Consider the following 124,539-nt stretch of genomic DNA (forward strand, 5'->3'; position numbering starts at 1 on the left):
TCTTCTTTCGGGTTGTGGTTAATATTGAGGTGGCTTAGTGTTACTGTATGTTTGGTAGCGTACACCTGGTTATTAAATGCAGGTGAGTTACAGGACGTAACACTCTGAATAATGTTCAATTTACACAGAGAGTTAATTTGGTATGGATATAGGCAAACACATTGATTTTCTACATTGTCTGTTCATGTTCACCAAATTCAAGAAAATGTTAACGTTATCGATCATCAGAACTTGACTGTAACTTGGTTCAGAGGTAAATCAATGTCAGCTAAGTGACAGCTAACCCAGTTTGCTAAGTTAGTTTTCTGAGGTGAATATATTCAAATTCAATATAAAGTTAAAGGTAAAGTGGTCATAAGGATAGCGAAAAGTATTTTGAAACAGTATTCATTTTCGTCATTGTTTCACTTGACGTTAGCCACAAGGTTGTGATTAGCTGCTATAAAACATGCGAACATCAGCTAATAACAGCTGTCAGCAGCTAGAGTGAGCTGTAAAATTATTTTAACCTTTTCCAGACTCTCTATATCTTTCTTGTAGTATGGTCCCCAGAACTACACACAGTACTCCAAGTGTGGTCTAACCAATGTATTGTATAAGATAAGGTCCTTGGACTTACATAGCCTTTTGGCTATATATCCCAGCATCCTGTTGGCCTCTTTTTTACTGGGACAGCGCAGTGCCTAGTACCAGAAAAGCTTTGATCAACCGTTACTCCCAAGTCTTTTTCAAACTGAGCACATTCCAATTTTGTTCCTCCCATAAAGTAATCCTCCCTAATATTTTTATTTCCCACATGCAGAACTTTACATTTGGCTATATTAAATTTTATTTGCCAGTTTTCCGCCCACTTCTGGATTTTATTTAAATCTTCTTGGATTACTTTAGTAGCTTCCAGACTATTAGCTGGGCCTCCCAGTTTTGTATCATCTGCATATTTGACTAGTGTACTTTCTATGTCCCTGTCGAAGTCATTGATATAAATAAGAAAGAGCAGTGGTCCCAGCACTGATCCTTGTGGAACTCCACTTCTAACAGCTCTCTGCTCAGATAATTTCCCTCCTACTACTAGGCTACTCTTTGTGTTCCACCCTGTAGCCAGTTCCGAATCCAGTCTAAAATACATCCTCTGATTCCTACTGTCTTCATTTTACTAACAAGTCTCTCATGTGGTACCTTATTAAATGCCTTTAGAAAATCTAAGTAGATAATATCATATGCCTTGCTGTAATCGAAACACTTGGTAGCTTCCTCAAAAAATAACAGAAGGTTTGTCAGCCATGACCTTCCCTTATGAAAACCATGCTGGCTATCCCTTAATGCTTTTTCCAAGAAATACTTCCAACTTGTCTCTAATGATAGATTCCAGTATTTTACATATTATGCAAGTTAAACTTACAGCCCTGTAGTTTCCTGGATCAGTACAGTCCCATTTCTTATATATTGGTATTATATTACCTTGCTTCCAGTTCTCAGGTATTTCTCCAGTTTCTAAAGACTGGCTAAAAATACATGCCAGTGGTTTAAAGATGATCATACTGTATCTAACTCTTTGAGTACCCTGGGGTATATGCCGTCAGGGCCGGCTGCCTTATTTGTCTTTACTTTAAGTAATTAATCCATTATTTCTTATCTCAATATCTGATAAGACATTCTGAGTACTTAATATGCCTTCCAGTCTATTAGTAACCTCTTCTCTAGTAAAACTCTCAACAAAATAACTATCTAAGGCAGCAGCAATATATTTATTCTTATAAAGTAATGCTCATTCCTACTGCACCTGATATCCTCCTTCACTTTCCTTGTCCTACCACAGTATTGAAAGAAAAATTTAGGATTACTTTTTGCATCTTGGGCAATTTCCCTTTCAAAGAACCTTGGCTTCCCATAGTTCTTTTTTAACAATATTCAGCCTCATTACTTTCATTGCTGTCATTTTTATACATCTTACACAATTTTTCTCAAACTCTCCTGTATAGCTTTGTTCAACCATTAGGAAGACTGCTTCTTCAACTTACTTTTCCTTACCTTTGAACTAAATGTACATTGTTTCTCAAGAATAAAGCTTTTTAACCTACCCCTCTGTTCATTCACAGTCTTGCAGTCACAAAGTTGCACCCAGTCAGTATTATTTAAATTTGCTTGCATCTTGTTAAAATTGGCTTGTTTAAAATGTTAAATTCTGGCCATAGAGGAGGCCTTCTGCATTCATTCTGCAGTTAGGTTTGATGCCAAAATACATCAAAACTAACTGCAGAATGATTGCTAGTCCCAAGTGGCTTGATTACATCTATGCTACACATTCTGTATGGATCATTACACAGCACCAGATCCACAATTGATTTCCCTCTTGTAAGATGACTGACGTACTATGCCAAAAAAGGTCATGTATAACATCTAAAAAATTCTTCCTCACTTTTTCCTTGTCCTGTCATCAATTCCCAAATAATATCAGGGTAATTGAAGTCACTCATAATAATAGTCTCACATTCCTGACAAGCTTATTTTATGTTTCCAAAGAGCATTGAATTCACACTACTGTCTGAAGCTGGCGGTCGGTATCACATGCATACTGTAAGGCCCTTTTCATGTTCCCATATGAGCTTAATCCAAATATCCTCACTAGGCATGAGCTGGTCAATTTCTGGAATTTTGTCCACATTAAAACTTTCTTTTACATAGAGGGCTACACCCCCATCTCTCTTAATGGATCTACCCTTCCTCATGAGTTTGTACCCCTCTGTCATCCCCGTCCTCCTCCCCAAGCCATGTCTCTGTAATCCAAACTATGTCATCACCCCCACTATTCATAGCAGCCTCAAGTAACAAAAATGCATTTTTATACTTCTAGCATTTAAACTAAGACATTTCAGATTATTACTTCTACACACCCTCTCCCATTCCCTCACCCCCTGTAGTTCAAAGTCACCCTAACTACAGTTTTGCTTTAGAAAGATTTTGTTGGTGTTCACACTATTATAGGAAGCCTTGACAGCTTCTATGCAGGCAGTCTACACCTCCCAACATTTTCACTCTGACCTCCCTGCCCACCAAGACCCTAGTTTAAATAATCCTGTGTTACCCTAAGCATACACTGGCCCAGTGCATCAGTACCCCTCCAGGTCAGGTGCATCCCATCATTCTTGTATTGGCCACCCCTGTCCCAAAAGGAGTTCCAGTGCCCCCATAACCCTGTACCCCTTTCCTACACCAGGTTTGTGGCCACATGTTAAACCTCCAAATAAAACTTTGCTTCCCTCTGCTTGCATGTGGTAAGGGTAGTACTACAGAAAAGGCTACAGCATGGAAGTTGTGCTCTCAATCTTTACTGCTAGCTTCACAAATTTGTCCTCCAGAACCTCAAACCTACCATTACCTATGTCATTTGTTCCTATGTGAACCATGACTACTGGATCCCTCCCTGCTCTTGCCAGGAGCTTGTCCGTGCACTCCAGGAGATCTCTTACGTGGCCACCAGGCAGGCAGAACACTGTATGGAATTCCTTTTTGTGCAAACAGACTATGCTGTCTAGTCCCCCACTATCGCCAACTCCCTTTTTCGAGGAGGATGTGTCCATATGCTCTTATTGTACATTGCTTTGGATAAAAGCATCTGCCAAATAAATGTACTGTTATGTCATCTGGATGCACAGTGGCTCATCAGTCCTCCCACTCTCAGAGTCAAGAGCCGGATCAAATTCCTGCAAGGGCTGGAACCCGTTGGACACCACCTGTGTGGGGTGCACACCCTTTTCTGTGTTTGCACCCTACTGTCACCCAACTATCACTCTCTGCCTTCTCAGGTTCCCCCCCAGCAAGCTGGCCCTCAAGATCAAAAATCTTGCTCTTGAGGTGCTCAACCAGTCGGAAATGGTGGCAGATGAATTCCCCCTGGAAATTGCTTTCCAGAAGCGCCATCATCCTGCAAGCCTCACATAAACTTCTTAAATGAACCACACATCTGCTTCTTTTACATTGGTAACATGTTGTTTAGTTAGGCTATGCAGTGTGCACAGCAAACAGAAACGTTGGGTTATAGCTTATTAATAGATATGTCAACTAAATGGAAAATGTTGGAATTGGTTATAAAACGACATTGGACCATTGGCAAAGAGTTCAAACAGCTCAACTTAAAACCAACCTATGCCAGAGGTCAATTTGCTGACATTTAACCAATGTTAGGATGATTGGCCCGTTGGCCTGACAAACTGCCGTTGGGCCAATGATGGACGACAACTAAAATGATAACATAAAATTAACGTATGAACTCTCCCATTTGAGGGAATGGATAAGTTAACACCACCCACCAGACTACAAATTAATTTTATTAATACCTTTTCCCCCTAAACACATGTTTGTAAGCCTTTGTCTCTTATTTAGTAACAATATGAAATGACATTAAGAGAACGTAACAAGTTACAACCAATAGGCCTATTAATTGTTATTATGTTATTCTAGCTAACATTATTTGTTTACATTAGCTAAATCTACTAAGTTGGAGGAAAATATTGAGCTAATGTGCTTTAACTCATTGTTAATTGATTTGAATGTGCTCTAACTACCACAAATGCTGTTGATTTCACCTTCTTTACCTTTGAAAACAGCATAACAGTCAGTCAAAAACACTGCTACTCTACAGTGCTGCTGCAATGTTTGGAACTATTGAGACTCTCCACAACCCACCATTGTATATAGTTGTCCCAAACATACTGCATGGTGCTCATTGTATATACAGTAGCTATATTTTAAAATCTTGTAACTATGACGGTTTTACGTTCATTCGTAGGCTTTGTAGGTGAAGTATGTTGTGTCAGATTGTGGAGGTAACTGTTAACTTCACGTTAGCCTAGCTATCTAAAATTATAAATCAATGAATAGATGAGCAAATTAATGATCTTTTGGGTCTAATTTATCCTTTTCTTTGTACGCAACTGATATCTGATATTAAGGCACTAACCTAATTGGTAAAGTGGGACATGTCTGTGTTATTTTATACTGAATGTATTCATCAGTTTCAGTTTAATTGAGCATTTTACAACAGCAATGCTTCTGATGAGCCATGTTTATCAGGTTGTGTTTTGGTGTGATTAAATAAATGACAAAATGGAATCTATCTCACTGGCTTTCAGTAATTTTTGCTGTTGCATTCAGTGTTTGAAAGAGGCATTATTGCATGTACCTCAGGCCTTTCTTAGCCTTTTTTGAAAGTGAGAACTAGCTGATTTTGAGTGGATGTCAGTGTAGACATAATTTTCTGACTGGACTGTATACTGTGTTTACACTGGAAGTTGTATAGCCACCTCCACCTAAGCTGATGTGTGGTGAGTGTTCTGGCACAAAATGGTTGCCGTGCATCACCCAGGTAGGTGCTACACATTGGTGGTGGTCGATGTGAGTTCCCCCTTCACTGTAAAACACTTTGACCATCTGGAAAATAGCTATATAAATGCAATGACTCATTCATTCATTCATCAGAAGTTTTAAAATGATGTTTTTCCATTGTTTTTAAATTGTTGTTGAAAGTCCTACACGAAGGTTTTAGTGCTATTGCACTCATACATTTACATTTAAAACAGGTGTTTACATCATTTTGCAAAATGAAAATATAACAAAAGGAAACTAATTTTTATGTGTGCACTTTTCATTGTATAAGCTTTCTGATAAATTCTTCATGGTGTTCCAAGTCTTATGCGAATGCATTTTGGTAACTTAAAAAACTACATAATATGTAAAATGAATATTGTCTTTGGATGAGTGACACAGTCATTCAGATGAAACATTAAACTGAGGTCCTGACTCACTGTGGCCATTAAAGACCCCATGGCATTCATCACAAAGACTAGGGGGTTCCCCGGAGTCATGGATAAATTCCCAACCTGGGTCTTTCAACCTGATACCTAATCATCCCCTTATTTAATTGGCTAAATTGTTCTCTCCCTCTCCACCTTAGCTGATGTTTGGTGTGTGCAAAAATGGCTTCCATGCATCAGGTGGGTGCAACACATTGGTGGTGGTGGAGGTGAGTTTCTCCCTCATCACTGTAAAGCACTTTGAGTGTGAGAAAAGGGCTATATAAATGCAATGATTTATTATTATTATTATTATTATTATTATTATTATTATATAATAATAATAATAATAATAATAATTATTATTATTATTATGTTAACTTGTCAAATATACAGTATTTAACAATATCAACTGTAATTTAAAAGTAAATAACTGACTACTGAGTTGTATTACTTTTACAGTTGATATGTGAAAATACAGGTGATTACGCTAATTTAAAACAGCTGATTATTGTAATTCTACAGTAACATGGTCTTGTTTACTGTGTATTTAAATCACAGTATATAGCACCATTTGATTGTAATGTACTGTCTTACATTACAGTAAATTACTGTGGACAGGTTAACAGTAAATTACTGTGAAGCCAATTGTAAAAGTACTTCAACTAGCTGTCAGTAATTTACTGTAAATTTACAGCCAATTTTAAAAAAAAAAGTGTGGATCTGTCTCTGGATCTTTGGATAACATAACATTAACCCTGTTGCAGACATAAGTGGGTTTTAATTCTGGAACTACCTGGGGTCAAAAGTTCTGAACATAAAAACATAAAACCTAGCTGTCCAAGACCAAAAGACTACCAGTTTTACATCAAACAATGCCCCCAAAACCCATCTCCCTTAGGCCTGCCAAACAGGCCTTTTATTATGCCCAACAAGGTGATGGGCCAGAGCTGTGATGACTGCAATGCTTCACAGCTGTGGCTATTTCTGTATTTAGGGCCGGTGCTGCCCCCTGGCGGAGAGCACCCCAACTCCCTTCCTGGCACCACATTAGTCACAACACTGATGACTTGCTATATACACTTAAATCGTGATCACTTGTTTGTCATTGGTCCACTCAATGACTAGTAAGTGAACAAAAAACAAACAAGGAATCATTATTTGAATTTATACAGCAATAATCCCTAGGCCTATCGCTATGCCAGCACAATACATTGCAAGCACTTAACAGACGCTCTTATTCAAAGTGACTTACATAACTTTTTACATAACATTTTACATTGCATCAATTTATACAATACCTTGCTCAAGGGTACAATGGCAGGGTCCTACCCGGGAATTGAGCCTGTGACCTTTAGGTTACAAGACCAGCTCCGCAACCCATTATACTACACTGCCACCCCAATCCAGAAAAGAGCAGGGAATGTGAGTGCAAAATGAAGAAGTGTAGAGCGGTACAGCTAAAACAGAACTAGATATGTATTTTTGAATGGTAGAAGAAATATGCAGTATAGGAGAGGGAAATCATGGACGATGAGAACATTATGAGATGATGAATGGAAATGGGATGTATTGCTGGGGTTGTGCAGGAGATGGTTGTCCACTCACCATTCATGACAATCTTTATACACTTGTCTTCCACAGAGGTGCACTCTCTAGGATCCCCACAGGCAGAGTTGTATAGGCAGATGTTACACTTCAATGCCTGTGCAACTGAGACAGAACAGTAATCATAATTTTACTATTAACATCACCATGACTACCATTTTCTTTTCCTTGGGTGAGACATGTGGCACGGTCCATTGAATGGCCGATTTTCAATGCGCTTGGGGGTTTGAATCCCTGCAGTGGGACATTCTGTAATGTGATTCTTTTTATATTTTGCTCTCTGTTTCCCCCTGTCTGAATAAATAAAATAAAATAAAATAAAATACACTCACAGGCCACTTCATTAGGTACTTGCTAGTACCGGGTGTGGTCTTCTGCTGCTGTAGCCCATCTGCTTCAAGGTTCAATGTGTTGTGCATTCAGAGATGCCCTTCTGCATACCTCATTGTAACGAGTGTTTATTTGAGTTACTGTTGCCTTTCTATCAGCTCGAACCAGTCTGCCCATTCTTCTCTGACCTCTGCCATCAACAAGGCGTTTTTGGCTAGAGAACTGCTGCTCACTGGATATTTTCTCTTTTTCCGACCATTCTCTGTAAACCCTAGAGATGGTTGTGCATGAAAATCCCAGCAGTTTCTGAAATACTCAAACTAGCCAGTCTGGCACCAACAACCAACCACGTTCAAAGTCACTTAAATCACCTTCCTTCCCCATTCTGCTGCTAGGTTTGAACTTCAGCAAATTGTCTTGACCATGTCTACATGCCTAAATGCATTGAGTTGCTGCCACATGATTGGCTGATTAGATATTTGCGTTAACGAGCAGTTGAACAGGTGTACCTAATGAAGTGGCCGGTGAGTGTATATATATATGAAAGAAGGGCAGATCTGCTCTCCCTTTTTTATTTCCTGTCCAGGTCCAGAACTATATTAAGTTATCAAATCCACTTGAATTTGTATTGTATCTGAGTTTTTGACAGACATTGTTGCCACAAAATAGAAATTGTGACATATATTAATATAAGAATATAGTATTATCTTTGCACAGTGCACCATTACAGTTTTTTAAATTGATTTGTTGTACCATTCATCCATCATCTATACCTGCTTACCCTGGGCAGGATCGCGGGGAGCCTATCCCAGCGTGCATTGGGCACCCTGGACAGGCCGCCAATACATCACAGAGCACACACCATTCACTCACTCATGCCTATGGGCAATTTAGAGTCTCCAATTAGCCTACCTGCATGTCTTTGGACTGTGAAAACTCTGCACAGAAAGGCCCAGGCCAGATTCGAACCCAGGACCTGTGAGCCGATACTGCGCTGCACCACCATGCCGCCCTTGTTGTACCATAGTAATGATAATACCTATGATACCTCTGCAATGATAATACTGATGACCACTACTTATGTCTTCATCGGGTGAAGAAAGATTAAGAACAAATTATTACATAATAAGTATATACAGGGTGTACAACTGATTACCCAAACTGACTAAGTTACTGTATTACCTTTTTGTTTGAATTATTATCATCACCTTCATTATTATAGTTAGTATTATCTTTGGTTCCAAATTATCATTATCACTTTTGTTTTCCCACTCTTACCAGTATTAATTTAATTCATTTAAAATTGGTCCCTTAGTTAATATTCAGCATCATTGATATGTCAGTATGTATGTCCAAAAAACTTGGTCAAAAAAATTAATATCTTTACTGTTAACTTATAGGAGGACATTTTTCGGTGGGCCAGCTTTATATATGTTTGTGCACATTCCTCCTTTTGCCTTTATTGTCTGTGGAACCATGGTGTGGAACTATGTTTTTATTATTGCAGGGGAGCCAGAGGTATGTCTGGCTGTGTACTGGATTCCTCCTCACAACAGACTGCTTTTTCTACTTATCTTTTCATAAATAGCTTATATTCATATTGGCAGCCAAACATTGTTTTAACTCTGTTGTCAATATTAGTTAGGGAATCTACTGTCTGATTTCTCAAAAATGTGGATAGGGGGTAACTATAAATGAGAATCTCTGTAGAAGTTCTATTAATGAAGATGAAACATATTTGTAGAGTAAGACTATCATTTTGGTATGGGCAACAAAATTCTGATGAGATGTGTGATACGGTCTAATATTTGATCCAAGTCCTAGGACATCCCAATCAACTGATATCAATACATTGCATGCCTATTGTCACACGCCAGCGTGACACCCCTGGGAGGGAGATGCGGCAGTGCCGGGGAACACCGTAGGTTGCCGCAGGGAGAGAGAGTGAGCGAACCCACAAACATGAAACAAAATAAACGGACACCTTCACCCTTTCCCCTCACGGGTTCCAGGCAAAAGTAATGAACTAAAACAACAAAATAAAGTAACAAAGACAAAAGAAAGTAAAACAGAGCAACAACTATTTTAGTTCCCCGCTCTGCCGCTGGACTGCTTTCCAGGAGACCACCTCTGACTTTTAAGTAGAACTTTTTTGTTCCCCGTCTTATTAAAAAAAAAAAAAAACTCAAATAAATAAACTCTCTCTCGGTGTGAGCTCCCGGTCTCGGAGAGGTCACTGTGAAAGAACTGTGGAGAGCAGCACACCTTTAAGCACCTGGGCTGATCCTAACCCCCGATTCCCACCGGGTGCGGCTGCGTCGCGTTCCGGCTGCGATGCGTGGCCGCCGGAGCTGATCGCGGCAACTCCAGACAATGCTTGTGATTCCACCAGATGCGCCGCAGCGCGTTTCAGAAGCGGCTCTCCGCTCCGCTAAAAATACGCGCCTAATCTATTTTTGACGGAAGCCGCTTATAGGCCGCTACAAGTAGAAGAAATGGGTAGTAAGCCAGCTAATGTTGTTAGCTATGTATTCTTTTTAGAATGTCTGCCCAGTGCCTTGCCAGTTTACATGCTAGTTTGAAAGAGTTAAAAAAAAAAAAAAGAAGCCATTAGGCCTACATATCATCACTCACAGCTGCATAGGATAAGCAGCTAGGTAGTTAGTCTGTTTCTCTGTCATGGTCCTGTGTTCCTGTCTGTGTTTCCCTTGTTGGGCCGCCAGATGGCGGCACTTCTGTTTTGTGTCCTGCTCCCCTCCTGTTAATTGTATGATTGTTTCAATTGTCTCGTTATCCCATCATGGTTCCCACCTGTGTCTTGTTATCCCCTCCTTCTGGTTTGATTGTTTTTTGAGTTCACCTGTGTCTTGTTACCCCTTGTCTATTTAAGTTCTCTGTTCCCTTGACTCGGGTGCTGGTTCCTTGCGTGTGTTCTGCCTTGTGTTTGTAACCTGACATACATGTACCTGCCTGCTTGTGTTTGTTTCCCGACTGTATGTACCTGCTTGTTCCCTTGTGCTCTGCCTTCCCGTGTTCTGCCCCGCCTGTGTTTTTGAGTTCTTGTTGTTTTCTGTTTCGTTAGATTATTTTTTGAGTTTGTGTTTTAGCCCATTGTGGCCTTGTCTGTTCCTTGTTTGTTCACCTTGTGTTAGTAAAGTCTTTGTTAATTTTCCCTTTTGAGTTTGTGTTTTTTTCCCTCTGCGTTTGGGTCCCCCCTACCCGGACCGTCACAGAAGGAACCAGCCAGTGTGGGACCCAGCAGAGGTGTTTTTTTTTTTTTTTTTTTTTTTTTTTTTTTTTTTTTGTTTGTGTTTGTTTATCATGCCACCGGGGTGGTGGAGTGACCCGGAGGACTCGCCACCCAGCGACTGGGAGTCCCTCGCCCTTGAGCTTCCCAGTGCCCGGGGTGGGCGGTCACGGAGGCGCCGTGGTCGGGCTGCCTCCCGGTCGGCCAGACCTCCAGCTGCCCAGCCAGCGGTTCCCGGCCCTGCGTCATTCGAAGGGACTCGACTGGCGATCTTTCCAGGGCCCGGCCCGCGGGGGTCCCGCCGGTCCCGTCCAGCTGCCCAGCCTGGTTCCCTACGGCTGTGGTCTGTGCTCCTGTCCCCTGCCCAGCCCAGTCGGCAGGGCCCTCGGCCTGCTCCACCCCAAGTCCAGGAAGGGCCTTCACGGCCTGCTCTGCCTCAAGTCCCGGAGCGGCCTTCACGGCCTGCTCTGCCTCAAGTCCCGGAGCGGCCTTCACGGCCTGCTCTGCCTCAAGTCCCGGAGCGGCCTTCACGGCCTGCTCTGCCTCAAGTCCCGGAGCGGCCTTCACGGCCTGCTCTGCCTCAAGTCCCGGAGCGGCCTTCACGGCCTGCTCTGCCTCAAGTCCCGGAGCGGCCTTCACGGCCTGCTCTGCCTCAAGTCCCGGAGCGGCCTTCACGGCCTGCTCTGCCTCAAGTCCCGGAGCGGCCTTCACGGCCTGCTCTGCCTCAAGTCCCGGAGCGGCCTTCACGGCCTGCTCTGCCTCAAGTCCCGGAGCGGCCTTCACGGCCTGCTCTGCCTCAAGTCCCGGAGCGGCCCCCAGAGCCACCTGGAGCCCCGGAGAGGCTCCCAGATCCGCCTCGAGCCCCGGAGAGGCTCCCAGATCCGCCTCGAGCCCCGGAGAGGCTCCCAGATCCGCCTCGAGCCCCGGAGAGGCTCCCAGATCCGCCTCGAGCCCCGGAGAGGCACCCAGAGCCGCCTCGAGCTCCGGAGAGGCCCCCAGAGCCGCCTCGAGCTCCGGAGAGGCCCCCAGAGCCGCCTCGAGCCCCGGAGAGGCCCCCAGAGCCGCCTCGAGCCCCGGAGAGGCCCCCAGAGCCGCCTCGAGCCCCGGAGAGGCCCCCAGAGCCGCCTCCAGCCCCGGAGAGGCCCCCAGAGCCGCCTCCAGCCCCGGAGGTCCCGCCTGCTCTGACCCTTCCGCGGAGGCCGCCTGCTACACCCAAGTTTCGGGCTTTACTTGTGCCTCGAGCCCCGGGGGGGCCTCCGGAGCCGCCTCAAGCCCCAGGGGGGCCTCCGCAGCTGCCTCGAGTCCCGGGGGGGCCTCCGGAGCCGTCCAGAGCTCCGGAGAGGCTTCCGGAGCCGTCCAGAGCTCCGGAGAGGCTTCCAGAGCCGTCCAGAGCCCCGGAGAGGACAACGGTCCCTTCTGTTGTCCCGCAGGGGCCGCCGCAGACTGCTCTGGCCGCCCCGCAGGCTAAGCCACCTGCCTTGCTCCCTAGCGTTCGTGCTCCCCCTGGCGTTCATGCTCCCCCTGGCGTTCGTGCTCCCCCTGGCGTTTGTGCTCCCCCTGGCGTTCGTTCTCTCCCTAGCGTTCGTGCTCCCCCTAGTGTTCTCGCGCCCCCCAGTGTCCGTTCTTCCCCTAGTGTTCTTGCTCTCCCTAGTGTCCACACCTTGCCCCCTGGCGTTCGTGCTCCCCCTGGCGTTCGTGCTCCCCCTAGTGTTCTCGCGCCCCCCAGTGTCCGTTCTTTCCCTAGTGTTCTCGCTCCCCCTAGTGTCCACACCTTGCCCCCTGGCGTTCGTGCTCCCCCTGGCGTTCGTGCTCCCCCTGGCGTTCGTGCTTCCCCTAGTGTTCTCACGCCCCCCAGTGTCCGTTTTCCCTCTAGTGTTCCCCCGTCCTCCAGGGTTCGTCCTTCCCCTGGTGTCGTCGCTCCCCCGAGTGGTCGTCACTCCCCCGGTGTCCGTGCTCCCCCCAGTGGTCGTCCCTCCCCCGGTCTCGTCGCTCCCCCCAGTGGTCGTCCCTCCCCCGGTCTCGTCGCTCCCCCTGGTGTCCATTCTCCCTTTGGTGTCTGTCCTCCCAACCGTGTGTCCGTGTGTTCCCCGGCCCCCCTGTCTAATTGTCTGCCCGCCTGTTTGTCTGTTAGTCTACCCGTATGTGTGTCAGCCAGTTTGTTGGCCTGTTTGTCTGCCCCCCAGGCCGTCAGCCCATCGGCTAACGTGTTTGCCCGCCTGTCTGCCTGTCTGTCTGTGTGCCAGTCCGCGTGTGTTTTGTCTTGTTTGCCTGTGTGTCAGTCCCTATGTCAGTTGTTGGGTTCCCCCCTCGCCTTCCCTGTCTGCCTGTCCCTTTGTGTGTCCATCGGTGTCGCCGTGTGCCTCCCCGCCTGCTTGTCCCTGTGTCTGTCTTTTTAGGTCTCCCTATTGTGCCAGTATCTGGCAGTCTGTTTCCCCCTCAGTCTTGTCCAACCCAGTCCAGTGTTGTCGTGCCCCGTCTCGTTGCTGTCCTGTGTCCACCTCGCCCCAGTTCAGTCCTGTATGTCTGCCTTGCCCCTGTCCAAGTCCCCCCTGGTTTCCTGAGTTCCCCCTGGTTTCCTGAGTCCCCCTGTCGCCCGAGTACGGGCCCTGATTTTCCCCCGAGTCGCCCGATGTGCGGGCCCTGAGTTTCCCCCGAGTCGCCCGATGTGCGGGCCCTGAGTTTCCCCCGAGTCGCCCGATGTGCGGGCCCTGAGTTTCCCCCGAGTCGCCCGATGTGCGGGCCCTGAGTTTCCCCCGAGTCGCCCGATGTGCGGGCCCTGAGTTTCCCCCGTGTCGCCCGAGTGCGGGCCAGCCCTGAATTTCCCCGTGTCGCCCGATGTGCGGGCCCTGAGTCTCCCCCGTGTCGCCCGATGTGCGGGCCCTGAGTCTCCCCCGTGTCGCCCGATGTGCGGGCCCTGAGTCTCCCCCGTGTCGCCCGATGTGCGGGCCCTGAGTTTCCCCCGTGTCGCCCGATGTGCGGACCCTGAATTTCCCCGTGTCGCCCGGGTTCTGCCCAGCCCTGAGTCTCCCCGTGTTGCCCGGGTCCTGCCCAGTCCCGAGTCCTGCTCCCCCGTCTGAGTCCAGTCCCGAGTCCTGCGCCCCGTTCTAGTCCTGAGTCCCGTCCTGTTCCTGTCCAGTCCTGTTTCTGCCCTGAGTCCTGTGTCCAGTCCTGTTCCTGTCGAGTCCTGTTTCCAGCCCTGAGTCCCTCTCCAGCCCCGAGTCCCTCTCCAGCCCCGAGTCCCTCTCCAGCCCCGAGATCCCTTCCTGTCCACTCCAGCCCCGAGTCTTGTCTTGTTCCGTTCCTGTCCAGTCCAGCCCCGAGTCTTGTCTTGTTCCGTTCCTGTCCAGTCCAGCCCCGAGTCTTGTCTTGTTCCGTTCCTGTCCAGTCCAGCCCCGAGTCTTGTCTTGTTCCGTTCCTGTCCTGTTCCTGCCCCAGTTCTGTGTCCAGTCCCTGTTCCTGTCTGAGTCCTGTTCCCTCGTCAGAGTCCGGTCCAGAGTCTTGTTCCTGTGTTCTGTCCCTGTTCTTGTCTTGTCCAGTCCTGAATCCGGTCTCCAGCCCCACCCTCTGTTGACTCCCTCCCCGGGTCGGCCTCCTGGGACGTCAGGAGCCGTCCCTTGGGGGGGGGGTACTGTCATGGTCCTGTGTTCCTGTCTGTGTTTCCCTTGTTGGGCCGCCAGATGGCGGCACTTCTGTTTTGTGTCCTGTTCCCCTCCTGTTAATTGTATGATTGTTTCAATTGTCTCGTTATCCCATCATGGTTCCCACCTGTGTCTTGTTATCCCCTCCTTCTGGTTTGATTGTTTTTTGAGTTCACCTGTGTCTTGTTACCCCTTGTCTATTTAAGTTCTCTGTTCCCTTGACTCGGGTGCTGGTTCCTTGCGTGTGTTCTGCCTTGTGTTTGTAACCTGACATACATGTACCTGCCTGCTTGTGTTTGTTTCCCGACTGTATGTACCTGCTTGTTCCCTTGTGCTCTGCCTTCCCGTGTTCTGCCCCGCCTGTGTTTTTGAGTTCTTGTTGTTTTCTGTTTCGTTAGATTATTTTTTGAGTTTGTGTTTTAGCCCATTGTGGCCTTGTCTGTTCCTTGTTTGTTCACCTTGTGTTAGTAAAGTCTTTGTTAATTTTCCCTTTTGAGTTTGTGTTTTTTTCCCTCTGCGTTTGGGTCCCCCCTACCCGGACCGTCACATTCTCTACTGTAACATAACCAGTTACATTAACTATGTAACTACATCTAGCTGTCTGCATTCTGCTTTGCAATATAGCCACATACATACATATTACATTCATTCAACATTATATCCCTATATGAGCCATATTCTATAGCACTGTCACTATTAGCCTATTTGTAATGTACAGTAAGGTCTGTATGTGTAATAATATAAATGTGGCCCCCAAAAATCTGCGGGACCCAAAAACCTTTTTGCGCGCGCCAAACTAAAACTCCCCTTGGGGCTAATTAAGTCCCTGATGTCTTTGAATCCTAGAAACGCCCCTACAGCACACAGGCAAATTTTCGAGCTTACTGAGCGCACTGAACTATCAGGTAGCAAGAAATACTAAATAAATGGGTAAAACGCAAAAATGATGTTAAATCGTTATAAATTAGGCTTATGTATTATTTTATATTCATACGGATCGGATCCCCCGGTAACATGTCTGTCTAAATTGTGTACCTGCTTCGCTTTCAAAATGTCAACAAACTAATCTGGTTAACTGCAATTTACGTGAAACAGGGACCTGTAGTAGAAATTCACCCGTTTAATTTAACGGAATACTGACGGGAGCCTGGATATTTTTCGTGTGCGTGCGTTTGTGTTTGCGACGGGCGGGGTAATTGTGCTCAGAACCTGATCAAGTATAACTACACGAATACACTCTTGATGATTCCATTAATAACAGATAATATCCATATATACGTATTTCTTTGTGCATTTACATCGGTAAACTGGTAAATAACAGCAACAAAATGTTTCCTGTCTACTCACCGTAGCAGGCAAGCACAAGCACAGAGAGGGTAAGCTTAAGGGATCCCATGGTTCAGTCCTTGCTTACAGAGAGCTCAACTAAACAAGTGAAAAACATGAAAAGCATGGAAAACATTGTTACCGATGTGGTTTGGTTCAGTCCTTGAATGCACCTCGAACTAATATATCCTGGGCTACATCAACCGTTAAAATAATAATATAATTGTATTAGTTAGCACTTTCATTGTTCTAAAATTGCATACATTATAGTTCAGTTTGCAGGTTTTCAGACCAAAATGAAACGAGTTATGGCTGCAGTGCCACTGTATTTCCTTACATGTCATCATCTCATTTAAAATACATACAGTTCCAAAAAATATTAATGCAAGCTACAGGCTAAAAGTGAAATGTTGGCTACAAATACATTTAGGCCATTTTGTCCTTGTTTAGAAAAGTCACAAATATTATGATTTGTAACTCTTACCTTTCTAGCAGGTGTGTTTATGTTGAGTATTACTTGACAGTAAGGATCAGAGTCTTTTATATAGGAAATCTTATACCCAGTGGTTCATTATAACAACAGCTTACTCACGAGTATCACATGGCACCATTGGCCTCCTTCAGCAACCTCATGCAATACCATGAAAAGGGAACAGCCTCTAGTCCTGGGTCAGTGTAGGAATTTAAGATGCAAAGATATTTTGCCTCTTTCAATCTTTAAAAACCTACTTTATCTTAATCTTTCATGTCTTTATTCTGTTGTATTTTCTTCTGAAATACATTATCCTTACTTAACAGATATTTCAGTATGAAAACAAGATGTGGCCACAATACTTAACCATGGGAGCTTAAAATATATTACTTTTATTTTACGTCACTGAAAATATGTCACATTGCCAGAATATTACCGAGACATGGATGGTTGTGTTGCATAATGTTTAATGAGCTAGACTTGTAGCTTTGAGGTTATAGGTTCAAGTCTGGTTTCAACTGCCATTGAAATGTGTGTTGAGCTGTTTCAGTAAATACCCAGTTATATACAGGATTGTGTAAATGGATTGCATGTTAAAAAAAAGTTCTTGTGAAGTGTGTGTATATACACTGATCAGCCACAACATTAAAACCACCTGCCTAATATTGTGTAGGTCCCCCTCCTGCCGCCAAAACAGCTCTGACCCATCAAGAGTTTTTAAAATCATGTGGAAATAATTCACCCTCTAACAATATCTTAGCTTTTTATAGCCCTGTAGCAACTAATAATGCAATAAACTACCAATAGTGTAATAACTCCCAATAATGTAATCCATTAAAAAAATTTTATGTAATAAAAACCAATAATGTAATAAGTAGTAGTAGTAGTAGTAGTGAACTATTGATCCCTGGGGGGACTTTGTACTGTTGCAGCATCAAAGACAACAAAGTAACACATTTACAGTAGATACAAATATACAGTAGATACAAATATAAACAGAAATCCAAATATACCAGAGGACCCCATCAGAGGTGGAGTCCATGCCTCGACAGGTCAGAGCTGTTTTGGCGGCACGAGGGGGACCTACACAATATTAGGTAGGTGGTTTTAATGTAGCTGATCGGTGTATAGTGAGCTTTATAATGTTTGGGTCACAATTTGCAGTTAAATTCTCAGATTTTCTTAAAGGGTATTTTTTGTTCACTTTCTCCATGTGGAAATTACAGGACATTTTATACACAGACCCCCCCACCCACCTCCATTTTAGGGTATTAATGTTATTATAATAATAGTAATAATAATAATAATAATAATAAATGTATTTGTATAGCACATTTTAATCCAGGGATTGCAGCAGTGGTTTACAGTAGACAAACAAATCATACGTAAAATGACACTATGATAACTCTAAATGGCTAGAAAGAAGAAAAAATAGAGAATGATAAAACAGTTTAAAATTATATTAAAAACACAATAGACATAGTTAAAATAAATAAATAAAATTAGAAAAATTGGTATAAAATAACACCAGATAATAAGTAACGGCATGTGTGAAGTAAAGCAACAGCTACAGAAAAACAATTTAAAAAGAACATTAAGAATATGTCATAAAGATTTTAGCATAAACATAAGACGATGCTTTTCCACTTTTTGCGTTTTACTTGAGTATACTGAGTAAGCAGGCCTTCGCGGATTGGAGAGCTTTGCTAGGAACATATTCAGATAAGCAATCTCTGATATATGCAGGTGCTGATTTATTAAGAGCTTTAAAAACCAGTTATAGAATCTTAAAATCAATTATAAAAGAAACAGGGAGCCAGTATAATGTGTCCAGAATAGGTGAAATGTGCTCTCTCTCTCTCACTTGTTTTGGTCAAAATTCTGGCAGCAGCATTTTGAACCTGTTGAAGTCAGTCAGTTGTCTTTTTAGGCAGCCCAGTGAAAAGTGCATTACAATAATTTAAGCAGCTATAAACAAATCCATGAATTATTAATTTTGCATCATGCAATTTGGGGAATGGCCTCACTCCTGTAGATGAGCTAAAAAAGAAATTCTATTGCAAGAAATGAGTTTGCAACAATTAGTAGGACGTCTGTTTTTTCCTTGTGTATTAAAAACATTTGTTGGTTATCCAGGTCGTGATGCTAAAGAGGCAGCTAACCAGTAAATTGAGAGAATAAGTATTATCAGGCTCTACAGAGATATATAACTGTATATAATCTGCATAACTAAGAAAGTTTACACCATGATCACATATTTTACATAGTGGGAGCATATATAATGCGAATAGAAGTGTACCAAGAATCAATCCTTGTGAAACTCTCTGGGAAATATACCATATGACTGAAAATATGCCTTGGTCTGGGGCTGTTTTTTATGATTTGGGCAAGGCACCTTATTTCCAGTGAAGGCAAATCTTAATGCCACTGCATACAATGACATTCCAGATGATTCTGTGCTTTCCCAACAGATTGGGGAAGGCCCTTTACTTTTCAGCATGAAAATTCCCCTGGGCACACAGCGAGGTCCATATAGAAATGCTTTTGTCATGAATTGTATTTAAAAAATTTTTTTTTTGCAGTTTCACTACGGCAGATGGTAGGGAAGTATCCATTTGACAAAGAGCAGTTGATAATATTTAGGACACTTTCTGAAAGACAATGGAACACATCTCTAAAAAGCTAGTGGAGATATGGTCAAGAGAGCATGTAGAGGGTTTCAGTGAGACAACATTACTCAAAGACTCAGTGTCTAATAGTCTAAAAGAGGCCATGGCAACTTTCCTCGATGAATTAGGAGTATCAATAATTTGACCTGTCCCCATTTGGGCAAAATTAGACCAGATACATTACAGGATGCTAGCTACCTTGCCGAATTCAGATTTGGCAACATTATTCAAGTGTTGCTGAATAGGGTATTTGTATTCGGCACCATCCCTTTAATGCAAACCTGAGCTGGCTAGGAGCACATTCGATATGTTGGCTAAATTTCAAAAGTTAGCACCAGAACTTTTATCGCACCTCGCTGTGCTTCATTAGCAAACTAGCCGGGTGAAGACCATCCCTTTTGTGCCATCCTGGGCGCTGCCAGAAGTTGATAAAGTTGTCAATAAAACTGATGTCCATTGCTTTGCACATATCTCTAAGTCAGTTATTATAGCACAGAGACAGAAGGTGACTGAACTTGTGATTTCCCCTTTTGTAGGAGGGTTAACACCAGAGATGATGGCCTTCATTCCTTGCATTTGATTGTACAGATAAGTGAATTAAAATTATTTTTGAAAAATCTGATTTCCAGAGTTAGATGTTGTTTGTACCGGCATGGATGACAACTGCTTCAGTGTTTTTAGCTTTAGCAAGAACACATGATATTTGGCATTCAATATCAGAAACCTGAGCCTCAAGGAAACAGAAAACAGGAACCTTTTCACCTGACTTGAAGTTAAGAGCCATGTTGCAAACAATAGAATCCTTGACAACTGCAACAATGTCCTATTGTGGTTCTATTGCTGGCTCCTGGTGTAGGGGCGAAGGCAGTGATAATGTTTGGGAGGTGTGAGTCAAACCTATTTTTCAGGGCCAGGCAGGTGAGAGCTTGCTATGGTTTGAGCTTTTAGATTTCTTCAGGGGTACCATCTGCCAGGTTGATGTCTGTAGGGGTGTTGAGAAACTGGGAGTCAGGCTTTTCAGGAGTGTAATATCCAGCTCCTTTTTCAGTAATCTAATATGTTTCTCCAGGATGACAGTTTGGCACCAGAGGTCATGGTTTGCAGTCCATTTGGTGCACTGGTAGTCTAGGAAAAGAGTTGTTGAATCCATAAGACCAAATCTGTTGCAGGACTGGCATTTCAGTAGCTTATCAATATCCTCCAGACAGGCGCTCCAGACAGGCGCTCCGATCATGTGAGGGTGGGAGCGAAGAACATGCAGATCTAAGACACCGAGGGCGGGCCGTGCATTGCCTGAGAGCTGTGGAACAGGGAGGCTAGGCTTACAGTAGTGCACTCAGGGTCAGATTAAAGGCCAATCCTGGACTAATGGTGAAAACTAAATAAATAAAAAATAATGATGTATGTAAAAATTGACTAAAAACAAGGTTTCAATTAGATAAAACTGCATACCTACTGAAAATCTGTAAAATAAAACTTTAAAGGTATGGGGGCCTAAAATAAAATTGAAAAATAAGCTTGCAATCTCAGCGGAGCTGAGTAGGTTTAACCCCTTCGAGCACATGCCAAATCTGGCTAATCATGGTCCATTTAGGAGGTGTTCTATTTGAGGCTTGATGACTCCAGCTGTGAACATCACTGAGACTTGGAAAATGGCTTAAATGAAGAAAGACAGTTGTACCATTTACAATACTTTAGTTTATTTTCATAATTTTGGTACAAAAGAAGTGGCACAAATACAAAAAAAAAAAGATCTAGGCGAAAATTTAAAAATGAAGTTCTCCTTTAGTTTGCAATGAAATAATGAGTCACAAATGTAAAACAGGTAAAACTATACATTTCCTGGATCGGAAACTCCTGGACCACGTGTGAAAAATCTTAGGGTGATATGCAGAACTAAAACAGATCTATGAAAATGTAAGCAGTGTACCCAGGTGTCGCTCAGTCCTCTAGTGTCTCCAAATCAATAAAAATGGCTAAATTGCTGAAAATTATTAACTAATCATATATTTCACTACAAATTAAATTTTGACTCATGAAACTTGCTTTTGCATGCTTCTCAAGTGAGAATAGCTAACTTTTCATGATAAAATTCAGCTCACTGTCTATAAAATTGCAAAAAGAAAAGAGAACCACCAGTTGTCAGGGAGGGCACGGGAATGGACCCAAGCATGTGCGGGGAAAAACACAAAACTCCAAAATGGTGGGAGAACAAAAGACTTTACTCAAATCCAGGAAAAAGGGAACAGAAAGCCTCGCAGGGCAGCAAACACAAACACAAAAAACTCTAAAAGCTGGAAACCAGAAAATACAAAAATCCAAGGGCACGTAGGAAACAGAACCGGGGCAGGAACACACAAGGCAGAAAAACGCTCGGAGGCACGATCAAACTAACTAACTTCAACAAGCAGGCAAGCAAGCAGGCACGCAACAAGCAACAGGCAACAGGCATCAGGCATCAGGCATCAGGCAACAGGCAGGCAACAAGCAGCAGGCAGGCAAGGATCCAGCACCTGAGTCAGGGAGAGGGGAAACTTAAATAGACATGACGCAGACGAGACACAGGAGGGCACAATGAACAATCAGGCCACAGAGAGGGAAGGGAACACGAGACAATCAGCAACCAATAATGGGATAATTGAAACCAATGATACAATCAAACAGGACACAAAACAGAGGTGCCGCCATCTGGCGGCCCAACCAGGAAAAACGGGGAAGACACAGAACCCTGACACCAGTAGTACTAAAATTATGTAGTCATAAACTGTGTTTCCCGTCAAATAATTTTCATGCATTGTGGTAACTTCCTGGATGGAATTTTAAACAATGGTGGTGAAATCCATTCTCTCACTCTTATGTATGTCAATACACTTCACTTACATAAAAAAACAAGCTGATTTGCTTGCCGTTTCTGTTAGTTGTGAATATTGACAAACACATTTTCTTTTATATTAAGTGGATTACATTAAGTAGTAGTCAATCATTAAGGGTTGCATTCATCACAATGCACAAACAATAAGAATACAGTTTAAATTACAGGTTACTCATGAATCTCAAAATGGTGTCTATGGTCCATGAAGCAATCAGACCTCAGTCCTCATAAGGAAGCATACAGTTAGCCAAAGCATTTTCTCTGATTGCTGGGGCACCTGCACTCTGCCTCACTAAGCAATGTTTTCACTGCTCACCTGGTGGACTACATAATGAAATGGAATGTTGGCTGGCAAATGTTCTGTTCTGCTCTCCTGAATTAATGGAGGATGTTGAAGTGATGAGAATTGCCTATGAATATGGAGTAGTTCCAATCTGGGAAAAAATTTAAAAAAAAAATTTAAATAAAGGTTAACATTATGGTAGCATATACATATGTTTAATTGAAGTATCATTGTTGTAATGAGCTCCAAAAGGTGTCTTTGTTACAGATTTTGAATGAGGTCCACAAGGTAACTGTGATCAACATTGCTACTTAACTGTGTGCAGACTCAGATTTTCCCCTAAGCAAAAAATATTATAATGGGATAGGAATAGTCTACAGAAGAGTCCCTGAAAATGACTATATTCATTCAGTCATTTGAAACTGGTGTGTAGACAGAATTCAGGCCATTTATTGTTGTGAGCTACAATGGTGAAATATTATACACACTCCTCCCAAATGCCCCTAGCACTTCTTGTAAATAACCTAATTCCAAAAGATTTTTTTCATCCATCCGTCCATTATCTATATCTGCTTATCCTGAGCAGGGTCGCAGGGGTGCTGGAGCCTATCCCAGCGTGCATTGGGCGAGAGGCAGGAATACACCCTGGACAGGCCGCCAATCTATCGCAGGGCACAATCACCATTCACTAACCATTCACTCACACACTCGTACCTATGGGCAATTTAGAGTCTCCAATCAGCCTACCTGCATGTCTTTGGACTGTGGGAAGAACTCGGAGCACCCGGATGAAACCCACGCGGACACAGGGAGAACATGGAAACTCCACACAGAAAGGCTCCAAGCCGAGATTCAAACCCATGACCTTGCTGTGAGGTGACAGTGCTACCCACTGCACCACCGTGCCGCCCAAAAGATTTTTTAAATTTTATTTATTTATTTAAAGTGAAACATGGCAGTAGTTAAAGCAATATTATTTTGGGGGAAGAGATATAATTAGGCTGAACTGGCTACATTTTCATTTACATTTATTTGGAATAAATCTCATAAATTTATAGGTTATAATCAAATTATATCTCCCTTTATGCCCATTTGGAAAAACCAATTTCTCCGTGCTTGTTTTAATGATGATACATTTAATAGATGGTATGAGAGAGGCATTCAGAATGTCCGTCATTTATTTGTGGGATGTGTTTTTCAGACTTCTAATCAAATCAGAAATTCTTTTAATCTTCTGCCATCTCACTTTTAGGGATGTTTTCAGGTTAGACATATGGTACATTCAAAATAATGATCTCTAGATGAACCAAAACTCGAAGAATTACTAAACCCTACAGACGACACATATAAGGTATGTAAAATATTATTGAACAGTTACCAAAAAGAGTATATGGATTTGGCATTAATAGCTGCTAAAAAGTGTATTACTGTGAATTGGAAATCAGATGAACCCCCTTCAGTTACCCATTGGTTTAATAAATTGTCAAGCTAAATCCCCTTAGGCAAAACATTTTATAGGCAAAGGGGTAAAGATACAGACTTGAACAACATTTGGTTAAACCATATAGATTGTAAATGCAAGATGATCTTGTCACTAATGCCTTTTCTTATTTTCCCATACGCCCTAGTGTGTGATTACATGTATATGTAAGAGCTTGTATTTTTGTTGGTTTTATTTCTAGATGTGTGAATATGTATATGTATGCACATGTTTGTAAATGTCTCTTTGTGGGTAGGTGTGTAAGATAATTTAAGAATTAGTTAGTATATCAGGTTCCCCCCTTCCATCCCCCCCACCATTTATTTTTTTTGTAAGTTTGTATCTTTGTCCTTTTCATGTAACAAAAAAACCCATCAAAATATCAAATAGTGCAATAAATCATCATTTTCTTATGGTTATGTTTCACTAGCATACAACATTTTGGCTCAAAATCATACACTATAGTGGACTTTATTCTACTGGTCTTTAAATTAATCTTTTAAAATAATTCGAGTTTAATTCAATTTTAAACTGAGTTGACCATATCATTCAGTGTTGTGTGAATAATCTGTATTGGTGAAAACATGTTGGCATATCCCTTTCCAAAACAATGAGAAACCCTTTCAACTGATGGTGTCAAAAAGGTTAATATATAAGGTTAAATATGCAGAAACAACTGACATTAGGGATGAGTTGGAATATTCATGGACCTGTACATATTTTCACCTAGCTCATTAGTGCCATCTATAAATTTAATTGAAACTTCTACTTGAACTGGAAATAACTTTTCATATTGACAGTGTAGTTCACACAAATAAGTATACAGTGTTAACTGTGGCACAAGAACCTATGGAGTGCAAACCTGTCACAGACTTTTTTCATCAATGAAAAACAGTACAAAAACCCAAGAAGAATGTGCTATTATCCCTTACCAAGCTCTGATGTATAAAGGCAAGCATTATACAAAAAACAAATCATACTTTCCATGGATTAATAAATAAATAAAAATACCACAAAAAGTGGACAAAGTTGGACCAAATTAGGGCATGCCTTTTACTATTGATAAAAACACATATACTATAAGAGAAAATCAACAGTGCTTTCTAGGAGCAGAATTCCAGACTACCTTTGTTCTCCTTGTATTTTTAAAATATGGGTTCTATTGCTTGAGATATCCACTGCCACTCATGGACATTGAATGTACTTCCACAAGACATTTATACTGGTAATTGTAGCCTTAAATTCCAGTCTTAATTCTACTAGCAATTTAATTTCACTAGCCAGGTAAGGTAAGTAAACTAGATGAAATTATAGCCACATTAGGCAATATTATTTAATCTTATTTTTGAAGATTTACATACTACAGCACAGCAAAGCACAGCTGCTAGAATCTTGACCAGAACTAGGAGATCAGAACGCATTGCCCCAGTCCTTGCACCCCTCCATTGGCTACCCATTAAATTTAATGTTTTAAAGTACTGGTGCTGACTAACTAATTAGCAGGCATTTAGACATTTCCCCAATTTGATCACACATCTGCGCTAACCAATAATGCTTTGAATTTCTGGTTTTCAAGTCTCATAGTTCTTATGAAAACAGTGAACTTGTTACAACAGTGCAGTAGAATGCTGTCATCAAAGACTGGAAAGCAAGCAATGTAATTTCCTTAAAACAGCCAGCCTTGTACCAATTTCAATTTACACTATATGGCCAAATGTATGTGGACATTCAACACCCCTTCTAATTAGTGGATTTGGGTACTTCAGTCACACCCATTGCTAGCAGGTGCATAAAATCAAGTGTACAGCCATGCAATCTCCAACGACAAAACTTGGCAGTAGAATGGGTCACACTGAAGATCTCAGTGACTTTCATTGTGGTACTGTCATAGGATGCCACCTTTCCAACAAGTCAGTTCATCAAACTTCTGCCTGCTAGAGCTACCCCAATCAAATGTAAGTGCTGTTATTGTGAAGTGGAAACGTCTGGGAGCAACAACAGCTCAGCCACAAAGTGGTAGGCCACACAAACTCACAGAACGGGACTGCCAAGTGCTGAAGTGCATCGCGTGTAAAAATAGTCTGTCCTCAGTTGCAACACTCACTACCGAGTACCAGACTGCCTCTGGAAGCAGCCCCAGCACAATAACTGTTCGTCGGGAGCTTCATGAAATAGGTTTCCATGGCCGAGCAGCTGCACACAAGCCTAAGATCACCATTCACAATGCCAAGAGTCCGCTGGACTGCCTCTCACTCTGCAAAGAGCCTGGGGGTGGTCCTGGATAATCAGTGGGAGCTCAAAGAGCACATCAAGGCGACATCAAGGTCCTGCAGATTCCTCCTGTACAACATCAGGAGGATTCGACTGTACCAGACTACGCACTCCTCCAAGATACTAGTCTAGGCTATGGTGACCTCCCATCTTGAACTCACTGCAACTCCCTCCTTGCAAGCCTGTTAGCCTGTGTCATACAGCCACTATAGATGATTCAGAATGCTGCTGCCCAACTTGTCTTCAACCTTCCCAAGTTCTCCCAAAGTCACTCCTCTGCTGAGGTCATTCCATTGTGACCTCAGCAGAGGAGTTCTCCCACGTCGCTTTGGGTGTTTGCAACTCCAATGTGTTCCAATGGTTTTGGAACGAGATGTTCAACAAGTACATATGGGTGTGATGTTCAGGGGTCCACACTTTTGGCTATGTAGCAGATGGAAAGCTACCAGTGCTGCCATTTTGAAATGGCATGGCAGTCAGAGAAGCGCCATAAAAACGACCCTTGAATCTATGTAGGGTATGCATGTGCTGACATTAATACATACTTCAATGACTTAATGTTTTATTGTTAAGGATATGTAAAAACATTTTGACCATGCCATTAACTCGTTTAAATAACAAAATTCAGAAGTAAATATGAACTTTTTTCCAACAAAATAATGTTCAGCATTATGCCCTGCTTTTTACCAAAACAATAACTGTGCAGCTTATAAATGTAAACATTTTTGCCGACTTTCAACCAAGTAACAATAATTTAATAATAACTTATAAAACAGGGCATTCAAAAGTTCCCAGAATAATAAACACCTAGAAAGTAGTAAATAATTTTCTTTAACTTAATAAGTGCTAAATATTAGACAATATAAACACAGACAGTCTTACAGGTCAAAGCTACGTGCAGTTCTTTGTAATGCATTTCAATACATTTCACCAACACTAAAAATGTTAAAATTAACTCAAAGTTTTGTAACAATTTCCATGTTATCTTGATAAATATTAATGAAAACGTACTTATCTGTAAATATTAATAAGGTAGTTGTTTTCTGTTTCAAATAAATATTTACTATGTTGTATATATTAAGCAATACTTAGCTAAATTATGTAAAGTAATCTTCATTTTTTTTAACATTCAATTACAAAAACCCTTTAAAAATACTCAGTATAAAGTAGACAGTATACTCCAAATGATGTACAAACTTTTCTAAGTACCACCGGCAAACTTTGTCAGTATACTCAATACAAGCTCCACGTTCTTCATTTTATGCCACTCCATGCCACTGAGGGAAGCACAAACATTTTTTTTCCAAAGTTGTTTTTCACAACTACGGATCATTGACACTCAATTTCATGTTAATTTTGTGCTAGGAATTTGTGGACATTTTGTTCTCTTTTAAATCTCTGCCTGATCATAAAGATGTTCAAGTCACAAGTTCAACAACTCTTCATTCAAAAGCATTAATCTAAAAAGTATTTCAGTCAGAACAATGTGACCACAGTCATGACTAGATGGGATACAGATGATTTCAGGAAGTGGTGTCCTATCCAGTATGTTTGCTACAATAGAATAATTAAAGGGGAATTGCACTTTATAACACTTCTGCTTCTCATGACTGATATTGTCCTTCTAATGAATGTGTCGCCCTTCATTTTTCGATTAGTCATTTCATTTTAAATGTCTAACGTTAGAAACAGTAAGACCTTTTTTTTAGCACAAGTCCACATAGTAGTACGGTTTCCGGTTTATTCTTCTTCTTCAATTTCGTTTTGCAGCAAAATCGAGAAGAAGCGAAGCAAAACATTCCGTTAACTTAGCGTTGAAATCGAACAAACGTCTGCTAGATTTTGTTTGATGCGATATCGGTGTAATAATGAGGTGCATTGTACTCGGTGGTTATAATGCCCCTGTTAAACTTGACTTGAAAGCACATTTTCATAGTTTTCCACACAATGCAACTTTGTGCCAGACATGGCTGGATGTAATCAGACACCCCAACATAACAGCCGAACAAGTTCACAAACGAGGACTAAGGGTATGCAGCGACCACTTTGAAGGCACCAGCTACCAAGGTGACCGTCTGAAGCCTGGAGCTGTACCCACCGTTTTCCCATTGTTGGTCGAACCGCTCGAGGTAGGTTCTATGTGGGCTGGCTAACGCTATCGTGTCTGTCTGTGATACACAGGATGTCTACCACCAGTTGCCATTTGTCCTGGGAATAGCCTGTGGTTCCTCAATCTCGGCCGTCTCCTGACTCGCTCTCACTCTCGCACGATCAGCCTGCAAATTAGCCAGCTCTTCTGTGTATTCTGGCTCGGCACAACAATCCCATGATCAAAAAAAAAATCTCCTTCGTCCTCAGACATTTTCGGTTTCGCTAGCTAGTAGTCATACAACACTATTTCTACGACCAACCTAATGTTATTGTCTGCGGGTAAGCCCACATCAGAAGTTGCGCAATGATATGCATCCTCGAGTTCGACACTAAACTGCCTGGGTCTACTTCCTGCATTTGTAAAGGAAAACAACAAAACAGCATAAAATATTAACATAACGAAATAGCTCATCGAAAAATGAAGGGCGACGCGTTCATTAGAAGGACAATATCAGTCATGAGAAGCAGCAGTGTTATAAAGTGCAATTCTCCTTTAAATCCAGGAAATTTTGACCTTATTTGTCAAACTAATGTGCTTGGGTTAACTTGGGTTCCTCTAAATCACGCACTACTTATGAGTGTGAGGTGGAATTTGTGCAGATGTTTTATAGTGTGAGGAGGTGGCCCTCTTCACAGAAGTCCCCCAAAGTAAAAGACTGTTCACTGTCCTGAAGTCAGGAAGTCAGCAAATGTGATAGAGACAGTGCTCATTTGCAAAACATCCAATTGGATCAGCATCATGTAAAACTTAGGTTCTCCATAATACAGTGTAATTGTGTTCTGTATTGTTGCACTGTGTTTCGTTGATTGTTTCTTTATTTGATGACTTGGGGTTTTACCTTGTACATAAGGAAAAAAGTGCAATTATTTGGGGAGACTTGTCAACAGTCTCCTACACATCACATATGTCTATGGCCACACCACTCACATTATGCACCATTGTATATTGTCATTTCTACCGAACACACAGAACAAACTGCATTCATTTTAGCCTGTAGTCACTTGCCTATACACTACTATTGTAGCAGGAAACACAATTGTATCTATGCAGATTACACAAGCCAAAGACATGTCTGTGTCTAGCAAGTTAGATAGAACGGTTAGCACAGAGGAAAGGTTAAAACATTTTTGTCAGATAATTGAGATAACAATTAAATAAATTCTGTTCCAGTAGCACCAGGTAAGTAGCACGCTGTTTGGTTTGGGGAGGGGTTTCTTGCAGTTGGTGACCTTGACGCGACAAGTTTTGGTTTCTTACTCTTGGTGATCTTGATGTGCCATTTTGTGTATCTGAGGGTTTCTTACAAAGATCTGGTGGGGTACTGCAGTACCAGTGGCTTGACCGCAGCTGTAGTTGAACAGCAGACCAACGGAAATGGCTGGACTCCTTTAGCGTTTGGAGGAATGCAGGTAAATGCGGCTTGACTGCCATCTGCTGAACCCCAAAGCCAAACCTGGGACAGCGTTTGGGAGCCCCCCTTACAGAAGACTCTTGCCATTCAGGAAAGGCACCACTGTGGGACATCCATTGCTGGAAACCAGAGGCAGGCACAGAGCTTCCTAGAGTAGGCCCTCTGGGTTGCTTTCTGGGCCTCACCAGCTACTTTGCTGGGCCTCCGTCCTGCTTTTAGCCTCTCCCTTTTGTGTCCCCAGGCCCACAGCAGAAACAAAAAGCCAGACCCGGTGGACTGGGTGTGCAGAGCAGACAGAAGGACCAGAAGACCTCCAGAAATGAACAGAGGCAACTGACACCTCAACTGAAGATCAACCTCTGATGCCTCATCATACAAGGAGGTACCCATGCAGCGAGGGGAGTTGGGCAGGCATGGCACAGTAAAATCTGAAGCCAGAAGTTTCCTGGATGGGAACGGTATAAGGACAGTGATGCTGTATATTTAAAATTTTTTAATAGAGGCTGGATTTAAAGGAGTTGTGGTGAACTATCGTTTCCACAGTTCATGTATGTTCATATTTAATTATCTTTATGAATCGTGCATAATAAATTCACAGCCATACTGGACATGCCTGCAAATTTTGTGAGTTTTTGCGCATGGGAAAGGTTTGAAAATATAGCAAGAGGCAGAAGAAAAATAAGAATAATCCTTGTAAAAACAATTGGGGTCTTACAGATCCTTTGTGCTTGGCCCCATAATAAAACCTAGCAGGTTTTGACTTAATATAAAACTCTTTTTCACAGTACATTCCTTGAAACCTCATTCCTTTAAGGGGTAAGCACCACATAACATGCACCAAATACATTAGACCAATTATTTATATTCTAGAGGTTTTTCATTAAGTTGACATTTTTGTTAGTATAGCTTCAGATTTGACAAATTAATCACTGCTGACAGAAACACACAAAGTCATGCCAGAAAATGACTTCCGTCACACGTGACTTCATAGGTGGAATACAAACAGCTCTGTTATTATACCTTGAAGTCGAAAAGATTACTGAAATGGACTCTTCCCATAGCAAATAATCAAAGCATTATTTAAAGAAATAAATTGTGCATCTATCACCTTCCAGCAACTAACAGCTGTAATTTATGAATGCAATGTCCGATCCTCACAAAATTTGGTATGTACATGCAGCATGTGATTTTGAGAACGCATTTTGGCATCTCTGTGCCAACAGGTGGTCAAGCTGAAATTTTCCAAGAATCTCTGAAAACTCCCACCAGTTATTCTAATGAACCAAAGATAACATTAAAAATTATTTTAATTTTTTTGCAAAAACCTACTTTTGCAAACGAGTCTGGGACCATTTGGCCTATCATGAGGAAATAAGTCCAGAAAGCATCTCAGGAGTCTGAACCACAATATCAAATATATGTTGACTTTTCAATAAACAATGGCCACCACACATTAATCAGTTGTTTTGGGCGTGGCTATTATTACTTAAACAGCTGTTCTCATAAATACCACATCCAATCCTCACAAAATTTGGTACAGAAGTACAGTCCATGATTCCATAGAAACACAAGTTTTGGCAAATGTATGTCAATAGGTGGCATTATAAGAACCAAATAAGTTTAAATGCATGCAACTTTTCAATATGGCTGAAATTTTGTATGCTGCGTCTTTGTGAATGACCAAACAAGGAAACATCATGGCCTCAAGACAACATTACCATCCATTTTGTTTTTCCGCCATTTTAATTTTTGACAAAACCAACTTTTGCAAACTAGTCCTCGGGCATAAAAAGATGAGTGTCATGAAATGAGGTTTTAAAGAATCAGTGTAGTCTGAAACTGAATAATTATCAAGAAAATGTTGAACAATATGCCCACCATATGCAAATCAACAGTTGTGGGCATGGCAATTTTAATAAAACAGCTGTAACAGCTGAAAGCTTTCATCAATTATAACTTCAAGGCAGCATGCCAATTTTGGTGACCTTACCCAATACATGGCGCAGTTAGAGGAAAATATATAAAAATGCCTCTAACTCCTCAAATACTTGACCAATCTTGACCAGATTGATAGAATATCTTAGAATCAATCTGCCATTGGATGTGCAATGACAAAGCTATATCTGAAAAATTATGGCAAGCATCTGCCAATCAGTTGTCAGTGGGCATGTGACACGCTTAGCAATGGTTGATCATCATGAAACTCAAATGTAAGTTGACCTCTAAGCTACGGAATACCATGTCAAATTTTGGGATAAAGACAGAATTTAAAAAAAAAATTATTCATCCAATGTGTCCTTACAACATAATAATTGGTCATTGCTGCATGCTGCTTGTACCCCATTAATTATCGCTTGCAGTTATATTCAGACCTGCAAACTCATCAGGAAGAACATTTTTTAATGGATATAGAGAAAAACTCAGCCTAGAATTAATGTAATCTTACTGCTAATGTCCCCCTTAAGCCGCGTTTCCACCAAAAGTACCCGGAACTTTTAGTCCCAGGAACTACTTTTCAAGGAACTAAAAGGTTCCTTCAGCCCATGGTTGTCTGCGTTTCCACCGCGGTCTAAAGTCCCGCGAAGATTAGGCAAATTAGCCCACTGACGTTTGAAAAAGCGACATTGTCGTCGGTCCATCTGTCCTATGATTTCTTCTGTAACCCCATACTACCACCGAAGTAGCCTACATTATTTTCTAATAACCGGGACAGCCCGGAGGGGTTTATTCCACTTATATACAACGGGTTACCAACAATGATTATATATGGTTACTTTTGTATTTATTTTTTTTATCGATTCAATCACCTGGAATTGAAATATTCTTCTGCAGCCGTTAGGGCATATTTTACCGTTGTCGTTGGTAGTTGAACTTGGACCGTTGTTATGCAACAAATAGTATATAACAGGCCAATCAGATTGTAACTGTTTTATATATCCTCTCAAACACATTCATTATGTTTTTATGCGAACATTCGCTTTCATGTCTTGACATCCGAAGCGACAGAATGCATTCACATTTATATGTATAACTGGCAACAACAGCAGAAAACATGCACACGTTGTAAACAATTTGCTGTTTGATTACTTTCTCATGGTCAATTCCATATAGGCTAATCGCAAAATGACAAGAATAGAACGAAAACTCGGACTTGCGTAAAAATTTAAATTAGTATTGGTAGCCTACAGCCACCGTTTGCTTTCCTTCGAAGTTACTGCTAGCCGAGCAGCGAAGTGTGCCCTCCAGATGCGAACCATGCACCATAAATTAGTCCATAGTCTTCCTGGTCTTTTTGTGGAATTGAAGAATGGCAGAGTAAAATTACGGCAGTCTGAAAAATCGATTACTAGAATTAACCTGTTATTTTACCCTGACAAAAAGTGCGGAAGGTGATTTCCAGTTTGCTTTTACTGTATGTGAATTACGCAGAACTACCGCATACCTCACATAACTGTATAAAACGTTTTGAGTCAATTACAACGGGCTAACAAATAAAATCCGGAAGAAAATATTCAGAAACCGAATTAATCCGTTTGAATATTTTGGTACGTAATAGGCTATGCTGTCCCAGCACGAATGCTTTTTATTTAAAAAAATTATAAAACGAATACTAAAGCAAGAAAAGAACAGAAGAGCACACGTTATAATTCCAAGACGTTGGCAGACTATAACCAAAACTAGGCTACTGCGCCGCATAACATACAAGTTTGATTTGAAGTTATTATGAAAATAAACTGGTTTGCGGCTGCATATTTTTAAACATGGCGGCTGAAAATAAACACAAAAAAATGCTGCGAGTACTCGACCAATCAGAAATGTTCAGCGCTGCAAGCTCCACCCAAAAGGTTCCTGTACTTTCAGAAAGTACTACCCCCCGAGCAGGAACTTTTTGGGGGGTAAAATAAAGCCCCTGGAACTAAATTTAGACCCTAGTTTGAGTTCCTCAAAAGGTTCCTAGTTCCGGGGTAAAGTTCCTGCGGTGGAAACGCGGCTTTACATTACAAAAGTAAGGTAAGCGGGACATCAGTTCAGGGCACTTAAAAAAAAAAAATTTTTTTTTAAAAAGTCAAGAGAGTGCAGACCCAGGTCCAAAATTGTATTAAAATGCATTGCATCCACTATACAATAAAGTTGATCAAACAAAACAAAAACACAATATGCACAACAACTGACAAAACAAATGGAAAACACAGCTTATGTTACATTTTGGTAGAGGGAGAGAGAGAAAAAGAGAGTTTTTATAGTGGCAATATGGTGTGGCAAGGTGTGTTCTATTACACACATTATTTAACTGACTAGTACTGATAGTTTAACTTAAGGCACAGTGGTGGCTGCTGAGCTGAAAATCGAGGAGGCAGAAAACTTCCCGATTATTAGTCTTGACTTTCAATCATTTTCCTTGACTAACAAGTCTGCCCACGATCTGAATAATTCAATTGTAGTTAAACTTCCTTCGTCACGCCATGCTATGAAGATCAAATAAATTCAAAATAAATGATAAACTCAAAAATGCCATCTAACCTGTGCTCGTTCAAATGACAAAATCTGCGTATTCCAGATCTTTGCCATGAACATTTTCGGAGCGTGTACGTTTATCCAGTTTTTAATGTGCTAATGTCGACTGAAATGTGCACAATTTTGCGACGCAAATAGAATCTTTTCCTCGTCTAAACTAATTGAGGAGAACTGTCTCTATCATATTTAGTAATATGTAATTTCTAATCAAGCACAATAATTAAAAACAAGTTGACACCAATAATAACGTTAATCAGTTTAAGGCATTTTCTGCCTGCTCATTTTTCAGCTCAGCATCCATCACTAGGGCACCCAGTGGTTTTCTTTCACTTTAAAAACAAGACCAGGTGAAAACCTAGTAGGTTTTGAGGACTGCCCCGCTATTGCGTTCCAGCCAAAAATAGCACTTTGCTGTAAGCGGTGGGTACAGACAATTTGACAATTAGGACGTTGGCTCTTCTCCATTGCTCTTAATGGTCTACAAGAATACAAATAATTCGAAATCCACGCCTGCAAATCCATTATTAAAATACTTGGTAGAGATGATTCCGCTACTTGTTTAACATGACTTTCGAAAGGTTAGCTAGCGTTGTCGTAAAATTTAGTGTGAACACATTAGGCTACTACGGTTGCGGGTCAGGCACTCTTCACGGTAAGAAGAAATTTTAGGACAGCGCTTCCAATATTGCTTGTGTCAAAAGTGCTGTGACGGAAACAGCGATAGATTTACCCACGAGCCACATCTGTCCAAAATGTAAACAAGTAAGGCAGTCTTCACGGTCGGGGAAAGTTTTATGACAGCGTCACCCAGCGAGTGAACATACGGAAGAGGATTAGGGCCTCATGTGAAATTTCTTTTTGAGTTCTGACTTTAAAGTCAGAATTCTGACTTTATTCTCAGAATTCTGACTTTAAAGTCAGAACTCCAAAAACTTTCGGTGGCGAAACCCCCCCCCCCCCAATTTCAAAAACTCATCGGATCTACACGAATCACACAAATGACCTATTTTGGATTCAAAACGGCAAATTTCGCGGAAAAGCAACTGGTTTGCAGGCCTGTATATTTCCGTTTTATTTTTACTCGTCATAAAGACACAAGATGCACGGTGCAACTAACTCAGCTTTAGAGTTGCTGCAAATAGCATTTCCCTGACTTTACAGAGTTAAGGTAGGAGCTAAGCTAGTGTCGTCCATCTGCAGCGCATCAATGTATTGCATTCAAATCAATAATACTAACTAGTAATGTTATGTATATGAGTCCTTCACTCATATACATAAATTTAACTTGTTAAACCTAATGACAACTTAACCTATTTTACAATTGCTAGCCAAATCACAAATGGTATATTAACTGTGCCATGTATGAAGCTAAAAATACATGATACGCATTTATAAATATATGATGATATATTGAGCTTGTAAAGTGCCTAACCACACTATATATTTAATAAGTGTGCATTCTCTACATAACTTACCAAGCCAGCTAACTACTGCAGCTTTAAAAAACCATTTGTTTTTATTTGTCAAACAAAGTCAGGAACAACAGCTATACAACATCCACTCACTGCAGTGTTTTCCTTTATATTTAATCAAATTAGGATCTATCCACCTCTAGCCAGCGAATTAGTCTAGCATCATATGTCGATTTAACTTGTTTTCCATTAGCGTTATCACAATAACTTTCTTATTCACATCAAGTTGCAGCGATAATTCTTTAATGGAAAAAGGGCTATATCTAATTTAACAGTACCTGAGTTCCTCCACCTTCAATATAGCAAAATATGACATGGGTGATGATAATTTCAAAGGTTTCTGAAAAGGGGAGATGGGGCAAAAAAGTAAGTGCATTAAATCTTATAGGGTTTATTTATAGCCTTTATTACAATGAAATTACATTTGAAATGCTGTGAATCATAAAATAGGACAACTTCTTCCATTTGGCAGGTATATTTGATTATTTCATAATATGTGGTGCTTACCCTTTAACATTTCTTGAGAACAATGCCCGTATATTTTTCAAATGAAAATACAAAAACGTTTACACATTTCTGCCTTTTCACACCAGTACCTATACAACACAGGAATTTGTATAGCCAAAAACTAGTTTATTATAAAACTAAACCATAGGAATAATTCAAATAATGCACTACCTTTATAGTGGCCTGAGGTCAAGTTTGCCAAAGAAATCACCATTAAACAATGGACAGTACCAGTAAAGGTTAGAATACCAGTGAGGTTTAGCATGGTCTGTAACTATACAGTATATACTGATTTACTAGACTCAAACCAAAGCTCTGCAACTGCAATATCAAATCACTGATGGCAAAACAGAATTTTTACAGAACGATTTGGAGTCATGAATACACATACAAACATGGAAATTAGACGCAAGCACAACATCCTGACTGCTACAGAAGAGAATGAGAACTACATCTGTATCACAAAGAAAATGAATTAACCCCGCAGTAGAAAACCACCCCAGGGAAGTCTTCGGAACTGAATATTCCAAAAGAATATGCAGTACAGGCAAACCTCAAAAGTCACAAAGCATCATAAAATTGAATTAATTTCTATGTTTTTCCAGGTTTCTAATTAGGGAGATTTAACATTTCTACAGGATTACCAAGATATAGAGAAAACTAAAAGACAGGGACAACTATACATTTCTCAGCAGCAAAATCTACAGTCATATATAAATATGGTTAAATTACATGCCTCATATCAACTGAGGTCTTTCAGTAAAAAAATCAAAAACACGCGCACACACACACACAAAAGACTAGGCTATCTGTCAGATGAAGGAACTGAAGGAAGCCAACTATAATTATTCTTGCAACATTCTCAATTATCTTGTTTTGTTTTACATAAAAACCAATGCATTCTTTTGCAATTAGTATCTCAAACAACAGAGCAGTGAAAACAGAGTAACAAAACCAGGTTTCATTTTCTATCCAAGTCTTCTGTTACATGAGTTTGGTTATTACATTACAGCATTACTGCATTCAAACTAGGGGTGTCACACTTCATTTATTTGTATAGACACATCAATTAAAAAGCAACAATTCTACCTCAGTGATTGTTTTTTTTTTTTATTGTTAGAATATTACAAGTTTAGTAGATAATGCTGATAAAACTTACATAAATTACTAATGACACGGTTAAAGAATATGTCCATTTAATACAAAAAATATTTGGACTTCAGCATTCAAGCACATTTACTAGCCATTTTTTTTTTTTTTTGCATTTTGAAATGTGTCTTCTGTATAAGTGCAGGTACTTGTCATACTTACCTGTTAGCTGAGTAATTAGCGTGTCTATGCAACCCACCTTTCTAACTGCCATTTCTGTGTTCCCCTGCCTCATGCTCCAATAGTGTGTTCCATATTAATGTCTCATGTCTGTTGGTGGAATCCTTGATGGGAACTGTATATAGTGCTCAACTGGAAGACCAGCTGTTCTGAGCAACAGAATTTAAAAAAAGGCATGTTTCATAACAATTCAGGCCATACATCAGGTAGATTACTGCTACAGGATCATAACAAACAACATATGGACAGCCCCTGTGAACAGTAGGTGCTGAGCTCTCCTTCCCTTATTATGGAAACATGTCAGTGATAATATGCTTCATGAAAGACTCAAACCTTGCAATGTACAACATATTGTACCAAAAGAAGCTTTACAATACAATGCTGGATTTTTACCTTGAAAATATTATAAAATAAACATGCCACGACATATCTATTATGCACTGGCAATCTCTACCTTTACGCACTTTTTCAGAAATTGTGCAACTTTAACTTTGTTAAAATGTGTTCTGGACGTTTCTGGGCGTGGTACTCTTTTCTGTGTGGGGAGGGGTGGTTGTGGCTATAGAGCAGCGAGGTGTTTGGTGTTTGTTGCTTGTTAGCTAGCCACTGTATTGGCTCAGATATAGCAAACCAAAAAGACAAGCAGACAGGGCTCTTGTTCAAGAACTAGAGCTAACCAAGGAATTGCTTTTCCTCCGTGGCATCAGCTGAAGTTTGCCAAGAGGATGAAAAGCGATGCATTGTAGGCTTGTTTTCTGTTAGACCTCTAAGCAACATTACCTCTAACTATCCAACTAGGCTTGCCAAATCTGGTTTATGAATGGCCAGCTTTAAAATTATGTGTGTACAAATTAATTTGCATGTCTGTGACTCGGCTGGGAACTTGGGGGTGATTGGCCGGGGTGCAGACAGAGGAGGAAACTTCTTTGATTGTAAACAGGACCACGGCAAGGCTAAAAAAAATCCTGCATAGTATGCCTTCATAGTAATAAAATGAACACACAGTAGCCCAACTCTGTTTTATTATTTTAGAAGGCCAAATGTGTGTGTTTCACATTCTTAAAGGCAAAAAGGCATGCTTTTGTTCCATGACGAACCAAAGTAATTAAATCTTCACCGGTCTATCAATGCATTTTACTGGTATGTTTGTTACTATAGCGGCAACTGCACACTGATTTTCACACTGCATGTTATTTCAGTTGTTTCGTGTATGAGATAAATTGCCACTTTTTTCAGTTTTCAGTGATTTTCAACAACTTCACAGTGACTGCTTTGTTACTATAACCCATAGGCAATTTTCCATGATGAACACCCAGCCTTGATTATGTATATTATTAGGCATATACCTCACCGTGGGATGCTGTTAAGCAATGTCTTTATTGCATATAGGCTAATATAGTAGGCAATAAAAATGGAAAAATGTAACAATAGTCAGGGCAACCAAGAAGTTCAGCAAATCAATAGAAAGAATTCAAATAAATGCATTGTAGACTAAAAAATGCTTATGTGGAGTTTTAATGTGACACACAATTTTGACTTTACTTTAAACTCACATTTTGACGTAATTTTCAAAGCACAGAATCACCAACAGCGATCAGAGAACATTGGTGTTCACTGACTGCGTATCCTTCATGAGGCTGATAATGTTGAAAACTCAGTCACTTTAAAGTAACAACAAATGTTGAAATAGCTACAGACTGTGGAGCAAGGATTTCTGAAACTAACATAATTACCCATAAAAGAAACTGCCAAAGATGCCATGAAAAATAAAGAATGAAAATAAACAGATAAATTCACATGAATTTATTTCAATTCCTCCCCCCACCCCACCCCACCCCTGAGTACTTTATAGGGCTTGAGCAGCCCTTGTCTTTCGAGCACTCAAATCTGTTAACACTCGTGCCCCTCCCAAATATAAATCGAGATTTCGCCCCCCAACCCCAACCCCCACCCCCCCCACCCCCCCCAGAAGTACACAGGTAACACATCTAACATGCCTAGGCACCTGAAGTGACAATACAGCATTGATCTTATGTCACAGCCAGCATTAAGATTAAATCTGGCTCCAATATAAAAATGCCCCACTGGCCACTGCAACAGGCAAATTTATAAAAATACCTACTGTACAGCCTTAGGGAGAATGATGGACTTCATCACTTAATGCAAGTACAGTGTTGCCAGTTTGTGGCAAGTTACAATTCAATTTTCAATTGTGCAGGACAAAAATACTGAGCTGGTGTCTATTTTGGAGCCTGCCTTTTCCCTAAAAAGGTTTTAATGTATGTGGACAGGGTTTGATCTGTGAACAATTAGTCATTATCTCAAAAAAAAAAAAAAAAAAAACATCAGCCAGAACTGGCAATGCAGATAGCAAAGTAACTGCTGTTGAGCAACTGTAATCGTAAAAGGGAAAATTGTATCAGTGAATGATATTCATCCTGACCTCATTACACAGACATATACATTTTCCATTTACACATCTCAAAGACTGCATTTTTGTATAATAGACAAGCATACCATTTAAATTCACTCCAGAGGCAATGTAAAAAATTCTCTCAAATCTGAATCATGGTACCATGGCACCTTTTGGAAATAAACACGACAGGTTCTGAACTTGAAGCAAGGAGTATTATTTTAATGGCCTAGTGTGTTTAATCAAACACATTTTGGAAATGATTTTGCATTTAAATTTATCGAATGGTCACATTGTGGTCAAATTAAAGATTTCTTGATGCAATGAATCGTTGCACATGAAGCATCAAAAAATGGATTTCTGAAAGCAAATATACGCAATATGACTGCATGGCAAAAATGCTTGTGGGTATCAGAAACATGCGATGGGTCCTGACTCCAGATTTTACATCCAACATGCTGTTTTGCGATGACCTGGCACTGACTGTGCCATCTAATTACAGTATGAATTTACACACTACAGGCTAGTTATGACATGTTCAACTTTTGGCTAGAGAGCTATAACATTGGGCCTCATTTATCAATATTTTCATACTATTTTCAAACTGTGTAAATAAATTCGTAATCTGAAGCAAAATAAGACATTTCACTATTTATCCAACGCTCATAGACACGCCTTTTTTTCCTATCCATGTGCGCATGATAAATACCAATCAAACGTAAATGAAAAGCGCGTTCAAAAAAAATTGCAATAAGCATAGATTAACACCCTAAAATACCATATAAGGAGCTTAGAAATTTATTACAGGCAATTTAAAGAGATGGCTGAGGAAAGATTAAATAACATAAAAACTTCTCTGAAGTGGAGATTGAAGCGCTGTTACTAGAAGTACAAGCCAAAAACATATTTTATTCTGTAGAGTAAGCAGTGGAGTGTCAGGGCTGGAAAAGGCTAAAGCCTGGCGCAAATGTAACAGGGGCAATAACTTAACATACCATGCATCTACCACAGCCATTTCAGGTTTGTACATTCACGATTCAGCAATATTGTTTTAGAGTAAGGTGAGTGAAAAGCCATGCCAGAAGTCATTTTCAGGTATAAGGCTTATATTTATTTACAATAAATCAAACCATACATCATTTTTTAAAAAGTTGTCTGTCCTTTAAAAGGCAGTATGATTGGTCGGAGTCTAGTCTAGCGGGAACTGAATGCTAGGTTACCAAAAAAACATGATGTCCCTGTCGGTATAAATGTAACAGCTGTTACAGTTATGCCACATCTCACTTGCTATAACATGCTGTTTTGCGGTCATGTTTACAGAATGCCATCTAAGGAGAAAACAAAAGGGTTGGTACCCAGGGATGTCATGGTGAGGGTTTCAGATTTGAGATTAGGGACACTAGATGGTTCTGAAAACCATCTACATGCAGTGTCCTTTTGGGGAGACTTTAGGCATTTTAAATGGTGTTTAATATTGATTAAAAAATTTACTTTTACTCATCAATATGTTTAACTCTGTTAGTTCAGTGTTTAATGTTAAATGTGTTCATCTGATTTGCTTGCTGCGTTGCCATAGCCTCATCATCCAGATGTTCCAAGTGATTAATAGAAAAGAAACAGCCATCTGGTCACAAGCATTTATAATAAGCACACACCAGATTGGTCTGTATAGCAGGCCATTTGCTTTGTAAAAGCTTACCTGTTAGTTAAGAAATAAACAAAAGCAGCTCTCCTTGTCAATTTGGACGTTATCGCAACTCACTTCATGGTAAGTTACGAAGTTGCTTGTACGTTAACGTTTACCTTTGACTTTCACGAATAAAGCCATGCTTCATAATGTCTGGTCTCACGTTACCATTGGAACAATTTATTAAAATGAGGAAAAAAAAAAAAAAAACGTATATGCAGACATTCTAGGGTGTAAAAATTTTTTGTACATCTGTTACAATCATACCAACTAGGTGTGCATGCAACATTGGATTGCATGTACTTTTGTTTTAATTGTATCTGACTCGATTAAGTTATGAATGTAATTCAAACGTCTAATGACTACAGACATGTCAAGGCTGTTTGAAGAAAAATTTCAAAGTGTATGGCTAAATATTTTCTGAGTAACCGAGCAAAACCCAACAACTGTTACATTTATGGCGACTCTCCCTTAGCTATTGGTGTAAACCCTCAAATTCTGCATAACAGGTAAAAATGGTTTGACATGAAACTAGATGCAAAGAACAAAATCTTCATTTGTAACAAAGCTAACAATAAAGCAAGAGAAGACATAGTAATGAAGGCCTAAGCTGACTGTGCCCTATTTATAGCAAACTTCATTTACGTGTTTCATGGAATTTATATTTAATTGCAATTAAGCATTAATCAGGATTACACAAATTAAGCATATCTATTTTAATGTTGAATCCAATTGTGATTTTTATATAATAATTTGAACAATTATAATATTCAATTGACTAACTGTATAATTCATTAAATTAATTTTGCTATTGTTTTTTAATCAAAATAAAACACAAATGAATGGGAAAAATAAAAGCAAAATATGCAAAAAAAGCTTTGAAATCGTTTTTTCCACAGATTTACACACACAATATTAACAGTTTAGAGCACTAGTGAAATTTGTTTGGATCCTATGAATAAACACATACAAAAACATTTATAAATCCTGTATTGTTCGCATAAATACATTTACGAACAATTTACAATCAAATTTGTTTGGCTCACGATTGATAAATGAGGCCCACTGTTTCCATATTATTCATTTCAAATACGAGTGTTGTAACCAGGGGACAATGCAACATGTGGGTGGGTTTGATACCACTTTAACAATGGGTATGTAATTCCATGCAAGAAAACTCTTCTGCAGCAGGTATTGTTTGCTCAGACATTTAAGTTAAATCATATTACTTATTAAATATCTGCTATATAAGTTGTACACTCAGGGATGGATTAAAATACTGCACTGCCAGTAAAATTACTCCAGGCATAAAGATCCCATTTCACTGTACTTCCTCTTAAAAATAAAGTATAAATATATGTTTTTAATATTCTTACATCACTGCAAGATTTGACTGGCAAGAAAAACCACCTGGTTCAAGAGTCTGAAGCCAGCTATGATGGCCCAAATGTCATTTTCCAAAGGTACATATTTCAAATGATGTGTTGTGAGGAGGCAAAGTATGAAGTGTTTTGAGGAGGAAAAAGAAGCAGAAATTATGTTAAGCAGCAAAATGATGTGAAGGGGTATGAGGTCAGCCATCAATCAATTGGAAGTCTGTGTGCTCAAGGAGTGGACTTTTACTGATCTTACAAATGTTGTGTCTTTTGACTACCTCTACACTTTAAACTGGTCTTATAACGATTCTGCCATGTCACTCCTGTCCACAGGACCTAAGAATATGATCCAAGCAACTAAACTACTGTTGCTCTTAAGCTTGGATAATTTCAGACAACCCTTAGATAACCACACAACTGTGTAGGTTTCTGGTTTTCTATAGGCCATAGTTTGGTCACTTGGGATGTGGGGAATGTCATTGGAAATCCATCCTGAGATATCAGCTTCACCACAAGCCTTAATAGTGTCATGATCATTAAAAGGCAGAGTGCAGTCTTGCCAGTCAGGCTTCCGAGTTTGAAGACTCTATGCACTGCATAGCCCTCTCCAAACACAGCTCTCTTAGAGAAAAGCTGATGCAATGGAAATGCTAGATGCTGACATTAATAATTTGGCCGTATTTGTCCAAATAACACTGGGAACTGTAATCCCTTTTCTGTTTAGATGGCAGCAGATGACACCAGCTCACCTTAAAAAAAGCCCCGCTTCACAGGAAAGGACTCATACTAAGGCCCATAAAGGAATTTGCACTCGTGTCCAGCGTGGCCTCAAAATTCTGCTGGCTCTGATGGACTTTCTGATGGTGGCGCAAATTGGACTTGCTAGAGAAGTGCTTGTCACACTGTGAACAAGAAAAGGGCTTCTCTTTAGTATGGATACGACGATGACATATGAGTTGAGTGGAAACCCGGAAGGCCTTGCCACATTCTGGGCACTGAAAACGCTTGGGCTCCGTGTGGATACGCCTGTGGTTCTTCAGGGCCATTAGGTTGGAGAACTCCTTCTGGCATGCAGAGCAAAAGAAGCATCCTATCTTGTGGCTGTTCTTGTGATTAAGTAGGGAGCCGGCATGTCGGTAGGTGCGACCACAGTGTTCACAGACGTGGACCTTCGCTCCCTTTGCTTCGGCTCCATGGCTGTCCTGCTGCTTCTGCAACTCGGATGGATGGCTGTTGTCCAGACAGGAGAAAGATGATGCCAGCCGTGGAAGCCCATTTGGATCCAGTCCTTGAGCCTGCATTAGGGAAAGGTCTAGTCCTGAGCCCCAGTTAAAGTCAGCCCCAATCTCCTCTCCCCCAAGGTCACTCTGCTGCATTGTATGTTGCTGCATCTGGCTATGCAGTTCCTGATGCTGCTGCAAACTGGTCAAACTGGGGAAGGTTCGCTGACAGGGTGTGCATGAGACAGACTGCTCTTTGCTGTGCACTCGACGGTGGCTGTGTAGGTGTGAAGACACACGGAATGTCTTGCCACAGTCAGGGCAACAGTGACGTCGCACCTCTGAGTGAATGCGGCGGTGGTTCTTGAGTGCTAACAGGTTGGAGAAGGTCTTTAAGCAAATGTTACAATGGTAGATGCCAGTAGTGTGTGTCTTTTTGTGATTAAGCAAAGAGCCAGCATGGCGGTATGAACGACCACATTCTTCACACCTGAAGAATGAGAAGAGGAGACCATTAGAAAGCATTAAAAAAAACTTAAAACATTATTATACACTACATGGCCAAAGATATGTGGATACCCCTTCTAATTAGTGGGTTTGGCTACTTCAAGCACACCCATTGGTAACGGGTGCATACAGTTGAGGCCAAATGTTTATATATACCTAAGTTAAATACACCTAATCAATTCAAACTCAGTTTTTCACAACTCCACACATTTCACGTTACAAGGGCTGCCCCCTGAAAGTCGACGATTCAAATCATCTGTCAGAGACCCCTCAGTCAACTGAGATTCTTTGAGTCAAGCTTTTTTTTTTTTTTTTTTTTAAAGACAGTCAATGTGCATTACAATACTGGAACACATCATTATAGAATCTTACAAAAGTGGACAGTGGTTATATTACAATATTGAATTATAAATAAAATAAAGGAAATTATAAATTTAGTGTTTATATTCTTGCAACCTGCGCGTGCTAGAAAAATTCCACGTGACAACATGCACGGTAAACTGGAGGGAGAAGCCGAAACCTGAAGATTATAGGCTAATCCTAATTTGTGTTTAATTTGCTTATTTATTTAGGCTCTTATACTTGTTTAGATTTATTAGTTATTTTTAAACTGTGTTTAAAGGGAAATAGCCTACAGAAATAGAATAGGCTATTCTTTTGAAGACGAGAGGTCAGTTATTATTTCAAAGCGGACAATTCCGTGAATTTATTTAAACCGTTTGCATTTATTTTCATCTAAAAGAAGTCTAATCTTAAATTGCTTAATTTGTTAATTTATTATTTTACACGTTTATATAGATTTATATATTAATTTTTTGTATTTAAGAGAAATAAAAAGGGTCTCGTTGAAGACGAGACGTCAGTTATTTCAAGGCTGACAATACCGTTTATTTAAACTGTTATTTACAAACGCATTATTTTCAACTAAAATAATTAAAATCTTAAATTGCTTCATTTGTTAATTTATTCTTTTACATGTTTGTTTAGATACATAGGCCTATATTTAAAGAGAAATAAAGAAGTAGCCTAGGCCCCTATCCTGTTGAAGAAGATATGTCAGTTAAGCGGACAATGCCGTGAATTTATTTAAACTGTTTAATTTGTTTGTTCATTTTTAATGTTTAAAGCAAAATAAAGTTATGTTTTTAGGTTTTTAGTTATGTTTTTAGCTAGGTTTAATCAGAAATACCTGTGTAGCCTATTCCGACACATGATTCTGACAAATCCGCACGCAGGCTAATGCATTGTCGGCAATTCAAATCAGTGATCTGGGGTCATGTGCAGTTGTCTTAACGAATTTATTGATTTTAAATGCTCAAATAAATGTTCATATGATGACTCTGTTGCACTTGACTATGTTAACGTGGTCTAAATCAGCACTGAAACACATGCCAATGTACTATTTTGCCAGAAAGTCTTATAGACCTTTATATATAAAACGAATCGTCATATTGAACTGCCAAACCCGATTTGACTAAGAAAATTCTGAGTACACGTTACCATACATTTCTTTTGGCAAGTCAATTAGGGCATCTACTTTGTTCACATCAGAGGTAATTGTAAAAAAATTGATTAGAGAGATTTATTTCCGCTTTAATTCACTACATCAGAATTCCAGTGGGTCAAATGTTTACATACACTAAGTTGACTGTCTCTAAACAGTCTGGAAGATTCCAGAAATTGATGTAATGACTATTTTTGAAGCTTCTGATTGGCTAATTGTCATAATAAGGAGTTAATTGGCACCTGTGGCTGTATTTAAGGGCCTACCTTTAGAGCCACCGCCTTTTTGCCCTTGATACCATGGGAAATCCAAGCAACTCAGCTAAGACCTCAGAAAAAATTGAGGACCTCCAGAAGTCCAGTTCCTCCTTAGGAGCAATTTCCAAACAACTGAAGGTACCACAAGCATCTGTACAAACAATTGTATGCAAATAAAAAAAACTTGGGACCACACAGACACTGCATCGTTCAGGAAGGAGGCACAAATTAACTCCCAGAGCTAAACATACTTTGGTCCAAAAGGTTCAATTGAACCCCAAGACAACCAAAAAGAACTGGTGAATGAGTTGGAGGCATCAGGTACCAAAGTTGTAACAAAATGGCATAAAGATGACAAAGTGAAAGTACTGGAGTGGCCATCACAAAGCCCTGACCTGAATCCCATAGAAAATTTGTGGACTGAACTGAAAAAGCGTGCCCGAGTCAAGGAGGCCCACAAGCTTGACTGAGTTACACCAGTTCTGTCAGGAGGAATGGACAAAAATTCTGGCAAAGTATTGTGAGAAGCTTGTGGAAAGCTACCCCAAGCTTTTGATTCAAGTTAAGCAATTAAAAGGAAATGCCACCAAATACTAACAAAATGTATATAAACTTTTGACCCACTGAAAATCTGATATAGTACATTAAAGCTGAAATAAATCTGTCTCTTAGCTATTATTTTGAAACGACCTCTTATGGACATAAAGTAGATACCCTAATTGACTTAACACAGGAAATGTATGGTAACATGAAATGTGTGGAGTTGTGAAAAACTGAGTTTGAATGTCTTTAGCCTAGGAGTATGTAAACTTTTGGCTTCAACTGTAAAATCAAGCATACATCAATGCAATCTTCATAGACAAACATTAGCAGTAGAGGGACGTACTGAACTTAACGTGACTTTCAATGTGGCACGTCACAGGATGCCACCTTTCCAACAAGTCAGTCTGTCAAATTTCTGCCTTGCTAGAGCTGCCCTAGTCAACTGTAATTCTGAGGTTGAAATGTCTACAAGTGACAACAACGAAGCTCACAAAATGGAACTGCCAAGTGCGGAAGCACATAGTGCGTGAAAATCGTCTGTCCTCGATTGAAACACTCACTACCGAGTTCCAGACTACCTCTGGAAGCAATGTCAGCACAAGACCTGTTTGCTGGGAGCTTCATGAAATGGGTTTCAATGGCCGAGCAGCTGCACACAAGCCTAAGATCACCATGTGTAATACCAAGCATTGGCTTGAGTAGTGTAAAACACACCACCTCTGGCGCAATGGAAATGTATTCTCTGGAGTGATGAATCACCCTTCACTATCGGACAGTCAGATGAAGGAATCAGGGTTTGGAAAATACCAGGAGAATGCTACCTGCCCAAATGCATAGTGCTAACAGTAAAGTTTGGGAGAGGAGGAATAATGGTCTGGGGCCGATTTTCCTAGTTTGGGCTAGGTCCCTTGGGTTTACTGAACTTGACTTGACAGCCTTACCTCTACCCCACTGAACACCTTCATTTAGGTCATCAGAACCCAGTTTATAACTTTAAAATTTCAGCTGAGGTCGCCATAGGCATAGGCAGCCTCTTCATCAATGATCACCTTCCTTTTGCTATTTGACAGACACCTAGCATGTATTTAACCCAGATTCCTTGGTGCCCTTTGCCTCATTCCAGATGGCCCATCCACCGTAGGCACAACCTGAATAATCTTGTCAACCCACCTGTCCCCATCTAAGGAACTCACAGTGGCAGGAGTACAATGGAACTGCAAGTCAGCTGTCCAGAGAGCTGACTCATTACTGCCTATGCAAAGACAAAGCCTCTTCACTTCCTTGCTCTCACAGAGACCTGGATTACTAACATCGCCACTCCAGCTGCATGTCTGTGGCGTAGCCCTGCGGGCTACGCCTTCTCACACACCCCTGAGCTGCTCCACATCCCAGCTCACGGTGATGCCCCATCCATGTCTCAGATCACTTCTTTGTCTCCTTCTCATTCTCCTATCTACTCTCCCCCAATGCCTTTAACAGCTCATCCACTGCAACTTTCAGAAGAAATCTTTCCACTCTCTCACACTCCTCCGTTGTCTCTACACTTCTTCCTCCTGCTTCTTTCTCCAACTTGCCTGTTAACCTTGCTACCTCAACCTTAAACTCATCCCTCTCCCAGTCTCTTAACTCACTTTGTCCTCTTGTCTCTAAACCAGCACAATCATCACCCCCATGCCCATAGCTGACTGAATCTCTATGCTCCAGCAGAACCTTGCTACAGGCTGCAGAGAGGAAAAAGTGGAAAAATCAAGATCTTTAATGACCTAACCTCATACCACACCTTGCTGGCAGCTTCCACATCTGCCATATCATTAGCTAAGACTTCAGTTTTTTCAGTCTAAGATCAGTGTGTGTCTCCAACCCACACAAACTGTTCTCCACCTTCTCTTCCCTCATTTCCCCTCCAACCCCCTCACCACTTCCCTTTCGGCAGATGACTTCCTGGCCTACTTTGACGGGAAGGTGGCTCGTATCCAGAACTTCTTCACTCATCCAGTGATGCCCCCTACTCCCCACTGCTACACTGGCCTCCTTCAAGATGCTGGAGGATACAGATATACTCCAACTTATAGTCACTCATCCTGCAACTACCTGTCCACTAGACCCCATCCTCATCTACAGTCCTTCAGTCTATATGCAGTGAGATACTTCCTTACCTGTCCTCTATCATTAATGCCTCCTCTTGTCTGTAGCTATTTTCCCTCTGACTTTAAGATGGCTTGTGTTACCACAATCCTTAAGAAACCTACCATAGACCCCTCTGATTGACCGGTATTGCTTCTATCTTTTCTGTCCAAAGCCCTTGAATGAGAAGTGCTTAAACTATCATCTTTTCTCCATCAGTACAACCTGCTTGACCCTCAGAAGTCTGCCTTTTGATCAGGGCACTCAACAGAGACTGCCCTACTGGCTGTGGTGAAGGCACCTGCCACTGCCAGAGCCTCATCCCTCTCCACTATCCTGATTCTACTAGACCTGTCTGCAGCATTCGACACGGTCAACCACAAACTACTCATCTCTACTTTGGCATCTCTGGGACTGCCCTGTCCTGGTTTGCTTCCTATCTTGTAGATAGGTCCTAGCAGGTCACCTAGATGGGGTCTCTCTCTGCCCCTTGCTACAAGAGTCCCACAGGGATCTGTGCTGGGGCTGTTCTCCATTTACACCAAATCTCCCTGTTCAGTCATTAATTCACACGGCCTTTCTTAACACTACCTTACATGTCAACGAGAGAATATATGCTTGCCTGGCTGATATCTTGACTTGGATAGCTAGGCATCACCAGAAGCTCAACCTCAACAAGACCAAGTTTCTGTTCATCCCCTATATGACCTCCCTACTACGGGAGATCTCAATCACTTTCGATGGCATCACAATGACTGCCTCTCACTCTGGAAAGAGTGACCTAGCCAATGCTTACTGTGTGAACTGGACTTACTGGGTTCATGGCTATGAATAACTGTTACATAGAGTATCATACCTCACCGAACATGTGTTTTGCAGTTGTTCCAATGACCTTTGGTATGTACTTATTGTTTGTCGCTTTGGATAAAAGTAATGCTATAAAGGCAAAGGGGGGACCAAATCCATATTAATGCCCATGTTTTTGGAATGAAATGTTCATGCACATATGGGTGTGATGTTCTGGTGTCTGCATACTTTTGGCAATGTAGTACATATACTGTATACTCCTTCATACACACAAATAGAGCGATTTCCAAGATTTCGCTATTGTATGCATATTTTTCAGAAAACAACAGCAGTGAGTTACCCAGTTTGAGTGTTATCTTTATAAAAGAATGGATCTCATGCAGACCATAGCTATGCTAGCTAAAATGTAACAGAAGGGACATTTAAATACAAAAATGACATAACCTCTGGTTATACAGCAGTACATGTCCATTACAACAAATCAAATAACTTCTAATAGGCATATTTGTTAGCTTACACACAAAGAGAATAGTATGTTAGCTTAATTATTAGATATGAGCAAGTGACTGCAAATTAAATTTTGCTTTTCTATTTTAATATTTATTTCCTTTTATACAAGTCCTTAAAACAGACATTTCAAAAGTTTTGTGTGTTACAAATGATTACATGGTCAAAGAAGGAATAATAGTTTCACTTATCGCTATGCCCAGGGAAACTTACGTGAAGCACCTCTCTCTTCCTTCTGCCCTACTTTCAGTGGCTTTTTTCCGACCTTCCTGGTTCTTCTGGCAGCGATGTCTCTTCAACCCAGACCTACCCTGGAAACTTTTGCCACAAACAGGGCAGTTGAAGTGTATGTCCCCCCGAATATGGATGTTTTGATGGTTGTGAAGGATACTGGCAAGGCGAAACGCCTTGCCACACGTGGTGCAGACATGCTTCTTCTTCTGTGTATGAATGCGTGTATGGTTTCGCAGCGCCATGGGATTTGAGAAGGGCTTGGCACAGAAGGAGCAGTTGAAGTGGCCTGTCTTATGAGTGTTCTTATGATTTAGAAGGCTACCAGCATGACGATAGGTACGGCCACAGATACTGCAGCCAAAGGGACGCTCCTCCTTTTCGCCTGCTTGTGCACTGCCACAAGGTTCATTTTTCACACCATTCAGGTGACCCTCTGTAGAAGCTGATGGTAGCTGTAGTTCACTGGTATGGGATAAAAGTTCAGCAGCTGAGGTAAAAGCCTGACTGGATTCCTTACATTTTGTAACCTTGCCCTCATTCGCTCGTCTATTACCACCTCCCCTACCCCCAGTTGTGCGTGCTTTCTTCCTGCGGTGTGAGCGTGCATGAGTAGACAACTGCTTCTGTCCCCGGAAGGCCTTCCCACAGTCCTGGCAAGTGTGTTTCTTCACAGCAAAGTGGATACGTAGGTGGTTCTTCATAGCAAGCTGGTTGGAATATGTGTTGTTGCAAACAGAACAATAGTACTCGCCTGTCTTGTGGGAGTTTTTGTGGTTGACAAGGCTCCCTGCATGCCTATAGGTTCGTCCACACTGGTCACAGGCATAGGGGCGATGGTCATTCCCTCCCTCCTCTGACTTGACCTCAACCTGTGGCTCCACCAAAGTACCCACTGCAGGGCAGACTTTGCAGCTGTGGTTTCCCCCACACCTATTACAATGGACAGTGGTTCCTCGGCCTCTGGGCCTGGAGTTTCTGCGCCAAGAGCTTGACTTGTCATCCATCTTGGCATTTACATTATGGATGTCAGGTCCTCCATTTGATTCAGTCCTATTCGCCTGAATGAGGGTCTGCAGTTGCTGATTGAGCTCCTTGACTCTAGCTCGGTTTTCTTTATGAATTCTCATGTGATTCAGGAGTTGCTTCTGGATTTTGAAGGCTTTACCACACTCTTCACACTTGTGCCTACAAAAGAAAAATTTTAAATAAGAAAAACTGTCAAGATCACAATACAGAACTGTACTTTCATAACTGGGACTGCTGATCTGTTGAGTTCAGCCCACCTCCCTTATTTTACACATTTCATAGATTAGATCCAGTTTCTATAGGTCTAATCCAATCAATAAGTACATATTTTATCAAAGCTGGTAGGTCATTGTATTACCAAAGGAAATTCTTACGGCATCAGAGAAAATTGATTCTTTGCGCCACAAAAGACTTATGTTGTGGACTTGTTAAGAGAGTCAGCTATCAGCAAAGGTTTGGCAGTGGCCTAATTCATAACCCAGTAGGATAGGAACTGACATATGGCTGAATATGTTGATGGTCAATTGTTTGAGAGATTACAGACTTTCCTGTGGCATGCAATCCAGTTGGATGAATCCACAAATGTGGATAACACAGGCATATTGCTTAAAAGAGCCCAGTTTGTGTGTGCAGTATTTGCCTTACTCCATACCAACACAACAGGAGTAGGAGCAATCAAGGCCTTGGATGACTACATTTCTGGCAAACTGCACTACTTCCACAGAATAAACTTTCCTTGTCAAATTATATTATTTAGATTTTCAGAATTAAATTAAAAATAAAAATCTGAAAATGATTTCATCGATTAGTATTAACCCCCTTTGTGTGAATAGCCTAAATTGGGCCAGATGTACTCTATGTCCTTGGGAGATCACACTAAATAATACAGCATTTAGATACTGTATTATTTAGGGAGATTAGTTAAAATGTATTAGCGAAAAGGTTTACTCTGGGACTCCACTGAACCCCAGTGAGAGCCATTATCTCCAAATGGAGAACACTTGGAAGAATAGTGTATCGTCCTGCCTGCCAAAATTTCTCCAAGGGTGCAGTGACAATTCATCCAGGAAGTCACAAAAGATCCCAGAAAAACATCCAAAGAACTGCAAGCCTCTCAAGCCTCAGCTAAGGTCAGTATTCATGACTCCACAATAAGAAAAAATGGGGAAAAATGGGATTCATGGGAGTAAGAAGCAAGACGGAAAACACTGCAAACCAAGACAAACATCAATGGTCCTCTCACATTTGCAAAAAAGCACCAGATGGTCCCCAAGCATTTTGGGAAAAGGACAGTTGAGTCAAAAAATGGAACTTTCTGGATGACATAGGTTCCATTATGCCTAGCGTAAAGAAAACACAGCATTTCACTGTAGATACGTTATACCAACAGTCAAACATGATGGTGCTAGTGTGATGGTTTTGGGATGCTTTGCTGCCTTGGGACCTGGACAACATGACATTATTGAAGGAACTATGAATTTTACACTGTGCCAGAAAACTCAACTTCATGAACCCGGATAATGCCTTTTGGTGTCATAAATCACTACTATTCCTAGTCAAAAAAAAATTTCCGAAGCTGACTCGGTCGATGCAAACAAACTCAATAATATAAGCTAGGTCTGACAGAATGACTTAAAATTTAGAACTGTTTATTGAGTTCAACTCAGTAAATAAATACAGGATGTCCGTGCCATTTTCCTCACACCGCCACTGCCTGACAATAGGCAGGTGGTGACACCAAATGTGTTTGTGTCTGTCTCTGACACGCTATTTAGCAACTGAATTATCAAACGTCAAACATTATCAACGAAATAAACTATATTCACACTGTAAGCCAACGCTAAGCTATTGCGCTACTATGGATAAATTTATGATAAATTGGAACAAACCTATATATTTGAGAGTAATGGTTTTAATGATATTGAAACTGCAACAACAGACCACAAATGCGGTTGGCAATGCAGAGGGCCTACCACAGCGGGATGAAATAAATCCGATGGAATTCACTCCAGTGAAAATACAAACGCCTACATTCCAGTTTGTCGATAAGTCGGCGGAACACTTTGTTCAGATGGCTAATGTATCTGTTGCAAAGCTCTGTGGTCAGTAAGTCCAGAATGTCTTGATAGCCAATATGAGGTTCTACTTTGCTCTTGGGTATAAAAAATTTATCAAGGCATGTTAATGACACACCAAGAAAAACGCTAAAATGTGCAAAGCATGGCATGCAAAATGGAAAAAAAATAGTTAAAATGCAAAGCGCAGCATTTTAAAGCAATTTCTTTAGTAATAACGAGCAGTGACCGCACACAAATCGGTTACATTTCTGCCGATGTCATGTAGCCTATTCAAAGTCACAAGAAAAACTTTAAAACTCCGTGGCATTATCTTGATAGAGTTCTAAACCCATCATTTCAATAACTACAATGACCACAATTATTCATCTGACCCTAAACTCTATCTGCTTCATCACACGATTGTAATGAATGAATTATGTGATTGTGTGTGTGCAACAATTTCACACATCAAAGCATCACTCGTGGCACAAACTGCCTGTATTTCTTTATCGATTCAAAAAAACCAAAACAAAAAGACATGATTATGCACTAAAACAAACACAAAACCAAATAGCAAAAGCAAAAAGGCTACTATACATACCAATCTGGTGTGTGCTTATAATAAATGCATGTGACTAGGCAGCCGTTTCTTTTCCATTAATCATTCGGTTGAATAGGGCTGAATTGCACATAGCCTATAAAATCCACAAATGGTGACTGTAGCAGCAGTGTACAAAGTTATTTCCCGTACTACATTTGTGATGCATTACATTTACACAGACTCTCCCCTATATCCTAGGTGAAACGAACATGGATGATGTTAGCCTATAGACTGTACTCAAAACCATCTGACTATTGTTAGGTTTCACAGTCTGACCAAGAAGTTAATAGAATAACTGTTTATAGTGTTCATAGACTTAACTAAATTACACACAAAAATGTTATGGGTAATAAAGCGTATCTGTAGTTATAGCTTCTAAACATCACTAAAAAGTATTTTCCTCTCCTTTCCCATTAAAATAAGAGCAGCGGTAATTTAACTGCAAGTCACTGTTCGAGTTAATTCCTGAGTACTGTCAGCGATGATTTTGAATGCTCACATTTGCCACTTGGTGGTGGTTGTATGAACAACAAGTAGTTCCTGTGGGAAATAAAATTAAAGCCCCAAGCGGCATTGGGAGGGGTCCAAGCATTGGCACCATCGCGCCCCCTATGGAGCAATTTTAAAATGGCTTTTTCCTCATGATCATATGCCTTCACCCAACATATCTACTGAATATCATGATGATTGTATAAAATATTGATGACTTATGGCCAATGTTGTGCTAAGAGACGCTGTCGGAAGACTTAGTTGCGTCGCCATGGATGTGTCCTGGCCGCTTCCCGTAAAGGCCTTTACTATGTCGTAACACTTAGATGGAATGTGGTAACACTTAGATGGGATGTTGTAACACATATATGGCCCGGTGTGTATGTACAGCTGCAGCACTTCCATGCCGCAACTAAAAAGGTGTCACACTAGTGTTGTCACGATACCAGAATTTTGACTTTGATACCGATACCAGGTTTAGTATCACGATAATTGATACTGAAACGATACTGATTCAATACTCGGTACCTAACGATACTGAAATTATCTTAATAGATCAGAAACGTAATGTCCACAAGGGTTGATCTCATTTTCGAATTCACGGTTTATTAAAAACCTGGTTTATTAACAACCTTTAAGTTGAAGCCTGTTCAACATATCAATAAGCATAGGACTATAGTGTTACAACTCTAAACCATAGAAAACTATATAAAAATTAAACAATTGTAAAGTAAATTATCTTTAAACAGGTCTTTCACTTTAAAATAGATCTAAAAACAGCATATGTCAATAACAATACAGCATCTTCCTATAATGAAATATTTACAAATTAGAACAGCTATTGCTACTGAAGTGAACGAAGTCTAAGCTTGCGCTGTATGAACGACGGAAAATGCACAAGCGCAGGTCACCTCACTTGCCAACCTTAGTTGCTACTGCCATCTAGCGAAGATTCGGACAAATTACACTTTTCATCCTCTCAATCAGTAATGCGGGAGACACATTTCCCTGGCTTTTACATTTGACACAAAACTACCGAACGTCGGAAAATTCTAATAGCGAACCGTTTCTTTTTTTATTATTTTTTTTTAAGTACTGAAAAAGTGCTGAAGTTTCGGTATAGCGTGCAACAGTACGTCAGACACATATTTCAATCCATTGCTCAGGTTAGCAGAGAATGCACATTTCAGAGCGCATCAGATACAGATAGAATAATAACACAAATACACATTTCAAATAATAAATACGATGAGAAAAAACGAAACAAAAGACGAGATATCAAGTCACGACCTACGTGCAGAGCAGCCTACAGTTTTATTTATTTAGACATTGGCAGATGAGGAAATTTTCGGTTACGCTGACCTATAAAACGCTATTCCAAAAGCAAAATCAGACATGTTATACATCTTTAGAAAGCTTATACTCTCACCTACGGAATAAATGAATTGTCAATCAAGCCAAAGTGCACTAAAAAGGGCGACAACGCCGTAAGCAACAGGTGTGGTATTACGCACAGCTATTATTGAAGATAGCCGACCCAGGCGTCACAGATGCGCATATAACGGATTGTCCAAGACAATATATGACCACTCATTCGCAAAAGGGACATCTCTATGCGTAAAACCAATGGTAAGATTGTATATTTATTCAATGTTTAGTCCCAGATATTGACTGTAGAATGACATGGTATAATTTTTAAAAAAATTGTCTCGTTTATTTCGTTATTCAGTGAGCAGCGTTTTCACTGCTGTATTGGCATATTTTAGGGCTAATGTCGGGTTTATCTTGTTGCTACGAAATATTACATTACATTACAGGCATTTGGCTGACGCTCTTATCCAGAGCGACGTACAACAAAGTGTATAACCATAACCAGGAACAAGTGTGGGGAAAACCCTAGAGGGCAGTAGCCTACCGTTCCAAGTGCAGGGAACAACCGCATAGTTCAACTTGGACCCTGTAGGTTAAACTGATTAACACTAACACAAACAAGAACAGCAACAACGCAGTCTATGCAAAAATACAAGCAATAGTTAAGACGAGTTAAGTCACCTACGAAACAGCTAACTAGTTACAACCCAAAGCATACAGTCAATGTAGAGATTAAATTGAGAATACGATTTCTCTCATCATAATGACGGATTTCAAAGACTAAACGAACTCACCCGATATTGTCTTCAAATGGGTCCATGCTCAAGAAAAGTAATTATACATCCTCTCAAAAAGCTTTTACTAACAAAATCTTGGTAGCCTAGCATGCACTCTGGCTGGCACTGTCTTCCATTGCTTCCGCGACGCTCAGACCCTCCCCTCACTGCTAAAAACTAGACGCTACGGTGTCGGATTACTTGCGTCGCCATGGATGTCGCTTGCCGTAAAGAAGTTTACTAGATGTCGTAGCACTTAGATTTGGAGCTCCAGCTCTTCCGCACCCCACCTAATGAAAAAGTCCAAATGGCAGGCAAACCATATGGCGGACATAGGTTGTCCCAATGGCGGACATAGGTTGTCCCAATAGAAAAGTTGTACAGCACGTTCAGATGCATAGGTCCATGAAGTTTTGTGTTGATCTAACTTATGATGTGGGAGTTATGGCCTTTTACGCATGACCCTTTGTTATAGCGCCACCATCTGGCCGACATAGGTGATTTGTAGTGCCTGAGTAGTGGGGGGCCATAGGAACCAACCTACCAAATTTGGTTGGACTACAACTTATGGTTGATGAGCCTCAGACATTTTAGCACAGAAAACTTCCACGCCCCAACTAAAAAGTGAAAATGGCGGGCAAACAATATGGCGGACATAGGTGGTCCCAATGACAAAGTTGTACAGCACGTTCAGATGCATAGGTCCATGAAGTTTTGTGTTGATCTAACTTATGGTGTGGGAGTTATGGCCTTTTACGCATGACCCTTTGTTATAGCGCCACCATCTGGCCGACATAGGTGATTTTTAGTGCCTGAGTAGTGGGGGGCCATAGAAACCCACCTGCCAAATTTGGTTGCTCTAGGACTTACGGTTGCTGAGCCTCAGACACTTTTAGCGGAGAAAAATAAGAATAATAATAATAATAATAATAATAATAATCCGAACAGATACAATAGGGTTCCACCAGCTTCGCTGCTTGGACCCCTAAATATAAATATATGCAAATTTGCACCAAATGAAACCCTAAACCACTGTATATACACACATGCGCACACACGCACGCACACAGACAGAGTACAGGCCAAGAGTATTAGGCCATTCGTCTTTATTTTTTAAAAAACCTTTAGTTTTTTAAAAATAACAAATAACAATACAAAGTATAAACATTTTCTTTCCAATTTCTACCTACAATAACACAAAAAGATTAATTTTACTGAAAAACTAAACACGACTTTCCTCAAAACAGCCTCCTTTGCCTTTAATTACAATTAAACAAATTATTGGAGGTCTGTACAAGCATTTTGCGGTGGAAGGAGGAGGGGTAATTAGAGTGAAATCTTAGCCTTTTATAAAATAAGCACAAAAACTCATGACGTAAGATTTTTAAAGCAACTTCAGAAAAACAGTTCATTTGTGAGATACATTTGTTTTAATACAACAAACTAATTTCGAATATTTTTCTTTAAAATAAGTGGATTTCTCTGGTCCAAGAGCATTTTTAATTCTCGTGAGGCTCTCTCATATATTTATTTTTGCATATTTTGAATATTTCTTTTATAACACTAGTTTGAGTTCATTTTATTTATTTTAAAGGAGGTGATTTCTAAAAGATTTGTTTTATATATTTGCCAGTTTGTATGCTGATGCTATTAATTTTTTTATATATTATATACAAATTTTAAACCCTTACAGTTTGGTGACCCCAACATGATAGGCAGGATATCAATTTTTCCTTAGTCATTTTCATTTTTAATAATTTAAATTCCTGTATTTATTTCTATTTTTAATTATTTATAGCTGTTCTTATACTGCTTTGTGGCCCTGTATTTCACTCTCTTTCTTACACCCGCCTGAAATGAGAAGAATGTTCAAGTTGCATTTATTGTCAATCTTTTCGTTTTAATTGAATTTAATTTTAATTGACAGTAGTTAAAATGATAGCAACATTACTGGCATAAATTATAGATAGGCTGCTTTTATAAACATCGTTTGATGATGAATAATTAGCATTTGAGTGAAATGAGTAATAATAATGACAAACTCCGATATGTATTATTTCATACCAACAGAACTGACCAGTCTCACATATCTCACACGTTGTGTCTTAATGCACTTACGTTATCTATGTGGTCTGGTCAATAGGGAAGAGTAAAGCAATCTTTTTAGCCAATCTTGACTTTCTGTAAGCTGTATGTCATTTGTTGGCCAGTTACTAATCATGTGTTCGGTGGAAACCAGGTTTTACCACCTCTCTATACCCTTCTATATATATATATATATATATATATATATATATATATTTTCTGTTTGCATTCTAAACATTGAAATGTGAATATGTGAAAATGGGGATAGACTTGCTGTTTTGTTTCCTAGCAATGTCTAAGTAACACAAGTCAAAGCAATGCCGATTTGAAACTAGGAGATAATTGAAATAAGTGTTTTAAAACATGATGAAATGAAACATTCAATATACCGAAGGAAAGCTTGTACTGTCCCGTACACAAGAAGAATTAACAATGAAATCAGGACAAACTGAAAGGAGTTAGAGCGGCATAAAATAGAAGTTTTGCGCGTGGCTGTTGTAAATGCCTACCCTCGCTTTCTATTTGTGCGTTTATTTCACAGACGGATTCTTCAAGACAATAAATGACCACCGAATCTTGGAAGGGACATCTTCACGTGTAAAACCAATGGTAAGATTGTACACTTTTTCCATATTGAGTCGCAGATATTGATAATAGAATGACATGGTGTAATTCCACAAAAATTCCACGGACAACCTCTGTGACAACGGTCACACTTATAAACTCCGTATTTAGCATCATTGTAGTGTACTGTGTACTAACGAAGTTAAAACACAAATTTTGTTGTGTTTGGGTGCAGGAGCAAAGAATGTCTGAGTTGAGCAATCTAGGTACACTGACGTGCAGTCCACTAGGGGGATTGCACAAAGGGGTTAATAAAACTTAAAAAAGATACTGCTGTCATTATTTCTTAGTTATAACACAGAGAATTTAAGCTATTTAGCCACAAGTTTAATGGGAAATTAGAACTGACCATGTGTTCAGGTGTGCCACACATTTTGCGCAGTGCACTCCTCCCCTCCCAAAAATATCAACAATCACAAACCATGCCCAGTGCACCACACGCAGTGACACTGATTCTGGAAAATAGAGCCCTTATTCACATCTGCAGCTTGCCAGAAAGGACAATGCTATATTTGGTGCAAATCAAACAACCCAGGTAACACCACCCATACCATCAAGCATGGTGGTGCTTTTCAGCAGAAGAGACAGGTAGGCAATGTTACCATCAAGGGACAAGATGGACGGAGCCAAATACAAACACAACCTGTTTCAAGAAAACTACATTTAGGGTGAAGATTGAGGTTCTAACAGGGAACAATGACCCAAAGCAGATGGCAAAAACTACAATGAAGTGGCTAAAAAACAGTATTCAGTATTCTTTAATGTCACAGCCAAAGCCCAGACTTAAATCCCATTGAAAATATGTGCATGACCTCAAAATTGCAGTCCACCAACATTCTTCGTCTAAGTTGGCAGAACTGGAGCAAATCAACAAGGAGGAATGGGTACAAAAAAAATTTAAATCTAAATGTCCAAAACGCATACAAAAATACCAAAGATGGCTCAGAGCTGTAATGGCTGTCAAAGGCCTATCGGCAAATTATCGACTCACAACTTATAGATGACAGTAATTATCTAAAACATCTTTCATAGCACACAAACACACATTGTACACGAAAACTCTGGGCTGATCAAAAACTTACACTAAAACTAAAATAATACACTTCAGTGAATTAACTATCTCTTTAGGAATTCCTGCATCGATACAGAAATAGTATACATTATTATCTTTGTCTATGTTTTTGAAACCTGTCTATCCTGAACGATTTTGCTGGTGTAAAGCAAAGGATTCTTGAAGGAAATTTACCTCTTAACATCAAAGTGTGTCCTTTGGTGATTTTTGAGGGCTAAAAGGTTGTAGAAGCGCTTCTGGCAGACAAAACAACGGAAGACCCCAGTTTTGTGTGATTTCTTGTGGTTGAGTAAGGAACCAGCATGTCTGTAGGCACGGCCACACTGTTCACATTTATGTGGCCGATTTTCCAAATCTGGGCTCTCCTCGTGGTCCCCCGAATGTATGCCTTCAATTTTCCCAGCAGCAATGTTTTCTTCATTCTTTTCCCCTTCCATTCTTCCTTGATCTGAACACAAGTGGGTCTCTAGTTGGAGATAATCTTTGCATGCTACACCACACATACCACAAATCATGCCCTCATCCCTCTGTCCATTAGCATAGTGACTGCTAGCTCCCTCGTTCAGTACAGTTTCATCTTCAATGGTCTGACTGTGCATATGTTGGTGCTCCTGCAGCTCCTGCTCCGCAGAGAAGCTCTCTCCACAGGTACTGCAGATTATCAGACTAACATTTTTTTTCTGACCCTCACTTAAGTCCTCCTCCTCATCCTCCTCAAGGGAGGACAGAGAAGAAGGACCAGTACTGGTGGCTATACTCTGGGATTGGGTATGGCTATGAAGATGGTTCCTTAATGTCTGCATATTAGTGTAATGGGTCCCGCACACTGAGCACTGATACACCTCTCCGTCATCATCTTCATTTTTGTCTGCCTCATCACCACTGTTCATAAAAGTATTTTCATGGAAGTCAGGGCCTCTACAGTGTCTCTGGTTTGGGTCATACATGTGTGCCCTGGACCCTATTTCAATTCCCCCATGTTCAAGCAGAGCCTTTGTCCCTGGATCTTGGATATCAACATCATCTACGAAACCATTGTTCAAAGCCTCCTGCTGCTGGTGTCGATGTGGGCACGTATGTGACTTGATCCCTGCAATATCTGCATATGTCTCCCCACAGTCTGCACACATGTGCCTCTCAGCATGGGGTTCACCTTGAGGTAGAGGTAACTGCTTAAGCCTGTGCGGAGGGAAAGCAGTGTCAAATGTCTCATGGATCTCAAATTCATCCAGCCCATTGCTATGGCTGCTTTCAAGATTAATATGTGCAGGCTCTCCCAAATTTTGACTAAGGTGGAGCATACCGGTTTCCTCATCCTCAAAGTCCTGAGTCTGCAAGTCTCCCAGATGGCCTTCAAGAGTGAGGGGTTCAGGAGAGAGCCAGTCACCCTCTGAACTGAGGGGCATTGTATGAGGCCGGGCCTTGTGGATACGCAGATGGCTACGCAGGGCTGCCAGGTGCGGGTAATGTTTACGGCAGATGGAGCACTGGTAAACGCCAGTCTGATGAGAATTCTTGTGGTTGATAAGGCTCCCAGCATGCCGGTAACTCTTGTTACAGACCTGACACTTGAACCGGCGCTCACCAGTATCTGCAGCTGAGGATTCGTGATCTTTCATTTCATTAGCCAATGCTGACTCTAACATGCGTAAATCATTGTCATGCTTCTGGAACTCTGTAGACTTTCCCTGAATGTTTGCGGGAGATGGAGACTGATGAGTGGCAGAGTGAGCTTTGAGGCTGTCCAAGTCACTGTATCCTTGTCCACAATAGGCACAAGTGTACATCTGACCACTTTTGATAGGCTCCAGCATCTGGTCAAATGACTCTTGTTTGTCCAGCAGTGATGACAGAGGTGGAGTGTCACTAAGGGAAGGTTGACAACAGTTGGCATTGTCTGACTGGTTAATGTTAAAGTCACAGGACAAACCATCTGTTAAACCAGCTGAGAGCCCAAGACTAAGAGAGGACGTGTTATGTAACAGGATGTGATCCTGGAAATCATCATCATTGGGGAAAGATACTTCACACAAGTGACAGAAGTGCACAGCTACATCCCCATTTTTTGGCACAGGCTGGGACAGATCTGGTGATTTGCTTGGGTGAGATAACCCAACGTGAAGCGCTCCAGACTTGGACTTGGACTTTGTGTGAATACGTTGATGGCTCTTGAGGGCAGCCAAGTTGCTGAATTGTTTGTAGCACACAGGACAGTCAAATACCCCAACTTGGTGAGATTTTTTGTGATTGATCAGACTGCCATGGTGTCGGTATGTCCTCTTGCACTGGTCGCACTTGAAAGGACGATTCATGGTGTCATTTGAGACCAGCGTTTCTTTCTCAATGCTCGAATCAAGACTGAAGTCTGGCGTCAGTCTGTCATTCAGGCTACTCGAGGGAACAGTTTCAATCACTGATTCTGAAAGACCTGATAGTAAACTGATATCCTGTTCATTGAATGCAGTCTCACGTTCATCAGCATTTTCTCTGTTCTGTGGATACTCTGTAGTCTCCTGTAGAATCTCATTCTTCTCAGATGTTCCTTGGGATCCCCCAGCATGATGAACCTTCAAGTGTGTGGCAAGCTGAGCAGCCAGCCTAAAAGTCTCCCCACACTGCAAGCAGGGGAACTTTTTGCCAGATGTATGAATGCGTAGATGGTTTTTCAATGCCAGGAGATTTGAGAGGTTCCTGGCACATATGTGGCACTGGAAAGAGCCCACTTTGTGAGTCTTCTTGTGGTTTGCCAGGCTGCCAGGGTGCCTGTAGCAACGGCCACATCGGTCACACCTGAACTTTCGCTCTTCTTCTTTCCGGTAATGAGTCTCCATATGCTCTAGAAGACTGGGCATACTGGGCAACACTGTGTCACACTGCTTACAGGGAAAGCCTTTGGTCCGACCTAGATCCTGAGAGGCCATGAGAAGGTACGGATTGTGGGCAGGGCGGGGGAGACAACTTTCCTGCAGTAATTTCAACCAAAAAGGGTGGAAGAAACACCTTTCCAAACAAAAATAAATATGAAATGAGTTTTCACATCTCAGCCTTCAAATGTCATTGAATTATCTTCATTTAAATGTGAATAAATGCAGAAGTGTGCAAGAATTAACATAAATTTTGACCACTGACTTTCCTTGGGATATAACATAGGGGACTGGAGACGTGGAAATTACTAGTTGAAAACCTGTAAAAACACAAGGACAAAAATGATCAGAACATAGGAGGAGAAGCCCTACAAATAACATGCAACTTCCTCATACAATTCGTAATCTATAACTTGCAAGGGCACTGGTTTAAAGTAAGTAAAGCTCTCTAAATAAAATTGATAAATAACGCTGTAAAATAAACTTAGACAGCACTCTTCTTGGGAGACATTTATTAAATCAAGGAAAAAAGAGACTGTAAAGAAATAAGCAAATTGTTAAAAATCTGATATCACAGGCTAATTACAGACTAAAAAAAGGAATAAAGAGCAATAATTTAAACCCAAAGGTGCCAGAGTTTTCAGTAAAATTCCTAAAAAAAAAGCGTAGAGTGTGTCCCACCATGGCGTAATGATCAGCGATCATACAGTCCAAGTTGTTACTGCGAATAGAAGCTTTGTGCTCCACAATACATATCTTGAGGACACATTTAATCTGCCCCACGCACATCATCCCACAAGGGCTCCACAGTATACTGATATTTAAAAGTAGCGTGGTACCAGAATTTTAAAACAGTCCAATAATACTGTTACAGCATTATAGCAGCATTTTGCAAAATTTGTACATTTATGAAACACACCTGATATTACTTTCTATGGCAGCAAAATGATTGCTATCCATTAGAAAATAAATACTGTGCTTTTAAGAATTGAAGGGACAATTGGTGTAGTGGGTGTGTCTAGTGGCCTGTAAGTGGGTTGTAGGAGATTTCAGGAAGTGGTGTCCGATCCTATAGGTTTTCCAAGATAGAAAAATGAAATTGCGCCTTACTCCGCCTTCCAGGGAGAGGGGTCTGGCTGCAGCACACTGGGCAACCTCCACCAGGAGGACCTGCACACTGAGGCTGGAAGCACGTGACCTGCACAAGGAATGGAATCACATAACCCAAACTACCTAGGAAACGAGTTCTCTCGGTTAAACAACACAACACTGTGAGCCGAATGGTCAATGAAGGTAGGTTTCTTGAACATATGTGCTAAAGCCAAAATACATTGACCTCTTAAAAAATTGTTTTCAATATAAGCTATGTTAGTATGCAAACTTCCGTATAATGCTTTGTTGAGAGGATAGCGTGTGGTAGCTAAACTTACGCTACTGCGTAATGCGTTGGTTAGCCTTGGCCATTGCAACTCAGTGTCACTTGAGCAAATGAGTAGTGTGTGCAGGTCAATATACAAACTGTTGAATACTACCATAAGGTTAGATGTACTGTATAGTGAACGACAGAACATTTTCCCCCCAAAACTATTGTTTTATTGCATTAATGTATGAAGGCATGACATGCACAAACATTTCGGCCTAAGCCTTCCTTACTATGCTGAATATGCCAAAAAATAAATGAAGAGGTCTGACCTCTTCATCCAATGGTTAAATGGATCAAACATACACCATGTGACATACACATTGACAACCTGAGAAACATTGGCATTGTTAGGCTAACTGGATATCCATCACATCTTTCAATATTACAATGATTCACAATTATCTGTTTTTGTATTTATCCTTTATAATAGTCGTGAATAATTTGTGTGCAACATTACATAGAATACAGAGGAAAAATAAATAAATAAAACAAACCAGCCTTGCACAGGAAAACTACATTCCTATAAATTGCAGATAACTTCCACATAGTGTAAACATAATCAGACTGTACATCCCACCTGATACTGTGATGAAGACTAAATAGAAAGCAAAAATTAGAAAACTGAAAATCACTTGTAGTGGTGACACGATCTGGTCCATTTTGACTTTGCGTTCAATATCCGATGGACAATGGTGTTTTAAATCTAAACTGGGATTTTCTTTGTCCACAAATGATACTGGTCATATGATTTTACTTTTATGCCAAAACAGCTAGCCTACAACCGTAGCTACTAGGTTTTAGAAATATAAACTACACACATGGAAAACGTAGGCTAGTTAAGCTAGTGTCTCTGCTGAACACTAGATATATAACTCTACTACACACACAAACGTTGGCTAGTGGTTGTACACAGTATTATTAAATACTCAAAAAAAAAAGTTGGATTTACTAAATAAATAAAATTGTTGGATTTGTTTAATAAAATTATAGACAAGTTGCACGCAACAGATACTTTTACATCCATATTCCTAATGGAACACTGATGTTCACTAATTCTCATTTTCAACTCACATGTGGTCTTTCCCACATAACACAGACTATGTGAGTAAATATGCAACAAAAATAAGCTGTGCACGTAACTCTGCCTCGAACCTTCAATTTTTTACTCAAAAGGGCATGTGTGAACATTGCGGTCTTGATCATGGCATTGCAGTTGATGCAGTTATAACATATAAAATTACCATTAGGTATAAATGACAGGAAATGTTTCTGAGGTTTAGAAATATTAGTCTTAACCAAATGATCACTGAGGTTTTTAGATCTTTTATCCGCAAATCTAGGCCTGGTTTCGAAGGATTTAGAAATACTAGGATCAGAATTAAGAATATGCCAAGAGTGATTAACAATTGATTTCAATGACCAGTAAATAGGACTGAAGGTAGATACCAAGATGACAGGGATACAAGTGACATCTTTGGGTTTGGGAGAGAGTAAGAATTGTCATTCTGCTGAGTTTGCCTCGGCCAAACACGTATCCAATATCCTATAGTCATAGCCTTTTTGTAAAAAAAAAGAAGATTGTATAGCTCTTTAGAATGGAATGCAAAATCAACATCATTACTGCAGATACGTTTAATTCTTAAGAATTGGCTGTGTTTTTCATCGCAGGGAGGGCAAAAGGCAACTACTGTAGTGTAAGAAAGTGTTTCTATCAGTTTTCTTTTGATAAACTGTAATGTGAATATGCTCTCTGTCTTTTTTGATAAGAACATCCAAAAATGGACATTTTTTCTAATGCTAGAGAATTAAAAAATAGCATTCTAGTACTTAAAAAGATCTAGTACTTCTAGTACATAAACAACTGAAGATCACCCGCAGTACCAGACCTGTCGTAGGAAAAGAAAAGAAGAGGATGTCAGGTGCAGCACGACTGAAGGAGCATTACTTTATAAAAATAGATATTGCTGATGCCTTAAATAGTTATTTTGTTGACAGTTTAACTAGAGAAGAGGTTACTATCAGATTACTTAAACTAAAGACAAACAAGGCAGCAGGTCCTGATGGCAAATACCGAAGAGTACTCAAAGAGTTAGCTGAGATCATTTTTAAACCACTCCCAGGTATTTTTAGGCAGTCCTTAGAAACTGGAGAAATACCTGAGGACTGGAAGCCTGGTAATATAATACCAATATATAAGAAAGGGGACCGTACTGATCCAGGAAACTACAGGGCTGTAAGTTTAACTTGCATAATATGTAAAATATTGGAATCTATCATTAGAGACAAGTTGGAAGTATTTCTTGAAAAAAGCATTAAGGGATAGCCAGCACGGTTTTCAAGGGAAGGTCATGGCTGACAAACCTGGTATTCTTTTAAGAAGCTACCAAGTGTTTTGATTACAGCAAGGCATATGATATTATCTACTTAGATTTTCTAAAGGCATTTGATAAGGTACCACATGAGAGACTTGTTAGTAAAATGAAGACAGTAGGAATCAGAGGATGCATTTCAGACTGGATTCGGAACTGGCTACAGGGTGGAACACAAAGAGTAGCCTAGTAGTAGGAGGGAAATTATCTGAGCAGAGAGCTGTTAGAAGTGGAGTTCCACAAGGATCAGTGCTGGGACCACTGCTCTTTCTTATTTATATCAATGACTTTGACAGGGACATAGAAAGTACACTAGTCAAATATGCAGATGATACAAAACTGGGAGGCCCAGCTAACAATCTGGAAGCTACTAAAGTAATCCAAGAAAATTTAAATAAAATCCAGAAGTGGGCGGAAAACTGGCAAATGAAATTTAATATAGCCAAATGTAAAGTTCTGCATGTGGGAAATAAAAATATTAGGCAGGATTACTTTATGGGAGGAACAAAATTGGAATGTGCTCAGTTTGAAAAAGACTTGGGAGTAACGGTTGATCAAAGCTTTTCTGGTTCTAGGCACTGCGCTGTTGCAGTAAAAAAAAAAGGCCAACAGGATACTGGGATATATAGCCAAAAGGACTATATAGGTCCAAGGACGTTATACTTATCTTATACAATACATTTGTTAGACCACACTTGGAGTAGTGTGTGCAGTTCTGGGGACCATACTACAAAAAAGATATAGAGGCTCTGGAAAAAGTTCAAAAAGAACAAAAATGATTCCTGGTATGAAAGATAAAAGCTATGAGAAAAGACTTAAGATGCTTAACCTCAAGCTTGGTAAAAGAAGACTCAGGAGTGATTTGATTGAGGCTTTTAAATTCATAAAGGGGATCAACAAAGTGAACTACAAGAGATTCTTCAGGTTGAGTTCTGTTAGTAGAACAAGGGGACATAAATGGAAATTAGCAAAAGGTAGATTCCATACAGACATTAGGCAGAATTTTTTCACACAGAGAGTAGTCAAATGTGTGGAATAGCCTGCCAGGTCATGTAGTACAGGCAGGGATTTTCAAGACTAGGCTTGATACAGTGTTAGATACTGTCTAGTCTGTAGGTAAGCAGAGCTCTAATTTAGTTAGGAAAATGGCGAGCATCATTGGGCTGAATGACCTGTTGTCGTTATTATATTATGTTACCCCTCTCTCTAAAAAAAACTAATATTCCATGAAAGGAGTTTGTATGTATTCAGCCTTCATAATGTTAGTCTGTCCCCATAGACCAGTAAGTAGCTAGATTTGTGAGTAGTATGTAACCAGGCCTCTTCTTTTTCAGATCAAATGAAATTTTGCAGTGCAGGTTGTCCTCACAAACGAAGAAAGTAGACAGAAGTACAAGGAGATGCAGCTTAAGGCGAAGAGAGAGGTGGCAAAGGCTAAGGAAAAGGCGTATGGTGAGCTGTATGAGAGGTTGGACACTAAGGAAGGGGAAAAGGACCTGTACCGATTGGCTAGACAGAGGAACCAAGCTGGGAAGGATGTGCAGCACGTTAGGGTGACAAAGGATAAAGATGGAAATTTTTTATTTAAGCTTTATTTAACCAGGTTAGTCTCACTGCGATTAGAAATCTCTTTTTCAAGAGAGTCCTGGCCAAGAAAGCAGCAGTCGATTACAGACACAACAAAATTTTAACATTTAACATACTATAAAAGCAGACAAACAGCAATGTACAAAGTTTCACCATCTAGTTAACATGAGTAATCTGTAGTGCAACTAAGGGTCAAAACAATTACAAGTTTCACTTTCCTCCATAACCTTAAACCTTTTTTAAAAATCATTTAATGATAAAAGCTCCTGTAAATTAAGTTCTTTCTGGAGCTCATTCCACGCAGAAGGAGCTGAGAACTGGAATGCTTTCTTGCCAGCCTCAGTACGAACCATTGACACAGACAATAAAACACTGTTTTGTGAGCGAAGTCGGTATTTTCCATTAGTCTGCTGGACAATGTACATGCAGAGGTAAGATGGAAGCAATTTCAATATGGCCTTGTAAATCAAAATATACCAGTGACACAGTCTACGTAATGCCAAGGAGGGCCAGCCCACTCTTCTATAAAGAATACAGTGATGTGTCAAAAATTTATAATTTGTGACAAACCTCAGTGCCCCATGATACATCATGTCCAACCGACGCAATGACGCTAAAGGTGCATGCATATATAAAATGTCTCCATAATCTATTACCGGTAAGAAAGTAGTTGAGACTAGCCTCTGTCTCACCTCAAGAGAAAAACAGGACTTGTTTCTAAAATAAAAACCCAACTTAAACCTAAGCTTTTTTACAGGGGAATCTATACGAAACTTAAAAGTGAGACCATCATCTATTAAAAACCCCAGGTACTTATAAGTTGTCACCCTTTCAATTGGTTTACTCTGTGTGGCAACGATACAAGGTAATGTCTGCGGCTCTATCTTTGACCTAGTGAAGAGCATCAACTTGGTTTTATCAACATTCAAAATAAGCTTCAGCTGATAAAGCTGAGCCTGTATGGTATTAAAAGCAGACTGTAGGTCTTCAAAAGCCTTTTTTACTGTTTCTGCATAAGAGTAGATGACTGTCATCTGCATAAAAATAAAAACTGGCATTTGCCACGTGTTTGCCAATATTGTTTAAATAAATCGTAAATAAAAGAGGTCCCAGAACTGAGCCCTGTGGCACCCCATCCTGTACAGTTAAAACACCAGATGTCTTTCCATCAAACTGGATGCACTGTGTTCTATCTAGGAGGTAGCTTCTGAACCAGGAAACTGCCTGGTCAGAAAATCCTATATTGACTAATCTTTGTAGCATGATGTCATGATCTACAGTGTCAAATGCCTTTGACAGGTCAATAAAAAGGGTGACACAGTGTTGCTTCTTATCCAGCGCACAGATAACATCATTAACCACTTTAATTGCTGCAGTAGTATTGATATGCTGTTTTCTAAAACCTGATTGGCACTCAGCTAAAATATTGTCGTTGCTTAAAAATCCCTTGATCTGATCACCCACCAGTGTCTCCAAAACCTTAGCCAGAATTGAAAGCTTAGAAATAGGCCTGTAGTTATCTAGATTTGAGGGCTCCCCTCCTTTGAACAGGGGCAGAACAAAGGCAGATTTCCATACACTGGGGATAACATTCAATTCAAGAGTGAGATTAAAGAGATACATTAGGGGCTCAGCAATAATATCAGAAGAAAGTTTCAATAGATAAGGATCCAAGTTGTCAGGACCAGCTGTTTTTTTTGAGTCTATACCTTTTAGCGCTTTGTGTACTTCTGGTAGAGAAAAAGGGGGAAAACAAAAACTTTGTCCCGTTCTCTTATTTACAACGGCATCAGTAAATGGCTGATTACCTGATGTAGCCTTAAACAGAAAACCAGAGGAAACAAAATGTTTGTTGAAACAGTTGAGCATTTCAGCTCTATCAGTGACCTTATCAACGCCCTTTATAATACATGACGTAAATGTGCTGACAAGCGAGGAGAGTGTTTTGAGAAGGTGGAAGGAGTACTTTGAAGGGCTGATGAATGAAGAAAATGAAGAAGAGAGTGCAGGCAGGGTGGAGCGGGTGGAGAATAGTGTCAGGAGTGATCTGCGACAGAAGGGTACCAGCAAGAGTGAAAGGGAAGTTTTACAAGAGGGTAGTGAGACCAGCTATGTTGTATGGTTTGGAGACGGTGGCACTGATGAAAAGACAGGAGACAGAGCTGGAGGTGGCAGAGTTGAAGATGCTGAGATTTTCGTTGGGAGTGACGAGGCTGGACAAGATTAGGAATGAGTATATTAGAGGGACAGGTTAGACGGTTTGGAGACAAAGTGAGAGAGGCGAGATTGAGATGGTTTGGACATGTGCGGAGGAGAGATGCTGGGTATATTGGGAGAAGGATGCCGGAGATGGAGCTGCCAGGCAGGAGGAAAAGAGGAAGGCCAAAGAGGAGGTTCATGGACATGGTGAGGGAGGACATGCAGGTGGTTGGTGCTAGAGCCCGACCGATGCCAGATTTTTGGGTCCGATGCCGATCCCGATTTTGGAGAGTCCTAGCCCACCGATTACCAATGTTTTGACCGATATTTTGTCAAAAAGTGCAACATTTTCAAATCAATTTGAAAAGTGTATATTTTATTAAAGCTTCTATATTTAAGAACATTTAACTTATAAGCAAACAAATAAAAATATAAACACGCAAAGAACTTTTTAGATAAAAAAGTAAAAGATGATATTAAATTAAATATATATATATTAACACCATCTTTAAGTGTGTGAAATCAAAATAACTCCACAACTTGCTTTTACTTCTTTCTTTTCCAGCCATCTATAAAAAATTAATTTAAAAAAATCAGTTTTCCAGTTTCAAACATGTATTGTTTTAAATATTATTATTATTGTTGTTGTTATTAATTTGTTATTATTTCTTAGTACCTATTCTCAGTAAATTAATTATATTTTCTTATTTTATTCCTACTACATGATCTCAAAGAGTAAGACTTTATCTAGCGAGCTTCCCTGTCCAAGAATTCGGTGGTGAAAATAACTACAATGCGCTCTGACGCGTGACTAGATGACACACACGCTTGCAATAACGCATTAGCTATTGACACAGCCTCATTATTTCTTATTATATATTCTCAGTAAGTTAAATTAATTATATTTTCTTATTTTATTTCTACTACATGATCTCAAAGAGTAAGACATTATCTAGCGGAGCTAATGAGTGAATCAAGTGTAACGTTAGATGAAATTAAATTGACTGGATGAAATACGCGAAAGAAACTACAATGCGCTTTCGTGCAGGTTACCCGCGCTAACTGTTGGTTGATCCACTTCTCCAACAGCAATCCTTCTCTCATGTTATCACGACAAAGCTAGATAACATGGCTTAAAATGATCCACGTTAGAAGTGTTTTATCAGCGTTTTTACTGTCTGGTTAGCTTGCTATGATGACGCGTGACTAGATGACACGCTTGCAATAACGCGTTGGCTATCGACACAGCATCATATAGTAGCTAATATCACCTCAGATAAAAAAACAAATGTGTGATGCATTCAATCACCATTTTATTTGGCTGGTTATTTATTTGAGAATACAGCGATGTCCTCTGGAAATGTAGATCCTACGCTGCTTATGTGCTCACTGCCACTTCATAAAGGCTTGCTAGCCAGCTAGCTTGTTAAAGTGAACCAAATATGTTAGCTAGCTCGCTCGCTTGATAATGAGGATTGATAAACACAGTGGTCGTATAAACACATTTAATTAAAAACTTTCACTAAATATACATATCGTTATTGTGGCAATCGAATCTGTGCAGACAAGTCTTGCAGTGGAGAATATTGGATGAGGCACGAGTGACAAACGTCTTATTACAGAAGTAGCGCGTCAGCTGCTGCAGTTCACACTTGTATTGTATGTACTCTACTGGATAATTCTGGCAATTACAACGTTCGAACAGACAAGTACAGATAAATCAATGTTTTTTTTGTTTATTATACTTATTTAAAAATCAGGACACATCGGCTGCATAACTGCCGATCCCGATGTCATCAAAAAAGTCAAATAATGGCCGATATATCGGTCGGGCTCTAGTTGGTGCAACAGAGGAAGATGCAGAGGACAGGAAGAGATGGAAACGGATGATCCGCTGTGGCGACCCCTAACGGGAACAGCCAAAAGAAGAAGAAGACACTATATGCCTGTAAGTGTGCGTGCTTGTGTGTGCTTTTTAACCCTATCACATACTTAAGCTACAGTATGCTTTACCAAATGGTCAATTGAATAATTCCAAAAATGCAAACCTCAGTTATTTAGCCCAATATTTTCAAGAAAATGTTAACAGTATTTGAAATTCAAAATGTATCTATCCCTGGTCTGATGTAAATGTGTGTATGAGGGTTCATGTCATGGTTCAATATCTGTATGAGCTGTCTAGTGCAATTTAAAGTGGCAATCTCGTTCTCTTTGGCGGTACCAATGGCGCGAAGCAGTGTGTGTTTTTGGACCTCACTTCCCAACTTCCAAACAGTGTTGCCTGTGCGTGACGTCACTCAGCAGGCACCTGGGCCACAGGAACTATAACACTTACTATTTACTGAATAAAAATGGTTGTTATAAAAGTAACGTTATGTACGTGCTCATTCATTGTCTAACATTAGACTAACTTAAGCTGTCTTTACACTGCCGAGCCGTTAAAATACTGTAGCAGACCTGGGGTAGAATTAGTGATGATCAATTTCCACAGACGTTCTTTATCCACCTTTTGCCCAGTATGAACATCTTTACACTGCAGAGAAGAATCCGCGGGATTCGCTGCGGCTCGTGCAATTATGTATCTCATGCACAATAGACATAGTCTTTCTCGTGAATGATTGTTGTGTGATATTTTTTAAACAACTGCCTTGCAAAATGTTATCCCTGGTGTTTCTGGTTTTGTTAGCTAAACTGTTCGAGAATAAAGCTGAGCTGGGTGTTAAATTAGCAATCAGAACAAGAAGAATAAAACAAAAACAAAGGAGATTTCATCAAAAAAGGGCATCAAGGCTGAAGGAATATATGAGAAAGCGTAATAAAATAATAACAACACTAATCCATACTGCCGTATTTTTAGGGGTCCAAGCAGCGAAGCTGGTGGAACCCTATTGTATCTGTTCGGATTATTATTATTATTAGGGGTCCAAGCAGCGAAGCTGGTGGAACCCTATTGTATCTGTTCGGATTATTATTAGGGGTCCAAGCAGCGAAGCTGGTGGAACCCTATTGTATCTGTTAGGATTATTAAGGGTCCAAGCAGCGAAGCTGGTGGAACCCTATTGTATCTGTTAGGATTATTATTATTCTTATTTTTTTCGCCTAAAAGTGTCTGAGGCTCAGCAACCATAAGTCCTGGAGCAACCAAATTCGGCAGGTGGGTTCCTATGGCCCCCCACTACTCAGGCACTAAGAATCACCTATGTCGGCCAGATGGTGGCGCTATAACAAATGGTTTTGCGTAAAAGGCCATTACTCCCACACCACAAGTTAGATCAACACAAAACTTCATCGACCTATGCATCTGAACGTGCTCTACAACTTTGCCATTGGCACCACCTATGTCCGCCATATTGTTTGCCCGCCATTTAGACTTTTTAGTTGGGGCGTGGAAGTTTTTTCCGCTAAAATGTCTGTGGCTCAGCAACCATAAGTTGTAGACCAACCAAATTTGGTAGGTGGGCTCCTATGGCCCCCCCACTACTCAGGCACGAAAAATCGCCTATGTCGACCAGATAGTGGCGCTATAACAAAGGGTCATTCTTTATCGACCGATGCATCTGAATGTGCTCTACAACTTTACTATTGGGACCACCTATGTCCGCCATATGGTTTGGCCGCCATTTGGCCGTTTTTATTAGGTGGGGTGTGGAAGAGCTGTGGCTCCAAATCTAAACGGTTACGACATTTAGTAAACTTCTTTACGGCAAGCGACATCCATGGCGAGGCAAGTAATCCGACACCGTAGGGTCTAGTTTTTATCAGTGAGGGGAGGGTCTGAACGTCAGGGAAGCAGTGGAAGACAGTGCCAGACATTATATGAAGACAGTACCGGGTGAGTTCGTTTAGTCTTTGAATCTGTCATTATGCTGAGAAATCGCTAAACCATTTTATTGATAGGTTCTGAGTTTCTGTGCAAACGCGCGAAAACACGCTGGTATAATGAAACAATGACGGTAGCCTAATACATATATAGTCCGCTTCGTTCCGTTGCTACCATAACATAACGACCTACAGCTGCAGTTTCTCGCTGCAATTACTAATATTGAATATAAACGAAAGACGCAATTTATGCTGTAAATCGTATTCTCTAAATCGTATATCGTATTTAATCTCTAAATCGACTGTAAGCTTAGGGTTGTAACTAGGTACTTGTTCCGTAGGTGACTTAGTCTTAACTCGTCTTAACTATTGCTTGTATTTTTGCATAGACTGCGTTGTTGCTGTTCTTGTTTGTGTTAGTGTTGACCAGTTTAACCTACAGGGTCCAAGTTGAACTATGCGGTTGTTCCCTGCACTTGGAACGGTAGGCTACTGCCCTCTAGGGTTTTCGACACACTTGTTCCTGGTTATGGTTATAAACTTTGTTGTACGTCGCTCTGGATAAGAGCGTCTGCCAAATGCCTGTAATGTAATGTAATGTGATATTCCGTAGCAACAAGATAAACCAGACATTATCCCTAAAATATGCCAATAGCAGTGAAAACGCTGCTCACTGAATAACGAAATAAACGAGACAACGTTTTTATTTAATTATACCATGTCATTATACAGTCAATGGGACTACGCATTTAATAAATATACAATCTTACCACTGGTTTCACGCGTAGAGATGTCCCTTTTGCGACTGAGTGGTCATATATTGTCTTGGACAATCCGTTTTCGAAATATACGCGCATCTGTGACGCCTGGGTCTGCTATCTTCAATGATAGCTGTGCGTAATACCACACCTGTTGCTTACGGCGTTGTCGCCCTTTTTAGTGCAATTTGGCTTGATTGACAATTCATTTATTCAGTAGGTGAGAGTATAAGCTTTCTAACGATGTATAACATGTCTGATTTTGCTTTTGGAATAGCGTTTTATAGGTCAGCGTAACCAAAATTTTTCTTATCTACCAATGTCTAAATAAATAAAACGGTAGGCTACTTTGCGCGCAGCACGCAGATCGCGAGTTGGTATTACGTCTTTTATTTCCGTTTTTTCTCAATGTCGTATTTATTATTTGAAATGTGCATTTATGTGTTATTATTCTATCTGTCTCTGTGGCGCTCTGAAATGTGCATTCTGTGCTAACCTGAGCAATGGATTGGAATATGTGTCTGACGTACTGTTGCACGCTATGCTGAAACTTCAGCACTTTTTCAATACTTAAAAAAATAAAATAAAAAAAGAAACGGTTAGGTATTAGAATTTTCCGACGTTCGGTAGTTTTGCGTCAAATGTAAAAGCCAGGGACATGTGTCTCCCGCATTACCGATTGAGAGGATGAAAAGTGTAATTTGTCAGAATCTTCGCTAGATGGCAGTAGCAACTAAGGTTGGCAAGTGAGGTGACCTGCGCTTGTGCATTTTTTGTGGTTGATACAGCGCAAGCTTAGACTCAGTTCACTTCAGTAGCAATAGCTGTTCTAATTTGTAAACATTTTATTATAGGAAGATGCTGTATTGTTATTGAAATATGCGGTTTTTAGATATATTTTAAAGTGAAAGACCTGTTTAAAGATAATTTACTTTACAATTGTTTAATTTTTAAAAAATATTTAATATAGTTTTCTAGTGTTGTAACACTATAGTCCTATGCTTATTGATATATTGAACAGGCTTCAACTTAAAGGTTGTTAATAAACCAGGTTTTTAATAAACCGTGAATTCGAAAATGAGGTCATCCCTTGTGGACATTATGTTTCTGATCTATTAAGGTAATTTCAGTATCGTTAGGTACCGAGTATTGAATCAGTATTGTTTCGGTATAAATTATCGTGATACTAAACCTGGTATTGGTATCAAAGTCAAAATTTTGGTATCGTGACAACAGTAGTGTGACACCTTTTTTTAGTTGCGGCATGGAACCGCTGCAACTGTACATACACGCCAGGCCATATATGTATTACGACATCCCATCTAAGTGTTACGACATCCCATCTAAGTGTTACGACATAGTAAAGGCCTTTACGGGAAGCGGCCAGGACACATCCATGGCGACGCAACTAAGTCATTCGACAGCGTCTCTTAGCACAAAATTGGCTATAAGTCATCAATTTTTTATACAATCATCATGATATTCAGTAGATATGTTGGGTGAAAGTATATGATCATGAGGACAAAGCCATTTTAAAATCGCTCAATAGGGGGCGCGATGGTGCCAATGCTTGGACCCCTCCCAACGCCGCTTGCGGCTGCATATTTGGTTTGCGGCTGCATATTTTCAAACATGGCGGTTAATGGCGGAAAATAAATACAAAAAAATGCTGCGAGTACTCGACCAATCAGAAATGTTCAGCGCTGCAAGCTCCACCCAAAAGGTTCCTGTACTTTCGGAAAGTACTACCCCCCGAGCAGGAACTTTTTGGGGGGTAAAATAAAGCCCCAGGAACTAAATTTAGACCCTAGTTCCTGCGGTGGAAACGCGGCTTTAGTTTTCTCCGGCTTGACATCTTTACACAGAAATCAGATCCCCTACCCTCTCTGGCGGACCAACCACTGATGGGTGATGGAAAAAGCGTCACTAAAGCCGCGTTTCCACCGCAGGAACTTTACCCCGGAACTAGGAACCTTTTGAGGAATGCGGTAGTTCTGCGTAATTAACATTGGTGATACAGTAAAAGCAAACTGGAAATCACCTTCCGCACTTTTTGTCAGGGTAAAATAACAGGTTAATTCTAGTAATCGTCCCTTTAGCTTTTTCAGACTGCCGTAATTTTACTCCATTTTACTGCCATTCTTCAATTCCACGAAAAGACCAGGAAGACTATGGACTAATTTATGGTGCATGGTTTGCATCTGGAGGGCACACTTCGCTGCTCGGCTAGCAGTAACTTCGAAGGAAAGCAAACGGTGGCTGTACCACTACTAATTTAAATGTTCACGCAAGTCCGAGTTTTCGTTCTATTCTTGTCATTTTGCGATTAGCCTATATGGAATTGACGATGAGAAAGTAATCAAACAGCAAATTGTTTACAACGTGTGCATGTTTTCTGCTGTTAATGAATGTGTTTGAGAGGATATATGAAAATCAATAAATACAAAAGTAACCATAGTCATTGTTGGTAACCCGTTGTATATATGTGGAATAAACCCCTCCGGGCTGTCCCGGTTATTAGAAAAAAATGTAGGCTACTTCGGTGGTAGTATGGGGTTACAGAAGAAATCATATGACAGATGGACCGACGACAACGTCAGTGGGCTAATTTGCCTAATCTTCGCGGTACTTTAGACCCCGGTGGAAACGCAGACAACCATTGGCTGAAGGAACCTTTTAGTTCCTGGTAAAGTAGTTCCTGGGACTGAAAGTTCCAGGTAATTTTGGTGGAAACGCGGCTATGTATTTTAATGAAAATCTTCGAGATTGCCACTAAGTAACAAACTATGACACTTGATATGATGGAATTTTAGCATGTTATTATCAGTTGATGTATTACAAAATTCATAAAAAAAAGTAATCCCCAGTTAATCCCATCTGAAATCCAGGGCTTTTTTGTAAGAAAACCCACCTGTCTTAAATAAACCCCATTATCTTCTAAATTATATATAGTACAGGCATACTTCTTTCAAAGCTTGAAATAAATTTTGCAACAAAATGACCAAATCTCCTGATTATATGGGCATCTCACCCTGTAAACACATAGGACATATTTATTCTGAAAAACAACTAAGAAAAAATTGTTTATTTTCTTTATTCTGGAGTGATTATGTATACTTCTGACACTGGACAAAACCAGATTTCTTTTTTCAATCGTACCCAGTGGATTGAACAAACCAGTAAAAATTGACATGTGTTTCCCCAAAGGTGGGCCCAAATCTCCCAAAACCTCTCCAAATTGGATTCAATATCATCTGAATATTATTTCCCAGCCATATTCCACTTCCAGAAGCTAATTCCCATTTGGGTGGTACCCTCTGGAACCCCATAAAACAAATATCCTTTATTTACCCATTCTCTTTTTGACTAAGCCCTGTATTTCAGTAAAATGCTGTCCTTTTGTAGAGATTCTATGTTCAAAATTTGTTCATAATGGTTAGTTATCCCACAAACAAAATTCACTTGGAAACAATAAAGCCACGTGGTTTTACCTTTCTGTGTGCAAGACCTGTAATCAGCTGTAAATCAGGCTTGTCAGCAGTAAACCTCCAGATAACACACAGTTTTTTTCTCACTCTCCAGAGGAGAAAAATTACAAAAACATTTTAGATGCCTGCATCAAATTGGGGGTTAAAGAAATTAATAGAATTACCACCATAATAATGTGATCTAATAATGTAATTGGCAGTTAGTACATTGACCGGCAGTTATTATATTAACAGGCCAAAGTTATTACATTAACTGTTTTATTACATTAACTGACATTACAAAGCCACTTAACATTAGCTAGCATCACATTAATAGTACCACTCACCTGATGAACATCTGCTGAATGTGCCACACAATAACTCTGTCCCTAAACCACATTTCAATCTTGTGCTGATCCCTGTTAATTCCTCTGGTCCTTGCTTGTTCCAAGTCAACTTTTTGAGTGCAGCTGAAATTATAAAGAAATAGCAGGTCAATATTTTTAATAGGCACTTGATAAATCCCACCTTAAGTCCCAAATTATTGATTAATAGATTAAAGTTTTTCTGAAGATTTACATTCCAGGTTTCCACCATATTCATGATGATGTGTGTGGAAAAAAAATACACAAAGTGGTCATTTTATGAGGTACACCCATTGAGCATATAAAGGAACTTAAAGGAGTAACATGGTGGTTGAACGTGACACTTCCCAGTTGTCTTTAGGCAACAACAAAACAAATGTGCATAATTTTTTTATTATTCAGTCATTTCAATGTACTTTAAAACGTATTTTTCTAAGCCTAAATTTCCCACTATAAAAGTTCACCCGAACCGTCTGGGCGTGGTAATGAGAACTGTCAGTTAGCTATGATTGACAGACCGTGCCCCGTTACCATAGCTACCCCCATGATACGTGCTCTTTTTGGGAGACTTTTCACAAGCTAGCTAGCTTAGTAGTATATCAAGTATCGACAGATAGCTAAGGTAAGGTCGTTGACTTATATCCAATTATAATTTTTGCTATCTAGCTAGCCAAGTTAAGATAAAAGCACAACTATAACGTCCTCATAAAAGCAAACTAGCTAGCTAACGTTATCGATAACATTGCCTTATGAAAGCAAACTACCTAGCTAGCTAACGTTAGCTAGCTAGCTAAATGAATATAACCAGAAATAATCTAATAGTCCTTAAAAGGCACTCGAATTTAAGTGAACCTAACGTTAGTCAAATATTTGCATTGTCTTGCCTGTAAGCCAGCGGCGCAAACTATGGGTCTCAAGTTATCCATGGGTTTACAGGGCGTGGAAAGGGGAGTGGTTACTGTGTTCGTGACGCACTAAGTTGACAACTTTCTCAACCGGTTGAAAATAGGACGATAAATTTAAAACGCATATTTCTCCAAAAATACAGAACGGACATATTTAATACTTTACTCATTGTGTTTCTTCAATGCCTCTTGTGCAAACAGCACATAAAACCAAGAAAGTGTGAAAATCACCATGGTACTCCTTTAAGAGCACGAGGAGTCAGAAGTTGTAGAAACCAATATGACGTCCAGCGCAGCACTGCTCAGGATTTCCCCACTGGCTATAACAGGGAGATTTCAGTGTGCATCTGATTGTGTCGTCGGTTACTACTCCATGTTTTCAGATAAGCTTATCTTTGCTTAATTTGTTCCAGCAGTGGTTAGTTAGAGAACATAGTCGTGCCTTAGTTCAGATAAGCATATTTCTCCTTAATTTGTTTCAGCTCTTAGTAAGAGAACATAGTTGTGCCTTAGTTAAACACAGTTGTATGTAGTAATGTGGTACTGTTTTAAATAGCCCTGTAATGTCTTGTTAATTTCTGTTTCACCTGGTGTGACTCTTCCCTAATGAGCTCAATGAAATTAGGTAATTTCCACCCTGTATTTTTAACTCCAATAAGTTTGTCATGCGTTTAACCCCGATTGCCTTGTGCTCCTTGCCTCACTCCAGACGGTCCATCTACCGCAGGCATAACCCATCTAACCTGGTCTACCCACCCCTGTCCACATCTTAGGAACTCACTGTGGTGGGTGGACTATGGAACTACCAGTCAGCTGTCCAGAAGGCTGAATTCATTACTGCTTTTGCCAAGACGAAATCTTTTGGCTTCCTGTCTCTCCCAGAAACGTGGATCACTCCCGACAACACCGCCACTCCAGTTGCACTGTCTGTGGGATACTCCTTCTCACACATCCCCAGGGCCTCTGGCCGAGGTGGGGGCACTGGTTTGGTCATTTGCCTGCCCTGGAAATTCTGTGTCCACCCGAGTCCTAAACTTAATGCCTCCTCTTTTGAATTTCATGCAGTTACTGTAACTCATCCTACAAAACTCCAAATTATTGTTCTGTGCCATCCTCCAGGTCCCCTCGGCTGCTTCCTGGATGAGTTGGACACTCTCCTGAGCTCCCTCCCCGAGGATGGCACTCCTGCTATTCTACTGGGAGACCTCAACCTCCCCCCAGAGACCTCCCAACTATCCAGGGTTGCCTCACTCTTCCAGTTTTTGCCCTCTCCCAGTCTTCTTCTCCCCCCACACACAAGGCTGGTAACCAACTAGACTTGTATTCACCAGAAGCAGCGCCATCCCCCAACTCACGGTGACGCACCCCCATGTCTCAGACCACTTCTTTCTTTCTCGCTCTCCTACTCATTCCCCCACAACTCCTTTAACAGCTCACCAAGTGTAACTTTCAGGAGAAATCTCTCTACTCTGTCACAATCCTCCCTCATCTCCACTGCTCTCTCTACACTTCCTCCTCCTGCTTCTTTCTTTAACCTGCCTGTTGACCTTGCTACCTCCACCCTCAACTCATGCCTCTCCCAGTCCCTTGACTCACTTTGTACTCTTGTCTCCAAACCAGCACGCTATTCACCCCCCAACCCATGGCTAACTGAGTCACTGCGCTCCAGCATAACAACACTGTGGGCTGCAGAGAGGAAGTGGAAGAAATCCAGATCCTCTTATGACCTGAACGCATATCACACCCTGCTGGCAACTTTCACATCTGCCCTCACATCAGCTAAAACCTAATGTGTCTCTAACCTACGCAAACTATTCTCCACCTTCTCTTCCCTCCTCATTCTTTCTCCACGCCCATCTCCCTCTTCCCTTTCCGCACATGACTTTCTGGCCACCTTCGAAGGAAAGGTGGCTAAAATCCAGAACTCCTTTGCTCATCCAGTGAGCCCCCCTACCCCCCGGGACAAACCCATGCCCACACTGACCTCCTTCAAGAGGCTGGAGGACTCCAATGTACTTCAACTCACCACTACTCATTGCACAACCACCTGCCGGGCTCTGTACTAAATTGCGCACGGCCCTTTTTTTATTTTATTTTGCACTCAGACACTAGTGGCTCCATTTATAAACAAACATAATATTATGTTAATCACGTTGTCATATTGTTTATTACTAATGCAATACAAGTTTGATTTAGCGCCGTTGGCACAGGTTGCTGATGTAGGCTACTTTTTCATTTGCCAGTAGCAGGGTTCATACACTTTTTCACCAATGATTTTCAATGACTTTTCCATGACTTCTCCACAACCTTTAACTGAATTTTCATGACCAAAACAAATGACTATCTCAGCGGGACGATTTAAAATTATTTATTGTAACACTAAGTAAAATTAGGTCTGCATCTGAAACATATGGTGCCTCTCTAAAACAAATAAACACCAGACAGACACACTTAGATACATTCTTTCATATTTTAATTCGAATAGTTTAACATTTTTGTCAATGTCTCAAACAGGGCTCGAAATTGTGACCATTTTGGTCGCATATGCTCCCGAAATGTAATCTGTGCGACCTCAAAATATAATTGGGAGCATTTGTGCGAGTGCAAATAATTGTTCGGGTGCGACCTTTTTTTCTTTTTCCAGTCGAACGTCTTTCTCTGTACATTCGCTAGTTATTACACTCAGTATGTGCCTTGTGAGCTGATGGTGACCCTTCTAACCAATCGTGAGCTTGACATTACCTTTAATTCTGATTTTAAATTGGTTAATATTAGCCTTCAATCACTCCCTTTCGCTGCACTCCACTGTCACGCGACACAGAGAGCTAATGCATTAACTTATGTTACCTGAAGTACAATTTATTAGCGTTATCGAAAGCTGAAAAGTTTTACATTACAGCGATTACAGCATTTTTTTTTAAACGTTAACGTAGTGTTTTGTGTAGCGACCCGGTTGAAACAGCTAATTTCTCCGATGCAGTTTACTGGCGGTTGATTAGCAGTATTAACATGACGAGAAGCGCTTTGTCGTTTGAATGCATAACACGCAATTCCTTGAAGAGTCGACACATTTTAGGCGTGACAGTTTAACTGTTGAATAATATTATTTTCCATAACTTTTACAGGGGCTGGAAATTGCATTTTAAGTTTCAATGACTTTTCCAGGTTTTTCATGACCGTACAAACCCTGCAGTAGGCTACATCTCATAATGACAAATGCCGGTTCAGTCGGTTCGCATAAAATCAAACCAGTTCAAGCTCGTATACCGGACCGGACCGGCAAAACCGGAAACCAACCCAACCCTAGCTATCAGCACGTCTAGGAATCTGTACATATTCACAGTTGTAAGCCAAGTCGCTTACAGATGCAGAATAGCCATTAGGAAAGCATTTGGAAATTATGACGCAACGTCTGCGCCATTGGATTTAATGGGTCGCGATGAGATAATTCCGAGCATGTTGCTTGTCTTAAAGTTGACATATATTAATACAGCCTTATTTACCAACTAAATGTATATGTATAAAGTTGATTTTTTACATTTAGACGTTTATGATGTGCATTTTTACAGGACTTACATTTTAATAGGGCAGAATGTCCAGTTCTCTCTGATAAATACAAAATAAATACACTAGCGGTTAAGGTGGTCGATACACGTCTCCCCCTCGGGTGCTCAAAAATAGGTGCTCTCACTCTACATGTATCAGCCAACATTATCTTTATAATATATTGAATAGAAAGTAGTAGCCTAATATAGACTAGCTACTAGGGGTGTGCAGAGAAGTGGGCATGGTTTATACCGGAAGTCAAGTTAAATCCCACCCCCTTTAACTGGGGGGACATTGAACAATCAGAAACTGAAATATATATATATATATATATATATATATATATATATATATATATATAATTACATTACAGAGAAGTACCGGTCCAAGTGCAGGGAACAACCGCATAGCTCAACTTGGACCCTGAAGGTTAAACTGATTAACACTAAACAACGAGAACGGCAACAACGCAATCTATGGAAAAAATACAAGCAGTAGTTAAGACAGTTAATGCACCCAAGTCACCTACGAAACAGCTGCCTAGTTACAACCCTAAGCTTACAGTCATTTACAGGGGGGTAGGGAGGGATGGGGAGAGGTGCAGCCTGAAGAGGTGAGTCTTCAGTCGTCGTTTGAAATGGGTCAGTGTCTCAGCTGTTCTGACCTCCACAGGGAGGTCATTCCACCATCGTGGGGCCAGAACAGACAGGAGACGTGTTCTGGAAGTGCAGGTGCGAAGAGGGGGAGGTGCTAGGCGTCCTGAGGTAGCAGAACGGAGGGATCTGGCTGGCATGTAGGGTTCGAATATCTTGTGGAGGTATGCTGGGGCTGATCCCTTGACTGCCTGGTATGCTAGGACCAATGTTTTAAATTTGATGCGAGCTATAACAGGCATGGATATATATAGCCTATATAAATGGAAAGATTCTGTTTTGCATTGGAAATAGAAACTATTTACAGTAAAGATAGAAAAATGTCCTTCAGTTGAAGGGAATAATCTTAAATTCCAATGATGCTGCGTTCGCGTTTCTTGATGTGTTAACAGTTCGCTAGGGAAACGTGAATGACCACTTTACAACAGTAATTAGCTACATAACAGTAATACATGAACTTTTTTGCCTGTTTTATTTTTTTCCCTACTGAATTAAGTTTGGATAGACTGCAAACCATCTGATGTCCTCATATTTTCCCTTGGTGGCAACTGTTAGCCTACCATGAAAATCTGGACTGGATTTCGTGTTCAATTGATAGCCAAGACCTATGGCTGATACATACAGCATGTTACATCTTAAATGGATGAATATTGACTGAAATACAAGGTAAAATGTTTCATAAAAAATATTTAGACTGTATTTTTTTAAATGGAGGAAATTAACACATACAGCTAAAACTACAGGTTCTAAGCTTCATTTTGATGTATAGGTTGCGGGGGTTTGAAAGAAATCCAGCTACCACACCAGGCTTTTGTCTCGCTAGCTCCCGCACCTGACGTCTCCTCCTCCTCGATGCAAGAGTTTCCCTGAGTGATAGCCGAGAATGGTCAGCTCTCAGCCCGCTGTGCACTGCCTCGGTGGGGGCGACTACAGAATATAGCGATCACTTTTAAATAATGTGTAGTAAATGAAACTAGTTAGTGAAATAAAATTCCTATGTTGCAAACAGAATGGGCATTTTTATCTTGTGGCCATTCACAATGATATTCGATTTGAAGAAACATAATGGCTGACGCACAGAACTTATTAATTAAACGGTTTGCAGCGCAGTGGCTCAAAGTTTGTTGGTGTGTGTGCCGGAGTTCCAGATACAGCTAGCAGCCATGCGTAACACTCTCTCTCTCTCTCGTTTTTTTTTTCGAATCCGGATAATAACGAGCAGTATTCGGATACATCCCTACTAGCTACCATGCCGCCGAAAAAAAGGCCGCTGCTGCCGACGGGGTCTACAAGCCTGGCTAGTTTCGTTTTTTTCACAAAGAAACAAAAAACAGCTTTAGACAACTGGAATTCACCTGCTACTTTTTTTATTTAATATATTATTTAAAACTTTGTGTAATTTGTGTTATTTTATATTACAGCACGGGTATGCCTAGGCCAAGCCGTCATCCATCTTATTCGTTTTGTTAATAGTTTGTTAAAAGTTCTATTTCTATGTTTAATATAAGAGAGTTTGTCATTGCACTTTGTTTTGTTGTTGTTGTGTTTTTAATTAAAAAATAGTAATGAACCAACCTTCTAAGCATTCGTGTTGTTCAAAGTAAGGGGAAGATCTAAAGATCTAACGTTAAAGCTCAAAGTAAGCGCTCTACAGATATTGAGCGTCATCGGCGAATATCTTGTAAAATGTCCGGTGTTAGCGGTAACACCAGTGTTGTCATGAGTTTATTAATCGGTGGGAAAATTTCCTCACCGTGGCATCCCCACCTCAGACCCCACTGATGTAATGCATTATCAACCCATATCGCTTCTACCTTTTTTTGTCCAAAACCCTTGAGAAAGCAGTGCTTAAACAACTAACCTCTTTTCTCCATTAGAACAACCTGCTAGACCACCCCAGCCTGGCTTCCGAACCGGGCACTCAACAGAGACTGCCCTTCTGGCTGTGACAGAGGCACTAGCCACTGCAAGAGCCTCACGCCTCTCCTCTGTCTTATTCCTCCTTGACCTGTCTGCAGCAATTTGTCAGCTACAAACTACTCCTCTCCACCTTGGCTGAGATGGGCATTTCTTGGACCACCCAGTCTTGGTTCGCTTCCTGTCTTGCAGATGGGTCCTACGAAGTCACCTGGGGGTCTGCACACCTCATCCCCTTGTTACGGGAGTACCACAGGGATCTGTACTGGGTCCTCTGCTATTCTCCATATACACCCAATCTCTTGGTTCAGTTATTAATTCACACGGCTTCTCCTATCACAGTATCGCAACTCTTCTTCTCTCTTCCCCCCTCTGCCTCACAGGTTAATGATAAAATATCTTCCTGCCTGGCTGACATCTCAACCTGGATGGCCAGCCACCACCTGAAGCTCAACCTCAACAAAACTGAGCTGCTGTTCTTTTCATACAAGACCCCCCTACTATGTGAGCTCTCAATCACAGTTGATGGCACCACAGTGACTGCCTCTCACTTTGCAAAGAGCCTGGGGGTGGTCCTAGACCAGCTGGACCTCAAGGAGCACATCATGGCAACATCACGGTCCTGCAGATTCCTCCTGTACAACATCAGGGGGATTCGACCACATCTGACTACGCACTCTGACCAGCTGCTTGTCCAGGTTATAGTGACCTCCCACCTTGATTACTGCAACAGTCTTCTTGCAAGCCTGCCAGCTAGTGCCATACAGCCACTACAGATGATTCAAAATGCTGCTGCCCGACTTGCCTTCAACCTTCCCAAGTTCTTCCATTTCACTCCTCTGCTGAGGTCACTCCACTGGCTACTGATTGCTGCCATGATCAGGTTCAAAGTCCTGACCCTCACCTACACTGCAGCCAACAGGACAGCCTGTCTACTTACAGGACATGATTCGACTCCACCTGCTCGATCACTCCGCTCTGCAACAGCAGGGTGCCTTGCACCCCCTCTCATCCAAGTAAAGGGATCAGGGAGCTTCTCCACCCTAGCTCCCCAGTGGTGGAATGAACTCCCTGTCCCTCACTATCCATCTTCCGCCGTGGTTCAAAGACGCATCTCTACAGACTATACCTGGACTAACTGCCACCACTCTGAATCATTTCACTTAAAATCCCCCCTTTCATGACACTCATGTTACATGTACCCCCATTCCAGCACTTTTTATAATTTGTACTTTCATCCTAATATTGTAGCCTGTTCTTCCCCCTAGTCTGACTTGGCATAAGTTAGGTCAGAATAATGTTCACTGCCTGAACTGAACTGTGTTCTTGGCTATAAATAGTACGAATTGAGTACTTATCTTATCAAACCTGGATTTTGTAGTTGTACCAATGACCATGATATGCACTTTTGTACGTCGCTTTGGATAAAGGCATATGCTAAATAAATCTAATGTAATGGAGAAACTCCTGCCTTTTTATATGAAACTAAGGGATTAACAGTCATATTTTCAACCCAGTTATACCCAAAATACACATACAAGAATAAGAATAAATGCATGATTTTAATTGAGCTGGTTCAATAAATTTATAGGCAAGCTGTTTTATTCATTGTACATCACTAGACTCTGGCTGGTCAACATATGACTCAACATGTGACCCTGATTAGTGTAACGCCTACAACTAATGAACTGCCTACAAGAAACATGACCGTAAAGTAGTTTGAATGACCAAGATTACTGAATTTAATATTGAACACAGAACTGTATAGGCTGAGCTACTGCTAATCAGTGCTAATGAGTGCAGATGCAAGAAATACATACTTGGACACTCTCGTTGCTGAAGTTAATATTACCAAGTCCTGAGTCCCTGATATGAACCCTCTGGAATGAGTGGACAACTACATGAATGTTACGGACATTCCGTTAATGAGCTTATGTAGCCAGTTAGCTCATTATGATGCATTAAATGTTATCCATCCCATTTGTTTTCAAAGACATCTAGTAGCAAATCAATAACCTCAGATACAAATAAACAGCTAGCTGCTATGACTATTGTGCTGTCACTTTTAATTATCATGTACAGATATTAGCTTTATAACATAACTACACAGCTAGTTAGCTCAAATCAAAGGAATTCACGTAATTAGGCAAATTGTTAAAGTAATAATCTCGAAGATTTTCATTAAAATAAATGTCTGTTAAGTCACTATCTATCGCTGAATTAGGTAACACAGTGGTGATTGAGCCTATTATTATATTAATTTATATTATTATTATTATAATAATTCATGATTAAAGAACTGGGTGTCTGTGGCGACATTCCCGGGAAAAAATCACAAGCGGCGCATAGATAGTGACGCGTTTTCCATCACCCATCAGTGGTTGGTCCGCCAGAGAGGGTAGGCGGAGCTAACGCAACAGGCTTGCTCTTCAACTCACTTGTGTGTGAGCGGAGTACTGTTTTTCCGGTGTCTGCTGGTGTTAAAGGTGGGGGGGGGGGGTTATGGAACCCTAAAAAGTTTTTGTGTAACATGAGAGGTCATATTATTTGTTGATGTAGATTTTGTATTGCATTTGATGACAATGTAACGTTACTAAATTACATAGCTATTTGCACAGCTAACGCTAGCTACCGGACCATGTCAATAAAGGCAACATTAGTTTAGACAACGTTGCGCACAGTACCCATCTCTCATATCAGGTAACGTTGCGTTAGCTAGCTAGCTAATGTAATTAACACAATCTAATGTCAGCTAACAATTAGAAAAAAAGGCTAGCTAACGCTACCAACCTTGCAAACCGTCTCTCGAATGCAATGCTACCTTGTTGCAGCATTGCAATGTAGCTAAAGGCCAGTCCAGATCAATAATTCGCAGCGAGACTGGATGCAACTTGCAAAATTCCAAGACGTCTGATTGTAAACATTCTAAAACTGCACTTGGCGATTTGACAAGGTGGGTCTTCTGAGACCCTAGGCAACGGCTTCAGAGGCTCTGCAACTAACCAGTTCACACCGCTGCAATTTTCTCTGCAACATCCCAAAAACCGTTTCGTCTCGTTGCGAATCATTGATCTTAACTGGCCTTAATGTTACCGTTATTTACATTGCCATCAAGTTCATCAATATATAAGCCGGGATATAGCCTAGGTGGAGCAGAGCCGGGTCTGATTTCTGTGTAAAGATGTCAAGCCGGAGAAAACTAAAAAGAATACGGCAGTATGGATTAGTGTTGTTATTATTTTATTACGCTTTCTCATATATTCCTTCAGCCTTGATGCCCTTTTTTGATGAAATCTCCTTTGTTTTTGTTTTATTCTTCTTATTCTGATTGCTAATTTAACACCCAGCTCAGCTTTATTCTTGAACAGTTTAGCTAGCAAAACCAGAAACAAGGCAGTTGTTTCAAAAATATCACAACAATCATTCACGATGATGATGCATGAGATACATAATTGCACGAGCCACAGCGAATCCCGCAAATTCTTCTCTGCAGTGTAAAGATGTTCATACCGAGCAAAAGGTGGATAAAGAACATTTGTGGAAATTGATCATCACTAAAGCCGCGTTTCCACCAAAAGTACCCAGAACTTTTAATCCCAGGAACTACTTTTCAAGGAACTAAAAGGTTCCTTCAGCCCATTATTGTCTGCGTTTCCACCGCGGTCTAAAGTCCCGCGAAGGTTAGGCAAATTAGCCCACTGACGTATGAAAAAGCGACGTTGTCGTCGGTCCATCTGTCCTATGATTTCTTCTGTAACCCCATACTACCACCGAAGTAGCCTACATTATTTTCTAATAACCGGGACAGCCCGGAGGGGTTTATTCCACTTATATACAACGGGTTACCAACAATGACTATATATGGTTACTTTTGTATTTATTGATTTTTATCGATTTAATCACCTGAAATTGAAATATTCTTCCGCAGCCGTTTGGGCATATTTTACCGTTGTCAAGCAAAACTGTCGTTGGTAGTTGAACTTGGACCGTTGTTATGCAACACATAGGATATAACAGGCCAAATAGTCAGATTGTAACTGTTTTATATATCCTCTCAAACACATTCATTATGTTTTTATGCGAACATTCACTTTCATGTCTTGACATCCGAGGCGACAGAATGCATTCACATTCCACAAATAACTGGCAACAACAGCAGAAAACATGCACACGTTGTAAACAATTTGCTGTTGAATTGATTACTTTCTCATCGTCAATTCCATATAAGCTAATCGCAAAATGACAAGAATAGAACGAAAACTCGGACTTAGCAGTGGTACAGCCACCGTTTGCTTTCCTTCGAAGTTACTGCTAGCCGAGCAGCGAAGTGTGCCCTCCAGATGCGAACCATGCACCATAAATTAGTCCATAGTCTTCCTGGTCTTTTTGTGGAATTGAAGAATGGCAGAGTAAAATTACGGCAGTCTGAAAAAGCTAAAGGGACGATTACTAGAATTAACCTGTTATTTTACCCTGACAAAAAGTGCGGAAGGTGATTTCCAGTTTGCTTTTACTGTATCACCAATGTAAATTACGCATAACTACCGCATACCTCACATAACTGTATCAAACGTTTTGAGTCAATTACAACGGGCTAACAAAGAAAATCCGGAAGAAAATATTCAGCAACCGAATTAAACCGTTTGAATGTTTTGGTACGTAATATGCTGTCCCAGCACGAATGCTTAGCATTTTATAAAACGAATACTAAAGCAAGAAAAGAACAGAAGAGCACACGTTATAATTCCAAGACGTTGGCAGGCTATAACCAAAAGTAGGCTACTGCACCGCATAACATACAAGTTTGATTTCAAGTTATTATGAAAATAAATCGGTTTGCGGCTGCAGATTTTTAAAAATGGCGGTTGAAATAAAACACTGCAAGTAGTCGACCAATCAGAAATTTTCAGCGCTTGCGCCCCACCCCAAAGGTTCCGGTACTTTTGGAAAGTACTACCCCCCGAGCAGGGACTTTTTTGGGGGTAAAATAAAGACCCCGGAACTTAATTTAGACCCTAGTTCCTGCGGTCGGAACGCAGGGAGTTCCTCAAAAGGTTCCTAGTTCAGGGGTAAAGTTCCTGCGGTGGAAACGCGGCTTAATTCTACCCCAGGTCTGCTACAGCATTTTAACCCGGCTCGGCAGTGTAAGGACAGCGTAAGTTAGCCTAATGTTAGACAATGAATGAGTATGTACATAACGTTACTTTTATAACAACCATTTTTTATTCAGTGAATAATAAGTGTAGCCTAATAGTTGGCGTGGCCCAGGTGCCAACTGACTGACGTCACACAGGTTGGATCCGGTTGGATCTATGGGAAGTGAGGTCCAAAAACACACCTGCAATTACCGGTTCTTGCCATTGGTACCGCCAAAGAGAACAAAACTGAAATCTTGTAGATTGTAACTTTAAATAAAGAACATAGTTACATTTTCATGTAGCAAACCGAGTTTTCATGCAAGCTCAGGAATTGAGTTCAGTAAAAATGAAATACACCGATTTTGCTTTTGCAGTTTTTAGCTTCTATAGAAGTCCAATTTACGAGTTAACACCAGAACGGTAGCCAGCAAGTTCATGACGTTCCATCATCAATGAAGCAGTATTCAGTCCAGTGGAACGACATGACCTCAGAGCTAAGTATACGTTCTGGCGATGTTGATGTTAAACTTTCATTGCGTGGAAGTACGCAAACTATAGCATACTAACTTACGATAGCTACTAGAAATACAAGGAGTTCAGTTGATCTACAGGTTTAATTACAGCTGTACATTTGCTACCTTGTTCAAATAGCACAAACACGCAAACTAAATACAAAATGTGTTGCGACCTGTCATAAGTTTTGTTTATATTTGTCTGTGGTGTGCATTGCCTCTTTCCAGTTCCTCATCTGATTGGCTGTTTCAGTCTTCAGCTACACCACTTGAAAAAAACGCTGTGTTCCACTTACCAATGGAGACTAGTTCTTCGAAGTTGTGCTTGGTGTGTTGTGAACAGTGACTGCTTCATGTGACTTATTTTTGACCTTATTTTTGTTTCATTCCGATTCCCGTCGAGCCCTTCTGGTTTGTATGTGGATTAGATCTTGAGTATTCCTAGTTTGTTTGCCCTGTGAAACTGTGTGTCTGACAATTTGCTCTCGTATTCTATTCCAATGCTCGCCTACCACCCGCTTTGTGTGCTGATTGGATTTTGTGTTTAACCTCTTAGTACAAAGCCCCTAGTGGTCGGCACGCCGACGTGCTGAGATTACTGAACTCAGACATTCAGTTCTATTGCAACCAAAGTATGAGTTAACCCTCTGGGGTCGAGAGCTCCGCCGGCGGAGCTCGGCAAGATTAAATTAACTTTCGTTTCTATTTGGATGATTAACTTCACGAGTTGTTATCATACAGACGCAACAAAAACATTGACAGAAACCTTAGAATCGCGACTTTCCAATGCGCCCATTGACAAATGATATGAATTGTTTTAAATGTTCCAAATTTGATTAATTAGATCATGTATGCTTCGTTAATCCTTACTCATTACTATGTGAATTTCGCTCATCAGGAAGTCCGCCCAAATCGCATTCACATGTTAACGACATTATAACTACTCTCCATAGAAGGAGAGTAGGGGAGGGGCGATGCGAGATCCATGTGAGAAATGCCAAGCCTGCGAAAGCAGGATAGAATGTCAAATTGTAGCCTAATTCACTTCTTTTGAGGTGAACATTTCGTTTAATTTTGGAAAATGGTCCGTCCGGAAGCCGACATTGATGAAGAGCGGTGTCATTTCGAACAGCGAACTGATTCAGCTGAGGATCAACTTCATGAGTAAGTATATTTCTTATGATCATATTGGTAAATGTGTGTACTGGATTGCAACCTCTGTGTTTGTACGAATATCCAGCAATATGCGCATTTGTAAATTCCCACACTACGAACGATTCAAACTATTGCATCTCAAAATGATAGGCTAGGCCAGACATGGGCAAACTACGGCCCGTGGGCCACGTACGGCCCGTTAGGCTTTTTAATCCGGCCCGCCGAACTTGTCCAAATTATAGTAAAAACCTTCTTTTTTCCCCTTTCCCTGCAATGCCCACCTTTCCCCAATAGATGGCGCACTCGAAACACATTGACCGTTGTTGGAGTGGCGCGTATTTCTCTTTATTTCACTTTAATTTTCACTTCGTTTCACGTCACCATTAAGCCCTTCTGTAAAAATGAGCGGACCAAAGAGAAGGAAAGTGGACAGCGAATGCCGAGTGTTTAATAAGGAGTGGACAACAAAATACTTCTTCACTGAAGTCCGATCAAAGGCTGTATGTCTGATATGCCAAGAAGCTGTTGCGGTTTTCAAAGAGTACAATATCAGCCGTCACTTTGCCACGAAACATGCAAACTATGCTAGCAAGCAGTCAACACAAGAACGGGCGGCTACTGCTCAGAGGTTGGCAGCTAATTTACAGAATCAACAGAACTTTTTTCACCGACAAACTGCAATTCAAGAGTCAAGTACCAAGGCAAGTTATTTGCTGGCATTCAAATTAGCAAAGGCTAGCAAGCCTTTCTCCGAAGGCGAGTTTTTGAAAGAGTGCATGGTAGAGACAGCAGGTCTCTTGTGTCCGGAGAGCAAAGCCAAGTTTGAAAAAATTAGTTTAGCACGCAGGACAGTGACTCGTCGCGTGGAACTGATTGACGAAGATATAGTCAGCGAGTTAAACAAAAAGGCGGAGTCCTTTAAGTTATATTCACTAGCACTGGATGAAAGTAACGACATAAAAGACACTGCTCAGCTCCTAATTTTTATCCGAGGGATTAACGACAGTTTTGAGATAACGGAAGAGCTTTTGAGCATGGAATCACTGAAAGGGAAAACGCGAGGAGAGGACTTATATGAACAGGTGTCTGCTGTCATCGAGAGAATGAAGCTACCTTGGAGTAAACTTGCCAATGTCACCACGGATGGATCGCCAAATTTAACTGGAAAAAACATCGGGCTGCTGAAAAGAATCCAGGATAAAGTGAAAGAAGAAAACCCTGACCAGAATGTTATTTTACTTCACTGCATCATTCATCAGGAGTCTCTGTGTAAGTCTGTATTGCAGCTTAATCACGTCGTGGATCCAGTTGTAAAACTTGTTAACTTCATACGAGCAAAGGGACTTAATCATCGTCAGTTCATTACGTTTCTGGAAGAAACTAATGCGGATCACCAGGACCTACTTTACCACTCTCGCGTTCGCTGGTTAAGTTTGGGGAAAGTGTTTCAACGAGTCTGGGAGCTCAAAGACGAGATTCGCTCATTTTTTAATTTAATGGGGAAATCCGAAGAATTTCCCGAGCTGAGCGACACAAACTGGCTTTGTGACTTTGCGTTTGCTGTGGACATATTTTCACACATGAATGAGCTGAACGTGAAGCTACAGGGTAAAGATCAGTTTGCGCACGACATGTACACAAATGTGAGAGCCTTCAAATCCAAGCTGGTTTTATTCTCCAGGCAAATGTCAAACAAATCTTTCGCACATTTCCCCACACTAGCCGTGCAGAAAGAGGCCGCCCGAAATGCGAAGAAATACTGCAAATCGCTGGACGATCTGCACAGAGAATTTTGCCGTCGGTTCTGTGATTTTGAAAAAATTGACAAGTCACTTCAACTGGTGTCCTGTCCCCTGTCACAAGACCCCGAATTAGCACCGCAGGAGCTGCAATTAGAACTGATCGATCTTCAGTCTGACTCCGTCTCAAAGGAGAAGTTCAAGTCTCTTAAACTGAATGACTTTTACGCTTCACTTAACGAGACCGCGTTTCCAAACCTCCGGAGGACGGCGCAGAAGATGCTGGTGTTGTTTGGCTCGACTTACGTGTGTGAACAGACGTTTAGCGTCATGAAAATCAACAAAGCCCATCACAGATCCAAGTTAACTGACCAACACCTCAGATCTGTCCTGAGAATTGCCACAACAAAACTAACTCCAGACTTTGATGCACTGGCAAAAAAGGGAGACCAACAACACTGTTCCCACTGAAATGGTGAGTTTTTCTTCTGTGTTTTGAAAAAATGCATTTGGAAAGTTTGGAAGTGCGTCTTTTAATTAAGAGCAATGCGTATTTACGCACAGCACCGGTACAGTAGCTCAATTAACACGCCGCACATCGCTCTTAATTTAAATTTTCAGCTACAGGTAGGATATTTAATACAGCCCATGTCTGTGTGCTTGGCAACAATACACGTGTACTGTTTGCGCATGAAGGCGAGGTCTTCCGTAGCGAGTTTGTAGAGCGCGCGGTCAAGACAATCCATTTATGATTTTGCGGAGTTTAACACAAGTAGATATTATTGAGCTTGAGTATTTCGTTGTGTAATAATATGTTTTGAATGTTGAAAGTGATTCCATTTTTCAATAAATGTTGATTTCTTTAACTTTGCACCTTAAATTGAAACTTATTAAAAACAGACGCAATCTTGATAAATCACAGTGCGTGTGTTATTTGAATCTATTTACATTTCCTCATCCCAGTATCTGCGAAATAGTATGTAAATGTCATATCTTGCATATTCCTTGAGACAAATTTATTAATTGATAAGGGCTATTTTTCACATTTGAAAGACAGTTAATAAATTGGGTTGTAGTGTTCTTACTGTGCTATGAGGTTTGCACACACTACATTTAATGCTTTAGTATATCCGGCCCAAACACTCCCTCCAAATGCACCTGGCCCGGCCCCTCTGTCAAATTTGAAAACCCATTGTGGCCCGCGAGTCAAAAAGTTTGCCCACCCCTGGGCTAGGCTCTCTGCGTCTGGTTGTGTTAGAAGTAGCAGGTAGACTGTATTTTTTTCGACCATATTGGTAATAAAAAGCCCGTGGCGTGGCTAGGATTCTAAAACTGATGTCCTCGCACAATCGATATTAGCATACTGTAAGTCAATTCGGGAAATAGCAATATAATAACCACTTAGCTAAACAGACCTAGCCTACTTCAGATTGAGGCATTCTTATTGATGAGTTGCGTGTAGTTGAGCTGGAATATCAATGTTTATTTAGTTTAGCTAATGTTGTTTCGTTGATAGCTTGCATTATTTGTAAATGTGTGCTGTATTACATTCTCTGTGTGTTTGTAGGAATATTCACTAATATGCGCGCTTGTAAATTCCCACACTACGAACGATTCTAACCATTGCTTCTCAAAATTATAGGCTACCTCTCTGCGTCTGGTCGTGTTTGTTTGTATATGATGTAACCATGTCACATTTCCTAAGTTTTGTTTTCATTAGTTAGTGGTTTGCCCCTTTTTTGTAAAGCATTTAATTTTCACCTGTTGAAGGAAATGTGCTATATAAATAAAGTTTGATTTGATGTCACATTTCCTAACAATTTTGTTTTTATCATATTTACAGAGATGCTGATCAGGAAACAGGGCCTAGTTCACCACTAGCTAAGAGCAAGCAAGCAAGCGTTGCAAGAGTACACCAGTCTCATCTCATCTTCCATGCGTATAGTTTGCTTCAATAGACGTTCTGAAAATCAAAAGATGTCTTTGTTTCTGTCTTCTAAATGGCTCACTGAGTCTTTGTCTTAGTGGTGGGGAGGCATGCGGCCAGGTGTGAATAGCCTACTTAGCTGGCAGGTTGTCCTACCCAATGCATATTCATTACAGAAAGGCCATTTGCCCTCCCATTCTCACCTGGTGTTGAAAAATAGTAGTCACGACACTAACCTTTAGCAATTTATTTTATATTTCTCATTGGATTTGCTAAAATATTTTGTCATCTTTTGATACCCAAGACCTTTATGAACACATTTCAGTGATCAAAAAAAGTCACAATTGTTTAGTGTGTTTTATTACAATATTCCTGTGCATGTTCAAAACTACTGTTTACAGTTTGTGTGTTTTTAGAGCAATTTGCAATCCATATATGATTATGACCTACTTACTGCTGCCATATTATTGTAGCTGAGTTTGTGCTGAAAACAGAGATATGAAACACTTTGGAATCACTGCATATAAAGTTGATGAAATTTACACAAATGTCAGAGCATGGCACAATCACCAGTGTGCCTCATTTTACCCTTAGACCCCAGAGGGTTAAAAACAGAAACACTTTTTTTTAGTTTCATTACTAGACGATACACGACAACTACGCCGAATACGGAGTTTTCGCACCATTGTCCCTCTGGTCATTCATTTAACACGCACTCCCTCCCTGCAATCTCATATACAACCACAACCCCCACCCATGACATTATGGACAATACTGTCGATCTTGGCAATCATAAAAATATTCTTTCACCACTAAAAAATCGTATTCCGTCACAGCAACAAGATAAACCCGACAATAACCCTAAAATATGCCAATACAGCAGTGAAAACGCTGCTCACTGAATAACGAAATAAACGAGAAAATGTTTTAAAAAATGATACCATGTCATTCTACAGTCGATATCTGGGACTAAATATTGAATAAATATACAACCTTACCATTGGTTTTACGCGTTGAGATGTCCCTTTTGAGACTGAGTGGTCATATATTGTCTTGGACAATCCCTTTGTGAAATATACGCGCATTTGTGATGCCTGGGTATTTTCCAAAATAGCTGTGCGTAATACCACACCTGTTGTTTATGGCGTTGTCGCTCTTTTTAGTACAGTCTGGCTTGATTGACAATTCATTCATTCAGTAGGTGACATTCTAACGATGTATAACATGTCTAATTCTGCTTTTGGAATAACGTTTTATAGGTCAGTGTAACCGAAAATTCTCTTATCATCGCATTCACTTACGCATTCACTCGGTGGTAGCAGTAAAAGACACTGCACCTAACGAAACGTGGTCAACGAGTTTGCGTAATTTCTTGGAAAATACTACTATTATTGAGGACTTCTGGGCATAGCTAAGCCATATGTTTGCTGAGAGACCTAGCTGACATTGTTTTCTGGAGCAAAACAGAAGCGAATAGAACAGTATCATTGATACTGTCTCTGTCTCCATCTACTGAACATAGATAAGATTTCATCATTGCTATGTAAGTATTACTGCTCAAAATATTTCGGTTATATACGTTCAATGTTCAAAGCCACCCCCTGCCCAGTACCCTTTGAAGGCTATCCAGCGAGCCAGTTAGATTTGGATAGGCAGATACGGACCAGAGTTCCTAGTCGGTTTGCAATACATTACCCTTACCCATTCCTCACTGATTTCCCTTACCATTCATATTGTTCTGGCCTGACCCTAGACTTGATCGTAACAAATGTGAATGATATTTCGAACACTACACTGCCCTAGAAATTGATGCAGTCTCAGAAAAAAAAACATAGGCTACTGCATCAACTCGGTTCACTCCAATGGGCCAATTTTTTAGAACAATAAGCAGGGGTAGGGGAACATAGATATACCGCCTCAACCTCCTAAAAGCATGGAAATGACTCCTGTTTCTTTGGTTACCACAGTGATTGAGAAAGATGAGTTGGTTCCAGAGTTAACAAAACCGACTAATTCTACTCCGGCCCTTTGTGATGACTATCTCCCACTGTGTCAGAGAGCAGATACGACCCAGTAGCAGAAGCCTCTTGCGGATGTGTTCTCCCCCTGCCAGAGCGCACAAATCTCATCCACCACAATACTGAAACATCTCCAGGGGTGACTGTGTTCCGGTCTGCCCTATAGATTGCCTGAACACAAAAAGAAAACTGTTCAGGCTGAATTGACCGTTAGCTAAGTCCCACCCCCCTTGGTTACTGTTGCTACGCCTGGCAAGCTTTCAGACCCACATATCATTGGAGTTATCAATTATACCAGCGAGAGATATTCCAAAGGAAATTACAGATTTCTGGAGTAATACATTTCAAATATCAGAGAGAAGTAGACAGAAAGGACTGCAATATGCTTTTGAAGACTACATTCATGATACCATTTGTCGGAAGAGTGACAGTAATGACATTAAAATAGAGGCTAAAGCGCACAGATAGCAATGCAAGAGTCAGGCACCTCACGTTTTGACAGTTCATGTGCACGACCACTATATAAAGGAGCAACAATGTTCTTGCACTGCAGGGTAAGCCAATATATGGTTTTATTTAATTTTAGGATAACGTTTAAACCTGGCTCCTATTATTGCTATTATTAAATTTCTACCAGAAAATTTACATTACGCGCATAGTAGGCTATATTCCAGGATACTTCCAAGCTGATCCTTGGAGTGGATCCTTGCCCAAACCGAGCATCCACGTTAAAAAATAAAAAATAAAATTACTAGAAAGAAAGATTTGAAGGAATACTGTCAGTCATTAATTTGCATGAGTTTATTTGTTATATATAATTAGCTATTCTTTAGCCAGCTGTGCTGTCTGCTAGCTAACGTTAGCATCCGCAGACGAAGGTGTTCTTGTTGATTTTGGATGGATTTAGCTGTGAATGAGGTCTCCCACACCGTTTAATCCACATCCGGCATCTCTCCTCTTGTGTTTTTGGCTTTGGTAACGCAAAAAAAAAAAAAACTGCCCCCTCTAAACATTTGGGATACCTACTGTCAGAGTTGCAGTTTCCGTAGGCACACTATTTCGGCATTTTGCTCTCGTCTGAAAAAAGTTTGCCAGGCCACCCGCGTCTAGTTACGGTTGCTAACCTAGGATTGGACAATGGCCGTTCTAGGGAGGGGCTTCGCGAAGGGTCAATAGAAGGTATGCACATGACGTCACAGTAAGTGGGAGTCACTGCAGTTACACCCACTCAGTGGCAGAAAGACTACTGAGTGGCAGCATTAGCGTTCAGCTTGAATGCCGCGAAAACACAAAAAACACATCTAAAATGGGAAAGAGCTGTTGTGCGATCGACTGTACAAACAGATTCAACAAGAAATCGGAGCTATCTTTTTACAGACTGCCGAAAGCTAAAGAAAAGAGAAGCAAATGGATCACTGCAATTCGCAGAAACAACTGGCACCGAAACGTGGATTTACGGTTGTAGTAGTAGTAGTAGTAGTATTTTTTATTCAGTCATCACACACAATACAATAAATATAAACAGTCTAGACAATATAAACAAGTCAACAATCTATGTAGGCCTATTAGGTAGTGACTGAAAAAGCACAGGCAGAAGAATAATGCTTATGCCTATCCTATATTCTTATCAATTAAGCTACCCTCCAAAAATAAAACATAATAAAATAAAAATCATTCACAATTGTAACCCTCAAAAATAACTTTATAAACCATTCTTTTGAAAACCAAAAAGGAGTTACACATTCTTAAATTTATATTAGCATTAACCCCAACATCTCCTTTTAATCCCTTTTTTAGCTTTTTGTACAGTAAACTTACAAACATCTCTCAAATCATATTTGCACTCCTGTACTGTACACAATCTGGGAGTGGCTTTGTTTTGTCATTTTGTGTCAGGCATGTTGGATTTTTGTGTAAAATCATACCTTAAGTTACGTACTGTATTGACTACTCATCAATTAAATATTTAGCATCTTTCATTTATATTCTGTGTAACTGTAAAGTTTTTGTCAGCATTTATTTAAAAACATCCATGATGATGAGCTTTGTGTTCTACAAACAAAGGGGGGATGGTTAGATAATTTATATGCTTGGCTAGCTAACACTAAGGTATGATTTTACCCAAAAATCCAACATACCTGACACAAAATAACAACCACGTTTCGGTGCCTAGATTCCAGTTGTTTCTGCGAATTGCAGCGATCTAGCTATTTGCTTCTCTTTTCTTTAGCTTTTGGCAGTCTGTAAAAAGATAGCTCCAATTTCTTGTTGAATGTCCATGGACCACTGATTCTTTGGTAAGTTGTAAGGATCACTGTCGAGTCCAACTGCTTTTTATTTAAGCAGATAATCGTTTGTTTTACTCCCGGGTTTGCAGTTTCCTCTACTAAAGGCATCCATGTCGCAGCATGTTTTGCCACTCAGTCCGACTGAGGGAGCGTATTCCGGTGGGAAAGTGACGTCAATGCATACCCTCTATTGAAGGCTATGTTAGAGGATGGGAGTAACAGAATAATCAAACAGTGCATGGAGCAGCCCTATTGATTATTGTGTTATCACAAGGTGAATTATGTCAGAAACTTTGATGCATATCCTACGCCAAGGGTCGACAACCTCCTGAACCGGCTGGGCACCGTACGTTTTTTTATGATGTTGGATTTAACCAAGGGCTACTGGCAGATTCCCTTGTCTCCAGAGTCTAAGGAAAAAGTGGCCTTCTTCGCTCCATTCAAGTTTTACCAATTTGTCACCCTTCCTTTTAGGCTGCTCACGACCCCTGCTACTTTTCAAAGCCTCATGGACCGGGTGCTGCAGGCCCACTCTCCATACACTATGGCCAATTTAGATGATGTAATAATTTATAGTGACACCTGGGAATAGCATATGGACCATGTGGGGGAAGCGCTTGGGTCTCTGAGGTGTGCAGGGCTTAAGGCTGACCCGAAGAAGTGCGCAGTTAGACAGAGGGAAGTACATTATCTGAGGTACCACTTGGGTAGTGGGCAGGTGTATCCCCAGGTTGATAAGCAGTGATTGCAGCCTGCCCATGGCCCAAGATAATAAAGAGTTTAGACTATTCTTGGGTCTGGCCGGCTACTACAGGAGATTCATTCCAGCTTTCTCAGAGCTGACTAGTCCCCTGACTGATCTGACCCGAAAGAGTGCCTCAGATCTGGGCCAATGGACAGAGACATTTGACAGATTAAAGCAGGCTCTCTGTAGTGAACAACTACTTTATACACCTAACTTTGCTCTCCCTTTTTGTCTGCAAACAAACACATCAACAGTGGGCCAGGGACCGATTTGTCCCAGGAGGTTGAGGGGGGCCGGCTGCCCTGTGCTCTACATTAGGCAGAAGCTGTAACATTGGGAGGCGAAGTACAGCACAGTGGAGAAGAAGTATCTGGCCATCAAGTTGGCGGGCAGGGCTAAAACTAGCATTAGGTGAAACTGAGCTTTAGAACGCAGACAGCAGTGTGTGCACTTCAGCGTGACAACACATTTCTCACAAGAATCGCAGCCTGTTGACTGTTTTAATGTCACTGCAGCGGTGATCAGACCTACACAAAGCAAGGGCTAGCATGATGTTAGCCTTCATTGATCACAGTTCTATGAGACCGTATGATGTAGCTACCACAGCCAATAGCACTGACCCATAAAATACATTTTTACTGTTACTTGTTCAATGGAACGTTCGAAGTAAAACTTATCGATTACAGTCTATCCACCTGACATCTTTATAGTAAAAGCCAGGTTCACAGTTAAACACAAGCAGGTCAAATCGCAGGGAGCAACCGGCAGATGCTGCCAAAATCGTTTGCGAACGACACAACAGTACACTTGCCCGAATCGTTCGGCGAACGACACAACACTAGTTCGTTCGTTCGACTTGCTGTAGCGAATGCAAGGAGCGAGGAGTCTCTGGGGAGGGGAGTGGGTACGGTAAGGAATAATGGATAATAATCAAACATCACTGTCAAGTGTGCTGTTTATTTTCAATAAAATAAGATTTTTTAAACATGTCTCAAAGTAGGCTAGTCAGGGCTACTATTTTATCAACTACATTTTATGATAAAAGGTAGGCAACGTACATCAGCACTTCCTATGTGAAGCAGCCGTTAGAACAAGTCACGGTACAGAAATCCGCATCTAGGGCTAAAACAACCCAACAGATTCTTTCAAACTAAATTGTGTAGAATAAAATTGAAACGAAAACTTATGAATATATATATCCAACAGCAGCACCCCCCCACTACCCCTATCGACTGACACCAACCCTACTGAGGCCACTGATTCGGTGAACAAATCTTTTTAGTGAACTGATTCTACTGATTCAGTACACTGAAAGAACTGTTTTGCCCATCACTATTGGCCACTTGGTAGTGCTATAAAAGTCAGCTGAAATTGCAATTATTAACCAATCAAACAATCAGAACTACTACTATGTTCGACCTACAGACTTGAAAACAATGTCAGCAGACATTGTGGTGGTGCTACCGACGTCAAAAATCCACTGTTTTGTCAGACGGGTCCCTTAATTGATGGTATAGGCTAACATCTCAAAACCCTGATAGAATACTAGCAACATCAACAAATAATAGCCTATACTTCGGGACAATTGATTTCTTGTTGGGGCGGGAGCGTTATGGGACCTAAACATTGGATAGGGGGGCGCTGGTCTGAAAAGGCTTGAGAACCCCAGATCAATATCTTAGTCAGGCATGAAGAGTTGAAATGATTACAAGTTTGTTAGCAGTTTGGAAAACCAGTAACTTAGTAATACCGTCGGACTGACATTAAAATTAAAATTGTGTGTAAAACAGCAACACGAATCGTAGCTACAGTGCGGGAGAACTTTTGGAATAAAACGTAAAACTCAGCTGATTCGTTTAATTAATAAGGAAAAGGGAGGTAGCTGGGCTTCCCGAAGAATAGCGAGCCTCGCCAGGTAAGTTAACAACGTCGGAAGTCACGTATCCAGAATAAACAAAACTGGCAAATTCGGTCATCCTATGTGACTGAAAACCGCTTATACACATCCTGAGATCAGAATGTAATATTAGTCTATTGACCTGCTAACTATGTAATCCATGACTGACTCGCATTAGCTAGCTGTTACTGTAGTATATTGTCTTTCTCCGGTAGCACCGATTGCGATATACGTTAGCAATCTCATGAATTTAATGGGTTTGCTAATTTGGTAACATAAACGGTTAGCCAACTCTGACGTCTAACTTAGATAGCCTAGTAGCTAGATAGCGTTAACCGACCAGTTTGCTTTGCTGATGTGGAACAAAGTCTTATTTAGACAGCTAACGTGACATCCTAAATGCCACCAGCCATTCTGGTAAACCGTGTTTTAAAATTGATAGGCTCGCTGCCCTATATTAATTTTAACCATTTCCGATTCGCATGTGTTAGTTATTCTTCTGGCAATGTTTGGTGTTAACGTTAAGTTTCTTAATGAGTTCACCGATTCGCCATTAACTTGATAGTCTAACTTACTCAGCACGCACAAGGTTATCTTCCATTCTAGCTGGCAGGCACGCTAACGTTAGCTAGCTAAATAAACATTAGCTACCAAGCTAGCTACATAGGTTGTATAATGGAAATCATTGGGTTAAAACGAAGCGCCGTAGCTAGCCAGCTACGTCGCCAAATGTCAGCTTACCTGGTCCATATACATAGTTCACGTGCGACTATGTTCTTCGGTGTGTGTCTGATCCAGGGTTGTGATTTAATTATTTTTTACTGACTTATTCATAAAGTCATTTTACTCTTTCGAGAAAGCGAACCGACTTAAGTGTCTGGTTGTCTTTCTCTCCGGCTCTCTCTTTTCAATACCACATACTTCCTGCTGTTGTTGCTAGGAAACAGGAAATGTGTATCACTGAAATGTGCCCCCAGCACCAACTCTGCAAGCTCTGAATGCTCTACATGCATTCCTTTCATTTTATACTTCACCTATGTATAAACTGAATAAATCTGTTGTAAATTAGGCTACTAAAAGCAGAGGCGGAAAATCCAGGTTCAAAAACTAAACCTCCTTCCACTATTTTGTTCCAATCACCTGGGTATTATCATGAGCAAGATTCTTCATCCGGGAAATAGAACTAATTAGTGAAATAAGATAGCTGAGTTCACAGGTGGAAGAAATACGTCAGGACTTTTACTTTCTGACCCCTGGATTTCCCACTTCTGCATTAAAGACAGGGAAAACACACCTTGACTTTATGAAACTTGTGTTTATAAATTATACAATAATATTTCTGTGTTATGCTCCTCTCTTTAAAATGTGAACTTGGGCTAAATCCTAAATCCGTTTAAGCACAGCTATTGTGAGGTGTCCAATCTTATCTGAAAAGGGCCAATGTAGGTGCAGTTTTTGTTTTAGCCCAGTAGTAAGGTTGAAGGCCATATTTCAGTAGCTGAATAGGGTGTTGTTGCGCTGGGCTAAAACAAAAACATGCACTGCCCTTTTCAGATAAGATTGCATAGCCTGGTTAAAAGCATGGATACTCAAATTTGGCCCAAGAGGCCAGTGGTAGCCTGATTGGCCAGAGATTTAACTCACCTGGTGTTACAGGTTAAAATCAGTCCTGATTAGAGGGGGGAAATGAAAATACATCAGATTTGAGTTTCCCTGACTAAAGGATAAAGAGAGCAACACAAAAAGCACCAGGCATATTCAAATCTGGTCCAAGAGGCCAGTAGTATTTCTGGTTAATTGATTAATGCCACTGATTTGAGAGAGACTTAACTCACTAAGGATTAAATCAGTCCTAGTTATAAGGGAAGAATGAAAACCACACTGGCCTGGAGGGCCAGATTTGAGTATCCCTGAAATATACCACACTTTTAAAAAGTGCAAATGTCTCATGTTTAAATATTTAACTATTTGCAAATGTAAATATGCCGTTTAACTCGTAATGACCACATTTTTCATATTACGTAATCTACACAATTATTTTTCATGTTTGCAGGTATGCAGTTACACCTGTGCAGTACTGGTGCTCTAATTTTATTCAGTGCGGACAACGGTATAAAAAGCTGACAATGCAGACATTTGATATAATTGTATTACATAAACTGGCATACATTATATAATAGAAAAGCTTTTTAAAAATGCATATAACTTGATCAGAATTGAATTCCGTCCATATCTTAAACTTTACTTTTAACAGTAGGAGTTAAATCGCAACCTACTCATTTGAAGTTTGGTAGGCTAATAAATAACAACGTAAAGCTACACGGAGAAATATTACTAAATTAAAACAAACACATAAAACTACATGTAGACTAGTAGCTATAAGAAAATATTCAGAATAACAGCCTGTTTAGTATTTAAGACCCGGGACATAGCAAGCAAGTTTATATGGCATTATATTGCAGCTATCAAGGCTTGATTCAGAAATTGAGATGACCGACAACGAATTTAAATGTAGCTGAGCTCGCTAATGATCAAGCGATCTAACGAGTAACGTCAGTAAGAATATGTTTAGAATACAGGTTAACTAAATAACGTTTAAAAAACCAACCGGCGTACATATAATATGTTTTAATTGTTTTCGACAATGTTTGCACTTCTCCTGAACAAGCTATAACATAAACGTTTCGGAACAAAAACTTTCTCCTCCCCTTGCCCTCACCGTCATGGTCCTAAAGCCCTCCCAAGCACCTCACATTTGCTCACTGAAGTTCTTCCTCTGACTGTGTAAATACCAATGTAGTTAACCCTGAGTTAACCATTGTAGCCATTTCTGACGTACTACACCAATAAAATTGGATGTCTTTTAAGGTAAGAACGCGAACGCGATATAATATCACAAATAACATACCAAACTCCTTACTGTATTAGCTAGAAGAAATGTAGCTAGTTAGTCGTCTCCAACGGCGCCGGTCGTATGGAAGTGATTGTTTTGCGGTCCTAAAGCCAGCCATTTTGTGTGAGTATCTTGTCAGCCAAGCAAGGTCGCTCGCTTGTTGTCGTTTTAAAAGTTGATTATAATGTGTAGCAGAAACTAATATTTTATGTACCATGTGATTCTGGATACGTTTGCTTTAATAGCAAATCCGCAATAGGTAATCTATTTAGAATAAGAGACATCAATTGAGACTGAGATTATTTTAACTTCCTTCAGCCACCAGTGTGCATCTCGCCTAATTGTCCCTGAGGTCCTAACGCCGGCCATTTTGTGACTGTATACCGTACGTATGTAGCGGGCAGGGTATTACAAACTACTCATCAATGTAGTCTACCAAACAACTACCAGTCAATTAAAGTGGTAATGCCGCGCCTTTTAAAACGAGTAAAACACAATGTATTTGCGCATGTAGTATTGATACACTGTTAGTGGGAGTCTGAGGTTTATTAACAGTATCATTGTTTGAGCATAATAATTTCACATGACAAAAGAATGCGGGTTTGAGAAAGCTTTAGGCCATATCAGTGGCGCTGTCACGCTAAATTCTGTCCCCCCGACAAATTTCATCCACTATATTCCCTTCCGGGGTTACTTTGTGCTGTTACATTGCTCTGATTGGTCAGATCTCTCAGTCAGAAGATTCAAATTCAAATATGCTTTATTGGCATGCCATATATATACACATTGAAAAACATAAGTTCAACAATCAGTAAACATGAACAGAATACAACAGTAATTTCACCCCCTGCTGATATCTATGTTTTAAAAAGCAAGTTTTCCCATTGGGCTCCTTTCATTTTGACAGCAAAAATAAAACACTTCCACTCAAATATTGATGTTAACTCTGTACATTATATTAGAAAGAAAAATCACTTATTGTTTTTTCAAGGTAAAATATTTTTTTCCTACCACACCGACAAAGATATACATTTTCTTTATTATTATTTATTTTAGCCAATGTCTGCACTATCCTCATGTACACGTAATGTAGGCGCGTGACCAAGAACACAACTGAGCATGTCTGTTGAGCAAAAAAAATGGTACTTCCTGGTCCTGATGTGCTCCCCATAGGTTTCTATTGGAGTCGCTGTCTCTACATTGGGATGGCAGGTATGCCATCCCGCCAAGTTACGCCTTGGCGGGGGCATGCCCCATACCTATACAGCACCGAGAGTTTGGCACTTTTCAGGGTTCCCCACAGAAATAACCACAACAGCCACAGACACTCAGCCCTTAAAAAACATTAAATTCTGTACATTCTCACCCCATTTCAACAGACAGAATTCATAAACAACTTCACATGTCCACACAATAAAGCCCCAAACTAATGGGATTTCGCGTTTTCTCCTTCTTCTCCTTCTTCTTCTTCTTCTTTTTCTTTTTCCTGCCACCAATCCCACTAACAGCATGTCTCCCCATTGGACATTTTACTGACACCAGCCAAATCTTCACCTACACGACTCAATCAAAAACTCGCATACACACGCAAAATACCCATACCTTTTTACTCTGAAACATTTCCAGTTTAAACAACTAGTCTGCCTGTGGCCTAGTGGGCAAGGTTACAGTCTTGGGAACATGGGGTCCTAGGTTCAAGCCCAGCTAGGAACACGTTTCTTTAACCTGCTTTTACCCTCACTAATAATTGTCTACTACTTCTCAATTATTGCTTTTGCACCATATCTACCAGCCGTTCCCCGAACGTATACACTGTATTATGACGTACCGTCTGCACGTTTAATTGTTAACCGGCTACAATATTGCAAAGCCATATGGATTCAACGGGAGCTCTTCTGCGCTTACTCGCCTGTGTTCTTCTTTAAAACCACGGACAGGTTTGCTAATGATATTTCACGCATTGCATAGCTATGTCATGGTGCTGCCCCTAACAAAGTGACAGACTGGTAAACCTCCGGTTGAACGATTGAATCCCGCCTCGTCCTCAGGCAGATCATTTCCTCTTTTACACTAACGTTCTCTTACGCTTATATTTGCTTTACCAAAACTCACTCATGGCCACCCATATGCATTTCATGACGGCAAATGTATTCCTTTTATTAAAAAGTTACACCAGTTCACCGCTGTGCCATTTCTACTAATTACATTTCTTCACTTGTCTACCGTACAAAACCTTCTTATCAGCAAACGCCACGTTTCTACATTCATGTTACCTCGCCCTGTTCTCTATCTAGCCACATACAAACAATTAGGCTACTACGTATGTACGTTCTGCAACTCCCCATTAAAACATTACATTTAAAATCATGATTCACTCATAATTATAACTACTAGTACTGAACATGAAAAAAACACAGCAGTGCAATACATTTCACACGTTACTTAACCCTCCACTTTAACGGTTAACACTATATAGCGACTGTTATATATAGCCTACCGTTCAATAAGGAATATAAGCTTGCTCATGGTCACTCCATTTACTTCGCACTATACTCCGTGATCATGTCAACCTTCACCTACATGCCCATTCTGCTAAAAACATATAGTTTCAACTACGGAATTTCGTAATTTCATCCTAATTTCTCTCACACTGTTGTTATTTTCTCATATGCAAAGCCTGCTGGGACATATGCGTCTGCTCCTATTCTCCACTATCATGTTTTCCGGTTCTAGTTTAGCAAAACAGCGAAGAGGATTCCTACCTGCAGATAAGCCTATCAAAATGCCTTATAAACCTTACAAACACTAAAAGTGCATCTCCACGAAATAACAGACAACGGAGCAGGACAGAAGGATAAACCTTACAAACACTAAAAGTGCATCTCCACGAAAAAAACAGACAACGGAGCAGGACAGAAGGCTACACAAGTTGCGACCTAGGGAGTTATAATTCTACGGGCTTGCTGATTCTTTTGTCAGTCAAGGCTCGTTGGATGGACGTCAAATCCGTGAGTACATACACTGGCCATATTTCATCTGCGTTTCTGATGCGTTTACGCTTATGCCACTGCATCCTTTCTCACAGCCACTGTTTTACATATATAGCAAACCGAAACTGCTGAACGGTACACGCTCATCAGACTGTACAAATTCACACAACGATAGCCATAATCCACAACCATTTCTTACAGGGTCGCATTTCTCACTCTCATAATAAAACGCTTTGCAAAAAGAAATGATATCTCATAAAAAAACACGTTTTCAACGTACAAAAATGCCAAGTTACTCAAAAGTATTGATATCAAAATGACGCCAAGTTACGGTACTACAAACAATATAGGCTATCTTGCCTCACCGAAATGACATAAGATGTATTTCAAAGCAATGCTACCCAATATTTCCTCAGTTCTTTCAAGTCACTTGGCCCTGTGTTTTGTAATCTTACCATTTTACAATGTCATGCAAACTTTGTGTCAGATCAAAGAGTCAAATATTTCGAATTGCTTCATGGAACACATTGAAATTAATGTACAAAACTGCTGCTGAGTAACTACAGGAAGCATATTTCTCCAGAAAACATGTTTATACTTGCTTCTGAACTGAATTTGAGTACATGTGCAAGTTATTGTATATTTGCTACGTACAATAAATACTGCATGTAAAATACATATTGTACATACATACATAGAGAACTTCTTTATCCCCATGGGGACATTTCCCTCGCAGCATGTTACATTCACATTTACGAACACACACTTATACCAAGAAACATACTATCATTCACGCAACAGAAAGGCTGGGCAGCGAAATACATACATACCAATACAAATTTGACATATACACGCCTATTCAATCAATCTTGACTGTGAGAGAGCCATCCACACATATGTTTGGCCTGTCCATGTAGTGCATGCTTATACACAGGGCCAAGTGACTTGAAAGAACTGAGGAAATATTGGGAAGCATTGCTTTGAAATACATCTTATGTCATTTCGGTGAGGCAAGATAGCCTATATTGTTTGTAGTACCGTAACTTGGCGTCATTTTGATATCAATACTTTTGAGTAACTTGGCATTTTTGTACGTTGAAAATGTGTTTTTTATGAGACATTATATACTCTAAGGGGGGAACCAGTTTTAAGTGGGGGGCTAGAAAACGAGTAGGTTGCAATGACGTCATGATTGACAACAACATCCCGCACTTAAGTGCTGATAAAATTGTAAGTAAGCCAATTTTATACACGAAAGGTTCACTGTTATCGTTGTTTTTGTGAGGTCAAATCCACACTGGCTTAGCACTGAGATGCAATCACACTTGAGTGACTAGCTTTGTACTTTGTTCACACATTTTACAGTAATGCTGTCTGTAACCCAGTGGCATCGCCAGAAATCAGTATTTGGGTGGGCTATGGAAAAAATGATAATCCCCATGGGCATGGATTTGAACCATAATCAACAAAATGTTCATGTAACTCAAAATATATAATTCTGCTAGAAATTTAAATAAATGGCAATATGAAGCCGAGCCTACTGTCAGATAGCTAACTATTGAACTCTGAGTTTAGCGAGCTAATTCGCTTAAATCTCCACAATGTGCCGATATCATAACAGAGATAGCTAGTGATGTCCTCGCTTCGCAGGCTAATCTAAGCAAACACATTTTTTTGGGAATCTGTCTTGTAAATTCAAGAATTCCAATTCAAGACTACAGATTGATGATAATTTAGGCTAGGGGTTTGTTACGGAATATATTGGCTGAAGTTTCGGATCAGTCCCAGCCAAGTTGTTGAAAATCATGGAAAATGAAAAAAGTTAAAGCAATCACAGTTTTTTCCACGTTAATTTATTAAATTAATTAATTGATCTCATGCGCAGCAGGGGAAATAATTGAAATAATATGCATAACTGTTGCAACAGTAACAAATGCTTGAAGAAAAAAATCAACAGGTATTGTGGGATGTAAAACTTTTCTGTAATTTTACCTTTAAACTGATAATTTGCCTGTAGTGACAATTATTCCGCACCTCTGTTACAATTGTACCGACTAGCCCAGTGGTGTTAAACTCGTTGCCATGGAGGGCCGTGTGTATGCAGGTTTTCATTCCAGCCTCAGATCTTGATTATATAATTAGTTAAATTATTTGCTGAATTAGGGATGCAGGTTTGTGCACAATGGTGACCCGACGTCTATGGTGACCCGCATTGTCTAAATAAAAATTTTCTTATATTCTGTGCTTCAATGCAGTTAAACGCATATGGCTGAATGAGTAATTGGACTCAATTAAGGCAGCATTAATTGGTTGGAATGAAAACCTGCATACACATGGCCCTCCATGGCAACGAGTTTGACACCACTGGACTAGCCTAATCATATCCAGCCCAATTAAGTTACAAGTGTAACTATAATGGCTAATGATATCAGCTGTTCTAAAATCAATGTAAGTAAAATCGTGCTAGCTAAATATTTTCTGAGTAAATGAGCAAAAACCAACAACCGTTACATTTTGGCAACTCTACCCTACATTACCAGGTCCACTGATGATCGTTAGTCTACATCAGTGGTCTCCAACCCTGGTCCTGGAGAGCTACAGGGTCTGCGGGTTTTTGTTTTCACCTTAAAATCAGCACCCAATTGAGACCCAAGCCACCAGGTGAGTTGAGTTAACTGTGTAATCAACTGCTCTAATTGATTCATGAAGTGCAGAGTCACTATGAAAACCGGCAAACCCTGTAGCTCTCCAGGACCAGGGTTGGAGAATACTGGTCTACGTTATCTGAAAGTGAGGGTCCCGCCCCCGGGTTCTGATGCCTATGGGTTACATAAGCTCATGTTATGTATTAAAGAATAACAGTTAACTGTATGAGGTATTAAAACATTGCCTTCAAAATAATAGTAGACGTTATTTTAAAGTTAATACTTTTAGTCCATGTTGACCTATAGCTGTGGTTCTCAAACTCAGCCCTGGGGGACCACAGTGTATGCTGGTTTTCATTTCACCCTCAACTGCAATCCCAGAATTTTAACAAGCTGTTAATTTTTCTTAATTCTTAATCCAAAAAGGGCCATTGTGGGTGCACTCACCTGATTCTACCAATTAACCATTAGTCTTTGCTAAGAACCTTGATTAGTAGAATCAGGTGTGTGCACCCACACTGGCCGTTTCTGGATAAGACTAGGGAGCCCAGCTCTAAAACAGGAAAAGCACCTAATTAAGAAAAATGAACAGCTTGTTAAAATTATTGGATTGCGGTTGAGGTTGGAGTGAAAACCAGCAAGCACAGTGGTCACTCAGGACCGAGTCTGAGAATCAGGAGTAGGAAATTCCAGTCCAGGAGGGCCAGTGTGTATGCAGGCTTTTCTTTTTACCAATTACTCTGGCTTAGGAGGTCAAACCTGGTTTGGAGATTTTTCATAAAACATATTTTGACAGTTTATTTTTCATGTATAATGTTATAAATGCTACAGTGAAATCAAATAACATATAAATTGCTAACTTGCCAGAAAATAACGGTTGTTTGCTTTAATATGATTTTAAAAATTAGCCACTTTCCTCTTCTGTGTAGGCCTAATCACTAATTGGAGGGACACGCATCATTATTTGTGCAAATTTTAGGGTGGGGTTGTCCTTTTTTTCCTTCAACAACACAAACCAATATTTAGTGGTATTTGTACAATAAAAGCAATATAGTGTATGCAAATTTACTGGTATATATTGTTACGCGATGCGACATTAGCCTAATGAAATACAAACTACCAAAACGCTATACTTGACAAAACGTCTCCAGTTCAAACCCAACAGCCCAGCAGCGTAAAAAATTCATTGCAGTTGGGGACTCGGTATCTACAAGGTGCATGTTCCCTTTTTCACCATAATAAAAAAAACACCCATTCATAAAATTGTAATTCTTTATAACACACTGTCGGAAAGATCTTAATGAAGATTTACATGTAAAATTCTCATTGCTCAAACTAGGTTTACCGGTCTAGCTATGTCAGTAAACATTTAGCCTCTTTGCCGGCATAAATTAGGCCTATCAAAATTGAAGATGGGGGTGAGACCGCAATTTGTATGATGTTTCATTTCAGCAATATAAAATCCCTTCTGGGTAAATAAAATGGTGGGCGCCAATTTTTTTGGGTGCCATTTTATATCTGAAATGGCTGTTGAATTTGAAGCCTGTCAGGATGCTGGCGGATGTAATGTTTTTAGGACGCCTAAATAAAAGAGTATGAAACAAAAGCTGATTAACATCTAAAATCAAATCAATATGTATTTATATAGCTCATTTTACAAACAATTGTCACAATAAGCTTCACAGACAGGCCTGTCCTAAACCCTCACAGGAGCAAGCCTAAAGCAACAGTGGCAAGGAAAAACTCCCTGGTAATGGATGGGAAGAAACCTTGGAAGGAACCAGACTCAAGGGGGGTACCCATCCTCCTCTGGTCGGCTCAGGGTGTATGTTTAAATGACCAACACGGTCAGTCAGTCAATGTTCAGATTAATAATAATAATCAAAACATTTTGCAGTAAGTCTTCCTTGTAATAAAATGTGTAATTATGCCTTCAATGTGGTTAGATTTATTTGTATAATGCCACCATTGCTTTTGTAAACACGCTTGTAAACAGAGCCAAATTTATAAATTTTAAATAAAAAAGTAACATTGTTGAACTGTCAGTATACTTTTAAAATTAATTAATAGCTTCATCTACTATAAGTTTGTATATGTCCTTGTTAAATACCTGTCAAAATTAGCCCAGATACCAAATTTGTTGTATGTTTGCGTGTGGAATGCCCATTGTAATTGCACTGCCGGCAAAACATTCAACCTCCCTACCCTGGCTCAATGAACTAACTGGCTGTATACACTAGCACTCATATATTAGATCAGATTAAAGCATTTCATATAAGGACTGAATGATCTTTGCCTGTCATTGTGTGCTTATCAATAAATGTAGCTAAAATTTCAGATGGCATAAATGATAATTCATTAAAACCAGAAGTTGGCATGAAAGCTAGAAACAGATATGGCCCTCGTTGCTCATCTGTGACCTATATTTATTAGGATATTTACCATTTTACATTAGGACATTTTACTCATGAATGTTGTGTATGTAACCTAGAACAGAACAAAGCGTTGCACTGAAATGAACATTTATTGACTATTGCCACTTTAACATTTTCATCCATACCAGAGACCTGCTCAGTGAAAATGGCCTCCTCCCAGTCAGGCAGTTCACCAGTGGCAGAACTAAACACCTCGTCATCTGCAGAGCATGAGGGAAAAAAGGAAATAAAGAAGGAGAAAGAAGAGGTCAAGGAGCAACCTAGAAGAAGCAGAGGTAAAGGGAAGCAACTAAAGACTATACGCCCAAACAAATGCTCCTCCTGCCATGAGGATTCTCCAAGTCCTTCGGGTCTTCACAGTCGTAAAATATCTGCACATGACAAGGACTGGCAACCGCTCACCTGCAATCAGTGTGAAAAGACATTTTCCAGTCGATCTCAGCTGTCCAAGCACCAGCGCTCACACTCCGCCCTGCGTCCCTTCCAGTGTCCACAGTGTCACAAGGCTTACAAGACACCCACTGAATTACGCAATCATGCCCGTTCCCACACAGGGGAAAAACCATTTGTCTGTTCTGAGTGTGGCAAAGCCTTTATGCAGGCTATCTGTCTGCGCATTCACATGACACAGCACAGTGGTGAGCGACCTCACTCCTGTCCCCATTGCTCCAAGAGCTACCCAACACTGTCAAAGCTTAAAGTGCACCAGCGCTCACACACAGGAGAGAAGCCCTATTTTTGTGTGGAATGTGGGAAGAGCTTTGCCGACCCCTCTGTATACCGCAAGCACAGACGCAACCACCAAGGCCACCGACCCTACTCTTGTGGCTTGTGTGGCAAGACTTACACTGAGCTAAAAGATCTGAAGAACCATGAGCGTTCGCATACAGGAGAGAAGCCTTACCTCTGCTCGGACTGTGGAAAGGCCTTCTCCCGCTCATCCTCTCTGGCTTGTCACTTGCGTATCCACTCTCAGAGTAAGCCCTACCAATGTGAGCAGTGTGGGAAGGGGTTCACACAGTTGTCTTCCTACCAATCACATCTGCGCACACACTCTGGGGAGAAACCCTTTCTCTGCCCGCAGTGCGGGAAGATGTTTTCCGATCCTTCCAGTTTCCGTCGCCACCAGAGGGCACATTCTGGTTTCAAGCCCTACCCCTGTGATAAGTGTGCTAAGCGTTTCCGACAGCCAGCAGATTTGGCAGTTCATCTACGGGTGCATTCAGGCCAGCGGCCATACAAATGTCAGAGCTGTGACAAGGCATTTGTGGCATCGTGGGACCTGCGGCGCCACATGCTGGTGCACACTGGGCTTCGACCCTTCTCTTGTTCTGAATGCGGGAAGTCCTTTGCTGAGCGCTCAAGTCTCAACAAGCACTGCAGGGTACACTCTGGGGAGCGTCCTTTTAAATGTAGTTTGTGCTTCAAGGCTTTTGTTGTCTCTTCAAGTCTTCGAAAGCATGAGCGTACACATCTGGCTGAGAGACCACCGCAACAGCAGGCATCGTCTGCATCTGAGTCTGCGCAGCCTTTTTCAATGTCCCTCTCCACTCCCACCACCCTTCCCCAGTTTTCATGCAGCCATTGTGATGCTACATTTGGCACATGGGAAGAGGTTCAAGCCCATGAAAGTCTCCACAGCATCCCTCCTCCACCTACCACCGTTGCTCTACCACTAGGTCCACACACATGCACTTTGTGCCAAGCAGAGTTTGTCCAACTATCTGATCTGCATGCCCATGAGAAAACCCATCCCAAGCCCCGGCCCCACATTTGTGAAAGCTGTGGAAAGGGCTTTTTGAACCAGGCTGGTTTGCGTAAACACCAGCGCATCCATTCACCCACCCGACCCCATGCCTGCCCATATTGTGGGAAGGCATTTTTGTTTGCGGCCTATCTTCGTAAGCACATGCGCATCCACCGTGACCATCTACCCTCTTCCCCACCATCTCAACCTGCTCAAATTACAAACACCCAACTCCTTCCTTCTCAGTCATCTGTAAATGCTGTTTCTTCATCCACTACAGATCCTAGTGCTATCTCTTTGACTGTTCCAGTGTCTGTGTCTCTGTCTGCATTCCAGACCCTGCCAGCCACTGTGTACATTGACAAAGCAGAGGGTCTCTAATGCGGACTGTATTTCATACATTTGTCATTGGCCTGCATAATATTCGGAAGATCAACTAGCCCTGGTCTTGAAGAACTGCTTTTCTTATGGCTTTTTACAGAATCATTTATCACCAGCATAATGACCACATTGAGAAAAGTGGAATGAAATTAAAATATGTTGAAAATGATCTACTATGGTGGCCACCTCTAACCTCTACACTGAAATTTAGTATTTTTTTATAAGAATGTGTATTTATGCCTTCAGTTCTCCACTGCTTCAAATAGATGTTGGGAGGGGTATTGTGAGGTGAATGTTTACATTACTTTTTTCTAGTTGGCAAACTCTGGAGGATTTCTTTTCCATGCTCATTTAGCTTCTCTGTTGTCAACTTTCATGTGTGGGTCCTCACTTGTGTTGAATTATAGCATAAAATATACAAAACCTCTGAAATCATGATGATCAAATGAGGATTGTTATTATTTCTGTCCTACTTTGCTACATTATGTAATAATACATTTTGAATTTTTGAAATAGTAGATGTCTTTCTGGAAAGTATACTGAAACTGATATTTCATAGTTCTTTTTTAATCCAGATCAACTGCAACAGGGCTGATATTATACAAAAATGACAAGATACTGCAGAACAATTAGTTATGAGGGATTATTCAGATCTGCTAACTGTGGATTACTACCTTAATTTAACCTGGGATCACCAAAGCAACGAAGAGAGTGACTTACTGTGGTAGAAAATTCATAATTATAAGAACACTGTATACCATCTTAGTGTGATTATGTTCCACGTATGAACTGGAGACCTATTAAAACCACGTCAGAATTAAAATGCTTTTGAATATATTTTGAAGTGAGTGTGTTTGCTTTTTTTACATAATTGTATTTACTGAATAAATAACTATATTGTTTGATTCCCAGATGACACAGCAGCATGTTACTGATGAACAAATTCCAATCAAAAGGTAGATAGTATCTCACTTATTTGTTTTAGGATGATCTCATGTACTTTATTTTAAGACACCCCCCTACCAGAAACTTATGTGGCAGAATGTTGTATTGTTATTCAGTTGGAACAGTTTTTCATGTATTCAAAGAGTATATTTTAGATTTTTGACTTTCATTTTCAATGAGAAATATATGTATCCCACATCCCATAATACATTGAATGACATGAAGATTTAATTAGAGCCTGTCCTTTACTCACTTTTGTTGGCATAAACCTGTCTATTGCAAAAGATGTAAGCAGTATACTGCCAGTCCTCTGTTACATAATATTGGATCCACCTATATCTTCCAGTGAGTTACCACATCTCATTCATATTCTGTATAAAATTATTTTTATCCAACCTTGTAACTGGTATGATGTTCTAGCAGGCTATTATTTTTTTTTTTTAGGTCTTTAAAAAAAATCTTTTTAATGCTTTTTTTCAAAAGTGACGTGCAGGAAAGCGGCCCATGTAAATACACAACGCTATACTTACAGATAGTATCATCATTCAACAACTTGTCAAGCAGTATCAGATATAAGTGTATGTATTCAGGTTAATTTGCATCAGCTGATTTCCTTGTAATTTGACTGATTTGACTGCATGAAGGGTGTGTTTACTATTTTTGTATATATGAGTTTGTCAAAACCACAGTGAGAAAACATTGCTCAGATGTAAGTGTTGCCTAATGTATGTTGACATTTGTATTTTTGCCTCTGGATTTAAAATTCTTTTGGCTCAGACTGTAGAGCTGATGGTGTAATCAGTTAATACAGGCATTTCTCATCTTAAAATGACTAGTCAGGTCACCCAGTTTCCTTTTAATCATCATGTATTACTATTTCATACAACAGGATATTTTCTGAAGTAATTCAGGTTCAAGCTTAAATAAATCCTTGTATAATGTTGAATATATTGAGTTAATAATATTGTGTCATTTTCAGGTATTCTGTCTGTAATATAGGAACCACAGACATGCAATATCATGTTTTCAGTATTGCTCAGGCCATGCTCTCACTCATGAAAAAGTAATTGCCCCCTGAAAGTTAATAACTGGTTGCATTAGCAGCAATAACTGCAACCAAACACTTCCTATAATTTCTTATAAGTCTTTTACATCGCTGCGGTGGAATTTTAGCCCACTCATCTTTGCAGAACTGCTTTAATTCAGACAAATTGGGAGTTTTTTTAACATGAACTGCTCGTTTCAGGTCCTGCCACAGTATCCTGTTGGGTACAAGTTAAAACTTTGACTAAGCCACTCCAAAACTTTAATTTTGTTTCTTTTCAGCCGTTCAGATGTGGACTTGCTTTGGATCATTGATCTGCTGCATAATCCAATTGCACTTCAGCTTCAGCCCACGGAAACTGGAAGGATTTTTGCCCAGTCTCTTTCTTATTCTTGACTCATGAACAAAGCACTTAGCTGAGGCTAGAGAGGTCTGCAGTTCCTCTGGGATATTTTGTGACTTCATGGGTGAGTCGGAGACATTTTGGCCAATTCTGGTAAGATTTACCACTTTTCCAAATGTTCTCCATTGTGGTTCAGTGGAGTCCTAGTGCCTTAGAAATGGCATTGTTACCATTTCCAGACTGATGTACTTAAACAACTCGAACAGTTTATATTTTCAAACACTTCCTCTTCTGGAATTTCTTTGGATTGTGGCATTGTGTGCTTGCAGGAACTTTGTGGTGATTACTCCAATGGTAAGGTTCAATATGAGTGAGGTTTAGATTCAACAGGCCTGGCTGCAATCAAGCCTGTGTTCAGTCAGCTGAATCTAATTATCAATTGAATTTGGTTAATTAGTTGATTGCATAACTAAGGGGGAAATCACTTTTTCACAAGGGTGATATGGGTGTTCGATAACTTTTTTATTAAATAAATGAAATAATGTAAAGGTGTTTTATGTTTACTCAGTTCCCTTTGTCTAATATTACATTTTGTCTAAAGAGTGTGATAAATATGCAATAATAGAATAAATCAGGAGGGGGCAAATACTTTTTCACTGTATTGTATACAGATTAGTTAAGCAGGTAAATTATGCAGGTAGGTAGATGAGTAGGTTAGGAAAGTAAGCATGCAGGCAATCCACATATGGGAAATATGGTAAGTTATTTGGTATATTTTTGTGCATTTAATATAATTTATGACAGGACTACAATAAAAGTATGCAGTGTTCTAATAATTATTATATTTTATTGAGCTCAGATGTGAAAATGAACACAATTTTAGACCCAGATAACAGGAGATATATTGTGTGGCTTCTCAAAAACTGTTTACAAATTCTGTTTTTTTAATTTTTTTACATAAAGTAATGATATTTGCTATGATATGCTGGTTGTTGCACTAACTGTGACATCAGGACTCCAGCCTGAAAATATTACCCGAAAAAAAAAGCAGTGACATTTAAAAATTTAAATCACTGTCCTTTTTCAGATATTTTCAAATTGTTGCAGTGACCGATAACCAGCAGAAACAAAAATATCTATGCTTTGGGTCAATTGTTTCCTGCTGAACCATTTGCTATATCAAAGTGAAATTTGACGAGCATATCTATAAATTGGGGAAGAAAGTTTGAGAAGAATGGCCACCACAAGCCAATAGATTTCCATCCATTTTCTTTGCCCACTTATTCCTGGTCAGGGTCATGCTGGAGCCTGTCCCAGCATGCATTGGGCAAGAGGCAGGAATACACCCTGGACAGTTTGCCAGTCCATCACAGAACACACACCATTCACTCACATTCACACCTATTGGCAATTTAGACTCCAATTAACCTGCATGTCTTTGGACTGTGGGAGGAAGCCCACGCGGACATGGGGAGAACATGCAAACTCCACACAGAAAGGCCCCAAGCTGAGATTCGAACCCACAAACTTCTTGCTGCGAGGCAACTGTGCTAAAATGGAAATTTGGATACAATGTTATGAAATGGCAATATCTATAAGTTTGTGGTTGGTAAGTGGATGGTATGACAAAAATATAATTCTTGAGGCTAAATGCAAGTTCTTCACAGTAGTGATGCTGTGTAAGTTAAATATTTTCAGATTTCAGTTCAACTGTTGGTATGTGTTCGAGAGGACTTTTCAGAGTGTTGGAATTTTAGTGTAAATACTCAGTGTCCATGTATCTGACGTCGGGTTTAGTATAAGAATTTACAGCAAAAGGCCACAAGGTGCCAGCATAAGAGCTAAAGTGAAATGATCATCAAGCCATCAAGCATGACGTTGCATCAAGAGCATATTATGATCAGTGAAAGACTTTGTTGCGATCATTTTTCAATGTGTTTCATTTTATCAGAATTATACAGTGCCTAAAGACTTAAATGCAGTTGTGAATCTGAAATATTTCAACTTTTGTATGATTTATATTTTTAGGTGATTACAGTAGTACTTAAACTATAGCAATGCTAAAAACAGTCAACGATTACTGAGTACATCTTTCATAAAGACATGAAAATTAAGATGAAAAAGAAGATGCAGGGATTGGGCTGGGAAAGTGTCAGAAATTAGAAAATTTGCACAATATGTTATATATATATATATATATATATAAAGTTTTACTCGTATTTGAAGTATAGTTATAAATGTAAGGTTGTCAGTGTGACAGAGTGTCTGAATGTAAAAGTTGATAATATGTTTGAGAATGGGATTGTACATGTTGCTATTATATCACAAGTTTAACAATGTTGTAGAAGAGTTGTCTTTTCATTGACATATATTGAACAAGATAATATAGTTTACATTTTTCATGACAGCGAACTGCGGGTAATTGCAGAACGTTTTCACATAGACTAGAAACAACCAATTATTGATTCAATGAAGACTTTACATAAAAGAACATAATGACAGAATTGAGGAGCAAGAACAGTTTGTGTACTTGATGTGTATGCACATATGTGTCGAAGGCATCACAAGACATAAGCACATAGAAATGTGTGCTTTTATGTGTGACCACAAACTAACATGAAGGATACAGACATACAGATTCTTCTTATGGACATAGTGTATGTGAAGATGCAAGTACATTTGGACTGTGAAGAAGCATGATTGTGCAAAAGTACATTTAGACTGAGAAGAAATAAAGAGATTTTTTTGGTCCTAGGCCTTCTGCAGACATCTTCAAGCAGGTTCAGATGTCTAGATGAAAACTATACTGAACAAAAATATAAACGCAACACTTTTATTGTTGCAGCCATTTAATGTGTTTAAATAATACCTCAAAGATTTGTTCTATGTGCACAAAGATCTTATTTCTCTAAAATTTTGCCCACAAATTTGTTTATATCACTGTTAACTAGCATTTCTCCTTTGTCAAGATAATCCATCTCCTGCACAAGTGTGGCATATCAAGATGCTGATTAAAAGCCATGATCACTACACAGGTGTTCCTTTTGATGGGGTCAATAAAAGGCCATCCTAAAATGTTGAGTTTTTTGTTGTTCAACACCATGTCACAGGTGCCTCAAGAGTTAAGAGATCATGAATTGGCATGCTGACTGCCGGAATGTCCTGTAGAGCTGTTGCCAGAGTAATGGGTGTTCATTTCTCCACCATAAGCCGCCAGCATCGTTTCAGAGATTTTGGAAGCTCGGCCAACAGGCCTCACAACAGCAGACCACATGTAACCATGCCAGCCCAGGGCCGCCACATCTGACTTTTTCACCTGCGGGATCATCTGAGGCCAGCCACACGGACAGCTGATGAAACAGTTGGTTTACGCAACCTTAGAATTTCTGCACAAACTGTCAGAAATCGCCTCAGGGAAGCTCATCTGCGTGCTCGACTCCCTCAACGGGGTCTTGATTTGTCTGCAGTTCGGCGTCACAATCGACGTGAGTGGGCAAGAGCTAACCTTCGATGGCAATTGGCATGCTGAAGAACAGTCCTCAACAGTCTTCACTGAGAAATCACGGTTTTAGCTGTACAGGGCAGATGGCAGGCAGCATGTGTGGCGTTGAGTGGGTGAGCGGTTTGCTGATGTCAACGTTGTGAACAGTGGCCCATGGTGGGGTTGGGGTGGTGGTATGGGTAGGCATATCCTATGGGCAGAGAACGCAAGTGCATTTTATCCATGGCAATTTGAATGCACAGAGATATCGTGATGAGATCCTGAGGCCCATTGCTGTGCCATTCATCCACCACCATCACCTCATGTTTCAGCATGACAATGTACGGCCCCATATTGCAAGGATCTGTACACAATTCCTAGAAGCTGCAAATGTCCCAGTTCTTCCATGGCCTGCATACTCACCAGACATGTCACCCATTGAGCATGTTTGGGATGCTCTGGACCGGCGCATACGACAGCGTGTTCCAGTTCCTACCAATATCCAACAACTTTGTACAGCTATTGAAGCGGAGTAGGTCAATATTCCACAGGCTACAATCAACAATTTGATCAATTCAATGCGAAGCAGATGTGTTGCGTTGCATGAGGCAGATGGTGGTCACACAAGATACTGATCGGTACTCTGTTCATTTCATGGTATCTTCTTTTTTGGGGAATCTGTGACTAACAAATGCATATCTGTATCCCTAATCACATTAAATCAATAGATAAGTGATTAATGAATCTATTTCAGTTGACTTGGTCAGGTAGGGTCATAATAAGGCCACCCTTGTAAACATTCCATGCATCCAGTATCCAGTTGTGCCGTTGCACTTCCAGCTACCTGCAAAGTGGGAAGTGTGTGCACCAGGTGATGGCCATGAATGGTCTGTGATGTAGTGATGTTAGAGGACCAAGGATTGCCATTCTCCATTAAGCTCATAAACTCCAGTGGTTACTCGAGATATTGCAGTTTAGTAAGTCTCTGGTGCCAAAAAAGAACATTTCCCCATTGAAGTCCATTCAAAACTACGAATTTACACTGGCCAAATTAAATTTTTGGACAGAAGTTTTTAGCTCTAAAATTTCTTCACACTGAATGAATTACTCTCCAGGCACAAATTTTGTCCTACGGAAGAAGATATAAGATTTAGATGAGGCTGTTATTGACTCATCGATGTAGAACAGGGTTGAATTCAGAGTTGCTTGCACAGAACCAATGTATCAGAATAGTATTAAACCATGACGTAGGATTACATGAATCCACCGCCATTATTGTTTTCATTATATTGCTATTTTAATATATTAATGTTACAAATAATTATTTTACCTGCCATAATTTTCTTGTGCCCATTGTTCATGGGGAGGACTCGTGACAAATAAATAAGTGATTAGTAATAAAGCTAGAACATGTGGCTCTTAAATTAAGATTCTAATATGCTGATTCCACCATATAAGTTTGACTACATTCTCATTGCTTAATATCATTAAATTGTTATTAGTTGTAGTATTTCTGTCTTTGCATGATGATGGTGCTGATGATGACTAATCACATATGAAAAATAAATAGGCCAAGATAAATTTAAAAATGAGAATATCTATATTTAATTTGCTCTTAAATTATGTTTATGCTATGGTGCTGAATGGTGCTATGGTGCTGATTAAGGTGAAGTGGTGATGATGAAGATGATA

At 40.4% G+C, this 124,539-nt stretch overlaps 2 protein-coding genes across 11 annotated transcripts; one reads left to right on the plus strand and one right to left on the minus strand.

Annotated features, from left to right (window-relative positions):
* Positions 1-39,985: 39,985 nt before the first annotated feature.
* On the minus strand, positions 39,986-107,211 carry znf646 (zinc finger protein 646). 3 transcript variants are annotated; one of them, XM_035405830.1, is made up of 6 exons: positions 106,851-107,211; positions 79,485-79,607; positions 64,626-64,713; positions 60,826-63,835; positions 50,530-51,735; positions 39,986-44,557 (listed from the first exon to the last, which is right to left on the minus strand). In XM_035405830.1, the coding sequence occupies exons 4-6, from the start codon at positions 63,570-63,572 to the stop codon at positions 43,615-43,617; spliced, it is 4,896 nt and encodes a 1,631-aa protein (XP_035261721.1). In that variant the 5' UTR covers positions 63,573-63,835; positions 64,626-64,713; positions 79,485-79,607; positions 106,851-107,211; the 3' UTR covers positions 39,986-43,614. The 3 variants fall into 3 exon arrangements, with proteins under 3 accessions (XP_035261721.1, XP_035261719.1, XP_035261720.1); XM_035405828.1 differs by lacking the exon at positions 106,851-107,211 and adding an exon at positions 104,684-104,878; XM_035405829.1 differs by lacking the exon at positions 106,851-107,211 and adding an exon at positions 104,518-104,579.
* On the plus strand, positions 103,645-119,858 carry znf668 (zinc finger protein 668). Of its 8 annotated transcripts, XM_035405833.1 has the most exons (3): positions 106,591-106,810; positions 112,366-112,486; positions 115,034-117,866. In XM_035405833.1, the coding sequence occupies exon 3, from the start codon at positions 115,051-115,053 to the stop codon at positions 117,031-117,033; it is 1,983 nt and encodes a 660-aa protein (XP_035261724.1). In that variant the 5' UTR covers positions 106,591-106,810; positions 112,366-112,486; positions 115,034-115,050; the 3' UTR covers positions 117,034-117,866. The 8 variants fall into 8 exon arrangements, 6 of the variants coding, with proteins under 6 accessions (XP_035261723.1, XP_035261724.1, XP_035261722.1 ...); XM_035405832.1 differs by lacking the exons at positions 106,591-106,810; positions 112,366-112,486 and adding an exon at positions 103,645-103,960; XR_004764057.1 differs by lacking the exons at positions 112,366-112,486; positions 115,034-117,866 and adding an exon at positions 119,305-119,858 and having other exon boundaries at positions 106,550-106,810.
* The last annotated feature ends 4,681 nt before the right edge of the window (positions 119,859-124,539 follow it).

Source organism: Anguilla anguilla, chromosome 2, assembly GCF_013347855.1.
Source record: "Anguilla anguilla isolate fAngAng1 chromosome 2, fAngAng1.pri, whole genome shotgun sequence".
NCBI lineage: Eukaryota > Metazoa > Chordata > Actinopteri > Anguilliformes > Anguillidae > Anguilla > Anguilla anguilla.

What these genes read in the sequence shown, in the direction of transcription:
- znf668 (XM_035405832.1), top strand. Translation starts at nt 115,051, where the DNA reads ATGGCCTCCTCCCAGTCAGGCAGTTCACCAGTGGCAGAACTAAACACC.
- znf646 (XM_035405830.1), bottom strand. Translation starts at nt 63,572, where the DNA reads ATGGCCTCTCAGGATCTAGGTCGGACCAAAGGCTTTCCCTGTAAGCAG. An exon ending in ACACACTTTGATGTTAAGAG is followed by an intron (nt 51,736 to 60,825) that starts GTAAATTTCCTT and finishes TTTCTTTTGTAG; the next exon opens with GCACAAGTGTGAAGAGTGTG. An exon ending in GGAAGAGAGAGGTGCTTCAC is followed by an intron (nt 44,558 to 50,529) that starts GTAAGTTTCCCT and finishes CTCATTCTTCAG; the next exon opens with GTGTGAAGAATGTGGTCGTT.